We start from the raw sequence: 144179 nt of genomic DNA on the forward strand, positions 1-144179 counted from the left end.
AGGAGGAGGGGTCTTAGGGTGTTCAGGGGACTGAGGTGGTGATGGGAGGAGGAGGCCTAAGGGTGTTCATGGCCTGGGTGCTCAGAGATGGAGGGGGCCTGAGGGTGTTCAGAGGCCTGGGCTGCTGAGAGGAGGAAGGGGCCTGAGGGTGTTCAGAGGCCTAGGGTGCTGAATGGAGGGGGCCTGAGGGTGTTCAGAGGCCTGGGGTGCTTATAGGAGGAGGAGGCCTGAGGGCCTTCAGAGGCCTGGGGTGCTGAGAGGAGGACGTGTCCTGAGGGTGTTCAGATTCCTGGGGTGCTGAGAGGAGGAGGGGGCCTGAGGGTGTTCAGGGCATTGCCCTGTCCTCAGCCCTCTTTCTCCAGTCCCAGTCCCCTGTCCCCAGTCCCTGTCTCAGTCCCCTATCCTCAGCCCCCTGTCCCCAGTCCCTTGTCCCTTTCCCCAGTCCCCTGTTCTCAGTCCCAGTCCCCTGTCCCCTGTCCCCAGTCCCTGACCCCAGTCCCCCAGTCCCCAATCCCTTTCCCCTGTCCCCAGTCCCAGTCGTTGTCCCCAGTCCTAGTCCTCAGTCCCCAGTCCCCTGTACCCAGTCCCCTGTCCTGGAAACTAGCCCAATTCCAGTTTGCTAAGTGTATCTGGCTGAGTGCACAGAGGCCCCTGCCCTCCATCAGGAGCCTGCCTGTACCCCACAGTGCCCTGAGCACTCACCAAGCACCACACCCTGGGACTCTCCTCTGGGGTGCTCAGCCAGGGTGCTCAGCCTGAGTGCTCAGCTTGAGTGCTCAGCTTGGGGTGCTCATCCGGAATTCTCATCCAAGTGCTCCTCTGGGTGCTCAGGCAGGGTGCTCCTCTGAGGTGTTCAGGCATGTTGCTCCACTGGGTGCTCAAACAGGGTGCTCTCTGGGTGTTCAGGCAGGCTTCTCTGTGTGCTCAGGTATGGTGCTCCTCTGGGGATTTCCACAGGGTGCTCCTTGGGGTGCTCCGCCTAGGGGTTGCTGGGGTGCTCTGCCCAGCCCCACCCCTCCCTGCCCCCACTGGAGCACTTGTGCATGCACCACCGCCATTCCACCAGTGTGGCTGCGCTCCCCTCAGCCACAGGATGGGGGGCACTGGGCTCAGAGGCTGTGGGCTCTGGCCCTTCCAGTGCTACTGGCCATGGTGTGTGCGCAGAGGTTCTTATCCCGCAAGCCGGCAGGGGGGCACAGGGCTGCCTTGGGGGGAACTGCACACCAACAGCTGGTGGGGACCCCGAGAATGGCCACCCCCATAGGGCCAGGACCACTCCATCTGCACCCCAGACCGGGTGGGGGCACCGGAAGTGCCCCCACCTGCGGGGGGGACCCTAGAACAGCCCCTCGGTCAGGCGGGGTCCCCAAGATCTGGGCCCTCCGGTCAGGCTGGGACCCCGAGATCTGCCCCATCCAGTGGGCTGGGACCCTGAGATCTGCCCACTCTGATCAGGCTGGGACCCCCCCTCCGGGGGGGCCCTAGGGCCCTGGAACTGACCAATAGGGTGGGGGACAGGACTGAGCAGCACCCACCAGGCACTGTGGTTCCCCTTCCCACAGTGTAAGCAACCCCAGTAACACCTCCCTGGTGAAGGAGAAAGTGGACCAGCTGCTGAAAGGCTATGACATCTGCCTGAGGCCAGACTTTGGAGGTGAGGTTGCTGGGTGTAGAGGGTGCCAGGTGCCTGGGAGTTGAGAGTTGAGAGTTGCTGAAGTGGGGGATGCATGGGAGGTGAGGGCGTGGAGGTGAGGGGCTGCAGGTATGAGGGGGTGAGAATGTGGGGCTGTAGGTGAGGGGGTGTAGCTGATTGGGTGCAGGTGAGGGGGTGCAGGGGGTAGGAGGTGGGGGTGCAGGTGAGGGGGTTCAGGGGGTAGGAGGTGGGGTGCATGTGAGGAGGTGCAGGTGAGGGGTGAAGGGGGTAGGAGGTGAGGGTTAGGGGTGAGGAGGTGGGGTACAGGTGAGGGGGTGCAGGCGGTAGGACTTTGGGTGCAGGTGAGGGGGTGCAGTGGGTAGGAGGTGGGGGTGCAGGTAAGGGGGTGCATGGGGTAGGAGGTGGGATGCTGATGAGGGGTGTAGCGGGTAGGAGGTGAGGGTGCAGGTGCCGGGTGCAGGGGGTGGAGGTGGGGTATAGGTGAGGGATGCAGGGGGTAGGAGGTGAGGGTGCAGGTGAGGGGGTGCACGGGGTAGGAGGTGAGGGTGCAGGTGAGGGGGTGCAGGGGGTTGGAGGTGAGGGTGCAGGTGAGGGGGTGGAGGTGGTAGGAGGTGGGGGTGTAGGTGAGCGGTTGCAGCGGGAAGGAGGTGGAGTGCAGGTGAGGGTACAGGGGGTAGGAGGCGGGATGCAGGTGAGGGGATGCCAGGGGTAGGAGGTGGGGTGCAGGTTAGGGGGTGCAGGGAGAGGGGGTGACGGTTCAGGTGAGAGTGAATGGTGTCCAGCCCTGTGAGTGTCCTGCAGGATCCGGGCTGTGAACGCCACCTCCAGCACTGTGCTGCACTGGGTCCCTGGTGGCTGACTGAGCCCTGCTCCCTGAAACACCCCAAGTTCCTGGGTGCTGCCCACCCAGCGCACTTCCAGCCTGAGGCTCAAGTCTGAGTGACCTGTGTGCAGTGTCCAGTCCAGAAAAAGGCAGAAGCTCACCTGGTAGTCCCAGCGTTGCCTGAGACAAACCTGTGTCCTGTGGTCTGGAGAAGTGCTGTGTCCACCCCAGGTCCCAGTGGGCAGGGTGCTGTATACTAAGCTTCCGATAGAGAGGGCCCTGTCCACTCTGGGGCCCATTGTGGACTTTCTGTCCACTGCAGCGTCCAGTGGGGAGTTCCTGTCCACCCCAGAATCCAGTGGGAGTTCCTGTCCACCTCTCTGTCCAATGGGGAGGGTCCTATCCACTGCAGCATTCAGTGGGGAGTTTCTGTCCACCTCAGTGTCCATCAGGGAGTTTCTGTCCACTTCAGCGTCCAGTGGGGAGTTCCTGTCCACCTCACTGTCCAGTGGGGAGGGTCCTGTCCACTGCAGCATCCAGTAGGGAGGCCCCTGGTTTGGAGGAGCGGTGGCTGTAAGTGGAAGCTGGCCTGTGCTGGACACTCAGGGCTGCTGCCCACACTCAGGCCTGTGGTCACTGCTGCCCCACAGCCCCCCCCCCGTGCCTGTCGGCATGAACATCAACATATCCAGTATCAACATAGTGTCAGAGATCAACATGGGGAGTGGGATCGTGGGGTAGGGGCCTGTGGTCAGATGGCAGCTAAGAGAGTCAGGGGTCCTGGGGGTCTTGGAAGCTGTGAGGGTCTGGGGGCTGTGAGTTGGGGGTCATGAGGGTCTTGGGGGCTGAGAGTGTCTGGGGGCTGTGAGGATCTTGGCACTATGAGGGTCTGTGGAGTGTGAGGGTCTGGGGCCTGAGAGTGGGGGCTGTGAGGGTCTGGGCGCTATGAGGGTCTTGGGGGCTGAGAGGGTCTGGGGGCTATGAGGGTCTGGGGGCTGAGAGTGTTTCGGGGCTGAGAGTGTCTTGTGGTCTGAGAGGGTCTGGGCGCTGTGAATCTGCAGGTTGTAAGTAGGGGGGCTATGGTGGTCAAGGGCTGTGAGGGTCTGCAGCCTGTGAGGTTTGGGAGTTGTGATAGTGGGGTTGTGAGTGTCTCAGTGCTGTGTGGGTCTGGGGAACTGTGAGTTGGGGGAACAGGTTTGGTGGCTGTGGGGTGAGGGCTGTGGATTGGGGGGGCTATGAGTTTGGTGTTGTGGGTTTGGGGGGTTGTAGGGTTTTGGGTCTGTGGGTATGGGAGGCTGTGGGATTTAGGGGCTGCGGGTTTTGGACCTGTTGGTTTGGGGAGCTGTGAATTGGGTGGCTGTGGGTTTCGGGGCTGTGGGTTTGGGGCTGTGGGTTTGTGGGCTGTGGTGTTTAGGGGCTGTGTGTTTAGGGGCTGTGGGTTTGGGGTTGTAGGTTTGGGTGGTTGTGGGTTTGGGTGGCTGTGGGTTTGTGGGTCTGTTGTTTTTAGGGGCTGTGGACTGTGGCACTATGGGTTTGGGGGCCTGTGTATTTGGGGGGCTGTGGGTTTGTGGCCTGTGGTTTTTAGTGGCTGTGGGTTGGAGGGCTGTGTGTTTAGGAAGCTGTGGGTTTTGGGGCCGTATGGTGGGGGGTTGTGGGTTTAGTTGCCTCTGGGGTTGGGGCTTTGGGTTTGTGGCCTGTGGGTTTGGGGGCTGTGGTTTTTAGGGGATGTGGGCTTGGGGGCCTGTATGTTTGAGGGGCTGTGGATTTGTGGGGCTGTGGATTAGGGGTTTGTGGGTTTGAGGGTCATGGTTTTGGGGGACTGTGTGTTTGGGTGTTGTGGGTTGTGGGGCTGTGTGTTTGGGAATATGGGTTGGGGGGCTGTCATTTGGGGGTTGTCGGTTTGGGGTCTGTGGGTTTGGTTGTGGGTTTGGGAGCTGTGGTCTTGGGGGCTGTGGTTTTGGGTCTCTGGGTTGGAGGGCTGTGGTTTTGGGTGCTGTAGGTTGGGGAGATGTTGGTGGGCTGTGGGTTGGGCGCAGGGGTTGTGGGTTGGGGACTGTGTGTTTGGGGGCCATGGATTTGGGGGGCTATGTGTTTGTGGCCTGTGTGTTTGGGGAGCTGTGGGTTTGTGGGTTGTGGTTCGGGGCTCTATTGGTGGGGGGATGTGGGTTGAGTGTTGTGGTTTGGAGGCCTGTGGGTTTGGGGGGCTGTTGGTTTGTGGGTTGGGGGACTGTGGGTTTGGGGGTTGTGTATTTGGTGACTGCAAGATGGTGGCTGTTGGTTTGAGGTGCTCTGTGGCCCTGGTCCTGGTGAACCCTTCTCCCCCATCCAGTTTTGATAGCATTGTGCCCAGATTCAGAAGGACCCTCAGGAAATTGGGATTAAAAAGTCTTCCTCATGGTGGGCTTGGTGTCCTGGCTGTGCTGTGTCCTTGGGGGCCGCATCACAGATGGGTAGCAGTGGGGACATGGTGGCCTGGAGTGATGAGGGCGGGGAATTTTGGGGTCCTGGGGACAGGGCCTTCTGGGGGCAGAACCAGGACAGCTAGGTGAATGGTTAGGGACACCTCGGAGCCCCGGGGCAGGGACACATGGGGTGGGGAGACACCTGGGGGCCCCGGGTGGGGACAACTGGGGCAGGGATTCCTGGGAGCCGGGGACAGGTCATCTGGGGGCGCATGGAGGGTACCTGGAGTTGGAGGATACCTGGGGTCCTGGGCGGGGACACCTGGGGCAGAGATTCCTGGGGGCCTGGGACCTGACATCTGGGGTGGACAGGAGACACCTGGGGTGGGAGAAAAATGGGGGCCCGAGGCGTGGACACCTGGGACAGGGAGAGACCTGGGCGCCTGGGACCAGACATCTGGTGTCAGACAGGGGCACCGGAGGTGGGGGAAACCTGGAGGCCAGGGGTGGGGACACCTGGGGCGGGAAGAGACCTGGGGGCCTGGGACCGGAGGTCTGTGGGCATCGTGGGTGGGGGACACCTTGGGTGGGGGGAAACCTGGGGCACGTACATCTAGGGGTCTGGAGGCCCAGAAGAAACCCTGGGGTGGACACTTGCGGCCCCACCATAGCCCATCCTGGGAAGGTTTGCGCTGCAGCTGCGCCACCTGGTGTCCCCTGCTGGCAATGCAGCCGCACTGCAACTGGCAGCCCTCATGGCCACCTGTCCACTGGACCAGGCCCCAAGTGACAGTGGTGCCCAGAGGCCCCAAACCATGTCCCCGAGGTCTGGAGTACAACAGGACTGCCAGTCTGTACTGAGTCAGCTGAGATTGAACACGTGCGTCCGGCGCTTGCCTGGCCCTGGCTTGTGGGGGTCTCAGTGGGTCTATGGGCAGTAAGCCTTGGACCTGGACTCAAATGGCCACCAGGGACTCAGCTGTGCAGGACAGGAAGCAGGAGGAGTGGGTACTGCAGGGACATCAGGGGGTCTCCAGAGGAGGTGGCCTGGATTGTTGCAGGGACACCTGGGGGGCTCCAGAGGTAGAGGGGGCCTGACGGTGTTCTGGGGCCTGGGGTGCTGAGTGGAGGAGGAGGAGGCCTGAGATTGTTCAGGGGCCTGGGGTGCTGAGGGGAGGATTGGGCGTGAGGTTGTTCAGGGGACTGGGGAGCTGAGAGGAGGAGGGGGCATGAAGGTGTTCAGGGTCCTGTGGTGCTGTGAATAAGAGGAGGCCTGAGGGTGTTCAGAGGCCTGGGGTGCTGATAGTAGGATGAGGCTTGAGGGTGTTCAGAGGCCTTGGGTGCTGAGAGGATGGGGCCTAAGGGTGTTCAGGCGCCTGGGGTGCTGAGGGGAGGAGGTGGCCTGAGGGTGTTCAGGGGCCTTGGGTGCTGAGAGGAGGAGGGGGCCTGAGGGTGTTCAGGGTTCTGGGGTGATGAGAGGAGGAGGTGGCTTGAGGGTGGCCGATGGGGGCCGGTGGTCTGGCGGCTGGTTTCTGGGGGCCTGCACTGATGTGGGCCGGGGCTCTCCAGAGGAGGGGGCCTGGAGTATTGCAGGGACACCTGGGAGGCTCCAGAGTTAGAGGGGGCCTGACAGTGTTCAGGGTCCTGGGGTGCTGAGGGGAGGAGGGTTACTGAAGGTGTTCTGGGGCCTGGGGTGCTGAGAGGAGGAGGAGGAGGAGGACTGAGATTGTTCAGGGGCCTGGGGTGCTGAGGGGAGGATGGGGCCTGTAGCTGGGTGCTGAGCCCACCACAGAGGTTTGCTTTACAGCATCACCACCTGCTGGCTGGTCAGGCAATGCAGCCACTTGCCCGCCCCTCTGAGGGGGGAGACAGCTGGGTGAACAGGCAGCTGAGTATGTCTGGGGCTCATGGGCGGGGACATCTAGGGCAGGGGACTTTTGGGGTCCTGGGGGCAGTCCCTTTGTGGCCAGAAGCAGGAAACCTGGGAAACTGTGGCTGTGGACACCTGGGAGCCTCAGGGCGGGGACACATGGCGTGGGGAGACACCTGGGGGCCCAGGGGTGGGGACATCTGGGGCAAGAGACACCTGGGGTTCTGGGACCAGACATCTGGGGCCAGAGGGGTGACAGCTGGGTTGGGGACACGCCTGGGGGCCCAGGGAGGGGACACCTGGGGCAAGGATTCCTGGGGGCCTCGGACCTATAATCTGGAGGCGGATGGAGGGCACCTGGGGTGGGGGGAAACCTGGGTGCCTGGGACAGGATTTCCTGGGGTCCTGGGACCAGCTATCTGGGGGCATATGGGGGCGCATGTAGGGTGGGTGCAATCCTGGGGGCCCAGTGACCTGGGGCGGGGATTCCTGGGGTCCTGGGGCTGGACATCTGGGTGCGGACAGGGGACACCTGGGGTGGGGGGAATCCTGGGGTCACGGGGTGGGGACACCAGGGACAGGGATTCCTGAGGGCCGCTGAGGCTCCTGGCAGGAGGCTGGGAAGCTGGGCCTGGGGGTCAGGGAAACCTGCAGTAGGGAACACCTGGAGGGACACCTGAAGGCAGGTACATCTAGGGGTCTGGAGGCCCAGAATAAACCTTGGGGGTGGACACTTGCGGCCCCACCAGAGCCCATCCCTGGAAGATTTGTGCTTCAGCAGAATCACGTGGTGGCCTCTGCAGGCAGTGCAGCCACCCTGCATCTGGCAGCCCTCATGGCTGCCCGCCGTCTATACCAGGCCCCACACCATTTCCCTGAGATCTGGAGGACAATGGGACTCCCAGTGTGTAAGTAGTCTGCTGAGAGTGAACATGTGTGTCTGGTGCTGGCCGTGCCCTGGCGTATGGGGGTCTCGGTGCCTCTATGGGCAGGAAGCCCTGGATCTGCATTCAAATGGCCACCAGGGCCTCAGCTGTGCAGGACAGGAAGTAGGAGGAGGGGTGCTGCAGGGACACCTGGGGTGCTACAGAGGAGGAGGGGGCTGGGGTGCTGCAGGGACACCTGGGGTGCTCCAGAGGCAGAGGCCTGATGGTGTTCAGAGGCCTGGGGTGCTGAGGGGAGGAGGGGGCCTAAAGATGTTCAGAGGCCTTGGTTGCTGAGAGGAGGAGGGGCCTGAGGGTGTTCAGAGGCCTGGGGTGCTGAGAGGAGGGGGTCTGAGGGTGTTCAGGTGCCTGGGGTGCTGAGGGGAGGAGGAGACCTGAGGCTGTTCATGGGCCTGGGGTGCTGAGTGGAGGAGGGGCCCTGAGGGTGTTCAGAGACCTGGGGTGCTGGGGGAAGGAGGCTCTTGAGGGTGTTCATGGGCCTAGGGTGCTGAGAGGAGGAGGGGGCTTGAGGGTGTTCAGGGGCCTGGGGTGTTGAGAGGAGGAGGGGGCCTGAGGGTGTTCAGGGGCCTGGGAACCTGAGAGGAGGAGGGGCCCTGAGGGTGTTCAGAGGCCTGGTGTGCTGAGAGAAGGAGGAGGCAGGGTGATCAGAGGCTGGGGTACTGTGAAGAGGTGGGGTCCTGAGGGTCTTTTGTGCCCTGGGGTGCTGAGAGGAGGAGGCAGCCTGAGGGTGTTCAGGGGCCTGGGGTGCTGAGAGGAGGAGGGGGCCTGAGGGTTTTCAGGGGCCTGGAATCCTGAGGGAAGTTGGGGTCCAGAGGGTGTTCAGGGGCCAGGGGTATTGAGGGGAGGCAGGGGCCTGAGGGTGTTCAGTGGCCTGGGGTGCTGAGAGGAGGAGGGGGCCTGAGGGTGTTTAGAGGCCTGGGTTGCTGAGTGGAAGGTGCTTGAGGGTGTTCAGAGGCCTGGGGTGCTGAGAGGAGGAGGAGGCCTGAGGATGTTCAGAGACCTGGGGTGCTGAGTGGTGGGGCCTGAGGGTGTTCAGGGGCTTGGGGTGCTTAGAGGAGGACTGGGCCTTAGGGTGTTCAGGGGCCTGGGTTGCTGAAGGCAGGATGAGGCCTTAGGTTGTTCAGGCAGCTGGGGTTCTGAAAGGACGAGGAGGCCTGAGGGTGTTCAGGGGCCTGGGGTGCTGAGAGGAGGAGGAGGCCTGAGGGTGTTCAGAGGCCTGGGGTGCTAAGAGGAAGAGGGTCTGAGGGTGTTCAGGGGCCTAGGGTATTGATGGGAGGAGTGGACCTGAGTGTGTTCAGGGGCCTGGGGTGCTGAGAAGAGGGGGCCTGAGGGTATTCAGTGGCATGGGGTGCTGAGGGGTGGAGGGGGCCTGAGGTTGTTCAGAGGCCTGGGGTGCTGGGTGGAGGAGGGGGCCTTAAGGTTTTCTGGGGCCTGGGGTGCTGAGAGGAGGAGGGGGCCTCATGGTGTTCCTGGGCCTGTGTAGCTGAGAGGAGGGGGCCTTAGGGAGTAAGGGGCTTGTGGTGCTGAGTGGAGGGGTCCTGAGTTGTTCAGAGGACTGAGGTTCTGAGAGGAGGAGGAGGCCTGAGGGTGATCAGAGGCCTGGGGTGCTGAGAGGAGGAGGGACCTGAGGGTGTTCAGAGGCCTGGGGTGCTGAGTGGAGGAGGAGCCCGGAGAATGATCAGAGGCTTGGGGTGCTGAGAGGAGGAGGGGTCCTGAGCGTGTTTAGAGGCGTGGGGTGCTGAGTGGAAGGTGCTTGAGGGTCTTCAGAGGCCTGGGGTGCTGAGAGGAGGAGGAGGCCTGAGGATGTTCAGAGGCCTGGGGTGCTGAGTGGAGGGGGCCTGAGGCTGTTCAGGGGCTTGGGGTGCTTAGAGGAGGACTGGTCCTGAGGGTGTTCAGGGGCCTGGGGTGCTGAGGTGAGAAGGAGGCCTGAGGGTGTTCAGGGGCCTGGGTTGCTGAGGGGAGGATGAGGCCTTAGGGTGTTCAGGCCGCTGGGGTTCTGAGAGGAGGAGGGGGCCTGAGGGTCTTCAGGGGCCTGGGGTGCTGAGAGGAGGAGGAGGCCTGAGGGTGTTCAGAGGCCTGGGGTGCTAAGAGGAAGAGGGGGCCTGAGGGTGTTCAGGGGCCTGTGGTGCTGAGGTGTGGAGGGGTCTGAGGGTTTTCAGGGGCCTGGGGTGCTGAGGATGAGGGGCCCTGATGGTGTTCAGGGGCCTGGGATGCTGAGAGGTGGAGGGGGTATGAGGGTGTTCAGTGGCCTTGGTCGCTGGAGGAGGTGGAGGCCTGAAGGTGTTCAGGGGCCTTTAGAAATTAAAAATATTTTACTATGTACATATGAATATAATAAATTTTAATTAATATAGCATGCAGTTCTATATGCTGACAGTATTAAACAATGAATGAAGTGTTCTCTGGCTACCAAGGTAAACTTTCAAGGTTGTATAGAGCAGATGGTGACATGCAGCTATTTGGTAGTATAGTTAACTGACATCACAAGTAATCTGTTATCCCAGTGACTTTAAGCTGCAAATAAATAAGCATCAGTTCATACAGGGTCTGTTTTATCATCTTCTTTTTGTGACTATTGGAACATTATGGTGAACATAGTAAAGACTGTGTAGCAGTATTGTGGAAAGATCTGCTCCATTATGCTGCTCCTAACTTTTTTGTGTTCCAGTGTGACAGAAGGGTTTGAACCAAGGACCTATGTACCTCAGGAGCCATGCCCTACATTAAGATTCAGCCATGATTCAGTATTTTTGAACTGAGTACAATTGATTTATCTTATAATTAAAGATATGTCAAGTCTGCTTCACAAATTTGCATGTCCTCCTAGCAGATTAGCCATGCTTATCTTCTCTATATCGTTCCAATTTTAGTATATGTGCTGCTACAGCAAACATCATAAGTCTGCTGAGTGGAAACCTCTGATCCTTGTCCTCCTTTGGTGAAAGAGTTTTGTATAACATCCTCTCTGTCTCCTATGGATGTTATTCTGTTCATAACACTTATTGTTAATTTTGAAATTGATATTGTGAGACTGTAGTTTCCACTAAATACCCATGTTGATTTGAAGGCTCATTTAAGCAACTTAGTGTGTAACTGTTTTATCATTTCAGTAGATACATCACTGAGCATTCTTCTGTTTGCCTGATTCCTTGCCTCTGCTCTTACTTTTTTTAGAAGCCCAAAGGATTTTAATAGTTTTCTTTTTAGTTGTTTAATATCTGAAAATTCTCCCATCTGTCTTTCTTATTTTGTTTTAGCAGTTTTATTTAAGAATTCTTTCTCCAACTGTCACAGAGTCACCTCATGTTTTATATGCTAGTTGCTTCCTAATTTTCGTTTACACTTGCAGGTCTCGAATACATGCAAAGTTCAGATTTTAGTGATCTATGTCACAGGATAGGGATCCAGTTTACTTTCCGTTAAGTATGCCAGTTTTCTTAGTGTCTGTCTTTTCTTTTTCCATAGATAAAGCGGTGCTGCACTTGTATATGAAGTTCTCGTATGTGACTTGAACACTGTATTTTACTCTCTGGTTTGCTTTTTGTTCTTTTCATTCCATGTGTTTTCAGGACTGTGATTTTTTTTTTCATTTGTAAAAATTTTCTTTATTGGGGAATTAATGTTTTACATTCGACAGTAAATACAATAGTTTCTACATGCATAACATTTGCCAGTTTTCCATATAACAATACAACCCTCACTAGGTCCTTTATCATCCTTTTTGGACTCATATCCACCCTCCCCCCAAACCCAGAGTCTTTTACTTTGGTGCAGTACGCAAAGTCTAGTTCAGGTTCTGCTTGTGTTTTCTCTTGTGATCTTGTTTTTCAACTATTGCTCAGAAACTTTACCTGAATGATTTCTGTTGTGGCTGAGTCCATAAATATCAACTATAAAATACATGCAGGCAGATGAAGTAAATCACTTCTGTTTAAATTCCACACTTTTTTATATTCATGTTATTAAATATTCCTGATTATCATTCTTGCATATATATATATATATATATATATATATATATATATATATTCCTATTTATTTTTGTGTAGAATCCAACAGAGAAATTAGGTGGTCATTATTTGAGTAAAACAAAACCACAAATATTCACATTTTCTGCAGCAGGATGATATACTGTGTGCACATTCTCATTTTGTATTCTGTGGGAAGTGTATCTACCACTGATTGTCTTTGCCAGCAGATATTAATTCCCAATTTCATCAGATTCTTTCAGAGATTTTATTTTGTCTATACAGAACAAAGCCCACATATATTTAATTAAAGGAAAACAGCCACAAGTCCACAACAAAGAAAAAACAGAAGTTGTTGTTGTTTTCTCCCCCAGTAAATGGCCCTGGTAAAACGGGACAGTCAGTTTTTCAGCAAAAGAATGTACCTGAACATGAATATTACATGATATACAAAAACTAATTCAAACTGAATAAAAGATTAGAACATGAGATCTAACACCATAAAATCTTAGAAGAAAAACCAAAGGAGTTAAGCTCCTTGATATAGGTCAAAGTAATGCTTGAAAAAATTGGACACTGGAAGTGGACTGTGATTTTGCACTGTTTTCCCTTCTATGAATAATAGCCTTATTTGGAAATGATGATAGATTCATAGGAAGTTACAAAATATAGTACAGAGAAGTCTGGTTTTCCCCACCAGTAATATACCATAGCACTTCCTAAATTCCTTAATAGTTACAGTATTATTATTACTAAATTATGTGATTAGTGCTGTAAGCCATTATGTGGAGAGTAAATCCTCCATTCCTTGCCCATTTTCAAAGCTGGTTTAGCTATAATAATTTTTAAGACTTTTTATATTTATTTATTTATTTATTCCCTTTTGTTGCCCTTGTTGTTTTATTGTTGTAGTTATTATTATTGTTGTTGTCATTGTTGGATAGGACAGAGAGAAATGGAGAGAGGAGGGGAAGACAGAGAGGGGTGAGAAAGATAGATACCTGCAGACCTACTTCACCGCTTGTGAAGCGACTCCCCTCCAGGTGGGATGCCGGGGTCTCAAACTGGGATCCTTATGCTGGTCCTTGCACATTGTGCCACATGCGCTTAACAAGCTGCACTACCTCCCGACTCCCGCTATAGTAATTTCAGGCCCTCCAAACACACAGAGGTATTTTGCTTGTATTTACACATATTGTTTTGCACATAAATAGTTATTTCACTTCTGATAGTTAATGTGTCTGTGATCATCCATAGATCATGTGCCAGTTACATTATGTTTTCACACTCATAGAGAGAGAGTAAGAGTCTCCACATTTCTGGAGCTGTTATAGGGAGATAGATGCATGAGAACTAAATAAATACAATTTTGGCATGTTAAATAGAGAAATCTAATGCAAGATTGTTTGGCCGGCAGATTTTATAACTTAATGATGGTTAGAAAAGATCTCACAGAGAGGACGACATTCTAGCAGGAGCTTGAAGGATGTGAGGAAGACTGCCCTGCAGAACTCTTGAGGACACTGCTAAGACCCTACTTGGTATCCTTGAAAAAAATTCATTAATCAGAATGGAAACAAATAAACAAAAGGCCCTCATTCTTGTAGGATAGACAATTGGATAGAGTGACTTTTACTCAGCTTGAGAAGGAATCCTTGAGAAGTTTCTGAAATGTATGGCATGCTGTGATGGATCTGTTTGTCTGTTTGTCTATCTATCTGACTCTTGGTATCTGGGATCAGACATGGTACCTCTTTCATTCAATTCCAATATGCTGGTGCTGTAATTCCAGGCCCCTGATTTTATATCGTGTTACCTTACGTGTTGTGTTGGAGTGTCAGGGGACAGGGAGATAGAAAGAAACCGATTCCATCTGTCTTTCTAATCTATCACTCTCTACCCCCATTCCAAGTCTCTTTGCAAACAAGCATGTTATACACTCAGAATGAGCTTGTCCTATGAATTCTGATGCTTCATAACTAAGACAGTGCTATCTCTCCAGTTTATAACTTCTTCACTGTCTCTATAAGAAATAGTGCCATTGCCTCCAGTTTTCTATTTATAAAATGGAAATATTGACAAGAGCATAGGATAAGAGGGGTACATTCCCACACATTGCCCACCCTCAGAGCTCCATATCCCATCCCATCCCTTGACAGCTTATCTATACTTTATCCCTCTGGGAGTGTGGACCCAGGACATTGTGGGGTGCAGAAGGTGGAAGGTCTGGCTTCTGTAACTGCTTCTCTACTGAACATGGTCACTGGCAGGTCGATCCATAATCCCAGCCTATCTCTCTTTCCCTAGTGAGTCAGGGATTTGGGGAAGTGGGTCTCCAAGGGCCATTGGTGGCATTGTCTCCCAAGGAAGTCAAGTTGGCATCTGGAACCCAAACCAGTGTCTCCAATATTTTAAGAAATAGTGCCACCTCTTCAGTTCAGCAGTCTGCCAGTATATTTTCACTCCCTACCCCTATACCAAGTTTCCATGCAAGCACATATTCTACCTCATGTTATAAAGTCAGACTGAGCTTGTCCTATGAATTGTGCCTTTCCTATGGTTCCTTTCCTCTGCTTGTAAATCTGTCAGTGAAACTGAGAGGCCTAGTTGAGGAAGGGTGCCCACTGAAATAGAAGGACCAAAGGCAGCATAGATGCAGGGGCACTGCCCTCACTCACTCATACACTCTTTCTCTGCCCCTCCTTGGGAGCCTGTCTGGCCCAGAGGGGGGTGCCTAGTATCTCCAGACACCACAAAGGTCTTCTTGGAGTTTGATGTGTAGCTGTGTCTGGCAATCAGTTACTGGAGGGAGGGTACTTTAAGAACTAGTCCCACCTCTCCAGTTCAGCATTCTGCAAGTCTCCATGCAAACACACATTCTACCTCATGTTAAAAGGGCAGACTGAGCTTGTCCTATGAATTCTGATGTTTCATAACTAAGACAGTGTTATTTTCCCAGTCTGTAACATAACTCAAATGACTGCTAAGATGTAATATGCAAAACATCTAAATTGACTCCAGTGTGTCTAATTCCAAAACTGACCTTGTGGGAGTCTGGCGGTAGCACAGCAGGTTGAGTGCATGTGCCAGGAAGCAGAAAGACCAGCATTAAGATCCTGGTTTGAGCTCTAGGCTCCCCACCTGCCGGGGAGTCACTTCACAGGTGGTGAAACAGGTCTCAGGTGTCTTTCTCTCCCCCTCTCTGCTATCCCCTCCTCGCTCCATTTCTCTCTGTCCTATCCCACAACAATGAGATCAATGACAACAACAATATTAACTATGACAACATTTTTTTAAAAGCAAGAAGGGCAAAAAAAGGAAAAATAAATAAATGTAAACAAACAATTTGCCTTAACATGCCTGATGCTCCAGAGTTTCAGGTTCAATCCCCCTCACCACCATAAGCCAAACCTAAACAGTGCTCTGGTAAAAATAAATAATATAAAATTTTTAGGTGGGGGTAGGTAGCATAATGGTTATGCAGAGATTTTCATGTCAAAACTGACCTTGCCATCAGCCTATATCCATGCTACCTTTCTCTTTATTTCCATGGATAGTCACCTCATATGCACAACCCCCAGTTTGACAGTTTGTCATCAGACCCCATGAATAGATACCAAAGCAAAGGTTTATTTTGTCTTATCAAAAGATCCATGACATTAGCATCTCCAGGGATTTTTAGATTATAATGATAAATTTTCCACAGTATATATCAGTAAAGTTTTATATAATAATAACCACAGCTATGTAATATGTATATAAGATTTAACTTGCAACTGCTACTACATTTGTAATACTTTAGATAAAGCTCATCATTCTTGAGTTACTTCTGTAGTAGATGCCAAAACAGTTTCCCTCTGATCACATTTGATTTGATGAACACATGACAAACTGCAGGTCAGAAAAGATTCATTGGCTGTTATATCATTGTATTTTTAGTCTCCAACATTATTCAGTGGCATGAAACAAGGGATCTTGTGTATAGCAGTTTTTCCCATTATTGTTAAGACATCATTTCTTTCTAGATGGATAAATCAAAATTTGGGCCACGTATCATTAAATATTTAAATTAAAATGTTCACTTTCATTCCTCTGAATTCATAATTGTGAACTAGTGTTTTTTTTTCTCCCTCCAGGGAAAGAAGACACTGATCTTGCTAATGTGAGTATTCTATTTTAATATAAGCTGGATTTCTCACTTGTATTCTATAAAAGCATATTTTTTACTAATTATTTTATTTCCCTTGAAATTTAGAGTTGCCCTACTATGTGTTGCCCTGTTACTTTTTTCTGGCTATGGTAGATTTAGTGTCTCCAACCAGAACTAACTTTGAGGAGTAGCTCTGTTTTTTTCTTTATCATATAGGCATAAACAATATGCTGAGTAGTATCTGGGTGGTAGCTCAGCAGATTAAGCGCAAGTGGTGCAAAGCACAAAGACTGGTATTAGCATCCTGGTTCCAGCCCTTGCCTTGGCTTCCTACCTGCAGGGGAGCCTCTTCACATGTGGTGAAGCAGGTCTGCAGGTCTGCAGGTCTTTCTCTCACCCTCTCTGTCATACCCTCCTCTCTCCATTTCTGTATATCCTATCCAACAATGATGACATCAGTAACAATAATAACTACAACAACAATAAAAAACAGGGCAACAAAAGGGAAAATACAAAATAATAAAAAAGAATATGCTGAGCTGTTCAAAGAAACAGCTTTGGTATTACATACAAAAGATTTTGCAGCTTTCTGTGAAACTCAGTTTCTCTGTGATTCAGTTTTGGTGCCAGTGAACTAGCAGTCATATCTACTATGTAATGTAGAAAGCTTATTGTGAAGAATAAATAAAGGGATGAAAAGATGTTTTCATTAGTCCCACTCACAAGTTTGTGCGCAGATTCTATTAGCTGTTGCCATAATACCTTTTATGGTGAGTCTGTTGGTATTAAATTATCAGGAGGGGAGTATGATGACAAGTGAAGAGGCCTAAGAATTTCATGCCCAGTAGACTCAAACTTAAGACTTTTTGTGACTTTATCAGCTATTCTGAGCTGCATACCATCAATAGTTAAAGCTCCTTGAGGTTAAGGAATGCACTTTATATACAAGGCTGAATAAAAGTATATTAATTTATTTGTAAGGCACAGATATTATTCCCTTATAGAAAATCATTCCAGATACAAGACTTCATAATAACTGGTAGGTGAAGGAATGAAGTTAAAAGCAAGTATAAAATTAAAAGGCACAAACTATAAGTATTTTGTCTATAAAGGAGATAATTTCTCCTGCAGAGGTGACCCCACCCAGAGCCAGACCCCACCCTGTCTCCAATGAAGGTAGCAGGTTTGTTAAGTCACTGCACCCATCCTAATCATTTTAAAATGATGGCAAAATGTGGTCAGGCAGTAGTAGCACAGCGGGGTTAGCATGCATGGTGCGAAGTGCAAGGACAGGCGTAAGGAATCTGGGTTGAGACCCTGGCTCCACACCTGCAGGGGAGTTGAATCTTCACGGGCAGTGAAGCAGGTCTGCAGGTATCTTATCTTTCTCTACCCCTCTCTGTTTCCTCTTCTCTCTCCATTTCTCTCTGTATTATCCAACGACAATGACAGCAACAGTAATAATGATAATTAAAAAGAAAAAAACCAAGGGCAACAAAACGGGAGAGGGTGGTGTCCAGGTCAGTGGATTCCTGGTACAGGCACAGAGTCCCAGCAATAACCTTGGAGGGAAAAAAAAAAGAATGATGGCAAAAGATGGCATTTAATGTTACTGAAATTCTGAATTTTTACTGTGAACTTTTAAATTTTTTATAGTTTATTTTATTTCTTAATATTTATTTATAAAATGGAAACACTGACAAAAACCATAGGATAAGAGAGGTATAAGTCCACACAATTCCCATCACCAGAACTCTGTATCCCATCTCCTCCCCTGATAGCTTTCCTGTTCTTTATACCTCTGGGCGTATGAACCCAGGGTCATTATGGCGTGCAGAATGTGGAAGGTCTGGCTTCTGTAATTACCTCCCCTTTGAACATGGATGATGGCAGGTTGATCCATACTTCCAGCCTGCCTCTCTCTTTCCCTAGTGTGGTGGGCTTCTGGGGAAGCAGGGCTCCAGAACACATTGGTGGGGTCTGTTAGCGAGCATAAATCAAACCACCATCCACTGTAAGGAAGCAAAGATGTTTATTGACGAATTGCAATCCGGGCCGAGATGGTGACTGGTGTTAGTCTACCAAGCTCGACCCCGAACAGGGCTCAAACCATACAATTTATAGGAATTCAGACTACACTCAGGGAGGGGGAGCACATCACCTTATCAACCTACATCCAATAACAGGCTATAGCAAACACAAGATCCAATCATTTCAAACTTAGCAAAAGCATGATCCATTCAAAGCAAAGCGCGGGCTAGTTTCAAATATAGTAAGATCACACAACCAATAGAATTCAACCAGGCAGGGTCGCCACATCCTCCTGCCATTGGCTATGACCACCCATCCGGTAGGCAGCACACCACAAAGTCTGTTCAAAGGTCCTGATAAGGCTTGTCCCCATGTAGGGTCCTTCGAACAATGGGTGGCCTTCACTGATTAGGTCCTGTTTATTCAAGGGGGAAGGGGCAAGGAATTTTTCTACTTCACTCAGCAAGACATACTAAAAGCACTTAACAAACAACTGCATAAAAAGGGAATTTCAAGGCTACTGCCTTTTACAGGGTCATCTGCCCAGGGAAGTCCAGTTGGCATCACTTTAGCATCTGGAACCTCGTAGCTAAAAAAAAAAAAAGAGTTAACATATAAAGCCAAATAAGTAGTTGACTAATCATGAACCTAAAGCTAGAATATTGCAGATGAAAATTTGGGGGGGGCTCCATTTTACAGATAGCTAGTAGGCCCTTTTTGGTTATATACCAAAGGTCCCATGATTATACTCATTTTTTATTTGTTTGTTTTTTTTTTTCTGAGCCTGACATCTAATATGCAGGTGGATCCAAAATATTGTCTGAGGAGTGATATTATGGCTGGAAAAAGGACCAGAAAGCTGGATCGGGGGAAGAGTGTAGCTCCCAAATATGGGGAAGGTATATAAATATTGTTGACTGTAAACCCCAATAATTTGATGTGATCTGGGGCCGTTATTCAGTTTAGGAGCCTATGTGACCTCTGTATCTCTGTAGATCTGAGCTCACATTCTGTGTTCATGAATAGGAACATTCCAAGCTGCCCCGATTTCAGGACCTATCTTCCTCAGGTGTAGCATAGAATTTGTTGTCCAGCCTCCCTTTGGAGGATGGAATATTCTCTACCTTTGTTGATACATGTTGAGGGCAAGGTCCTATTGGGGCCCACAAATGGATTTATTTTATTATTCCTGATAGAGATGATCAGTAACAGTGGAGAGAGACTATGACCCACATAGTCAACGACTGCCACCTCTCCAGATTCAAAGGAGGTCTCGAAACTTTACATCAGGCTCAACCTGACGCTGTTGACTGGCTATGGAAGAAGGGCAAATGCTAGAAGAAGAAGTGGAGAGAGGGGTTTATTTGAGGTCTAGGCCCATCATGTCTGTTTGGGAATCTCAGGACTTCCCAAATAGGGTGGGGCTCAGTCCAGCCTTTCTTGGGCAGCCCTGAAGCTATTTCTTCCTTACTAAGCTGTTTATTCTGCCTGGAGACTGGGGAAGGGCCATACCTGCTACAAGTTCATGACCTTCTCCTAAACTGGTTCTTTTCTTTGCCTCCAGGGTTATCACAGGGGCTGGGTGATTGCACTAGGAATCCACTGCTCCTCCATTGCCACTATTATTATTGTTGTTGTTGCTATTGTTGTTGGATAGTACTGAGAGAAACTGAGAGGGGAGAGAAAGATAGACACCTGAAGACCTGCTGAAGACCACTTGCAAGCAAACCCCCTCCATGTGGGGAAAGAACCAGGATTCTTACACCTTTCCTTGCATTTCCCACTATTTGGGCACTTAACCAGGTGTACTACCTCGCCCCCCCAACCCCACCCCTCTTTTATGAGTAAGAACATTTTATCACATGATTAGAGCACTGGATCTGTTATCACTCAATACTTAAAACTTCAGTTCTGAGTATATAATCCTTTAAGCACTTAAGGTTTCAAATTAGTAAACTGATTTAATTTCAACACTGGGTTTAAATTGTTAATGTATTTCTAATAATACCTTTTTTAAAATTTTAAAACTGGTTCTAACCATGACACTAGACTTCAATCTGGAGCCATCTCATATATATATCAAGAGTGGAGAGCATCATGAGGGCATCAGGCCCAGAGGTAGCCCTGGTGGTATAAATAAATTAATTAATTAATGGAACTGAGGTAGAGCAGCACCTCTCCTGGTAGGACTGTGCCCAGAAGAAGTCAGGTGGGGAAGACAGGAGGCCTGCCATACACACACTCAAGCTCCTATCATTGATATTTTATTAAATTTCAGTGAAAATTGGGTGGTCTCAGTAGAAGACAAAATCAAGTAGTGAGGGGATCTGAAAGGTTTTGCTGTTCAGAAGACTAAAATGTAAATTGTCTTGGTGTGTGCATAAATACAAATATCAAAGGAGAGAGACTTGCTTTGTTGCAGGGATGTGAAAGAGAGATGATGTCATACACTAGTCTAATATTCTAAAATTAAGGGAAGTTAATATATATACCCATATGTCTTCAAAAGGAAACAAGTGTGGCCTAAGAGGTGGCACAGAGGGTAAAAGCTTTGGATGCTCAAGTAGGAGGTCCCAACTTAGAGTCACTGTATTTCACGAGCCAGAGTGTTGCTTTACTTCTTTCATTTTATTTTATTAATGACTTAATACTGATTTACAAAACTGTGAGATGAAAGGGTTATAATCCTATACCATCTCCTCCACCAGAGTTCTGTGTCCCCATTACTTCCATTGGAAACTGCAGTAGTTTTCCCAAGGTTACAGATGTGGGTTGACTATCTCTATAACTGTCTATACTTAGACATACTTGCCCATTTTTCTATGGTTCTACCTGCTCTTCATACGTCACACCTACACCCATAGCTATTTCCAACTGTCCATCTATTTTTCTCTTCTATTTCCTGGTCCTGATAGCATTGGAGTTTAGAGCCGTGTAATCATCTTCCCCTATCATTCCTTCCCCTCTGGGAGTATGAATTAAATTTCTCTATAGGGTGCAGAAGGTGGAAGGTCTGGCTTCTGTAATTGCTTTCCTACTTAGGTCTATCCATACTGCCAGTCTGTTTCTCTCTTTCCCTAATGGGTTGGGCTCTGGAGAGATGAAGTTCCCAGACACATCAGTGAGGTTATCTGCCTAGGAAAGTCAGGATGGAAACTTGATAGCATCTGTAACTTGGTAGCTGAAATGTGGTAAGATATAAAGCAGGACAAAATGATTAATAAACAGGAACCAAAAGGTAGGAGTAGGTTGTTCTAGTTATTTTTCCTCTTCCTCTTCAGTTTCTTCTCTCATTAACAAGTATTTTTAGAAAAATGAAAAAAAATCTCATCAAAAGCACTGGAATAGCATGAAGCTCTGTTGTGTGTATGTACACACACACACACACACACACACACACACACACACACACACACACACCGTGGAATGCAGCACTAGGGAGCTATGTTAGCAGACAATGTTAGCAAATATAACTTGCATGCTTTATTTGTCAAGAAAAATTCCACAAAAAAGGTAGCTCCACATAATTATCAAATGACATTACCACTTTGTGGGCAAAGATAACAAAAATAAAACTGAGGTATTTTTTAAATAGTGTAAGTTATTTATAACCTAGTAAACAAAGACATGTGACCAACTTGCTTTATTAATTAATTTCTTCAAAAATGACCTCTTAAATATATATATATATATATATATATATATATATATATATATATATGAGGCACAAGAAGGTACACAAACCAGACCACTAGTCTAGTCAGCTGTGGCTTATTGTGCTGAGGAATGAACCTGGGACCTTGGGAATGAAAATGATTTGCATAGCCATGTTGCTATCTCCCTAGCCTCAACTTTTAATTTTTTTATTTTTTTTTAAATATATATTTTTTAATATTTATTTTATTTATTTATTCCCTTTTGTTGCCCTTGGTGTTTTTTTGTTGTAGTTATTATTGTTGTTGTCGTTGTTGGATAGGACAGAGAGAAATGGAGAGTGGAGGGGAAGACAGAGAAGAGGAGAGAAAGATAGACACCTGCAGACCTGCTTCACCGCCTGTGAAGCGACTCCCCTGCAGGTGGGGAGCCGGGGTTTGAACCGGGATCCTTATGCCGGTCCTTGTGCTTTGCACCCTCATCTTTTTTATATCTTTTTTTTTAAAGTAAACTCATTAGAGTCTCAAAAAGTTAATCATCCCACTTAGTTATAAGTGTTGGCTTTAGACTATTTACACGTTAAAAATACTTCAAGGCCAACAAAATAGCACTTGGATAGCATGCTCACTGCTTTTCCATATGTACGACCCACATTTGCCCCTAGCTCTACCATACTGAAGGGAGCTTTAGAGCTGAGGGTTAGCCTCTCTTTTTTCTCTCTCTTTTGCTCTCACTCTCAAGTGTGCAGTCTCTTTTATTTTTCCTTTTTTTCCCGATTATTGCTGAGGCTCAGTGTCTGCACTACAAATCCACTGCTCCTGAAAGCCTTTTTTCCCATTTTGTTGCCCTTGTTACCCCTGTTGTTATTATTGTTTTCCTTGCTGAGAGAGAGGAGGGGAAGACAGAGAGGGTGAGAGAAAGACAGACACCTGCAGACCAACTTCACTGCTTATGAAGTGTCCTCCTGCAGTTGGGGAGCCGGGGGCTTGAACTAGGGTCCTTAGACCAGTCATTGTACTTCACACCATGTGCCCTTAACCTCCTATGCCACCTCTTGACTGTGCCCTGCCTTTTTTATGCCTCCAGGGTCATTGCTGGGGCTTAGTGTTGGCACTACAAGTACACTACTCCTGGAGGCAGTTTTTTCAATTTATTGGATGAGACAAAGAAAATCTGAGAGAAAAAAGAGGTAGAGAGGGAGAGAGAAAGACACCTGCAGACCTGCTTCACTACTTGTGAAGCTTTCCCCCTGCAGATAGGGAGTGAGGGCTCCAACCTGGATCCCTGCACTTAGTATTATGTGTGCTCAACTAGTACGCCACTGCCCAGCCACCCCCACTACCATCACCCTGGCTATCTTGCTGCCTATCTTTATCTAAAAATGTTTTAATTTAAAAAATTAACTTTTGGCCACTCCGACTTGTTTAAGATTTATTAAGCAATTCCAGGACAACAGAAGCAGATTCTCAGACAGCTGACTCAGGCAAAGGCCCTCATTTTGGCTCTCCATGTTTGAAGTTTGTGTGGAACTCACACTCTAATAATGTTATCTTTCTTTTTCTGGGCACTCAAGTTCATTGCATCAGGAATTCATGCCCAAGAAAAGTGCTTTTTTTTTTTACCTTTTGTATTTTTTAACCTGAAAACTATTTGCATACCCAATTACAAACAATAAAGCAAAAGCATTTGGACTAAAACTTTACTCAGTAATATTTTCCCCATGATGATAACCCCTTTTAAATTACTTTACTGGGGAAAGGGTAATTTTTTACAATACAGTTATGGACACATGGATACAACTTCTTTCCCTTCCCTCTCAATTTATCTGTCCTATCAAATAAGAAAAAGGGAAGATAGGAAGGAAGAAAGACCACTGGGAGGGGATACATGGAGAGCTAGCAATAACCCTGATAGGAATCAAATAAAGTAGGGGGGAAAAAAGAGTGAAAAAAGAGTTAAAAGCTCTTCAGGGTTTAGTGTTGGATAGCTCACGTGGGGAGCATCTACCTTAACCTGTGCTTGCACCTGGGTTTGTCAGCCAATCACTGCATGAGAGCACTTACATGGGAGAACCTTCCCAAGAGGTGGGGACATGCTGTGTTTCTCTCTGCTTTCCTCTCACTCACCCTCCCTTTACTTCTCTGACTTGCAACCCCTTTATAATTTAAAAGGAAAAAAAAACAGTCTATCTGGAGTAGGGCAGTAGCATAGCAGGTTAAGTGCATGTGGCGCAAAGCACAAGGACCTGGGTAAACAATCCTGTTGGAGGTCCAGGCTCCCCACCTGCAGGGGCAGTGCTTCACAGGCAGTGAAGTAGGTCTGCAGGTGTCTATCTTTCTCTCCCCTTCCCTGTCTTCCCCTCCTCTCTTTATTACTCTCTGTCCTATCCAGCAACAACGACATCAGTAATAGCTACAACAATAAAAAACAAGGGCAACAAAGGGGAATAATAATAATAATAAAGCAGTCTATATCATAATCTTGAGTCTACCATGTGCTTAACTAAAGAGATATGATCATGGAAAAATGAAGGAATTAATAAGTAGGGACACATAAGTAAATCATAATTCTAAATGCCAAATTGTTCAACACACCATAAGAGAAACTATTTTTGTATGATCTGTTCAATTCAATGGTTAAAATTCCCTTTGTCCAAAACCTGCCCTCTCCATAGTCCACAAAATACTTAGAAACAACCTGTTCTGTGGTGGTGTGCTGCCACCCTGTGGATACATTGCAGAATGCATCTGAATAGAGAAATTTTTAAACTCCCAAATGATTCTTTAGACATCAATAATATTAGGAAATTCACTAGAGAGAGAGCGCAAAGATATGTCCAGTGGTGAAGAATAGGTCTCAGTAGGAGCACTCTCCCACCACAAAAGAGAACTTCTGCAGGGGAAAATTCACCAGAGGTGGAGCCATGGTGAAGGGTCTTCCCTTCTCTGTCTCTGTTGTCTCTTTTTCCTTCTATATGCATCTCCCTCTGCTCCCCTCACTCACTCTCTGATTTTCACCCTCAATCTGAAACCAAGCAGATTCCTAAACCCATAGATACATTAACAGTAAAATAAATAGTAAATAAATGATTAAATTTAATAAATAAACCAATTTAATCAACATATCTCTCATAGGCACTTCTATGTGGCTATGCATCAGAAGCATCTTTGCTCTTGTGTTTGTGATTTCTGACAACCTTTATCTAAGCCCCACAATGGCTCCTAAATGTGATGCTTCTTCTAAGCCTTCTGGCTAAACGCCAGAAGGCTGATGCTTACCATCCAAGAGAAGGTGAAACTCTTGGCAAGAACATCCTGGAGGTTGCTCACCAGTACCACTTGGATGAGTCTATAATTCGCACCATCCATAAAGATGAAAAGGACATCCGTACAATGGCTACTGTCTCTTTCAAAAAGAAGCAAAGCTAAAGGAGTGTTATTTCATGTGTAGAGGGCTCTAAGATTCTGAAAAAAAAAAAACACATTTAGAAGGTTGTAAAAAGATTTTCTATGCTCTAACTACAAAAATATTTTATTTCTAAAGAAAGAATCCTACTTCATGGAAATTTACTTATCTCATTAGAGTCTGGCACAGATTAACCAAGATAAATGAGGGAAGACTGTACTGCACAGCTTATAAAAATGGGCTACTAGTAAACTCAAGAGAGAAGCAGTGGGGGAGCTGGCCAGTAGTGCAGCAGGTTTATCACACATAGTGTGAAAAGCAAGGATCAGTGCAAGGTTCCAGGTTTGAGCCCCCAGCTCCCCATCTGCAGGAAACTGTGAAGCACATCTGCAAGTGTCTTTCTTTCCTCCTGTCTGTTTTCCTCTCCTCTCAGTTTCCTTCTGTCCTATCCAATGACAGCAACAGCAACAACAACAATGCCAAAACAACAACAGTGCAAAAAAGATGGTGGCCACTAGGTGCAGTGGATTCATGGAGCAAGCACTGAGCCCCAGCAATAACACTGGAAGCCAAAAAATAAATAAAATAAAAAAAAGAAGAAGAATGAAGTAGTTTGAACTCCTGCTGTGTCATCTACATATCTGGAAAGTTTTAGTGACCCCAAGCCTGGAAATGGCAACAAATGAAGTCAAAGCCCACTGGGATGCATTGGATCGACCTTCTCGTGGTGCATCCCGTGTGTACCCATTCATTGGGGAAACTGATGATCCTTCCTAGCCGACTGAATCCACATGGATCCCAGTCACTTTCAAAACCAGCAACAAGCAGCTCCTGACAGCTTTCAACCTGACGCTGTTGACTGGCTACGGAAGAAGGGCAAACGCTAGAAGAAGAAAAGCCCACTGGTCCATAGACGACACTGTGGAGTTGCTGAAGTGCATAGAGGATATTATTCCACCCCGTGACAAAGAGGGATTCATAGAATCCAAAGATGGACTGGAAAAAGTAACTTTTAAAGATTTTTCTAGAGAAATATGCAAATGGGGCTGGACAAGGGCTTAAGCACTGGGTTAAGCACATATGGTATATATCTTAAGGACTGCCCCGACCAGCGGGGCGGTGAACAGGGGCTAGGAACCTAAGGACCTGGAGTGACAGGGACAAGAGACACAAAGAACGAGAGCAAGACAGGTTTCTGATCAAGTTCTGAAAATTTTATTTTACAGCCGCATTTTAAGCACACACCATGAGGAAGTTCTGCTAAGGTAGTGGGGGGAGGGAGGTGGGTGAGCAACTTTTCAAACAGTTAGATGGTAATCGCAGTTCCAATGATCAGAATGTCCGTTCACCAGTTATGTGAGAGACTTAGCTAAGGTTTTGGCAAGGACCCACTCAAGGATTGTGGTTCCAGCCCCTGGCTCCCCAATTGTGGGGGCGTCACTTCACAGTGGTGAAGCGAGTCTGCAGGTGTCTTTCTCTACCTCTTTATATCTACACTCCCTTCTCAAAATCTCTTTGTGTTGTCCAAATAAATAAATAAATGCCACAGGAACAGTGAACTCGTAGTATAGGCACTGAGCCTCAGTGATTTCCCTGGAGGCAATAAATAAATAAATGAGTAGAAATGTGCAAATGGTTACAGACGTTGAATAGCCTTAAAGAGAGAGCCTTAAAGAATAGCCTTGAGATAATTAATTTTGGAGGCTAAGGAATATATTGAAAAATCCAGCAAAATGGAAACAGCTTGCCTCAGATTCTTCCATGAGCAAAGACCTCAATATTCCCAGATGTACCCCAAATACAGCAAGGAGGAACTGACTAAGCTCAATCCCCCTACCATAAGCCTAAATGGAGCAGTCCTCAGTTGTTTCTCTCTGTCTCTCTGTCTTCATCTCTGCATGTCTCTCAAAAATAAAATAAATAATGTATTTTAAAAAGGGTATCCAATACTGAAAGAGTTGCCTGGGAGAAGTGATTAATTCTTTTAAGAAAAAGGTTCTTTACATGTATTTTCTTTACATGTATTTTATTGCTATTTTTTCCAGAGCTGAGATCAAATGCATGCAAAATTTACCACACAACTCACTGTTTCATGTGGAGATACAGAGAGAGAGGTGATGACACCATAGCACCAGTCCCCTCCCATGCTGTGGCACCATTCACATAGTTCAGGGCTCAAGGCTGGGTCACACACATGGCCAGGCACACAACCTCCTATTTCCCGAGTTTTAAGAAAACACTGTTTTTGATATATGTATATAAACCCCATATAAGCGACAAGGAGACTTACATACTTTTGTGGTGCTTGAACAGGGGCTCTGATCTATCCTGGGTATAAGGTCATAAATAAATTTCCTATGTAAAGATTTAGTTGACATATAGCAGAAAACTATCAGTGACTCCATAAAGGAATTCCACATACGAGGATTGTGGAAACTTCAAAGAGGAGGTAGAGCTTGAATGATTGCATGAAACCGAAAGAAACCCCATTCTGAATTAAGGCATAGAATGATTTATAATCTGAGAATAACTTGGGAAGACTTTATCAATATTTTACTGCCAACCAAAGGGGAGAAGGTGGATACAGAACTGTCCTATATCTGAATCTAAATCTCGTGACAATGTAGATAAACCCCAAATATTAATCAGTCTTTTACAGAATAATAAAATGAATTGCTATGATCTGGTGTTAGCTTCCCTTTCAGTTTAGATTTTCATTCCATCCCATCATATAAATCAAATTCCAGAGGAAGGATATGGTAAAATTGTAGTCATTACAAACCAAACTGTCTTCTCTTCTTTCTCTTCTCTTCTGTTCTCTTCTCTTCTGTTCATTTCTTTTCTCTCTTCTTTTCTTTCACATGATAGGACAGAAGTAATTAAGACAGAAGGGGGAAAGAGAGGAAGAGAGAGTGACCTGGAGCCATAGTCCACTACTTGTGAAGCTTCCTCTCTGTAGTGAGGGACTAGAGGTACAGTCACTCCACTGGGCACACCAACTCAAACCAATATTCTTATCTTTATATCTACTTCTGGTCCTGATGAAAAAATGCCTTGCTCCAGTAGGAACTAATAAATACTGAATTTAGTTAAAATGTCTATTTCCATGGGTAATCAAAACCAGAATGGGTACAGCACATTTAATTGATAAACAGAAGTTGTGTGTTGTTTTGTTATTTATTTTGAAGATACGTTAAAAATGATGAAGCCTGCCTCCCTGCCTGTCTCCCCATTTAATGCTTTTTAATATTTTCTTTATAGTAATGATTTAATAGTAGTTTATAAATTTTAAACTTATTGGGGTGTAGTTTCACATGTACCCAACTGCCAAAGTTTGGTGATGTTCTGTGTTCTTAACAGTTAAACAGTTTTAACTGGACAAATAACGATGAAGCAGTCTTCTCTTTCATCTGCATATCCTCTGTATTTTAAGTTTATCTGGGAACATTTAATGGTAGTGTAGTAAAAGTGATACAAAAGCTTCAGACTGAAACAGACTGAAGGTGGTGTCTCAAGTGATAAACTGATCAACTGCCAGAGTGTTACCAGCCTCTTAATCTTCCCCTAAACCCCTCTCTGACCACCAGCCACAGGTGTTTGCACTCACTGGTGATTTGGTGGGTTCCTGAAGTCATTCTAGGCCTGCCTTGTTTTGGTCCCAGGTGGTCTCCTAGGAATACCAGGTGGTATTCCTAGTTGATCAGGAAGAGGAGAGGGGAGGGGAGGGGAGGGGAGAGGAGGGGAAGGAAGGAAAAGAGAGGGAAGGAGAGGAGAGGAGGGAAAGGGTGGAAAAGAGAGGGAAGGAGAGGAGAGGAACAGATCTGCTGCTGCTCTTAACCCCTCCTCCCAGGTCTTTAATGTTTAACTCCATCCTGCAGATAAGCCAAAAGAAATCTAAACCACCTCTTTATTTATTTCCACACCCAGACCACAAAGTTTGCAAAAAAAAAAAAAAAATAAGGCTTCCTGGAACTAGTCACTACCATTTCCTAGGCCACTGTGTCAGTTACCCTTTTTATTTTAATTAATTTTGATGAGAGAAAGACAGACCAGAGCCTCTGTTCTCAGCTCCAGGTCTTGCTGAGACCCTGCTCCATGTTCCTTTTCCTTCCAGAGCTCCAGGCCTTGCTGAGTCCTTGTTCCTTGTCTTCCCTCCCTGCCCAATTGCAGGCCCTGCTCCATTTCCCCTTTCCCTGTGCAGCTCTAGGCTCTGGCTGAGTCTCTGCTCCATGTCCCCCCTCTTTGCTCAGCTCCAGGATCTGCTCTTTGTTTCCCCTCCCTGCCCAGCTCCAGGTCCTGCTGAGTCCCTGTTCCTTGTCCCCTCTCCCTCCAGAGCTCCAGGCTTTGCTGAATTCTTATTCCTTATCCTCCCTTCCTACCCAATTCCAGGCACTGCTCCATGCATCCTTCCCCACCTGCCTCCAGGCCCTGCTCCATGTCCCTGATTCCTGCCCAGCTCTAGGTGCTGCTGAGTCCGTGCTCCATGTCTTCTCTCTCTGCCCAGCTCTAGGCACTGCTGAGTCTCTGCTGCATGCCCCCCCTCCCTTCCGGGCTCCAGGCCCTTTCAATTTCTTGCTTCATGTCCCCTTTCCCTACCCAGCTTCAGGACCTGTGACCATAATATGTTGCTCCATGGGGTTCTGGTATTCCGCACAACTAGGTACTCTGCAGTGATGTCACTACTCTGACACTTGTCAGTTTCACTGATGTGACAGATCCTGCGATAAGTGACACCACTGTCATCTTCAATTCACTGATAGGGATACTGAGTTTCAGGACATGGCATCTTACCCAAGGACAACCAATGAGTCAGCTGAGTTCAGGTTGGAGCTTAGCTCTGGGAATTGCTATTCTTAAACCTTCTCATTGAGTTTCCCTGCTTTCCCCCAGCCACAGACCTGCTGCAGGACCCCGCTGATCAGGGGGCAGCCCACCCTCCAGCCCTCACCTGGGTGGCTGAGGTATGCCCGCAGCAAGTAGATGGTAAAGTCCAGCAGGGAGCAGTTGCACCTCCATGGGTTCCCGCGAAGCTTAAGGGTGTGCAGGAATGGGAGGCCACTAAGAGCAGCTTGGTCCAGGCAGTGTAGGCCCCTGTGGCGCAGGTCAAGCAGTCGTAGGGCACTGGCATTGGTGAAGTGCCCTCACCTGTGGGTTGTGCGATAGGTTGAGTTGCAGCATGACAGCCAGTGGGGAGAAGGCCCCATGTGCCACAGCTGCTAGTACATTGCAACTGAGATCCAGGTACAGCAGGCAGGAGACCCCTACAAAGGTGTCCAGTACCTCAGGGAGCACTTCTGTGAGCAGTCCATGGAGACCAGGTCACTGAGCAGCCCCAGGTCCAGCACTGGCAGAAATGTCAGCGAGTTGTGGGCCAGGGTCAGCCTGTGGGTGCTCAGGGACAGGTCACGGGGGTACACACTTAGTCCATCCCACAAGCAAATGGCCTCCTGTTTCTGGCATTTGCAGGAAGTGGGGCACCCATACCCTGAGACAAAGCCCATTCCAAAGGTCAGGAGCAGCCAACAGGGCCCAGTGCCTGAAGCCAGGACACCACTTGTGGTAGCTGCTCTTGGCTCCTTCTGCCCTCAGCCACCAGGACTGGAGGCACCAGTAGGAAGCCTGTACCCTAGCTTCTTTTGGAGATTTTCATTGGTGAGCCAGGGGGAGGAAGAGGATGAAACTTCAGGCCACTGGAGGTTGGCCTACTCCCTAGGGCTGGTCCCTGCCTGCTTCTGTCAACCCAGAGTCGCCAGGGAGACTCAGGACAGCCAGGTCACCATCTGGTACCTTTGTGATGTCAGCAGACTGGGAGGAAAAGGAGGCTTGGGGCCACAATCTCCATCAGGGGGTGGGGTGCTGTGTGTAGGTGTCCTGAGGGGAAGTGTACATGTAGTGGTGCAATATTCATGTGTGTGTGTATGTTTATGTGTGTGTGTTTGTGTATGTCTTCCCTGAGACTGCCCTGTAGGGCAGTGCGGACCACACCCATCCAGAAATCTAAAGGGAGAAGGGAGGTGCAGAAGCTTCAGGAGGCCTCTGCCCTGCTGATGGGTCAGTCTCAAGGAAGCCTGGTCCTCAGTATTAAGACCAGAAAGGAGGTATCCCCTGAATGTGTTGGAGGGGGGAAGTTTACATGTCTGGGAAACCCACTTTTCCAACAAGTCTAAGCTGTTACTTAATCAAAACCTCAGTGTATGGGTGCTGGGAGAAAAATCTGATGTGAACGGCTTCATTTTTTTGTATCACTGGGTCTTTAACTTAATTTTAATTCATTCATTAATCCACTCATTCGTTTATGTTTCCCAGAGGAATGCTCAGCTCTGGCTTCTAGTGGTGCCTGCAATCAAACTTGGGACCTTGGAGCCCCTGGCAGGAGAGGCATTTTGCAGAACCACTAAGCTGCCTTTTCAGCTTTCCCAGGCTTTCTGAAAGTAACAATTTCTCTCCACAGGGTGAGTGTGTATTTGCTGCCATATTGGAGGTGTTGAAAAGGGGAAGGAGTCTGGAGGAGGTAAGAAGGGATGCATTAAGAGTTGGGAGGTGATCATGATGCCAACTTGAATTCCCTGGGCAGATGTCCCTACCAATGTGTCCTATAGACCCACCTCGCCATAGCCCCGCCCCACTAGGGAAAGAGAGAGACAGGCTGGGAGTATGGATCACCTGGTCAACACCCATGTACAGTGGGGAAGCAATTACAGAAGCCAGACCTTCCACCTTCTGCATCCCATAATGCCCCTGTGTCCATACTCCAGAGGGATAAAGAATAGGAAAGCTATCAGGGGAAGGGATGAGATATGGATATCTGGTATTGGGAATTGTGTGTAATTGTACTCTTCTAATCAAATGTTTTTTGTCAGTGTTTCTTTTTTATAAATAACAATTTCAAAAAGAGTTGGGAAATGGATTGCTCTGGGAAAAAGTAAGTGGATGAGTGAGTGAATGAATGAATGAGACCCACCCTAAAAGCTACACTCTTCCAGAGATTACTTTAAAAAAAATTTATTATCTTTGTATATTTATTGGACAGAGACAGCCAGAAATTGAAAGGAAGAGGGGAGAGAGAGAGAGAGAGAGAGAGAGAGAGAGAGAGAGACCTGCAGACCTGCTTCACCTCTCACAAAGCTTTCCCCCTGTAGGTGGGGACCAGGGGCTTGAACCTGGGTCCTTGTGCACTGTAATATGTGCACTTAACCAAATGCACCACCACCTGCCACCAATGTTTGCTTTCTTTTGTGTGTGTCTCTTCTTTTCTTTCTGGGAAGGGTGGTGGTAGAGGTGGGGGTGTTGAGTCATCTTTGGAGCTTCCCTGTTCAGGGCTGACTTTTCAAAGAGAGAAAGAGACTACGTCTGGAAGCCTGAGATATTTTTCATGCATACTCATGAGACAGCTATTTCCAGGAAAGTTCTATGCTGTTGACCCTAGGTGGACTTGCTTCACCTCTTGGGGGGTAGGTAGCTTATTTTTGGATTGGTTGCTGAATGGTTCATAGCCCCAATTTGTCACCTTTTTTTTTGAGAGTCGGTGGGGGGCAGGTAGAGGAGGGAGAGACATCTATAGCACTGATCCACTATTTATGAAGCTCCTGACTCTGCAGGTGAGGACTGAGGGCTTGAACCCAGGTCTTTGTGCATGGAAATGTATGCAGTCTGCCAGGTGCCTTACTGCCTGGCCCTTTTACTCCCCCCTTTCGCTTTAGGGTTTACCAATGGACACTCTGAGCGCAGGGGTGGGTGAGTCAGAAAGTAGCTGGGAGCTGCTATCTAGGGATCTCAGCCCAGCCTCACTCAGCTCCTCTCTTTAGCCAGATCTGATAGAGATTCACCAATCCTGTTTAGTGCTGCCTCTCAAGTGCCAACTGGCCTCTGAGTGTGGGCTCCATCCCCCTACAGGTGGGCAGGTCACAGGGACAGGTGACCCCCCCATGGCCACCTACCACTTGACATGTAATCACAGGTAAGCAACTTGACTACCCCTCTCAGAGGCTCCCTCTCCCCAAAGTGAGGCAAGTTATCTCTGTTGGCTACGTGTTTTGTATGTGTGACCCAGGTTTGAGCCCTGCCCTACCACATTGCTTTAGTATTGTAGTCTCTATCCCTCACTGACCCCCTGAAAAACAAACAAATAAACACAGAAAAAGAAATGTTGATAGTCCAAGCATTCGGGATCTGGTGTCCTATTCTCTCCAAACCTGGGTGCCAACCCTTTGCAATGAGGGAGGTCAATCTTACCTGGGTGGCCCATGGCAGGGGTGGGGGTAAGTTCAGTCTGGAAGGGAAAGAGCCCCATGATATCCCAGGAGGCCTTGGCATGGGCCAAATCTCTGTGTGTGTGCCTGTGTGTCAGTATATGTGTGGATGTTGTATGAATATAGTAGGTGTGTATGTTCTTAAATAAGCATGTGGGTGTGAATTTTCATGTGTATTTATGTGTACATAGTATAGGTATATATATATGTTTGTATTTGTATCTGCATGTGTGTTTGTGTGTACTTAAATATGTTTTGTGTGCACATATATATGTATATATATGAATATGTATATGAATATGCATATATATGTATATGTCTACATGTGTTTGTGTATTAGTTCTTGTGTGTTGGTGTGTGCATGTGTATATCTGTGCCTGTATATATGTATCTTGTTTATATGTGTGTGAGAGTGTAAATGTGTGTCTATATATGTGTGTTTATGTGAGAGAGAGAGAGACAGAGTGCCATGGAGCCAGAGTTGACTTTCATGCCATCTGTTGTGACCTATTTTTGTCTCTTCTCTTCTGGCTGCCTGAGGCTGAACTGAGGGGACAGAGCCCTTACAGCGTTCACAGCAGAGGTGATGCTCCCCCTGCTGTTGCCCAGGCAGCCTTCACTCCTTGCCATGTCCTACCATGCCTCTGCCCTCACTACACAGAGTAAACCAGGGTTGCTTTTGAAAACCTGCCCTTCTCCATAGCCTGCCTCCCGTTATCTCCCCCTCTTTCTCTTTCTTTCATCTTTTTAACTGGAGCCCTGCTCAGCTCTGGCTTTTGGTGGTGCTGGGGCTTGGTCCTGGTGCCTCAAAGCTTCAGGCAGGAAAGATTTTTTGTATCTCCAAGGCAGGCTCCCCTGCAGAAGTCACTGGGCTGCAGTGGGAGTTGGGGGTGCTTTCAGTTGACAACATGTGTGGGTGTCTCATGGATTCCACTAGATGATCTAGTTTTGCAGGGACTTTCAAGGACAGGAACACATGTTGAGGGTCTTTGGGCAAATACCCTGGGTCTGTGTGTGTTGGTTTCCCTTGTAAAATTAGGGAGACCCATGCTGTTTTTGTTTGTTTGCTGTTGCTTTTACAAAAACAGAGAATTTGGGGGGGGGAATTATATATATATATATATATATATATATATATATATATATATATATAGAGAGAGAGAGAGAGAGAGAGAATTCTAGTACTGATTACTGCTCTCAAAGTTTTCCCCTTGTAGTTTGGGACAAGGACTATAAACCCAGGTCATTGTACTTGTTGACTTGTGTGACATCACTGCCCAAATGATGCTTTTTTTCAGGCTTGTGACATAGAAGGCAAGTGGTGAGAAGGAGGCAGTGAACTTTCCCTCCACTGTTCTTTCAGCCTCTGGGTCATAGTCTTTCACAGCCAGGAGTCCTGTTTAGTGAGGAAGCTTCTAGAAAGAGCCTATTCATGGCTCTTGGAACCAAATGGGACAGAGCAAGCACCCCGGAAGTATGTCTCCGGACTGGAGGTCCTCCTCTACTGAGGTCCACCATCACTGCACATGCTTCCTACTGCTCTGTGCATAGCACCCTATTCCCCATCCCTGGTCCCCACATGCTTTCACTTCTGACTGCAAGAGATGCTGGTGACATAGGACCTGTCAGACTCTTAAAAGGCTCAAGGCACTTTGCAGTTGTAAGCTCTCTCTTTTAAAATGAAAGACATAGTTATTTATCATGAGACAGGAAGAGAGATACCAGAGCACTGCTTAGCATTGGCATAAGTACTAGGGATTGAACTAGTGATCTCTGGGGCCTCAGACCTGTGAGCTGGTGCTCTAACAGTCTGAGATGGCTCAGTGTCCCTCAGTTTTAAATTCTCCTGTTAGGGTTTGGCAGCACTGGTCATCTATATAGTGTGCTGCTTTGCCACGTGCTCAACTCAGATTCGCACCTGGCCCCAACCATAATGGAGGAAGCTCTGGTGCTATGCTCATTTCCTTCCTTCCTTTCTTTATCTTTCTTCCTTTCTTTTTCTTTCTTTCATCCTTTCTTTCTTTCCTCCTTTCCTCCCTCCTCCTTTCTCTCTCTGCCTCTCTGTTTCACTCATTATCAGAAAGAGGAAGTAGGGCAGTGCAGGTGGTGGCCCACCTGGTAGAGTCCACACATCACCAAGCACAGGCACCTTGGTTGCAATCTCTGGTCTTCACCCACAGGAGGGGAAACTTCATGAGCAAAGTCAGTGCTGCAGAAGTCTCTTCTCTCTCCCCTCTCTTCCTCCCTCTTCATCTCTGTTTCTAGCCAAAGAAAAGAAAAGGAGGGGGAATGGTTGCTGGGAATACTGCTACTGAACCTCAGTAATACCCCTGCTAGTCAGAAAAGTATCGTAAACTAAAAAAGACACAAAAGCCCGGCTCTTTGGAGAATGCCTGGCCATGGAATCAATGGCATGATCTGCTGTTCTACTTGAATGTCCCTGACCTTAGAGGACCTGTGGAGGATAGCCAGGTACTAGCCCCCCAAAGTTTTCTCCTTATTCTCCCTCTCCTTCCCTCATAGGGTCCTCTGCTTTGGTGCAACATACCATGTTCAGTTCATGTTTCACTTTGTGCTAAGTCCTACTAGTAAGTAATATCATTTGATATTAGTCCTTCTCTTTTTGGCTTATCTCACTCAACGTGATGTCCTCATGTTTCATCCAGGAGGATGCAAAAAGAGATGAATTCATCATTTTTAATAGCTTATTAGAATTATACTGTGTATGCCAACCTTTTTTTAGCCACTCATCTGATGTTGGACATATGGGTTGCTTGCACGTCCTGATACTTAACAAATTGTGCTGCTATGAACTTAAGTATTCAGATAGGTAAATCTGTTTCCATTGGGCAAATCCTCAGGAAAGGAATCGGTACATTTCTAGTGTGCTGATAAGTCTCCAGATTGCTTTCTACAGTGTTTGAATCATGTTCCTTTTTCTCCACATCCTTTCCAACATTTGTTATTTCTGTCCTTTCTGATGAATGACATTCTCACATGTGTATGTAAAGTGGTAACTCATTGTTGTCTTTACCTGTATTTATATAATGAGCAGTGACTTTGGGCACTTGTCATATATCTGTTGGCCCTCTGGATCTCTTCCTCAGTGAAATTACTGCTCATGTACTGGCCCCATTCTCTAAGTGGGTTATTCATTTATTTATTTTGTGCATTGTGTAAAGATCTTCTCTCATGCCATTGGATGCCCTTCTGTCTGGGTGGTGGTACCCTTTGCTTTGCAGGGCTCTTCAGTTTGATGTAGTTCCATTGGCTTATATTTTCTTTTCTTTTCTTTTTTTTTTTTTTTTTTGCTGTTGGATTTGAATCCTTGGAAGTTTTTATGAAGCATAAGTTGTGAAGTGTCCTGCTAATGTTTTCTCCCATGTATTTCTAGCCCAATATCCATGTCCTTGGTCCAGTTGCAATTGACTTTGGAGCATGGTACAACTTCCTGTGCTTGCATGTTTCAATTCAACTTTCCCAGTGCTATTTGTTGAAGCGATTCTCCTTTTGCCATTTAATGGTTGAGTCTACTTGGAAAACACTTGTTGGCTAGAGATGTGGAGCCTTATTACTGGGTCTGGGTCTTCAATTTCATTCCACTGGTCTGTGTGTCTGATTTGTTTCCAGCACCAGAGGGTTTTGGTTACAATAGTTCAGTGGTATAGCTTGAGGTTAGGTAGTGTAATGCTTCCAGTCTTATTCTTTTGTCTTAAGGATGCTTGGGAAGTCTTGGAGACTTTTTGGTTCCAAATAAATTTTTTTTAATATTTATTTCATTTATTCCCTTTTTGTTGACCTTGTTGTTTTATTGTTGTAGTTATTATCGTTGTTGTCATTGTTGGATAGGACAGAGAGAAATGGAGAGAGGAGGGGAAGTCAGAGAGGAGGAGAGAAAGATAAGACACCTGCAGACCTGCTTCACCTCCTGTGAAGCGACTCCCCTGCAGGTGGGGAGGCGGGGTTTGAACCGGGATCCTTATGCTGGTCCTTGTGCTTTGCGCCACCTGCGCTTAACCCGCTGTGCTACAGCCCGACTCCCTCCAAATAAATTTTGGTAAAATTTGTTCTATTCTTTTAAAGAAGTTTGTTGGTACCATGATGGGGATGTCATTACATCTGTACATGGCTTTGGGCAGAATAATCATTTTGATGATGTTAATCTTGTCAGTCCATGATCAAGGGATGTTTTTCCATTTCCTTAAAGCATGATTTATAGTTTTCAGTGTATAAGTCCTTCACTCCTTTGCTAACTTTATTCCCAAATATTTGACTGTTTTTGCTGCTATGGTGACGTGGATTGATTTCTATATCTTTCCTTCTTCTGGTTTTGTTTTCATAGAGGAATGCCATTGATTTTTGTAGCCTGCCACTTTATTATATATTTTCAATAAATCTGGGAGTTTTCTTTTTAATATTTTAAGTTTTTATTTTATTTATAAAAAGGAAACACTGACAAAACCATAGGATAAGAGGGGTACAACTCCACACTATTCTGACCACCAGAACCCCATATCCCAACTTCTCCCTTGATAGCTTTCCTATTCTTTAACCCTCTGTGAGTATGAACCTAAGGTCATTGTGGGATGCAGAAGCTTGAAGGTCTGGCTTCTGTAATTGCTTCCCACTGAACATGGGTGTTGACAGGTCAATCCATACTCGAAGCCTGCCTCTTTGTTTCCCTAGTGGATTGGGGTTCTGGGGAATTGGAGCATTAGTACACATTGGTCTGTCCAGGGAAGTCTGGTTGGTATCCAGCTAGCATTTGGAGCCTGTTGTCTGAAAAGAGAGTTAACATATAAAGCCAAACAAATTGTTGACTCATCATGAACTTAAAGTCTGGAAGAGTGCAGATGAAGAGTTGGGGGAGGGGTTCTCCATTTTTTTAGATAGCTAGTAGGCAATATTGGTTATATTCTAAAGAGCCTATGGCTATACTAGTTTTTTTTTCTTTCTCTCCTCTCCTGCCTGAAATCTGATATGCAGGTGTATCCAAGTTATTGTCTGGGGAGATGATGACTTGACTGCAAAAAGGATCAGAAAGCTGGATCAGGGAAGAGAGTAGCTCCCAAATATGGGAAAGGGGCATAAATATTGTTGACTATAAATCCCATTTATTTGATGTGATCTGGGGCCCATATTCAGTTTAGGACCCTATGTGACCTCTGCATCCCTGTAGATCTGAGCTCACATTCTGTTGTCATCAATAGAAACAAGCCAAGCTGCTCCAATATGAATGCACCGTCCTCAGGTGTAGCATAGAGTATGTTGTCCAGCCTCTCTTCAGAGGATGAAGCATTCTCTACCATTGTTGATTCAAGTTGAGGGCAAGGTCGTATGGAGTCCCACAAAGGGGTCTATTTTGTTGTTTTTGATAGAGATGACCAGTAAATGGAGAGAGGGATTTATATGAGGTCTAGCCCTATAATGTCTGTCTGGAAATCTCAGGACTCCCCATTTAGGGCCCCAGCCAATGGATATCACCTGATAGTGACTAAAGAGTCATCGTTAAAGTATGCCAGTCTCTTGCCCTTATTCAGATTTGCAGTGCTTGCAGGTGAGCTTTGGAGTGAGTAAGTGAGAGAACTGTAATAGGAGGTAGGTGAGGAGGGTATCTAAGTCTAAGTAGACACTATTTATTTAGGAACTTTATACAGACTCATGGCAGACTATTGTGTATTTTTGCTTTCAGGTATATATTCTGTCCTAATTTATGGATACATGTGAACATATACTCTGTCTCACAGGACCTGGTCTATATTTAGGTTTTAGGACTTTGAAAGGAAGCGAACCACCTGGAATGGAATTAGAGATTTCTATGAAAGAAAAGGTCTCACCAGAGTAATGAGGCTTCAGGGTTGGCATTCCATGCCTGATGTCTCTGGAAACAGTCTGAAGTGAAGCATGCTAAGGTGCTACTTGTTGCATTGATTAGGTTGGGATCCACAGATTCAATATCATTTGGTCTGAGTTGATAGAAGCATGCAGGAAAGTGAACCACAGAGGTTCCAGGATTGGGGAAATATATGCTCTGTAAGGAAATGGGAGGTTCCTGCTGTCTTTGTGTTTAAGAAGACAATAGATAGTTATTGCTATAATCACATTGCTTAGCAATTGAGTTAACTTTGAAGAATCCCTTTGTTAGGATATAACGTATCATACACAACATAGCATAATTTATGTCGTTTGACATTATTTGTGTATAACCATGCCATTGGTTGCTTCTGTTCTCCCTGGTCTAAGCTTTTAAGAGAGTCAACATATCAAAGACTCAGCCTATGTATTAAAAAGACTCAGTCTGTGCTTTAAAAAGTTTGATGCATTCAATCAGTTTTCCCCCATATTACTTAAATAGTGATTTATATGACTACAAATTAATGGGAGTGTACATAAATGCCATACCCCCTACCAAAAGACTGTGTCCCCGTGAAGCCAAACATCCACCCTCACCCTCAACCCAGGGTTTTTGTTTTGCTGCCCTATTCCAAAGTTAGTAAAATCCTGCTTTGAGTTTTCCTTTCTGTTATTATTTTTCTTTTTAAAAAATTTTTTTTATTTCTAAAAAGGAAACATTGACAAAACCATAGGATAAGAGGGGTACAGCTTTGTACATTTCCCACCACCAGAACTGATTATCCTATCCCCTCCTCTGATAGTTTTCCTATTCTTTAACCCTCTGGGAGTATGGACCCAAGATCATCGTGGGATGCAGAAGCATGAAGGTCTGGCTTCTGTAATTGCTTCCCCATTGAACATGGGCATTGACAGTTGGATCCATACACCCAGCCTGTCTCTTTCATTCTCTAGTAGGGAATGTCTCTGGGCAAGTGGAGCTCCAGTACATATTGGTGGGGTTGTCTGTTCAGGGAAGTCTGGTTGGCATGCTAACATCTGGAACATGGTGGCTGAATAGAGAGTTAACATACAAAGCAAACAAATTGTTGTCCAATCATGGACCTAAGGGCTAGAATAATGCAGATGAAGAGTTGTAGGGGGTCCTCCATTTTTTAGATAGCTAGTAGGCTTATTTTAGTTAAATTCTAAAGGGCCTGAGATTATGCTAGTTTTTTTGTTTGTTGGTTGATTGGGTTTTTTTTTTCCTATTTCTTTTTGCCCCTGAGCCAATGTATCCAAGTTATTGTCTGGGGAGATTATGTCATGGCTGGGAAAAGGACCAGAAAGCTGGATCAGGGTACAGAGTAGCTCTCTAATATGAGAAGGGGGTATAAATATTATTGACTGTAAACCCCATTGATTTGATGTGATCTGGGGCCCATAATTAGCTTAGGAGCCTATGTGACCTCTGCATCCCTGTAGATCTGAGCTCACATTCTGTAGTCATGAGTAGGAACATGCCAAGCTGCCCCAGTTTCAGGACCCATCTTCCTCAGGTGTAGCATAGAGTATGTTGTCCATCCTCAAGGGAGGATGAAACATTCTCTACCATTGTTGATTCAAGTTGAGGGCAAGGTCCTATGGGGCCCACAAAAGGGGTCTGTTTAGTTGTTTCTGGTAGAAATTATTGGTAACTATGGAGAGAGGGATTTATTTGAGGTCTAGGCCCATCAAGTCTGTTTGGGAATGTAGGACCCCAGCTGATGGAATGGACTGATAGTGTCTAAAGAGTCATCATTAAAGTATGCCAGTCTCTCCCCCTTTATTCACCTTTTGCAGTCCTTGCTTTGATAAGGTGAGCTTTGGAGTCAGTGAGAGAACTGTAATAGGATGTAGGTGAGGAGGGTATCTAAGTCTAAGTAGATACTATTTCATTATGAAATTGATACTGACTCACTACAAACTGTTGCGTACTTTTGCTTTCAGGCATTTATTTTGCCCTAATATATGGATACATGTGAACATTTTCTCAATCTCACAGGACCTGGTCTATATCTAGGTTTTGGGACTTGGATAGAAATTGAACCACCTGGAATGGAATTAGAGAATACTATGAAAGGAAAGGTCTCACCTGAGTAATGATGCTGAAGGGTTGGCATTGCATGCCTGATGTCTCTGGACACAGTCTGAAGTGAAGCATGCTGAGGTGGTACTAGTTGCGTTGACTAGGTTGGGATAGATGAATGAATTTTGATTTGCTATGACTTGAGAGAAACATGCAGGAAAGTGAGCCCCACACCAGAGGTTCCAGGACTGCGGGAAATATATGCTCTATAGAGGAAATGGGAGGTTACTGCTGTCCTAGGGTTTAAGAAGACAATAGAGAGTTATTGCAAAATCACAGTGTTTGGAAATTGAGTTAATTTTGAAAAGACACTTTCTTAAGATATAATGTACCATACACAACATTACCATAATTTATGTCCTTTAACATTATTTCTTTTTTTAAAATTTTTATTATCTTTATTTATTGGATAGAGACAGTCAGAAATCGAGAGGGATGGGGAGATAGAGAGGCAGAGAGAGAGACACCTACAGCCCTGCTTCACCACTTGCAAAGCTCACCTTTTGCAGGTGGGGACCAGGGGCTCGATCCTGGGTCCTTGTGTACTGCAACATGTGCGCTCGACCAGGTAAGCCACCACCCGGCCCCATGACATTATTTCTATATAGCTATGCCACTGATTGCTTCTGTTCTTCCTGGTCTAAGATTTTAAAATAGTTAAGATATCAAAGACTCAGCCTATGTATTAAAAAGACTCAGTCTGTGCTTTAAAAAGTTTGAGACATTCAGTTTTTCCTTTTTCATATTATTTAAATAGTGATTTATATGACTACAAATTAATAGGTGTGTACATAAACAGCATTCCCACCACCAAAAGACTGTGTTCCATCCCATCATCCCCCAACCCCCTCTATCCCGTGAAGCCAAACATCCACCCTCACCCTCAACCCAGGGTTTTTGATCTGGTGCTCTACTCCAAATTCAGTCAAATCCTGCTTTGAGTTTTCCTTTCTGTTATTCTTTCTCAACTTCTGTCTATGAGTGGGATCATCCCATACTCATCTTTATCTTTCTGACTTAGCTCATTTAACATAATTCTTTCTAGCTCCATATTCAAGATGGGTGAGAGAGTGGGTTCATTGTTCTTAATAGCTGCATAGTATTCCATTGTGTATCTATACCACAGTTTTCTCAGCCACTCATCTGTTGTAGAACACCTGGGTTGCTTCCAGGTTTTAGCTATTACGAATTTTGCTGCTATGAGCATAGGTGTACACATGGTTGGGGGTTAGGGAGTCCTTGGGGTATATCCCCAGGAGTGAAATTGCTGGGTCATATGGAAAGTCCATGTCTAGCCTTGTGAGTTTTCCAGACTGCTCTCCACAGAGGTTGGACAAAGTTACATTCCCACCAGCAGTACAAAAGTGTTTTTTTGTCCCCACAGCATCTCCAGCGGTTATTGCTGCTGTCCTTTTTGATGTATGAGGGTTTAGTTCTGGGCCTTCAGTTCTGTTCCACTGGACTGTGTGCCTATTTTTGTTCCAGTACCAGGCTGTTTTGATGATGATGGCCTTATAATATAGTTAGAGATCTGGTCATGTGATGTCTCCATTTGTTTCTTTTCCTCAAGATAGTTTTAGTTTTGGCAATTCCATGTGTTTTCTGGTTCCAGTTAAATGATCATAATTTTTGTTTTATTCATTTAAAGAAGCTTGGTGGATCTTTGATGGGTATCATCTTAAATTTCTGTATGGCTCTGGGAAGAATATTCATTTTGATGATATTAATTCTTCCAATCCATGAGCATTGGATGTCTTTCCATTTCTTGGTATCATTTTCTATTTCCTTACATAGTGACTCATAGTTTTCAGTATACAAGTCTTTCACTTCTTTGGTCAGGTTTATCCATAGGCATTTTATTGGTTTTGATGTAACAGTGAATGAGAGTGATTTCTGGGTGTCCTCTTCTTCAGATTTAGTGCTTGCATAAAGAAATGCCACTAATTTTTGTACATTGACTTTCTGTCCTGACACCTTTCAGTAGTTTTCTGCCTAATAACTTCCGGTTGTTTTCTGCTGGATTCTTTAGGCTTTTTATGTATACTACCATGTCATCTGTAAATAGTGAGAGCTTGACTTCTTCGCTTCCAATCTATATTCCTTTTATTTCTTTCTCTTGCCTGATTGCTATGGCAAGAACTTCCAATACTATATTGAAGAATAATGGTGATGATGAACAGCCCTGTCTAGTCCCTGATCTGAGGGGGAATGCTTTCAGCTTCTGTTCACTGAGTATGATGTTGGCTGTAGGTTTATTCTATATGGATTCCACTATATGGAGGAATTTCCCATCTTTCCCATTTTTTGCAGTGTTTTGATCAAGAATGGGTGTTGGATTTTGTCAAAGGCTTTCTTAGCATCTATTGAGATAGCCATGTGGTTTTTGTTTTTGCTTTTATTGATGTGGTGAATAATATTGATTGACTTTCTTGTGTTGTACCAGCCTTACATTCCTGGGGTAAATCCCACTTGGTCATGATGAACAATTTTTTTATATACTGTGGTATCTGGTTGGCCAAGCTCCTGTTCAGTATTTTGGCATCTGTGTTCATCAGAGATATTGGTCTTTAGTTTTCCTTTTTTGGCGTGTCCCTATCTGCTTTTGGTATCAGGGTGATGTGGGCTTCATAGAAGGTGGAAGGCAGTGTTCCTGTCACTTCAATCTTGTGGAAGAGCTTTAGAAGTATAGGTATTTAATGTTTGCTGAAGGTTTTGTAGAATTCATTTTTAAAGCTCTCTGATCCAGGACTTTTGTTATTGGGAAGATTCTTAATAACAGTTTTGATTTTTTTTCTGTCTGTGATTGTGCATTTACATTTTGTATTTCTTCTTGTTGCAGTTTTGGAAGAGCATATATTTCCAGGAATTCGCCCATTTCTTCCAGTTCTCTAGCTTCGTGGTGTATAGTTCTTTGTAGAAGTTTCATATGATTTTGTGGATTTCTGTGTTATCATTCGTGAAATATCCTATATTGTTTGCAATGCTATTTATTGGAAGTCTTCTCCATTTTTTAAAGTAGAATCCACTATTGGATACTATGGTATCTTTCTTTGATCTTTATTAGGTTTGTTTTGTTCTTTTCTGTATTTATAAAATGGAGACTTTGACAAAATCATAGGATAAGAGGGGTACAACTCCACACAGTTCCCACCACCGGCTCTCCATATCCCATCCCCTCCCCTGATAGCTTCCCTATTCTTTAGCCCTCTGGGAGTATGGACCCAGGGTCATTATGGGGTGCAGAAGATGGAAGGTCTGGCTTCTGTAATTGCTTTCCCACTGAACATGGACATTGACAGGTTAATCCATACTCCCAGCCTGTCTATCTCTTTCCCTAGTGGGGAAAGTCTCTGGGGAAGTAGAGCTCCAGGACACATTGGTGGGTTCTTCTATCTAAGGAAGTCTGGTTGGCATCCAGCTAGCATATGGAGCCTGGCGGCTGAAAAGAGAGTTAACATACAAAGCAAAATTATTGACCAATCATGGACCCAAAGGCTGGAATAGTGCAGATGAAATGTTGGGGGGGTCCTTCATTTTGTAGAGAGCTAGTAGGCATATTTTAGTTAAATTCCAAAGGGCCTATGGCTATACTAGTTTTTTTTTTCCCCTGAGCTTGAAATCTGTTACACCAGTGGATTCAAGTTATTGTCTGGGAAATGATGTCATGGCTGGAAAAGGGACAAAAGCTGAATCAGAAAAGAGAGTAGCTCCCTAATATGGGAACGGGGTATAAATATTGTTAACTGTTAACTCCACTGATTTTATTTGGTCTGTGGCCCAAATTCAGCTTAGGAGCCTAGGTGACCTCTGCACCCCTGTAGATCTGAGATCACATTCTGTGGTCATGAATAGGAATATGCAAAGCTGCCCCAATTACAGGACCAATCTTCCTCAGGTGTAGCATAGAGTATGTTGTCCATCCTCCCTTTAGAGTATGGACCATTCTCTCTACCATTGTGGATTCAAGTTGAGGGCAAGGTCGTATGTGGGCACACAGAGAGGTCTATTTTGTTGTTTCTGATAGAGATGACCAGTAACAATGGAGAGAGGGATTTATTTGAGGTCTAGGCCCATCATGTCTCCTTGGGAATCTCAGGACTTCTCGCATAGGGCCCCAGCTGATGGGTGACCTGATAGTGATTAAAGAGTCATCTTTATAGTATGTCAGTCTCTTGCCCTTATTCAACTTTTGCAGTCCTTGCTTTGATAAGGTGACCTTTAGAGTGAGTAAGAGAACTGTAATAGGAAGTAGGTGAGGAAAGTCTCTAAGTCTGATTAGATACTATTTCATTAGGAACTTCATACTGACTCACTGCAGACTATTGTGTACTTTTGCTTTCAGGTATATATTTTGCCCTAGTTTGTGGATACATGTGAAAATTTGCTCTATCTTACGGGATATGGTCTATATCTAGGTTTTGGGACTTTGATAGGAAGTGAACCACCTGGAATGAAATTAGAGAATTCTATGAAAGGAAAGGCCTCACCTAAGTAATGAAGCTGAAGGGTTGGCATTCCATACCTGAAGTCTCTGGACACAGTCTGAAGTGAAGCATGCTGAAGTGGTACTCTTTGTGTTATTAGGTTGGGATTGGTGGATGCAGTAGTATTTGGTATGACTTGAGAGAAGCATGCTAGAAAGTGAGCCCCGGGAGTCGGGTTGTAGCACAGCGGGTTAAGAGCACGTGGCACAAAGCACAAGGACGGGCATAAGGATCCCGGTTCGAGCCCCCGGCTCCCCACCTGCAGGGGAGTCACTTCACAGGTGGTTAAGCAGGTCTGCAGGTGTCTGTCTTTCACTCCCCCTCTCTGTCTTCCGCTCTTCTCTCTACTTCTCTCTGTCCTATCCAACAACAATGACATCAATAACAACAACAATAATAACAACAACAATAAACAACAAGGGCAACAAAAGGGAAAATAAATAAAGTAAAAGAAAAGAAAGTGAGCCCCACCCTAGAGGTTACAGGACTGGGGGAAATATAGGCTCTATAGGGAAATGTGAGGTTTTTGCTGTCTTAGGCTTCAAGAATACAGTAGATAGATATTGTTCTAATCACATTATTTGGTAATTGGGTTAACCTTGAAAGATCCCTTTATTAGGATTTGCTGTACAACAACAAACATCAACATCTTTTATGTCCTTTGACATTTTTTGTATATAGCTGTGCCACCAGTTGCTTTTGTTCTCCCTGGTCTAGGATTTTGAGAGAGTCAACTTATCAAAGACTCAGGCTATGAATTAAAAAAAAACTCAGTCTGTGCTTTAAAGATTTTGAGACATACAATCAATTTTTCCCCGCTCATATTACTTAAATAGTGATCTATATGACTACAAGTTAACAGAAGTGTACATAAACACCACCACCCCCCACCAATAGACTGTGTCCCATCCCACCCACACACGACACTGCCACCACAGGAAGACGAATATCCACCCTCACCCCAGGGTTTTTACTTTGGTGCCCTCCCTGGTGATATTCTTAAACATTCCTGTGAATACATTGCCACTGGAGAGGTTGGTCTGTTAGAGAGAAAACAGGCATATCTGAGGTACCTGGTGCTGACCCACCCTCTTCTTCCAGACTGCTTTGTGATCTCTTTCTCCTTTTTTGCATACTACATTAGCTTTGAAAAGAATAAGAACATGTCCAGTGTGGGCAAAAGTGTGTACCTCCAAGTGGAGAAAGCTAGGGAATGTGGCACAACTCATTATCCATGGGCTCCAATTCAGAGAACCTGGACTGGCACTAGCAATGCAGAGAGTAGGGGTGTCTTGTCTCAGGTATCTTTGCTTGTAAATCTGTGTGACTTTCAAATCCTGCTGGTCTTCCACTCTACCCCCCCAGGCAGCCCTGGCAGAATCTTCACTTGGGTAACATTGAAGCAGAGTGTAAATGGTGGATCCCATGTCCTGGAACATACATCTCCACCTTCTTTTCTTTTTTTTTTATTGTGCTCATTTATTATAGTAACACTACAGTTAACATGTATCACCCTGGAATATAATTTAAGGTTAGTTAATTTTATAATTGTAAGAAAATATTTTATACTACAATTAGGTTTATGTATGAAGTTTGACCACACTAGTTCCAAACCGAGCATCCCATCATTGGCCAGTTGTTTTCTTTCTTTCTTCCTTTCTTTCTCTCTTTCTTTCTTTCTCTCTTTCTTTCTTTCTTTCTTTCTTTCTTTATTTATTTATTTATTTATGAGAAAGACTGGAAGAGAGAGAAAGAACCAGACATCATTCTGGTACTTGTGCTGCTGGGGATTGAACTTGGTACTTTATGCTTAAATGTCCAATACTTTATCCACTGTGCTATCTCCCAGCCTACTAGTTTATTTATATTTTTAAAAGATTTTCCACTTTATTTATTTAGTTTTATAGGACAGAGAGAAATCAAGAGACAAGGAAGAGAGACAAAGAGACATTTCTATTTCAAGATGACATTTTAAAATACTTTTGACAGAACAGCAGAAAAAATAAACTTCTGTAATTACAAAAGAGCTAGCAGGAATCCTTAATTAAGTTGTTTGGAGTGGGAGAGAATGACTTTTTCTACCCTTCCAGCTCACCACTTTCACCTTTAGCTTCTGTCTTTTTTTTTCTACTTTTTATTTTGTTAGGACAGAGAGAAACTGAGAGGTGAAGGGAGAGATAGAGAAGGAGATAGAAAAAGAGACACTTGCAGACCTACTTTTCTCACTTGTGAAAGTTTCCTCCTGCTGGTGGGAGTGGAGTTTGAATCCTGGGCCTGTGTGTCACTCCTGACTCCCTCCTTAATTGATTCTTCTTGTTTCCAAGTATGGTTCTGAAATAAAGACTACTTGTTTATTATTTTTAATTTTTTTATTTAAGAAAGGATAAATGAACAAAAACATAAGGTAGGAGGGGTACAACTCCACACAATTCCCACCACCCAATCTCCATAATCCACCCCCTCCCATGATAGCTTTCCCATTCTCTATCCCTCTGGGAGCATGGACCCAGGGTCGTTGAGGGTTGCAGAAGGTAGAAGGTCTGGCTTCTGTAATTGCTTCCCCGCTGAACATGGGCGTTGACTGGTCGGTCCATACTCCCAGTCTGCCTCTCTCTTTCCCTAGTAGGGTGTGTCTCTGGGGAAGCTGAGCTCCAGGACACATTGGTGGGGTCTTCAATCCAGGGAAGCCTGGCCAGCATCCTGGTGGCATCTGGAACCTGGTGATTGAAAAGAGAGTTAACATACGAAGCCAAACAATTTGTTGAGCAATCATGGACCCAAAGCTTGGAATAGTGGAGAGGAAGTGTTAGGGAGGTACTCACTGCAAACTCTAGTGTACTTCTGCTTTCAGGTATATATTTTGCAGTAGTTTATGGTGGGTACGTGTGGACATAAGCTCTCTCTCACAGAAACTGGTGCATATCTAGGTTATGGGACTTTGTTAGAAAGTGAACTACCTGAGATGAAATTAGAGTGTACTATAAAAGGAAAGGTCTCACCCGAGTAATGAAGCTGAAGGGTTGTCATTCCACACGTGGAGTCTCTGGACACAGTCTGAGGTGAAGCATGTTGAGGTGGCAATCGTTGCGTTGGTTAGGTTGTGATCGGCGGATGCAATATTATTTGGTTTGGATTGGGAGATGCATACAGGAAAGTGGGCCCTATCCAAGGGTTCCAGGACTGGGGGAAGTAGGGACTCTATAGTGGAGATGTGAGGTTCCTGCTGTCTTAGGGTTCAAAAAGACAATAGATAGTTGATGTTATCATCACATTATTTGTTAATTGGGTTAACTTTGAAAAGCCCTTTTGTTATGGTTTGCTGTACAGTATCTAGTATCTTGTATATAGCTGTGCTATTGGATGCTTCTAAGTAGTTCTTCTGTATTTCTTTAGGTTTGGTGAAATACACACATTTCCAGCTGTTGGGAGGCTTATAATGTTATTGCATGCAATGCTCTTCAACAGACAACCAGCCTTAAGAATGGAAGTACCCATGAGTCCACAGGGCAGGCAAAAAAAAAAAAGATAGATGTAGTAAATGAGACTTTGTTATCAAACATCAAATCAGGCAATATTTTGCAGCAATTTTATTTCAGAACTGAAATGTTATCTTCTTTAAAAGGAGCAGTGAATCAACACAACTTGATTACCCCCTTAATGACCTACTTAGTGAAGCACTCACTAAAATTTCAGTCATCCTGTAGAGCAGCTCAGGCTGAAGCAGGGCTCATTGTGATGTCACATAAAGTTGGCCAATCAGAATCCTCCCTGTGTCCTTAAGGAGTCCTGCCTGGGGACCGTCTGAGCAGTGTGGACAGCTGGTACAGAACTGCACTGCTCTCCTGGACCTTGCCCCTCCCCACAGCAGGGGCCACTGTGGCCTCAGGTGGCCAGACTGGCTCCCTCCCTCCCACAGCCCAGCAGGTATGTTGTTCCTGGAGCCTGAAGTGTCTTGCTCCAAGGCATTGTTTCTACTGTTTAGGGATTGTTTCTTATGCCCATTTCTTCTGATATTTTTCTCCTTATGTTTTATTCTGTCATGGGTACTTTTGCTCTATTCATTTAAGGTTTTAAAAAGTGATTATAAATTAATTCTTTAGAAAATCATTTTTACATTTGTTTCTTACTCCATTCTTATTGAAGTTAACTTTCTTTTTAATGAAATTTCACAGTAATTGTATTGTTTTTGTATTTTTAATTCATGCCATTGAAAAAAATATACAATTGTGGTTGTTTTTATTATTGTGTATTGTCAACATATGTAAATATAGTCCTTTTATGATGATTGTGTATAATAGTTGACTTCCTGGCTCTTCTTCATTCATATTAATTACCTGGTTACACTGGCAGTCCTACATGAAAGCAGAAAAACTGACAACCTTGTGTTCATTACCTTTTGGGAGGTAGTTTACAATAGTTTTCTAGTAATAACACTAGTTATATGTTAATTTACTTTACTTAATATTGCTTTGTTTTATTATGGGGTTTCAATTTATTACTTGATTTTCACTTTTTTCTTGATATTTTTTACATTAAATATATTTTGTATTTTCCTGCAGTGAAATCCTTCTATGATTTGTTATTGAATTGTAAACATTTTCTAGAGTGCATTCTGTTTAATAGATCAGTTTTTACTCATTATATGTTATTCAGGAGATCTATCTCTATGAAAGATATGGCCTACACTATGCTTGCTTTCTCATGTCATAGAATTATGGAGTCTAAGAAGTTTTGATCTTGTAAGAGGAATTTCAGAATATTCTATTTGTCTCCATGTTGATTAAACTTGATGAGAAGAAAGTTGAACAAAGAGACAAACATGAATGACAGGAAATTGAACAAGTGAGAAATAAGACTGAAAAATGGGATGTAAATAGCCCACCACAAGTAGCAAGCAACTGATAACTGTGCTCCCCAGGTTTCCAGCCAGGTTCCTCTGTTAATGAAAACCACAGACTAGGGACTTGGGGACTTCCAGTGTACAGGTGCAGTCTGGAGGGCAGGGGATGACCTGATGTCACAAAACCCCACCCCTACAAGAGCCAGATGCAGACTCTGTGACACAGGTGCTCTGTGTGGCAGGGACTAGGCAAGAGGCCACCTCTGGGTGCAAGGCCGCCATTTTGAGGGCTATGTGCTGAGGAGACTCTTCTTCTAGGGGGCCGTTGTGCAGGTTACACTATGGCTGTTCCTGCTTTGGGGACCAGGCGGTGGGGTTTGGGGCCTTCCTTGGGGAGGCCTAGGAGCACAGCGGCCTGCAGAGCTGGGTCTTGGGCTGAGGGGGAGTCTGGGCAGAGGTGCCACTGCCTGGACACAGGCCTCTGGGGACCCAGGGACCAGGGACTCAGAACCCTGGTGTAGTGTGGAACTATGCAATGTAATCTTGCAATTTTGTAACCTACTATTAGTCACAAATAAAATTTTTAAATTTAAAATTCCAAAAAGAAAAAAAAAGTTGGCAGAGACATTTTATAGTGGTCTTGAGGCCTAGAGCTATTCAGATGAGACAAATTGTATGGTAAGACCACAAGATAAAGTGGATTTACGGGGTCTGAAGGTGGCACACCTGGTTAAGCACACTAATACTATGCACAAGTACCCATGTTCCTGCCCTCCACCTGTAGGAAGGATTCTTCACAGGTGGTGAAGCAGGTCTGCAGGTGTCTATCTTTCTCTCCCCCTCTCTCCCTTCCTCTCCTCTCTCCATTTCTCTCTGTCCTATCTAACAATGACAACATCATTAACAGCGACAATAATATCTACAACAATAAAAAGGGCAACAAAGGGCAAAATAAATATAAATAGGCCAATTAATGGTATTCATACTTTAGTTTCCTCTTCTCCCCCACCCACAAGTTTTTAAAATTATTTTGATAATTATTTTTTGATAAACACAGAAAAATACAAAGGGGTTGAAGAAGAGGAGAGTGAAATCTGCAGTACTTCTCCACTGCTTGAGAACCTTCCACCACAGGTGGGGACCAGGAGCTTGATCCCCAGGTCCTTGTACATCATAGCATGTTAATTCTATCAGCTGTGCCATCATCTGGCCCCCTCTACTTTCCAGTTCTAAATGCATACATTCATGTATTCATTACACATTTATTTTTATTTGTTGTCACCTGTATTATTGCTTGGACTATAGTCATGCTGCCAGCAATGATTATACCACTCTTGGCAGTCATTTCTTTTTCTTTTTCTCTTTTTTCTTTCTTCCTTTCCTTTTTCATTTTTTTATTCTTTTTTATTTTTATTTTTTTTTTCTTCCAGGGTTATTGCTGGGCTCGGTACCTGCACCATGAATCCACCGCTCCTGGAGGCCATTTTCCCCCCTTTTTGTTGCCCTAGGTGTTGCAGCCTCGTTGCGGTTATTATTGCCATTGTTGATGTTGTTTTGTTGTTGGATAGGACAGAGAGAAATGAAGAGAGGAGGGGAAGACAGAGAGAGGGGGAGAGAAAGATAGACACCTGCAGACCTGCTTCACCGCCCGTGAAGCGACTCCCCTGCAAGTGGGGAGCCGGGGGCTCGAACCAGGATCCGTACCCGGTCCCTGCGCTTTGCGCCACGTGCGCTTAACCCACTGTGCCACCGCCCGACCCCCTCTTTTTTATTTTTATTTTATTTAAGAAAGGATTAATTAACAAAACCATAGGGTAGGAGGGGTACAACACCACACAATTCCCACCACCCAATCTCAATATCCCACTCCTTCCCCTGATAGCTTTCCCATTCTCTATCCCTCTGGGAGCATGGACCCAGGGTCGTTGAGGGTTGCAGAAGGTAGAAGGTCTGGCTTCTGTAATTGCTACCCAGCTGAACATGGGTGTTGACTGTTCAGTCCATACTCCCAGTCTGCCTCTCTCTTTCCCTAGCAGGGTGTGTCTCTGGGGAAGCTGAGCTTCAGGACACATTGGTGGGGTCTTCAATCCAGGGAAGCCTGGCCAGCAACCTGATGGCATCTGGGACCTGGTGACTGAAAACAAAGTTAACATATGAAGCCAAACAAATTGTTGAGCAATCATGGACCCAAAGCTGGAATAGTGGAGAGGAAGTGTTAGGGAGGTACTCACTGCAAACTCTAGTGTACTTCTGCTTTCAGGTATATATTTTGCAGTAGTTTATGGATACGTGTGAACATATGCTCTCTCTCACAGAAACTGGTGTATATCTAGGTTATGGGACTTTATTAGCAAGTGAACCACCTGAGATGGAATTAGAGTATACTATGAAAGGAAAGGTCTCAAGTGAGTAATGAAACTGAAGGGTTGTTATTCCACACGTGAAGTCTCTGGACACAGTCTGAGCTGAAGCATGTTGAGGTGGCAATCATTGTGTTGATTAGGTTGTGATCGGCGGATGCAATATTATTTGATATGGATTGGGAGAGGCATACAGGAAAGTGGGCCCTATCCAAGGGTTCCAGGACTGGGGGAAGTAGAGGCTCTATAGTGGAGATGTGAGGTTCATGCTGTCTTAGGGTTCAAAAAGACAATCGATAGTTAAGGTTATCATCACATTATTTGGTTTAACTTTGAAAAATTTATCACATTAATTGGTTTAACCTTGAAAAGTCCTTTTGTTATGGTGTTCTGTACAGTATCTTCTATATAGCTGTGCTATTGGATGCTTCTGATCTACTTGGTCTAGGCTTTTGAGAAAGTCTGCATATCAAATACACAGCCTATATATTTAAAAGATTCAGTTCGTGTTTTGTAAAACTTTGAGACATACAATTGATTTCCCCCTCGCATATTAATTATCTAGAGATTTATATGACTACATTTTGCTAGGAGTGTACATAAACACCATTCCCACCACCAAAAAACTGTGACCTACCCCTCCCACCCACTCCCACCCCCCACTGGATCAGGAAGCTGCATGTCTACCCCTCACCACAGGGTTTTCACTTTGGTGTCCTACTTACAATTTGGTCAGGTCCTGCTTTTAATATCAACAACAACAATAAAAAGGTCAAAATAAATATAAATAGACCAATTAATGGTATTCGTACTTTAGTTTCCTCTTCTCCCCCCCAAGTTTTTTTTATTATTTTGATATTTATTTTCTGATAAACACAGAAAAACACAAAGGGGTTGAAGAAGAGGAGAGTGAAATCTACAGTACTTCTCCACTGCTTGAGAACCTTCCACCACAGGTGGGGACCAGGAGCTTGATCCCCGGGTCCTTGTACATTATAGCATGATAATTCTATCAGCTGTGCCGTCATCTACCCCCCTCTACTTTCCAGTTCTAAATGCATACATTTATGTATTCGTTACACATTTATTTTTATTTGTTGTCACCTGGATTATTGCTGGGACTATACTCATGCTGCCAGCAATGATTATACCACTCCTGGCAGTCATTTGTTTTTCTTTTTCTCTTTTTTCTTTCTTCCTTTCCTTTTTCATTTTTTCAGGATTAAATGTGGGCAAGTTTTTTTTTCTATCATTTGGATATTTGTAACATCATTCATGGGTCATACAATATTATCAACTTAAAAACTATCCCTCAGTGTTGTTATGAAAAAAGACGAGGTTAACTTTGCATGGCCATACCAAATGATTTCACAAAATTAATACACCCCCATGGGTCAGCGTTCTACACATCTGATAGAGGGAGAGGGGCCAGGAGAGAAAAGGAAAGATACCACAGTACCTCACAGCTCTTTGGGATTCCTCTCTGCAGACACTCACATATGGTAGCTCAAGATTCAAACCCAGGTCCCTGTGCATGATAAAATGCATGATCTACCTGTTGGCCCATCATTACACGATTGTTTTATTAGAAATACTTATAGGTACATTAATACCTCTTAAGGATATTAAAAGGCTTCACTGTGAAGTGATAGATTAGCCAGCTACCTTTTTCTTAGTAGAGTTGCCATTTTCAGATTACACTCTTTAAAAATTCTTTTATCTGTTATTAATTGTATGTTACAAGATTTTAAGTTTACAATGTATAGTTCTACACCACACCCACCACCAAAGCAGATTATAGTCTTGACCATATAGAACAATGTCATTTCAGTTTTTCTTGACTTGGGTCAGCATCACTGGAAATAGTATTTGACAATTCCTTTTACAAAGATATTGCCATCGTTGAAAATATCTCATTAAGGTAGTTCTGCTTTTAACTAAAATATACCTCATTATTTCTTGCAGAATTTTAATTAAGTATCTTTGGTCCATTCAAAATAGTCCTTCCTCCACATAGAATATTTTAATTTTAAAAATACAAAATTAAAAAAAGAAGAAATTACTTACAAGAAAGCAATCCAGAGCATCACTCTGGCACATGAGATTCTGGGGAATCAAACTCAGGATGGAATGCTTTTAAGTCCAGTGCTCCATCCACTGTGCTACCTCCCAGGCCACTCGATGCAATTTTTTGTGAATTAATATAGACTTAGTAAAGAGAGCCTGAGAAATTAAAATCCTATTCTAAGGGAACAGAATAAGCATCAGGGAGATTACTAGAAATAATTAGAAAAAAATAGACCATGTGACTTGCCAAGGATTTCATAACTGACAATAAAAATGCAGAGTGATGCTGTGATCTTTTCCACCCTAGGTTATAACAAAAGTAATTTTTTTTAAAGAGACAGTTACATTCTTAGTATACAAGACAACCATTTTTTGTATATTTCTTTAAAAAATTATTCTTTATTTTCCCTTTTGGACCCAGTGCTAGAACCACGATCCTTATGCCAGTCCTTATGCCAGTCCTTGCACTTTGCCGCACGTGGACGTAACCTGCTGTGCTACCACCCAACTCCCGACAACCAGTTTTTAATCACTTGTTATTTTATTGTTGTAGTTACTATTACTGTAGTATATATTGTTGTTACTGATGTCATCGTTGTAGGAGAGGACAGAGAGAAATGGAGACGAGGGGAAGACAGAGAGAGGGAGAGAAAGATAGACACCTGCAGACCTGTTTCACAGCCTGTTAAGTGACACCCCTGCAGGTGGGGAGCTGGGGCCTTGAACCTGCACTTAACCCACTGCATTACCACTCAACTCCCCATACTATTCTAATATAGCCATCAAATATAGTCATTTTCAGGTTAAAAGTTCCTCATTTCTTTCAGTTTTTTTGAGTATGAGATAACTTTAAGTTGTTACCATGTAAGTTGCAGGCAAATTCTGTAATCTGTGCATTTATATAGTCCTTAAAATGTTGTTGATCAGAACTGAGTATGGTAATCCAAACAAGAATCAATTATGCAACCCTATGTTTATTAATATAGCCTTAATTTTCTTCTTTCTTATCTCCTGCTTCTTCTTATTATTATAGTGTACCATTGATGCACCTCCAAGAAATGTTCCTCCCTGTGTTTTCATGTAAGTACTATTGCTGCATTATATGCCCCTCAAAATGAATCTAGACAACTGGAAGTTTGGTTACAAGTCAGGTTCTCACAATTATTCCAACCAAATTACATACTGTTAGATTTTGTTAACCTTTTAGTTAAAAACTTCTTCATGCTGCTCTTGTTACCCAATGCATTTACTCACTTTTCTGTATTGCAAGTAACTGATTTTCTATAAGCATTTCTACGGATAGCTTTATCTCACTCATTGATAAATCTGTTCATATCAGACAAGGTCAAGGGCAAGTGCCTGTGGTGTATCATCTGAAAAATCTTCCTTCATGCTGACACAAATTCATTAAAATCACCACTGGGTATAATTATTCAACCAGTTATGAAAACACACATTAATACTATGTATCATGTTTTTTTTTTCCCATCCGACCTAGCAGGTTATAAATACCTAATTAAATGGCTTGCTTGAACCTAACTATGTATATTAACTGCTTTGATACAATGGCTTATTAACTTTACAGAAAAGAGGTATGTATGAGATAGTGCAACTGATAGTGCTCTGGTTTCTCTTTTAAATTTTGTAAAGTAAAACCTAAAAAAGAATATATATATATAGTAAAATAAAAATTAGTTTTATTGAAATACTTTTGTTCATAATAATCACTTTAAAAAGTTTATGAAAGGAAGAGTGCAAGAAGTGGATACCTGGGTGGTCTTGGAGGTGGCGTAGTGAATAAATTATTGGACTCTCAGATGTAAAGTCCTGTGTTCAATCCCTGGCAGCAAATGTACGAGAGTGCTGTCTGGTTCTTTCTCTCTCCTCCTATCTTTCTTATTATTAAATAAATAAATATTAAAAAAAAGAAGTGGAATACCTGGTTAAGTGTCCATGTTACCATGCACAAAGATCTGGTTAAAGCCCCCAGTCCCCACCTACAGAGGGAAAGAATCATGAAACAGTGATATAGCTGTCTCTACATTTCCATCCCTCTCCCCATTTCTCTTTGCCCAATCGATAAAACAATGTTAAAAAAAAAACTTACAAAGTGGCTGAAGACATAGAAAAATGGTTATTTAAAACACTTTCATACCCGAAGTTCGGTGTTCTGAGATTTAATCCCTAGCACCATCATAAATCAGAGCTAAGCAGTACTCTTGAAAAATAAGTAAACAGCCAAACAAGTTTTAAAAAAGCCTCACCAAAGAGGCATTTGTAAATATAATCTAGACTATTCCCAGCTAAGGAACATGTTTCATGGATCTCAAGGTAGCACTTTTTTGAAAATAAAGTATTAAGTCATCTGTCGCATTTCTTTTATTTATTTAATTTATTTATTCCCTTTTGTTGCCCTTGTTGTTGTTTTTATTGTTGTAGTTATTATTGTTGTTGTCGTTGGATAGGACAGAGAGAAATGGAGAGAGGAGGGGAAAACAGATAGGAGAAGAGAAAGACACCTGGAGACCTGCTTCACCGCCTGTCAAGCGACTCCCCTGCAGGTAGGGAGCCTTGGTTCGAACCAGGATCCTTATGCTGGTCCCTGTGCTTTGCGCCACCTGCGCTTCCCCCGCTGCGCTACAACCCGACTCCCTATCTGTCAGATTTCTATAAGATAATTAATTGGTTCATAGACTCATTTAGGTCTCTAGTAATAATTCAGAGAGATCATAAAATATAATGGCAACTAGACCACTCAAGTTATTTCTCCACTACTGTCCAGGAGTGGAATCATGCCATATTCATCCTTCTCTTCTTGGTTTATCTCACTTAACATGATTCCTTCAAGCTCCATCAAAGATGAGGTGAAGAAGATGAATTCATCTTTCTTAGTAAGTAAGTAGTATTCCATTCTATACCTAATTCCGTATTGTCTCCACCTCGAGTTCTGTGACCTATTTCCTCCATTGGAATCTGCTGTAGTTTTCCAGAGGTCAAAGATATGTGTTGACTATTATTTATATAACTATATATATATATTCATATATATATATATATATATCCCATTTTTTCCTATGGTTCCCTTCCTTTCTAAGTCACACCAACACCTATTGCTACTTCAGAATATCCTTCCCATTTTCCCTCTCTTCACTCCTTTCTTTGACAGAATAGGAGTTTACAGCCTGCTGGTCATTGTCCCCTACTATTGCTCTGCCTCTGGCGGTATAGACCAACATACTTTTGAGGGTGTAGAAGATGGAAGTTCTGGCTTCTGTAATTGCTTCTCCACTGGAGATGGGCATTGGTGGTTGATCCATACCCCCGGCCTGTTTCTATCTTTTTTCTGGTGGGGTAGGGCTCTGGAGAGGTGACACATTGATGTCTACAGGACACATAGATAAGGTCCACTGCCCAGGGAGTCAGAATGGCATCATAGTAGTACCTGCAACTTGGTGGTTGAAAGGCAGCAAGAAACAAAACAAGACAAACTAATAAAACTGAACAATAAACAGCCACCAAGAAGTAGGAATAGAATCTATGAGAATAGGCATCTTAGGGTAGAGAGAAGCTAGGAAGTCTATTTTAGATGTGTTCCTTAGGACCCATGACTTTAGTCATTTCGGTTTAAGCTTGATAGCTTACATGCAGATGGAGTAAAATCATTGGGGAAATGTAGTCACAACTGAGAATAGGGCTAGAAAGCTGGACTAAGGCAAAGAGTAGCTCCCAAACTTAAAAAAGTATACAAAGACAATTAACTGTTTACCTCGTCGATCAGACACAAGGTGTATTTATATTCACATTTAGCTGTGAGTCTGAGCTCACAGCCTCTGGTAACAACTGGGGACATTCTAGGTTTCACTCATTTCAGGACCAGTCTTCCTTGATTGGCAGAGCATGATGACCCAGCCTCCTTTTGGAGAGTGGTGTAGTCCCTGCCATTGCTGCTCTACTGTGAGGGCAAGGTTCTGGAGAGGCCCCATGAGAGGGTTTATGATGATGTTCCTGATGGAAGTGACCACTGATGATGGATAGAGGGATCTAGTAAAGGTCCAGGCCCATCAAATCTATATGGAAATACAAGGTTCCCCTAACTAGAGTCCCACCCAGATGGCGGGGTGGTCTGTTATTGGCGAAAAAGACCATCCATCATTAAGTGATGGATATTTGTTGTTAACGTTCGGGGCTCCAGCAGGCTGGGCTAGCTTCGAGGCGGTAGACAGAGACATACTCAGTGACAGATATTCACCAAATAGAGGAGGTGAGCACAAGCCAGGAGATACAGCCCATAGATATTCATGAACTAGAGGAGGTAAGCACATGCCAGGTGTTACAGCCCAAATATATTCATCAACTAGGAGGTGAGCACATGCCAGGAGATACAGCACAAAGATATTCGTCAACTAGGAGGTGAGCACATGCAGGAGTTACAGCCCAAAGATACTCATCAACTAGGAGGATGTGAGCACATGCCAGGAGATACAGCCCAAAGATATTCATCAAGTAGGAGGTGAGCACATGCCAGCAGATACAGCTCAAAGATATTCGTCAACTAGGAGGTGAGCACATGCAGGAGATATAGCCCAAAGATAATCACCAAATAATGGGGGTGAGCACATACAGGTGATATAGCCCAAAGATATTCATCAATTATGAGTTGAGCAAATGAAGGAGATACAGCCCAAAGATAAGCATTAACTAGGAGGTGGTGCGCACATGCAGGAGATACATTCATCAAATAGGAGGAGGTGAGCACATACAGGTGATACAGCACAAACATATTCATCAACTAGGAGGTGAGCACATGAAGGAGATACAGCCCAAAGATATTCACCAACTAGTAGGTGAGCACATGCATGAGATACATCCCAATGATACTCATCAAATCGAGGAGTTGACAACATGCCAGGAGATACAGCCCAAAGATACTCATCAACTAGGTGGTGAGCACATGCCTGGAGATACAGCCCAAATATATTCAACTATTGGAGATGAGCTCATGTCAGGAGATACAGACCAAAAATATTCATCAACTAGGTGGAGGGGAGCACATGCAGGAGATACAGCCCAAAAATATTCATCAACTAGGAGGTGAGCAGATGCCAGGAGATACAGCCCAAAGATATTCATCAACTAGGAGTTGAGCACGTGCCAGGAGGTACAGCCCAAAGATATTCACCAAATATAGGAGGTGAGCATATGCAGGAGATACCGCACATACATCAATTAGGAGGTGCGCACATGAAGGAGATACAGCTCAAAGATATTCATCTACTAGGAGGTGAGCACAACCGGATTTACTGCCCAAAGATATTCATCAACTAGGAGGAGATGAGCACATGCAGGTTTTACAGCCCAAATATATTCATCAACTAGGAGGCAGTGAGCACATGCCATAAGATACAGCCCATATATATTCATGAACTAGTGGAGATGAGCACATGCCAGGAGATACAGCCCAAAGATATTCATCAACTGGGTGGAGGTGAGCACATGGAGGAGATACAGCCCAAAGATATTCACCAAATAGTGGAGGTGAGCATATGCAGGAGATACAGCCCAAAGATATTCACCAGAGGAGGTGAGCACATGCAGGAGATACCGCACATACATATTCATCAATTAGGAGGTGAGCACATGTAGGAGATACAACCCAAAGATACTCATCAACTAGGTGGAGGTGAGCACATACCAGAGATACACCCTCAAGAAATATGGGATCTGAGCCCATGAAGGATATACAGTTCAAAGATATTCACTACTTGCAGGTGAGCACATGCCGGATAAACAGCCCAAAGTTATTCATCAACTAGGAGAAGATCATCATATGCAGGAGTTACAGCCCAAATATATTCTTCAACTAGGAGGTGGTGAGCACATGCCATTAGATACAGCCCAAAGATATTCATCAACTAGAGGAGGTGACAACATGCCAGGAGATATAGCCCCAACATATTCATAAAATTAGGAGTTGAGCACATGCCAGGAGATACAGCCCAAAGATATTCATAAAATAGAGGAGGTGAGCACATGCCAGGAGATACAGCCCAAAGGTATTCATCAAATAGGTGGAGGTGAGCACATGCAGGAGATACACCCCAAAGATATTAATCTACTAGGAGGTGGTAAGCACATGCAGGAGATACAGTCCAAAGATATTCAACTAGTAGGTGAGCACTTGCAGAGAGATACAGCCCAAAGATATTCACCAACTAGTAGGTGAGCACATGCCAGGAGATACAGCCCAAAAATATTCACCAAATAGAGGAGGTGAGCACATTCAGGACACAACATATTCATCAACTAGGTGGTGAGTACATGCCAGAAATACAGCCCAATGATACTAATCAACTAGGTGGAAGTGAGCACATGCCAAGGGATACATCCCAAAGATATTCATGAAGTAGGTGGAGGTGAGCACATGCAGGAGATACAGCCCAAATATTTTAGTCAACTAGGAGGAGGTGAGCTCATGCCAGGAATTACAGCCCAAATATATTCATCAAGTAGGAGGTGAGCACATGCCAGGAGATACAGCTCAAAGATATTCGTCAACTAGGAGGTGAGCACATGCAGGAGATATAGCCCAAAGATAATCACCAAATAATGGGGGTGAGCACATACAGGTGATATAGCCCTAAGATATTCATCAATTATGAGTTGAGCAAATGAAGGAGATACAGCCCAAAGATAAGCATTAACTAGGAGGTGGTGCGCACATGCAGGAGATACAGCTCAAAGATATTCATCAAATAGGAGGAGGTGAGCACATACAGGTGATACAGCACAAACATATTCATCAACTAGGAGGTGAGCACATGAAGGAGATACAGCCCAAAGATATTCACCAACTAGCAGGTGAGAACATGCAGGAGATACATCCCAAAGATATTGATCAACTACGTGGAGGTGAGCACATGCAGGAGTTACAACCCTAAGATATTTATCCACTAGGAGGTGAGCACATGCAGGAGATACATCCCAAAGATATTCATCAAATCGAGGATTTGACAACATGCCAGGAGATACAGCCCAAAGATACTCATCAACTAGGTGGTGAGCACATGCCTGGAGATACAGCCCAAATATATTCATCAACCATTGGAGGTGAGCTCATGTCAGGAGATACAGACCAAAAACATTCATCAACTAGGTGGAGGGGAACACATGCAGGAGATACAGCCCAAAAATATTCATCAACTAGGAGGTGAGCAGATGCCAGGAGATACAACCCAAAGATATTCATCAACTAGGAGTTGAGCACATGCCAGGAGGTACAGCCCAAAGATATTCATCACTAGAGGAGGCGAGTACATGCCAGGAGATACAGCCCAAAGATATTCATCAACTAGAAGAGGTGAGCGTCTGCAGGAGATACAGCCCAAAGATATTCACCAAATATAGGAGGTGAGCACATGCAGGAGATACTGCACATACATATTTATCAATTAAGAGTTGCACACATGAAGGAGATATAGCTCAAAGATATTCATCTACTTGGAGGTGAGCACAACAGGATGAACAGCCCAAAGATAATCATCAACTAGGAGGAGGTGAGCAGAGGCCATTAGATACAGCCCAAATATATTCATGAACTAGAGGAGGTGAGCACATGCCAGGAGATACAGCCCAAAGATATTCACCAATTAGGTGGAGGTGAGCACATGCAGGAGAGACAGCCCAAAGATATTCACCAAATAAAGGAGGTGAGCACATGCAGGAGATACCGCACATATATATTTATCAATTAGGAGGTGAACACATGAAGGAGATACAGCCCAAAGATATTCATCATCTAGGTGGAGGTGAGCACATACCGGAGATACAGCCTAAAGAAATATATCAACTACGGGATCTGAGCCCATGAAGGAGATACAGCTCAAAGATATTCATCTATTAGGAGGTGAGCACATGCCGGATAAACAGACCAAAGATATTCTTCAACTAGGAGGAGGTGAGCATATGCAGGAGTTACGGCCCAAATATATTCATCAACTAGGAGGCGTGAGCACATGCCATTAGATACAGCCCAAAGATATTCATCAAATAGGTGGAGGTGAGCACATGCAGGAGATACACCCCAAAGATATTAATCAACTAGGAGGAGGTGAGCACATGCAGAAGATACAGCCCAAAGATATTCATCAACTAGTAGGTGAGCACATGCAGGGAGATACAGCCCAAAGATATTCATCAACTAGGAATTAAGCACATGCCAGGAGATACAGTCCAAAAATATTCACCAAATAGAGGAGGTGAGCACATGCAGGATATACAGCACAAACATATTCATCAACTAGGAGGTGAGCACATGCCGGAGATACAGCCCAAAGATATTAATCAACTATGTGGAAGTGAGCATTGCCAGGAGATACATCCCAAAGATATTCATGAAGTAGGTGGAGGTGAGCACATGCAGGAGATATAGCCAAAAGATTTTAGTCAACTAGGAGGAGGTTAGCTCATTCCAGGGGATACAGCCAAAGATATTCACCAAATAGAGGAGGTGAGCACATGCCAGGAGATACAGCCCATAGATATCCATGAACTAGAGGAGAGCACATGCCAGGAGTTACAGCCCAAATATATTCATCAACTAGGAGGTGAGCACATGCCAGGAGATACAGTCCAAAGATATTCATCAACTAGGAGTTGAGTACATGCCAGGAGATATAGCTCAAAGATATTTGTCAACTAGGAGGTGAGCATATGCAGGAGATATAGCCCAATGATAATCACCAAATAATGGGGGTGAGCAAATACAGGTGATATAGCCCAAAGATATTCATCAATTATGAGGTGAGCAAATGAAGGAGATACAACCAAAAGATAAGCATCAACTAGGAGGTGGTGCGCACATGTAGGAGATACAGCTCAAAGATATTCATCAAATAGGAGGAGGTGAGCACATACAGGTGATACAGCACAAACATATTCATCAACTAGGAGGTGAGCACATGAAGGAGATACAGCCCAAAGATATTCATCATCTAGGTGGAGGTGAGAACATGCAGGAGTTACAGCCCAAAGATTCTCATCAACTAGGATGATGTGAGCACATGACAGGAGATACAGCCCAAAGATATTCATCAACTAGGAGTTGAGCACAAGCCAGGATATAGCCCAAAGATATTCATCAACTAGGAGGAGGTGAGCACATGCCAGGAGATACAGCCCAAAGATATTCATCACTAGAGGAGGTGAGTACAAGCCAGGAGATACAGCCCAAAGATATTTATCAACTAGGAGGTGAGCACATGCAGGAGATACAACCCAAGGATATTCATCAACTAGAGGAGGTGACAACATGCCAGGAGATACAGCCCAAAGATATTCATCAGCTAGGAGGTGAGCACATTCCTGGAGATACAGCCCAAATATATTCATCAACTATTGGAGGTGCGCTCATTCCAGGAGATAAAGCCCAAAGATATTCATCAACTAGGTGGAGGGGAGCACATGCAGGAGATACCGCCCAAAGATATTCATTAACTAGGAGGTGAGCAAATTCCAGGAGATATATCCCAAAGATGTTCATCAACTAGGAGTTGAGCATATGCCAGGAGATTCAGCCCAAAGATATTCATTAACTAGAGGAGGTGAGCACATGTAGGAGATACAGCCAAAAGATATTCATCAACTATGGAGGTGAGCACATGAAGGTGATACAGCTCAATAATATTCATCTTCTAGGAGGTGAGCACATGCCAAATAATCAGCCCATAAATATTCATCAACTAGAAGGAGGTGAGCACATTCAGGAGTTACAGCCCAAATATATTCATCAACTAGGATATGAGCACATGTAGGAGATACAGCCCGAAGATATTCCTCAAATAGAGGAGGTGACAACATGCCAGGAGATATAGCCCAAAAATATTCATCAACTAGAGTAGGTAAGCACATGTAGCAGATACATCCTAATGATATTCATCAGCTAGAGGAGGTGAGCACATGCAGGATATACAGCTCAAAGTTATTCATCATTTAGGTGGTTGGCATGAGCCAGGAGATACAGCCCAAAGATATATATCAACTAGGTGGAGTTAAGCACATGCAGGAGATACAGCACAAAGATATTTATCAACTAGGAGGAAGTGAACACATGCAGGAGATATAGCCTAATGATACTAATCAACTAGAGGGGGTGAGCACATGCAGTAGTTAACAGCCCAAAGGTATTCATCAACTAGGTGTCAGTGAGCACATGCTAGTTGATACAGCCCCAAGATATTCATCAACTAAGAGGTGAGCACATGCAGGAGATACAGTCCAAAGATATTCATTAACTAGAGGAGGTGTAACATGCCAGGAGATACTGCCCAAAGATATTCATCAACTAGGTGGTGAGCACATGCCAGTAGATACAGCCCAAAGATATTCATCAACTAGGAGGAGGTTAGCACATGCAGGAGATACAGACCAAAGATATTCATCAACTTCAGCCCAAAGATATCCATCTACTAGTTGGTGATCACATGCAGGAGATACAGTCCCAATATATTCATCAACTAGGAGGAGGTGACAACATGCAGGAGATACAGCCCAAAAATATTCATCGATTAGGAGGAGGTGAGCACATGCAGGAGATAAAGCTCTAAGATATTCATGAACTAGAGGAGGTGATCACATGCCTGGAGATTCAGCCCAAAGATATTCATCAACTAGAGTAGGTGACCACATGCAGGAGATACAGCCCAATGATATTCATCAGCTAGAGGAAGGGGGGCACATGCAGGATATACAAGTCAAAGTTATTCATCATCTAGGAGGTCGGCACATGCCAGGATTTACAGCCCAAAGATATTCATCCACTAGGTGGAGGTGAGCACATGCAGGAGTTACAGCCAAAAGATATTTATCAACTAGGAGGAAGTGAGCACATTCAGGAGATACAGCACAAACATATTCATCAACTAGGAGGAGGTTAGCACATGCCAGGAGATACAGGCCAAATATATTCATCAACTACAGGAGATGAGCACATCAAGGAGATACAGCCCAAAGATATTCGTCTGCTAGCTTCTGATCACATGCAGGAGATACAGTTCCAAGATATTCATCAACTAGGAGGAGGTGAGCACATGCAGGAGACACAGCCCAAAAATATTGATCAACTACAGGAGGTGAGCACATGCCAGTAAATACAGCCTAAAGATATTCATCAACTAGAGTAGGTGAGCACATGCAGGAGATATAGCCCAAAGATATTCATCAACTATAGGAGGTGCGCACATGAAGGAGATACAGCCCAAAGGCATTCATCTACTAGGAGGAGGTGAGCACATGCCAGACTTACAGCCCAACAATATTCGTCTACTAGGAGGAGGTGAGCACATGCCAGACTTACAGCCCAACAATATTCATCAACTAGGAGGAAGTGAGCACATGCAGGAGATACAGCCCAAAGATATTCATAAACTACAGGAGGTGAGTACATGCCAGATACACAGCCCAAAGATATCTATCAACTACAGGAGGTGATCTTATGAAGGAGATACAGGCCAAAGATATTCGTCTACTAGGACTTGAGCACATATACGAGATAGAGCTCAAAGATATTCATCAACTAGGAGGAGGTGAGCACATGTAGCAGTTACAGCCCAAAGATATTCATCAACTAGGATGTGAGCACATGCAGAATTTACAGCCCAAAGATATTCATCAGCTAGAGGAGGTGAACGCATGCAGGAGATACAATCCAAAGATATTCATCAACTGTGTCTTAATTTATGAAGGGGTTGACTCACCTCACCTGATCAGGCAAGTGTTTATTTCCAAGATTTTTAACTTGGTGATGGGAATAAATACGGCAAAATGAAAAGTGGATTATAGTCACTATCTGGATAGGGAATCTAAAGATGTCCTCCCCCCCCGTCACCAGCCACTGCCAATCTCAGGTATGTTGCATGTCTAAAGGGGTGTACTTAGTTAGACTAATTTACATTATCCTCCTAGACCTACTCCAGTCTATTCAAGGATATTCACTGATGTATAATATCAGGATCACTATTTAGTGGTGGTTGAGTCATTTCAATAAAAATGTGGGGGTTGTCTAATGTGCCCATTTTCAGTTTTTAGATTTATTATGCTGTACCAATTAATTGTTGATTAAAAAATTAAACAGTTGCGAAATGACTCGGCAATGCCCATCACTGTTTAAGCTGCCAAGGCTTAGGAATGAGCATCTAAAATATGAAAAGAAAATGTTCAGCCAAGGAAAATAAGTCATGGTACATTATCTCAGTTTATTTGGAATTGTTGCATCCTAGCTTATAAAACTGTATGCATTTATCCAGTAGTACTTTGCAAAACTGTGAGCTGGGAGTCAGGCGGTAGCACAGTAGGTTAAGCACAGGTGGCACAAAGCAGAAGTACCAGCATAAGGATCTCGGTTCCAGCCACTGGCTCCCCACATGCAGGGGAGTGACTTCACAAGCAGTGAAGCAGGTCTCCAGGTGTCTATCTTTCTCTCCCCTCTCTGTCTTCCCCTCCTTTCTCCATTTCTCTCTGTCCTATCCAACAACGACTTTAATAAAAACTACAATATTAACTATAACAACAGTGAAAAACAACAAGGGCAACAAAAGGGAAATAAATAAATATAAGAAGCAAAACTGTGAGCTCTATTATGTTATTAGTATTGCTAAGATAATAGCAAATATTTGAGAGCTCATTATAAATCTTAAATACTACTATGTTAATTTATATAGTCCTCAGGGAAACACTTTAAAATCATGTTAAGTAGGATTCCCAATTTATAAATGAAAAGAGAAACAGTTAAACCGATGACCTTCCATACATTATTAAAGGACAAGCAGTTTGAAGATGGTGTAATTAAGACCTGGATTTATTTGTCCAGATTATAGGCTTTTAAGTTATGTTGCTTTATTAAATTTTGTAAATTTTTATTTTTATTAGAACACTGCATAACTCTTGGCTTTTGTTGGTGTAAGGAGTTAAACCTGGGACTTCAGAATCTCTGGCCAGAAAGTCTTTTGTATAACCAGTATCCTATCTACTCCAACATTTCTTTTAAAAAACATCTTAATATTAACTAAAGACAGATAACTAAATTTACACTTTCTTAAAATATTTTATTTAGTTATTCATTATTTATGAGATTTTATTTTTATTACCTTCATTTGTTGGATAGAGACAGACAGAAATTGACAGGGGAGTGGGAGATGAGAGAGAGAGAGTCCTGCAGCACTGCTTCACCATCTGTAAAGCTTTCCTCCTGTAGGTGGGGGCTGGGGGCTTGAACCCAGGTCCTTGAGCACTGTAGTATGTGTGCTCAACCAGGTGCGCCCCACCTGGCCCCTATTTTTATACATACAGAGAGAAATTGGAAAGGAAGGAGGAGATAGAGAGGGGGAGAAAAAGACCTGGAGTACTGCTTCACCAATTGACTGGAAACTTGAACATATATCATGTGTGCTCAACCTGGTGTGCTACCTCCCTGACTAATAAATTTACAGTTTACTGGTCTGGGTGGTGGTGCACCTGGTTGAGCGCACATGTTATAATGCACAAGGTCCCCGGTTTGAGCCCTCCTCCCCCACCTGCAAGGGAAAAGCTTCACAAGTGGTGTAGCAAGGCTGCAGGTGTCTCTCTGTCTCTCACCCTCTCTATTACCCCTTCCCTCTCGATTTCTGGCTGTCTGTATCCAATAAGTAAAGATAATAAAAAATACAGTTTACTTATGCAGCCTTTTCAAGTATTGCACAAAAGATTTTTTCAGGTAGGTGGGAAGGACTTAATCTTCAATATAGTCTTTATTTTATTTATTTTTAAACATTTTTAACATTTATTTATTACCTTTTGTTGCCCTTGTTGTAGTTATTGCTGTTGTTATTGATGTGGTCATTGTTGGATAGGACAGAGAGAAATGGAGAGAGGAGGGGAAGATAGAGAGGGGAAGAGAAAGACAAATACAGACCTGCTTCACCACCTGTGAAGCCGGGGGCTCGAACCACAGGTCTTTGCGGTTTGTGCCATATGAGCTTAACATGCTGCACTATTTTAAATAGTAACATCTGTGTCTTTTTTAAAAAAAAGTATAACAAGGTCTTCAATAATGGAGTTTCAAAATCTTTGCAGAGTAAAGTTATTTTAAATGGCATTTACCAAATTTATAACTGTACCAAATTGTAGAATTTTAAGAAGTAAATATAAATCATTTCAGCTAGGTATAGTCTCCTGAGATGCTTGATAAAGTATCAACAAAGGAAACTTTGCTTTTTAATTAATGTATTTGCTCAGTTAAGAGTCAAGAATAATAGTACAAATGTTTCATACTTCTCTGTATGGATGTAAAATTATTTATCCATGCTTTATATGCTGGCAGGGAAATTGAAAAGAGGAGATGACAAAGTTTTCAAAAAATAAATTATACTATTAATAGAAGTTCAACTTGAGGTTGCCATAGAAGCACCTTGCCTAGTGAGAAAGAAAAAATATATATATAATGGTGGTTCAAACACTTGTACCACCACCAGTTTTGGGGATATAATGTAAATCAATTATCAGTATATATTTTTTAAATTGCCTTCATTTATTGGAGAGACAGCCAGAAATAAAGAAGGTAAAGGAAAATAGAGAGGGAGAGAGACAGAGACATCTGCAGCTATGCTTTACCACTTGCAAAGTTTTCTCCCAAGGGACTGGGGGCTTGAACCTTTCCTAAACTTAAACTATACTATTCGAAAATGGTTATGTTCATGAGTTCAACAAAAGAACATTTATTCCTGAACCATGGAAGCTCTGTAATGCTCCAATAAAGAGATTTTAAAAAAAAGAAATTCAGTCATTTAAAACTCACTAAGACATTACCCACCTATGTTGAAATATGTCATTCCTTCAAGTTTCATTTAGTCCTCAATAAGAAAAATAGCTTTCACCAGTTGAAGAGAAATTATCTATGGAATATATACAGTCTAGCTGTCACAAACAACTTGTTAGTAAGACTTTTAATTTTTATATACTTGATCTATTTCACATGACAAATAACTTTTCTGTGTATTTTAAAGAATCATGTGTGTTCTCACCTTTCTTCAATGTCTTTACTCTGAATTTTTTGCAGTAGTAATTAGTATGTCCATAACCCTGAACTTTGCACATTCATGTGGAATGACTAGTATAGTCTTTGCTGAAGGAATCCCTGATCAGCATTGAGATAGTAACTCCACCATGAGCTGGGAGTGTTGGTAGCTTTGGGATTACTATTCAATCCTTTTCTCAGAATTTCTTGATCCAAAAGGATGGGAATCAACATAATAAATTTATATATGGAGAGGTAGTTTACTACCAATGGTTTTATACTATAAGGGGGAACAAAGCTTCTACTTTTCTGAACTTTGAACAACTTGGACCAATCATCTTAGACATAACTATTTAGAGTTCCTAGTTAATATGGACTTAATGTCTGATGTAATTGAGTCACATGTCAGCTGCAGTCTTCTGTCCCATCCTGTTTTTCATTATTCCTTATGGTCTTTATTACATAGTAAATTATCTACTTCTTGCATTTACATTTCAGATTCTATTTATTGGGGCTTTTGAGTGAAGAGAGTTGAACCGAATTGTGCTCCTAGAAAGCCACTTACAATGTTTTATTTGTTTATTTGTTATTTAGTTATTTATTGAATCATTAGGGCTTCACCCCTCTGGGTTGGATTTTTCAGATAGAAAGTGAGAGACAAAGATAGAGAGATGGAGAAAGATAAAAGAGCACCAAAGCTTTCTTGCATGGGGCAAGGGGCAGGCTTGTACATTTGTTGTGCTCATGACAAACAAGTGCACTATCCAAGTGAGCTGTATTGCCAATACCTAAATTTCTAGAATGGGACCCTGGAGTTGAACTACCAACTCACTGACTAATATGAAAATGGCACTGCTGTTGACGACTACAGTGTTGACAGTCCCAGACAAACTCCAGTGGCACAAATTTCACAGATTTAGAAGAGTCTTAGCAGAAGTGCTTTTAGTTTTATGTAAATATGTCATACTGTTGTGAAATGAATGTAATTAGCATATAGCTGACATCAGAATGAGAAGACATATTCTAGATAAATAACCACTAAACTATAAGTAAAAGTAGGTTGTGAGACAATGATATAAGTGAAAATGTTCTGTAAACTCCCAGATAGATAAAACTTAGGGGAAGAGCACCAGAGGGCTCTGAGCTCCAATTTGGAGAGAGAAGAGGAAGAAAAGGAAGGAAAGAAGGAAGGAAGGGAAGAAGGAAGGAAGAATTTTATATGTGAAAGCTTATAAGTGAGTATACTATTACCTTGAAATGAATAATAATAAGTTTATATACAAATTTTAAAAATCTGAATTTGCAAAGATGTACTTCATTTATGGCATCATTAGTGACTTCTTAGAGGAGGATTTGTATCTGAACTAGTTGCAAAGGACAGAGCATGTTTAACTGGAGATATTAGAGTTCTAGAGTGAACAGCTTTTTAAAAAATATTTTTATTTATTAATGAGAGATATTGGAGGGAGAGAGAGAGAGAAAGAACCAGACATCACTCTGGTACATGTGCTGCCAGAGATTGAACTGAAGACCTCATGCTTGGGAGACCAATATTTTATCCACTGCACCACCTCTGGACCACGACAAAACAGCTTTTATAAAACATGAAAATTGTAGAGGGCCTTGAGCAATATCATAAGCCATTTATGATCAACTGCTTAAACTTTGAAAAACATCCTGGTGGCACAGAGTCACTTTTCTTCACTCCAGTTGAAAATATTTTAGGGGATAGGCAGTGGAGCATGGTTACTACTCACATCCCCATGCACAGGAACTCAGGTTTGAGCCATTGATCCCCACCTGCAGAGGGGAAGCTTCATAAACAGTGAAGCAGGTACTGCAGATGTCTTCTCCCTTTCTATCTCCCACCCTCCCCTCTCAGTTTCTCTTTGACGTATAAGATAAAAAATAATATAATTGCAATTGAAAGCAGTGGATTCATATTGCAAGTATTGATGTACAGTGATAACCCTGGAGAACAAAAAAAAAAAGGAAACATTTCTAGCATTCAGTGTTTTCTAAGTTTTCATCAAATATATGTGTCTTATATTTTTAATCCATTATATATTGAGAAAGGCAGAGCAAGACAATTTTCTATAACTAAGTGATAGGAAATATTTTTTTTTATCTTTTCATCATAATTTTATAAATTTCCTGTGAGTCCTTGTCTATCTTGATATAATCCTAGACTTAAAATCCTTACCTGCTTTAAATGGAGTCTGTCTTGCAGAAGGAGCTTAAAGTCATTGTCACTCTTTGTGATTTGATTTACACAAGAGTATGCTGATTTAACTTATAAACTGGATCATTCAAATATATATATATATATATATATATATATATATATATATGTATGTATAAGGCAGATTCTGTCACCTCATCAAATGAAAAATTAGAATCTGTTTCATTCTTAGAAATGGTCTAAGCTTTTTAAAGAAAAAGATGATGAGTGAGATGCCAGAAAAGTCATGATGTATTTTTCTATGCTTTTCCATGCACAAATGTGTCATAACTTTTCTGTCCACTCAATAGCTCTATTCCTTTTGGGTATATACTGCCGGACTCCTGAAATCTATACAGTTTTTAAGCAAAGAACTATCCATTGTTGGGATGTAACAAGACAATTAATTAATTTTCCACCATGGTTCTTCTTTGTCCCTTCTTCTATAATTTTTCTCCTACTATCCTGCAAATCCTGCTTCAACTTAGAATTCCCAGGATTTGATGCAGTTTTTTGAGGAGAGTCAACCTGGGTGTGGTCTTCATGCAACCATCTTGACTCCATCCTACCATTATTTTAATAAAGAGAGAAAGAGGAAGGCATGAGGCAAGGAAGGAGAGAAGGAAAGAAAGAGGGAAGGAAGGAAGGAAAGCAAAGAAGGAGCAACAATGTAGCACCACTGTACCACTAAAGATGCTTCCCCTCTGTAGGTAGTTTCCATGTGGTGGCAAGGAGCTCCAACACAGGTCCTCACACTTGGTAATGTGTGCATTCTACAGTAAGTTAAGCAGCCTCCGGAATCCACTGCCCAAGTTTTTCTAACCCTTCGTTGAGGGTTGCAGAAGATAGAAGGTCTGGCTTCTGTAATTGTTTCCCCGTTGAACATGGGCGTTGACTGGTCGGTCACACCTACACCTATTGGATCCAGAAATCTAGAAACTTTTTAAGCAAAGAACTATCCATTGCTGTCATGTAAGGGGGCAAAGCTCTTGGCCTGGGACAGTATATTTTAGAAGAGAGACTAGGAAATGTGTGGGAAGGTGATGACTTAAGGAAGATAGGGATTAAAGAAAGACAGGTTATTTTAGTAAACCTTAATTTGGTGTCAGTATTCAGTGTTTGTTGGGGTCTCTCATCTTGCGATATGCAGCAAAGCTTTCAATGGAAACACTAAGCCTGATCTTAGCCAGAAAGGGGAATACCTTTCAAAAAGCCCTTCCAGTGCTTCTTATTTCTCACATGGCTCTACTCAAATAGTGTCAGTGTTCAAGAAAGTGTATTTGGGGGGTGGGATATAATGAATTCCAAGCAATGAAAATATATCTCTTTATCTATTAACAGTGTTACCTTTCAACAGTCTATTCCATATGCAATGTGTTTATTGTTTGCTTTTCCCCTTCACACTCCTGTTATTCCATAGCTCTCCTTTTCTTGTGTTATTGCCTAAGATAAATCAGGAGCTGTGGGAGACTGAGTATTTCGTTGTTTAAAAAAAGTGTCTTACCTAATCCATCTGATGTTTAAAAACTAGCAAAGAAAACCTGCCCATCTATTTGTTTATTTTCAACCCAATGCTTTACTTTTGTAAACTGTGTGGGTTTTTTTTTTTTTTGTAGACTTTTCTGCAAGGAAAATAAACTATCACTCAAACAAAGAGACCCAAAAAATGAAAGAAGATGGCACACATCAGACAAGGACTACAGTATATAATGAGCTCACCTTACTTAGCAACAATAACGCAAATAACCCCATCCAAAAATGCACAGAGGATATGAACAGATTATTCACTACAAAAGAGATGCAAAAGGCCAAAAAGATGACATTTGGCTCCAGGTCAATGATGGTCAAAGAAATGCAAATATCACAACACGGAGATTCCACTTCACCCCTATGAGAATATCATACATTAAAAACGACAGCAGAAACAAATGCTAGAGAGGTTTAGAAGACAAAGGATCCTTCCTGCACTTCTGGTGGAAATGTAAATTGATCCAACTTCTGTGGAGAGAAGTCTGAAGAATCTTCACAAGGCTAGAAGTGGACCTTACATATGGCCTAGTAATACCTCTCCTCGGGATATATCCTAAGGACTCAATCACACCCAACCAAAAAGGTATATTTACAATTATGTTCCTAGCAGCACAATTTGTGATAGCTAAAACCTGAAGAAAACTAGGTGCTCAAAAACAGGTGAATGTCTCAGAAACCTGTGGTACATATATATAATGGAATACTACTCAGTTATTAAAGAGTATTAATTAATAAGCTATTAAGAACCCACCTTATCTAATCAATCTTGGATGCAGCTAGAAGGAATTCTGTCAAATGAGATAAGTCAGAAAGACAAAGTTGAGTATAGTATTATCCCACTTATAAACAGAAGTTGAGAAAGAGAACAAAGGGAAATGAAAAGCAAAATTTGACTGAGTTTGGAGTATTGCACAAAAGTAAAAACCTTTGGGCAGAGGGTGAGGGTAGATTTTCAGATTCACTATGGGGGGTAGGTAGGGACACAGACATTTCATGGCAGAAATGGTCTTAATATATACTCCTATTAACTTACAGTAAAAAAAAATAAAAGAAGCAAAAGTAACACAGTAAAAATGTGGGCCAAAGAACTAAAATGACAGTTTTCTAAAGAAGACATACACATGTCCCACATACACATGAAGAAATTTTCCACTTCACTTATAATTAGAGAAATGAAAGTTAAAACTAGTGAGATACAATCTCACACCTGAGAGAATAGCTTCCATCAACAAATCATGAAATGACAGGTGTGGCAAAGTTGTGGAAACAAAGGAACTTTGCTACACTGCTGGTAGGAATATAAACTGCTATGACCTCCATAAAAATGGAATTATCTTATGATCCAGCAATACCACTCCTCAGCATCTATCTGAAGGACACTGAAACACTGATTCAAAGGGACATATGTACCTCTATCTTCATAGCTGCATTATTCACAATAACCAAAGAGTGGAAACATCCTAAATGCCAATTAGCAGGTGACTGGCTAAAGAAATGTTGGCCTATATACTTCATGTAATACTACTCTTCAATCCAAATAATAAGATGATAATAATAATAATAATAATGTGTCCTTTATAAAAATATGGATGTAACTGGAGATGGTTATGCTGAGCAAAATAAGTGAAGAGATTAAAGACAACTATTAAATGGTTCCACTCACTCATCTGGACTCTAGAGACCTAATATGTATAAATTTGGAAGAAAAAAAAAATCAAGCAACTATTTCTAACGCTTATGAGAACTATAGTGGTTACCTTTGGAAGGTAAGAGGGTAGGGGTAATAGAACTTTGGTGGAGAGTGTGATGTGGAACTATATACTATAATCTTAAAATCCTACAACAGACTATTAGTCACAAACAAAAAAATTGTGAATAAAAGAAATGACACAGCCTTCCTATAATTTCCTGTAACATTATTAGGCCTCTCTGGAGTGAAGCCCTTGGGTCCTGTGAGAAGGCTTTTCCAGTTGAGATGTTCAGTCATCTTACCTTTGTTCTTTTGCTTCCCTAGGCACATGTATCTTACCTTATATAGATTTCTCCAAAAGGCCCTTGGGTTTGATGAATGTTCTTTGTAATTTCTCATATCTGCATGATCGGGGTCTTTCACTGGGCAGAGTAGAGGACTGTGACAACACTTGTTATTGTGTGATCATAGTGTGTGATGACAAATCTGGTTGGGACACTACACTAGACTGGAAATGGAGACTACTGTCTTTTTTTAAAAATATATATTCCCTTTTGTTGCCCTTGTTGTTCTATTGTTGTAGTTATTATTGTTGTCCTTGTTGTTGTTGTTGGATAGGACAGAGAGAAATGGAGAGAGGAAGGGAAGACAGATAGGGGGAGAGAAAGATAGACACCTGCAGACCTGCTTCACCACCTGTGAAGCGACTCTGCTGCAGGTGGGGAGCCGGGGTCTCGAACCGGGATCCTTACTCTGGTCCTTGCTCTTTGCGCCACCTGCGCTTAACCTGCTGCACTACAGCCCGACTCCCGGAGACTACTGTTTTAAGATACTTTATCCTTGACTCAAATGTGATATGGTGCAGACGGTATTATTTGCTCTATCTCTGTTGCCAGCACTGTCCTATGGTTGTAGGCCTTATGACAAGGTGGTCTGAATCATGCCAGCTGGCAAGGGAAAAAGAATCTCGTGATATGACAGATATGAGAGGGACAGGTTTTTGTGTCTTTAATCCTAGCTTTCTTCAGAAAGAAATGAGGAGATATTGAAAATTAGTCCTCAGTGCATTTCGACTCTTCGAGGACAATCATTGTGTAACTTTTACTCTGAATATCCATCTTTAGTTTACAATCAGAAAGACAGAGGATTTTTAGATTTCTGAGCTGAGTCTGGCTATCTGTATTTCTGGGTCTGGAGGGTACATATCCTTCCTCAGCAGCAACTTTATGATCAGAACATGAGGGTGGACACTGATGTCCAGTTCATGGTATTTCATGGAATCAGCACTCAGTAGATACAGTGGAAATGATTTCATCAGCAACTCAGAGCTGAAGTGTTTATTTTGAGTATTGTTTCTGGACCCTTAACTTATAGTCTGTATCTGTGCTTCTGGAAGATAACTAGTAAATTTTACTCTATTTTCAAGAGTAGTATTCCAGTTTAGTTTTTCATTTTTCATTTTTTCATTGGTGATTTAATTATTATTTTCAATATTGTAAGATTACAGGGGTATAGCCTCACAATCTGTAGTAGCCAAAACCTAGAAGTAAACCAGGTGTCCAGCAACATGAGTGGCTGAGCAAGTTGTGGTATATATACACAGTGGAATACTACTCAAGTATTACAAATAGTGATTTCACTTTTTTCAGCTTATCTTGGATGAAGCTTGAGGAATTCATATTAAGTGAAATAAATCAGAAGGATAAATATGGGATGATCTCACTCATAGGCAGAAGTTGAAAAACAAGATTAAAAGAGAAAACACTAAGCAGAACTTTGACTGGAGTAGGTTGCACTAAAGTAAAAGGCTCTGGGGTGGGTGAGTGGGTGGGAGTGTTCAGGTCCTGGAACAGGATGGTAGAGGACCTAGTTGGGTGGTATTGTGTGGAAAACATAAATATTATGTGTGTACAAACCACTGTATTTACTGTCGACTGTAAAACACTAATCCCTCAATAAAGGAATTTAAAAAAAAGAGAGGAATATTGGATGTATCTCAACCACAGATAGGATCTAAGAAACAACTCGAAGGACAATAAAGAGTGAGTTTTACATTGATTGTCATGCATACTTCTTTGACTTGGGTCTTAGAAGAATGAAGGTAGAAGTATGAAGACTAAGGCAAAGTTGGAAACCTAATTACCTATGGTAGAACAAAGATGATGGTGTGGTTGAGGGTGAAATTGTTACATACCTCCTATTTGGGGGGAGTATGGAGATGTACTCTTATAAAAACAATAAACCTATATATCAGCATAAGAATCAAAAGGTCCTAGAGTTGTCCAGTAATAATAACAAAAAGCCCTCAGTTGTAAATACATTCTAAATTTTCATATGCAAAAATTAACTAAATTATCTTACATTTCAAAGTTCACTTTTAAAAAAGGTATTTATTTACTGGTTATAGCACTGTGATTTACAAAATAATTATGCTAGTGCTATAGTTTCAAAGTAAAACCACTTGCCAGTAAAGTTCCAACTAAAGTTAATTTTTTTTAATTATATTTTATTTTCCCTTTTGTTGCCCTTATTTTTTATTGTTGTAGTTATTATTGTCCTTGTTAGATAGGACAGAGAGAAGTGGAGAGATGAGGGGAAGACAGAGAGGAGGAGAGAAAGACAGATACCTTCAGACCTGCTTCAACACCTGTGGAGTGACTCCCCTGCAGGTGGGGAGCCGGGGGCTTGAACCAGGATCCTTACACTGGTCCTTATGCTTTGCGACATGTGCACATAACCCACTGTGCTACCGCCTGACTCTCTAAAGTTAATTTTTTTAAAAGAAATTGTAATTTAGGAAGTTAGTAACAATTTACCATAATAGGTAATGGCAATAAATTATTTGTTTCTAGTTAGATATTATGGTCTACTAAAGACTGTATGCCTGAAGCCTGGCTTGTAAATTTCAACTACCAGTTATTTAAAAATGTTACATATTGACCCAGAGCCATCTACAAATTGAATGTTATCCCCTTCAAGATCCCAAGCACATTTTTAGGAGAATAGAAAATATGCTACAAATATTTATCTGGAACCAGAAAAGACCTAGAATTGCCAAAATGCTCTTGAGAAAAAAGAACAGAACCGGAAGCATCACACTCCCAGATTTCAAACTGTATTATAGGGCCATTGTCATCAAAACTGCTTGGCACTGGAACATGAATAGACACACTGACCAGTGGAATAGAATTGAGAGCCCAGATATGAGGCCCCACACCTATGGACATCTAATCTTTGATAAAGGTGCCCAGACTATTAAATGGGGAAAAGAGTCTCTTCAACAAATGATGTTGGAAACAATGGGTTGATACATGCAGAAGAATGAAACTGCATCACTGTATTTCACCAAATAAAAAAGTAAATTCCAGGTGGATCAAGGACTTGGGTGTTAGATCAGAAACTATTAGATACTTAGAGGAAAATATAGGCAGAACTCTTTTCTGCATAAATTTTAAAGACATCTTCAATGAAAGGAATCCAATTGAAAGAAGACTAAGGTAAGTATAAACCTATGGGACTACATCAAATTAAAAAGCTTCTGTACAGCGAAAGAAACCACTACCCAAACCAAGAGACCCCTCACAGAATGGGAGATCTTTACATGCCATACATCAGATAAGAGTTTAATCACCAACATATATAAAGAACTTGCCAAACTCAATAACAAGACAACAAATAACCCCGTCCAAAAATGGGGGGAGGACTAAGACAGAATATTCACCACAGAAGAGATACAAAAGTCCAAGAAACACATGAAAAAATGCTCCAAGTCTCTGATTGTCAGAGAAATGCAAATAAAGACAGCAATGAGATACCACTTCACTCCTGTGAGAATGTCATACTTCAGAAAAGGCAACAGCAGCAAATGCTGGAGAGGGTGTAGGTTCAAAGGAACCCTCCTACACTGCTGGTGGGAATGTAAATTGGTCCAACCTCTGTGAAGAACAGTCTGGAGAAGTGTCAGAAGGCTAGAAATGGACCTACCCTATGACCCTGAAATTCCTATCCTGGGGATCTATCCTATGGAACCCAACACATCCATCCAAAAAAGATCTGTGTACACATATGTTTTTGGCAGCACAATTTGTAATAGCCAAAACCTGGAACCAACCCAGGTGTCCAACAACAGATGAGTGGCTGAGCAAGTTGTGGTATATATACACAATGGAATAGTACTCAGCTGTAAACAATGGTGATTTCACCATTTTCAGCCAATCTTGGATGGACCTTGAAAAATTCATGTTAAGTGAAATAAGTCAAAAACAGAAGGATGTTTATAGGATGATCTCACTCTCAGACAGAAGTTGAAAAACAAGATCAGAAAAGAAAACACAAGTAGAACCTGAAATGGAATTGGCATATCATGCCCAAGTAAAAGACTGAGGTGAGTGGGTGGGGAGAATACAGGTCCATGAAGGATGATAGAGGACCTAGTGAGGGTTTTATTATTATATGGGAAACTGGGGAATGTTATGCAGGTACAAACTATTGTATTTACTGTTGAATGTAAAACATTAGTTCCTCAATAAAGAAAAAAAGTTACATATTGGAGAGCATAAATCTTTGCATACCAGGTTTAGTTTCTGCCTCAGGCCACACAAAACCATGGCTTAATAAATTACACTAAAATGCTTTCAACTCTCAATTCTCAAACAGTGACATTTGCTTATGAGGCCGGAGCCTCATGCCCGATGTCTCCTAACAGTGAGAAGCATCTAACATGAATGAAGAACATGAGCTGTTGGTCATTGATAGCCATATATCTGTGAAGATACCATTAAGGGTGATAGTTAAACTTTGAAATATTTAAGCTTGTTAGCAGAACAGAAATGTTATTGCCACTGGGGTTATTACTAGGATTTGATGCCAGCACTGCTCTGAGAGGCCATTTTTTTCTTATTTGTTTTTTCTTACTATTTTATGTGATAAGACAGAGAAAAATTAAGCAAGGAGGGAGAGTTAGGGAGAAAGACAAATATACTCCTATAGACCTCCTCTACCACTTGTGAAGTATTTCCCCTGCATATGAGGAGTGGGGGCTTCAATCTGGGCCCTTGAATGTGGTAATATCTATATTCAACTGAGTGCAGCACCACCTAGCTCTCAACTTGTTGGAATTTTGATAGCTGTAATATTTGCTGTCTCTGATGTAGTACTTCTACATGCCTCTTTTCAACTTGGTGCTCTTAGAGAACCTATCATGCTTTTTGCTGATGTAAGGATTTTTGAAATTCTTCAATGTAGTGTGTAACCAACCAATACAAAGACAAGAAATCCAATAGTAGCCACTACAGTATTTGCCATGCTCCTACAGGTTGGTACTTTGTGTGTAAACCACATCAGGCCCCAATGCTCTAGATGTGAATCTTTGCATAGTTATTTATTTGAATATAAAGCATGCATGGACGCTGAAGTTGCAAAGTGTCACAGGAAGAAACACAGCAAATGTAGCTGAAAATAAGGATTAAGCAGACAATCTATTTAGAAAAACTAAAGGAAAATTTCAGAAGATCTCATTGAGTTACCTGTTTAGTCCTAGAAGTGTTTGCCAGTAGTATTCACTTTATAAGGGCATACACCCTTCTCTATAAGTTGTCTCTTTCCAAGAGATGATTAATTAAGAGTTGAGAATATTGAGTAACTGGAAACTCTCCATAGAGGCTGATGAATACATGTAAATTTTACGCATGTACAAAAAACTGTATTTAGTCTTTATTTTTTTAATTTGGGTTAATGTTTTACAGTAAAGGCATGTATTAATCAAGGACTGAATTTTTTGGCCCTTCAAATAGATATACTTGTTCTCATATGTACTAAAAGCTAGTTCCTAGTATTTAAGCATCTGGTATCAGAAATTAGTAAGGATGGAAACAGTATTGTCTACTTGCAAAGTGTTCCTGCTTTTCATGTATATGACCCTGATTTGAACCTGACTCCCACCACAATGGAAAAAGCTTCAGTACTATCTTTTCCTCTGTCTCTGTCTTCTAGCTTGACTCATTTAAAAGAAGTCCTTCAAGCAGCATCCAAAATGGGATGAAAAATGTGAATTTTTTAAGTAGTATTCCATTGTGCATATATACCACAGCTTTCTCAGCTACTCTTCTGCCATCTTGCATCTACCTGGCTTGCTTCCAGGTTCTGGCTGTTATAGATTGTGCTGCTATGACTAGATGTATACTCACCTATTTTTGGATGAGTGTGTTTCATTCTTTAGGATATGTCCCCAGGATAGGAGTTGACAGGTTATAAGGTAGGTTCATTCCTAGCCTTCATAGAGTTCTTCAGACTGCTCTCTATAGGGTTTAGACCAATTTAGTTTCAACCAGCAGTGCAAGAGGGTTCCTTTGCCCCACATCCTCTTCAGCATTTGATGGTACTGTCCTTTCTGATGTATGACATTTTTACAGGGTTGTAATGGTATCTCATTGTTGTCTTTATTTATATTTCCCTGACATTGGGGCTCAGTGCCAGCACAAGAATCCACTGCCTATGGAGCCCATTAAAAAAACCTTCTACCTTCTGCAACTCTAAAGGACCCTGGGTCCATGCTCCCAGAGGGCTAGAGAATGGGAAAGCTATCATGGGAGGGGGTGGGTTATGGAGATTGGGTGGTGGAAATTGTGTGGAGTTGTACCCCTCCTACCTTATGTTTTTGTTCATTAATCCTTTCTTAAATAAAATATTTTTAAAAAAAGAATTTTCTCCTCGGAAAAAAATAATAATAATTGGATAGGATAGAGAAATTGAAAGGGGAGGGGGGATAGATAAACAAGAACAACAACAACAAAAACCCTGGAGACCTGCTTCTCTGCTTGTGAAGTGACCCCCTCCCCCACAGCAGGTGGGGAGCCAGGGTCTAGAAGCAGAATCCTTTCATTGGTCTTTGCACTTCAACTATGAGTGCTTACTCTGGTACAAAACCGTCCAGCCACCTGATTCTCTGCTTTTCTCTTGCAGTCCAGAATCCTTTCTTTATCCTTACTCCTTTCCATTGTTAACTAGGGTGTGTCTTGGTGTATGTGAGTTTGATTGATTCAGTTTGGAACTAGCTAGGTTTTTGAATCTTCCTGTCTTTTCTGTTTTTTAAAGTGGGGAAGTTTTCTTTCCTTATCTCTTATATTTTCTTTTTAATTTTTTATATTTATTTCCCTTTTGTTACACTTGCTTTTCATTGTTGTTATAGTTATTGTTGTTATTGATGTCACTGTTGGATAGGGCAGAGAGAAATGGAGAGAGGAGGGGAAGACAGATAGGGGAAAGAAAGATAGACACCTACAGATCTCCCTCACTGCCTGTGAAGTGACTCCCCTGCAGGTGGTGAGCCAGGGGCTTGAATGGAGATCCTTATGTTGGTTCTTGTGCTTTGCGCCAAGTGCGCTTAACCCGCTGCACTACCACCCGACTCCCTATATTATACTTTTTAAAGCCCTTCCTGTCTGTCTTTCTGGCAATCCAGTAATGTGTATGTTACCTCTTTTTGAGGTCATAGCAGATATCTCTCTTGTTTTCAGTCTCTCTTGATTTCTTTCTTCTCTTATTTCTTTTTATCTCTTCTATTTATCTTATGTTTTATTTTATTAATTTAAGAATGATTGACAGACAAGTTTGTAGGGTAAGAGGGATACAGTTCCTACTGCCAGAGTTCTATATCCCATCCTCTCTATTGGAAAGTTCTGTATTCTTTATCTCTCTGGGAGTATGGACCAAAGATCTTTATGGGGTTGCAGAAGGTGGAAGATCTGGCTTCTGTAATTGCTTCTCCACTAGACATTGGCATTGACAGATTGATCCATACTCCCAGCCTTTTTCTTTTCTTTTCTTTTCTTTTCTTTTCTTTTCTTTTCTTTTAACTTTTATTTATAAAAAGGAAACACTGGGGAGTCAGGCTATAGCGCAGTGGGTTAAGCACAGGTGGCACAAAGCACAAGGATCGGCATAAGGATCCTGGTTCAAACCCTGGCTCCCCACCTGCAGGGGAGTCGCTTCACAGGCGGTGAAGCAGGTCTGCAGGTGTCTATCTTTCTCTCCTCTCTGTCTTCCCCTCCTCTCTACATTTCTCTCTGTCCTATCCAACAACGACAACAACAATAATAACTACAACAATAAAAAGGGCAACAAAAGGGAATAAATAAATAAAATAAATATTAAAGAAAAGGAAAAAGGAATCACTGACAAAACCGTAGGATAAGAGGGGTACAACTCCACACAGTCCCCACCACCAGAACTCTGTATCCCATCCCCTCCCCTGATACCTTTCCTATTCCTTAACCCTCTGGGAGTTTGGACCCTGGATCATTATGGGTTTCAGAATGTGGAAGGTCTGGCTTTTGTAATTGTTTCCCAGCTGAACATGGGCATTGGCAGGTCGATCCATATTCCTAGCCTGTCTCTCTCTCTTTCCCTAGGGGGGTGGGGCTCTGGGGAAGCAGGGATCCAGGACAAACTGGTAGAGTAGTCTGCCCAGGGAAGTCTGGTTGGCATCATGTTAGCATCTGGAACCTGCTGGCTGAAAAAAGAGCTAAAGACTGGAAGAGTGCAGATGAAGATTTGGGGGGTCTCTGTTTTATAGATAGCTAATAGGCCTATTTTAGTTATATTCCATCTTTCTCTAGCTGTCAGGGTGCTGGAGAGGTGAGGTTCTAGGACATAGTGTTGAAGTTGTCTGCCCAGGGAATTCAGGTTAGTGTCATGATAGCATCTGCAACTTGGTGTCTGAAAAAGCATTAAGATATAAAGAAGAAAAAATAGTTCAATAATCAGGAGCCTAAAGGTAAGAATATAGCAAGTGAGATTTTGGGCTTTAATGTTGGAATAAAGTATATTCCGAGGGGCCCATAACTTTACTAATTTTTTGCCTTAACCTGACATCTAACATGCAGGTGAGATAAGGGTGTTGTCTGAGGAGATGGTGTCAGATTTGGAAATCAGACTAGAAAACTGTACCAGGGCAGAGAGTAGCTACATATATAAACACAATTAACTATAAACCCCATTGATCTGACCTGTGCCCATGTCTGTTCATATTCAGCACAGGAACCTGTGCAACCTCTTGCCATGCCCCACTCAACTCCAGAATGATGGGTCTGACAGGGTCAGCACCCTAGAAAACTCTCTTCAAGGAAGAATTCTGGCAGTGGGTGTTGGTATTCTGAGCAGATCTAAATTGAAAACTCTGATTATGTTCATTATGTACATGGTAATGATGCCTTGTAATTGGGTATGAACAGTCCCTGTTCCCAGATTAGATACAGATGAACAGAAAATGAGGTGGATGAAGTTATGGGTCATCAAATACATAAAGTTTTAGGAAAAATTCTTAATAATACTTACATCCTCTTATGAAATATGTTAAAACTCTACATAAAATACTATCTGATAAGCCTATTACTCAGAAATGCATCACCCCATGAAGTACGACATTACTGTAGAAAACTGCAAGGCCATCTAATCAGGAAATGAGCTTTGTTCCAGATATTGTTTATGTAAGACTGAAGGATTAATAAACTCTCACTTGCTAAATAAAACAAGTTCAGATTCACCCTCCAACAGAATGTGGTGTATTCTGTTCTCCCCTGCACCGACTCCTGACCCCCCCCACCAGTCCCTTTGGGGACTCTGCTCCTTCCTGCAGCTCCTCCACCAGAGTGGTCTTTCACAACCTCTGCATCTCTATAGGTCTGAACTCACATCTGTGGCCATAGCAAGGAACATTCTAGACCTGTCTACCTTGAGTGGTAGAGTATATTGACTCAGCCTCCCTTCAGAGAATGAGGCAGTCCCTACCATTGTTGTTCCACACTGTGGGCAAAGTCCATCGATCCCACAAGAGAATTTATGATGTTCCTGATGGAGATGAGCAGAGATGGTGGACCGAGATCTGTTAAGTTCATCATATCTATGTAGGAATCTCAGGATTCCCTAACTGGGGCCCTGGATGATGGAGTGGCATGGTAGTAACCAAAAGGGCCATCATAAAGAGTGTGTTGGTCTCTTTCCCTTATTCAGCTTTTGTAGCCCTTACTTTATCTGACAAGGTTAGCCTGAGGGAATGGAATAGGAAGTATATGAGTTTATCTAGGTCTAAGGAGAAAATATTTAAGTTAGTATGTTATGGTGTCCCATTTAGGTGTTTCTGCTTTCTTGCTGCACTTACTGGGTCACTTCAGTCACTTTTTTACTTTAAGGTATACATTTTCCCCTAACTTAAGAAGATGTGCACATATGCCGTATATCATGGGCCCTAGTCTACACCTAGGTTCTGTAATTTTTTAGGAAATGTATCACTCAGAATGGACCTAAGGAGCTCTATGAAGTAGTAAAAGTATCACCAGAGTATCAATCTGGGGGATTGACATTCCAGGCCTGTCATCTCTGGACACAGTCTGTAGTGAAATGTGTCTAGGTGGCATTGGTTGCACTGATTAGGTTGAGATCAGCAGATGCATTATCAAATGGTATGGATCAAGAGAAGTATGAAAGAAAAAAGAGCAAAGCCTCAGAGTTTCCAGGACTGGGAATAATGTGGGTTTTATAGAGACTGAGGAAGGTTCCTTGCTGTCATAAGAGTTTAAGAAGGCATAAACCCTAAGACAGCAGGAAACTCCCGCTTCCTCTGTAATGCCCAAATTTCCCCCAGTCCTGGAACTTCTCGGGTGGATCTCACTTTCCAGAATGCTTCTCTCAGTTTATACCAACTATTAGTGCAACTGCTGATACCAACCCATTTAATGCAATGAGGAACACCTTGGCATGCTTCACTTCGGAATGTGTCCAGAGACATCAGGAATGGAATGTCAGCCATTCAGAATCATTACTCAGGTGAGACCTTTCCTTTCTCATAGGGCTTCTTAATTCCATTTTTGGGTGGTCCACTTCCTAACAAAGCCTCAAAACCTAGATATAAACCAGATCCCATGAGAAAGGGCAGATGTACACATGTATCCATAAATTAGGGCAAAATATATACCATAAAGCAAGAGTGCACAGTAGTTTGCAGTGAGTCAATAAATGAAGCAGGCAAATAGAAAGACCTATAAAGACACCTTAAAGTACCTAATGAAATAGTTTCTACTTAGACCTAGATACCCTTCTCACCTACTTCCTATTACACTTCCCTCCGTCACTCCAAAGCTAACCTTATTAAAGTAAGGACTGAAAAAGCTAAATAAGGGCAAGAGTCTGGCATACTTTAATGATAATTATTTAGTCACTATCAGACCACCCCGTCAGCTGGGGCCCTATTCAGGGAGTCCTGAGATTCCCAAACAGATGTGATGGGTCTAGACCTCGAGTAAATCCCTCTCTCCATTGTTACTGGTCATCTCTATTAGGAACAACAAAATAGAACCCTTTGTGGGCCCTCAAAGGATCTTGCCCTCAACGTGGATCAACAGCAGTAGAGAATGTTCCATCCTATGAAGGGAGGTTGTACAACATACTCTATGCTACACCTGAGGAAGATGGGTACTGAAATTGGAGCAGCTTGGAACATTCCTACTTATGACCACAGAATGTGAGCTCAGATCTACAGGGATGCAGAGGCTACTTAGGTTCATAAGCTAAATATGGTCCCCAGATCAGATCAGATCAGTGGGGTTTATAGTCAATATCTTTCCCATATCTGGGAGCTATTCTCTTTCGTGATCCAGCTTTCTGGTCCTTTTTCCAGCGATGACATCATCTCCCAAGACAATAACTTGGACCCACCTGCATATCAGATGTCAGGCTCAGAAAAAAAACAAAAAACTAGTATAGTCATGGGCCCCTTGGAATATAACTAAAATAGCTATCTATAAAACAGAGACCCTCATATTTTCATTTGCACTATTCTAGCCTTTAGGTTCATGATTAGTCAATAATTTGTTTGGCTTTATATGTTAACTCTTCTTTCAGCTACCAGGTTCCAGATGCTACCATGATGCCAACTGTACTTCCCTTGGCAGATGACTTCACCAATGTGTCCTGGAGCCCCACTTCTTCAGAGTCCCATCCTACTAGGGAAAGAGAAAGACAGGCTGGGAGTATGGATCGAATTGTCAACGTCCATGTTCAGTGGGGAAGAAATTAAAGAAACCAAACCTTGCACCTTCTGCACCCCATAATGACCCTGAGTCCATACTTCCAGAGGAATAAAGAATAGGAAGACTATCAGGGGAGGGAATAGGATACAGAGTTATGGTGGTGGGAATTGTTTGTTGTAACCCTTTTATCTTCTTGTCCTGCATTTTTTGGGGGGTCAGTGTTTCATTTTTATAAATAAAATTTTAAAAAGAGTTTAAGAAAGCAATAGATAATGATTATTGTAACCAAGTTATTTGGAACTTGGTTTACTTTGAAAATCCCATGGTTAGGATTTACTGTACCATACAAGACCTTACCATGATTTATGTCATTCAATACTATTTACAAACAACTATATGTTATATACTGATAAGACCAGTTGCTTCTGGTCTCTTTAAGATTATAGGTGATTTAATATTTTTAAATTATTATAAATGCATTAACAGGGGCCAGTTGTTGACACACCAGGTTAAGCACAAGATCCCAGGTTCAAGCCCCTGGCCCCCACCTGAAGCGGTGAAGCTTCAAGGCTACAGGTGTCTCTATCTCTTTCCCTTTCTACCTCCTCTTCTCAATTTCTGTCTCTATCCAATAGTAAATTAGAAAAAAATTATTAACAATTTAAGCCTAGTGTTGAAACTCAGCTTGATAAGTTGAAAAATTTAAGTGCTTAAAGGAATATATACCCAGAAATGAACTATACCCATTAAAAAGCCCAAGCCATTCAATCTGTTTTCCCCTTATATTAATTAAATGGTGATTTATAAGACTATTAAGTTGTGGTCCAGGAGGTGGTGCAGTGATGAGGCTTTGGAATCTCAAGTATGTTCGCTCCCTGGCAGCACATGTGCCAGAGTGATGTTTGGTTCTTTCTCTCTCCTCCTATTTTTCTCATTAAGAATCAAAAAGATTATAAGTTAATAGTACTTTACTGAATTTATTGATAATTTTAGTTGTGTTTTGGTGAAGTCTCTCTGTTCAAATAGTGATAGTACAGTTTTTTCTAATTTATAATTTTTAAATAGTTTATTCTTAGTTTATTGCTTCATGTAAGGATTTCTTTGAAAGGACTTCTGGGAGTTCAATAGTTGCACTGAGTATGGAATCTTTGGTTTAAGATTTTATGGGAAAAGCTTTAAGTTGTTCAACACTGATTATGATGTGACATGGGTCACAAATGTGGCAAAGCAGTACACTATCAAGTTGAGCTATTTCACTAATCTTGATACAATAAGCATATGCTTAGAAAAATGTCTTTATTTGGCATTTGGGCTTCATACTTGTACAATTTCACTACTCCTTGCAGACTCTTAAATTTCAAAGAGAGAGAAGGGGAGGGGGAGAGAAACCCCAGCAGTGCTCTACTGTCCACAAAGCACCACATGGTTTCCCCTTAGGTGCCAGGAGATTGTACTCAGGTGATCATCATGGAAAAATGTGTGATCTGTTGGGATAAACCACAATAGGTGCCTTGGCAGCCCAATTTGTATGAGTGCTGCCTTCCACGTCACCTGGAATTAATTTTAAATTGGCCTACAAATGTCTGATGATTCAGGATGGTAGAAATGGCAGGGATATTATAAACACAGAAAGGGAACTCTATTTTATCTAAAAAGTTTCCTTTCATTCATTCTTTACACATGAAAATATGGTCATTCCCTGGGTCCATGCTCCCAGAGGGATAGAGAATGGGAAAGCTTAGAGAGGAGGGGGTGGGATATGGAGATTGGGTGGTGGGAATTGTGTGGAGTTGCACCCCTCCTACCCTATGGATTTGTTAATTTATCCTTTCTTAAATAAAAAAAATAACTTAAAAAAAAGAAAATATGGTCATAGACTTTGTGGGAAGGTCATTTCCATATGTACCATTATTCTCCAATTTTTTTAAATCTTTATTTATTGGGTAGAGATAGCCAGAAATCCAGAGGGAATCATAGAGAAGGAGAGACAGCTGCAGTACTGCTTCACTACTAACAGAGCTTTCCCCCTGTAGGTGGATACGGGGGCTCTAACCCAGGTCCTTGCACATTGTAATTTGTGCTCATCCAGGTGCGCCACCACCCGGCCCCTGTTCTCCAAATTTTTATTTCTCAGTCTTCTCCTTTTGCTTCTCCTTCTCTCCTCCTCCTTCTTCCTCAACAGTGTTATCAGTGACTTGGTGCCTGTATGGTGAACCGACTATTCCTGTAGCCATTTTTTTTCATTTTCTTTTTTATTTAATAGAGAAAAGAGACATGGTGGGGGTAGATATAGTTGGGGAAAAAGAGAGACACCTGGAATAGGCAGTGGCAGCCTGAAGGAGAGGAAAGTTCTGCCGGGGTGGTGTGTGCCCCTTGCCTTGCCAATGTCTCTGGAGCAGGGGCAGCAATGGAGGAGACCTTGGCCTGAGCATCTTGCCATGTGAGTGTGATTGTGGAGCTGCACCTGATGTAGCTGAGGCTGTCAGTGCCTTGAGGGGAGGTCAGGCAGTGGGCTTTGCAGAGCCTGACTTAAGAGTCTTTACTGTGCAACTCAGCAGTGTCTCTGATGGCTGACTGGGGTGGAGCTGACAGTATTATTAGCTTTCAGCCTGGCTCAAACTGTATCTGTACTCCCTATTTTCAGGAAGTACACACTCCTTTAGCTTTATGATTTTCTTCAAAACTTGTGATTTCAATGTTATAATATTATGGTTGAGTTTTGGATGGTTACTCGATTGTTTCTGAGCATGATCTTTCAGTCTAGGCCATGCCCCAGGAAAAGAGAGTCACCTGCAGCACTTTACCACTTGTGAGTCTCCTCCACTTCACATGTGGACTGCAGACTTGACCTTGTATCCTTGCAAATGACAATATGTGCACTTTACCGACTGTACCAGCATCAAGCCATGTTTTCAAGAATTAAAAAGTAATATGTCAGGAAGAGTAATAATGTTTAAGACAAGCTTTCACACTGAGCAGGGAAACACTATCAGGACGGGGGGGGGTGGCTTGGGGAGAGATGTAGAGAAGGCCTCCTGGGAGTTCCAGGAGGGTTGGAATGTGATGATGTCATTGAGCCTTCTCTCCCAAATGTCATTCTGGGCTTAGACTGGTGACAGGTGAGAGGTACCTGAGCAGAGGATCCATTGTGTCACACAATGGGAAACATTTGTTGCTGTAAAGGTATGTTCATCAGATTCTCTGAACACTGTTGCTACTAAGGTGCCAGTTAGCTTTTCTTCAAAGTACTTTCCAGCCACTGTTAACTCAGTGCTCCGGGTGATCACACAGTTCGCACATGAGACTTGAGGTTGTGTTTTTTCCTCTTTATTTTGGTTCCATCTCTCAAGCTCATTTCCTTAACAGTTTTCTACATAAAGAAAAAAAATTATACCTCATGTGGCCCACTCCCTCACATCACATCAGGACTGTTAATTAGGTAGAAGTGTGGTGACATTTTACCTTTGTGTATTTTTTAGCCTGGCTACTTAATACTTGATTCAGTTATTGATGTCATAAATTGATACTGAATCAAGAATGATTCAGAAAGGTATTAGAAAGGTTCATTGGAGGCCCTCCACACAAGGTGGGTACCTATCACTGCATTCAAAATATCTTTGCTATATACTCTTTCTGCTCTGGGCATGTGTAAGATAATATGGTGGTTTCTGTAAGAGATGACTATCAGTATCAGATGGGCCTGCAGTTGGATTCAGTCTGTAGTAAAAGGCTACAGTCACAGTCAACTGCTATAAAATGTAGCAGCTTTCAGTATTTACTCATTGAAGCTTGGCTTAGATGGTGCTGTAGGTTGGTTTTTCCAAGAAAGCCACAGACTATGCCCAACCTCCTTCCAACCAAGAGAAGGAGAGGATGAATCCTTCTCCACCAGCACCTGAGTCCACACTGTTAACCAACCAACAGCAACTGACAGTAACGAAAGCAACTGACAGGTTTAGAACTGCCAGTTCCCTCACAGTTCTTCTGTGTCCTCCTAGGTATGTGCAGGGTCCTGCCACAGCAGTCATCACCAGTTGTGGTAAGTTCAGCTTTCTTTCAGAGAAAGTGTTTTTTTCTTTCATCTATGTATTTTAAAAAAAAAAACTAGTGATTTAGAAGGTTATGATATTATAGGAGTATAATGTCACACTGTACCCATCACCAAAGTTTTGTGTTCTCCTCACCCAGAAAATCTGCATAATTCTTTTGTGAGTATTTGAAATTTATTTTAACAGAAAACCAATAATTTTTTTTTTACTTTTTAAAATTTTTATAAGAAGGAAACACTGACAAATTTTTTGAGTATTTGAAATTTATTTTAACAGAAAACCAATAAAGATTTTTCTTTTTATAATTTTTATTTATAAAAATGAAACACTGACAAAAGCCCTAGGATAAGAGAGGCAATTTGCACACTCCCTCTTTATAAGTTCTTGTTTTTCTTTTCTTTCTTTTTTTTCATGTGTATACTGCCTTTTCACCCATTGTGGTAAGTTTAGCTTTAATTTCAGAGATAAAGGGAGTTTTTTTCTTTCATCTATGTATTTAAAAAATAGTTATTTATTGATTTAGAAAGTTATAAGATTATAGGACATAGAATTGTAATGTCACATGACACCCATCACGAAAGTTTTGTGTTCTCCCCATCCATAACCTGCATAATTCTTTTTTTGAATATTTGAAATTTATTTTAACAGAAAACCATAAAGATTATTTTCCTTTTATAATTATTTATAAAAAGGAAACACTAACAAAAGCCATAGGATAAGAGAGGCAGTTTGAACACTCCCTTATAAGTTCAAGATTTTCTTTTCTTTAATTTTTTCTTATGTGTGTATTGAATATTCACCCATTGTGATAAGTTCAGCTTTATTTCAGAGAGAAATTGTGTTTTTTCTTTCATGTATGTAATTTTTTAATAATAGTTATTTAATTATTTAGAAAGTTATAAGATTATAGAATACAGGAGTGTAATGCCACACTGCACTCATCACCAAAGATTTGTGTTCTCCCCACCCAGAGAACCTGCACAATTCTTTTTTTTGAGTATTTGAAATTTTATGTTAACAGAAAAGAAATAATTTTTTTCTTTTTGTAATTTTATTTTATTTTACTGACAAAAATCACAGGATAAGTGAGGCAGTTTGAACTCTCTCTCTTTATAAGTTCATGTTTTCTTAATCTTTCTTTTTGAATATTTGAAATTTTATTTAAACAGAAAACCAATAAAGATTTTTCTTTTTATAATTTTTATTTATAAAAAGAAAACACTGACAAAAACCATAGGATAAGAGAGGCAGTTTGAACACTCCCTCTTTATCAGTTCCTGTTTTTCTTTTTTTATGTGTATACTGCATATTCACCCATTGTGGTAAGTTCAGCTTTATTTCAGACAGAATAGTTGTTTTTTCATTCATCTATGTATTTTCTAAAAAAAATTAGTTATTTAATGATTTTGTTAAAAATAGTTAAGTAATGATTAGTATGAGTACTGCATACTCATTGTAGTAAGTTCAGCTTTATTTCAGAGAGGAATGATGTTTCTTTTTTTCTTTTGTCTATGTATTTTTAAATAGTTATTTAATGATTTAGAAGGTTATAAGATTATAGGATATAGGAGTGTAATGTCACACTGCAGCCATCACCAAAGTTTTGTGTTCTGCCCACCCAGATAAACTGCATAATTCCTTTTTGGGAGTATTTGAAATTTTATTTCAATAGAAAACAAATAAATTTTTTAAAATAATTTATATTTACAAAAAGGAAACACTGAAAAATACCATAGGATAAAAGAGGCCGTTTGAACACTCCCTCTTTATCAGTTCATGTTTTTCTTTTCTTTTTTTCATGTATATACTTCATATTCACCCATTGTGGTAAATTTAGCTTTAGTTCAGAGAAATGGTGTTTTTTTCTTTCATCTATATATTTTTTTACGAATTATTTAATGAGTTATAAGGTTATAAGGTTATAGGAATTCAGAGTGTAATGTCACACTGTACCCATCACCAAAGTTTTGTGTTCTCCCCACCCAGATTACCTGCATAATTTTTTTTATTTTGAGTATTTGAAATTTATTTTAACAGTAAACCAATTTTTTTCTTTTTATAATTTTTATTTAAAAAAATGAAACACTGACAAAAGCCATAGGATAAGAGAGGCAGTTTGAAACTCCCTCTTTATCAGTTTTTTTTTATTTATCTTTTTATCTGTATAATGCCTTTTCATCCATTGTGCTAAGGTCAACTTTATTTAAGAGAGAAATGGTGAGTTTTTTCTTTCCTCTTTGTATTTTATTAAATAATTAGTTATTTAATGATTTAGAAGATTATAAGATTATAGGAAATAGGAGTACAATGTCACACTGCTCCCATCACCAAAGCTTTGTGTTCTTCCCACCCAGATAACCTGCATAATTGTTTTTTCTGAGTAGTTGAAGTATTATTTTAACAAGAAACCAATAAATATTTTTCTGTTTGTAATTTTTATTTATAAAAATTAAAAACTGACAAAAATCATAGGATAAAAGAGACATTTTGAATACTCCCTCTTTATAAATTAATTTTTTTCATGTGTATACTGCAGATTCACCCATTGCGGTAAGTTCAGGTTTATTTGAGAGAAATTGTGTTTTTTTTCCTTTCATCTATGTATGTATATTTTTACATTAGTGATTTAATGATTTAGAAGGTTGTAAGATTTGGTAGGACTTATGTTTCTAGGAATTCTTCCATTTCTTCCAAATTCTCTAGCTTGGTGGCATATAGTTCTTCATTGAAGTTTCACATAATTTTCTGGATTTCTGTGGAGTTAGTTGTGATATCTCCTCTATTGTTTACAATTTTATTTATTTATTTATTTATATTTTAGTGAGTCTGGCTTGGTGTTTTCAATCTTGTTTAATTTTTCAAAGAACCAATATTTGGCTTCATTGATCTTTTGTATGATTCTCTTATTTTTGATGATGTCTATTCTCTAATTTTAGTGATTTCCTTCCTTCTGGTTGCTTTAGGGTTCCTTTGTTCCTCTCCCTCTAAGTCCTTAAGGTGTGCAGTAAGGTCGTTTATTTGAGCTTTTTCTTGTTAATATGTGATTGTATGGCTATGAGTTTCTCTTTCAATACTGCTTTAGCTGTGTCCCAAATATTTTCATAGCTTGTGTCTTCATTTTCATTTGTTTCAAGGAACATTTTAATTTCTTGCTTGAGTGTCTCTTTGACCCAGCGGTTCTTAAGCAACATGTTGTTGAGTTTTCAAAATCTGTGACTTTTAGTAATTTTCTGTTTGTTGTTAAATGTTAGCATTGCTCCCATGTGGTCTGAGAAGATACTTGGGATGATTTCAATGTTCTTGAATTTGTTGATACTATCTTTGTGGCCTAACTTGTGGTCTATCCTTGAGGATGTGCTGTGTGGATTTTAAAGGAATGTGTATTCCTCCTTTTGGGGTTGAAGAACTCTGAAAATGTCCAGGAGGTCTAGTCTGTCTAGCTCTTCATTTAATTCTCTTGTTTCTTTGTTGATTCTTTGCTTTGTTGATCTAAGTGTGAGAGTGGGGTTTTAAAGTATCCCACTATTATTGTAGTACTATTGATGTATTTTTGTAGTTCTTTCAGTAGATGTTTGATATATTAGATGGTTCTTCATTGGGTGTATAGATATTAATAATTGTTAAATCTTCTTGGTTGATTGATCCTCTAATCATTATGTAATGGCCTTGCCTATCTTTTATTACTTTATTTAATTTAAAGTCTATGGTGTCAGAGATGAGTATGGCTGTTCCTGCCCTTTTTTGTGGTCCATTAGCCTGTATGATAGTTTTCCATCCTTTCACTTTAAGTCTGTTTGTCTTGTTGGGTCAGGTGGGATTCTTGCAAGCAGAAATTTTATTTTAAGAGGAAAGCAATAAATATTTTTTTCTTTTTGTAACTTTTATTTATAAGAAGGAAACACTGACAAAAATCATAGAAGAGGCAGTATGAACACACTCTCTTTATAAATTCATGTTTTTCTTTTCTTATTTTCATGTGTATTCTGCATCCATTGTCATAAGTTCAGCTTTTTTATATTTTATTTTATTTTATGTATTTATTCCCTTTTGTTGCCCTTGTTGTTTTATTGTTGTAGATATTACTGTTGTTGTCATTGTTGGATAGGACAGAGAGAAATAGAGGAGAGGAATACAGAGGAGGAGAGAAAGATAGACACCTGCAGACCTGCTTCACTGCCTGTGAAGCGACTCCCCTGAAGGTGGGGAGCCGGGGTTCGAACCGGGATCCTTATGCCGGTCTTTGTGCTTTGCACCACCTGCGCTTAACCCACTGCGCTACAGCCCGACTCCCAAGTTCAGCTTTATTTCCAAGAGAAAGGGTGGGTTTTTTCATCTATGTATTTTTAAAAGCCTTAGTTATTTAATGATATAGGATATTTAATGATTTAGAAGGTTATAAGTTTATAGGATATAGGAGTGTAATGTCACACTGCACCCATTACCAAAGTTTTGTGTTCCCCCCACCCAACCTGCATAATACTTTTTTTGAGTATTTGAAATTTTAATTTAACAGGAAACCAGTAAAGATATTTTTCCTTTTATAATTTTTATTTATAAAAAGGAAACACCCACAAAAGCCATAGGAGAAGAGTGGCAGTTTGAACACTCCCTCTTTATGAATTCATGTTTTCCTTTTCATTTGTTCATGTGTATACTGTATATTCACCCATTGTTGTAAGTTCAGGTTTATTCCAGAGAGAAATGGTGTTTTTTTTTTCATCTATGTATTTTTTTAAAAAAATAGTGATTTAATGATTTAGAAGGTTATAACGCTAGAAGAAGAAGAAGGTTATAAGATTATAAGTTATAGGAGTGTAATGTCACACTGCACCCATCACCAAAGCTTTGTGTTCTCCCTACCCAGATAACCTGTGTAATTCTTTTTTTTTAGTATTTGAAATTTTATTTTAAAAGGAAACCAATAAAGATTTTTTTCTTTTTATAATTTTTATTTGTAAAAAGGAAACACTGACAAAAGCCATAGGATAAGAGAGACAGTATGAACACTCCACCTTTATAAGTTCATGTTTTTCTTTTCTTTTTTTTTTTTTCATGTATATATTGCCTTTTCTGGGGGGGGTTTAAAATTTTTTAATTATTGGTTTAATAATTATTAACAAGACTAAGATAACAGGGGCACAATTCCATACACTTCCCACCACCAGATTTCTGTATCCCATACCATTAGAAGCTTCCCTATTCTTTTTTTAAAGTATTTTTTATGTATAAAAAGGAAACACTGACAAAAGCCATAGGAAAGAAGGGTACAACCCCACACAATTCCCACCACTAGAATTCCCTTCTGCTGATAGCTTTCCTATTCTTAATCCCACTGGGAGCATGGACCAAAGGACATTATGAGGTGCAGAAAGTGGAAGGGCTGGTTTCTATAATTAAGTTCATGTTTTTCGAAGTCATATCTCACAAATAGCTGAGACCATCTGGCAGTTGGCTTGAACCTCCCTGCCTCACAATATCCTGTCCTTCCTTCATATTTGATGTTACTGGGAAGATTATGGTTTACAGCACAGTTGTTGAAATATAAGTACAGTTCATATGACCTTGTAATAGGTGTCTGCACACCACTCCCCAAACTTATAGATGTAACTTCAGAACCAAGTACAAATAAGGAAAATTCATGATGCAACTTGAACTGGGTGTGGAGTATTACACAAAGCAAAGTTCTCTGGGAAAGGAAGAAATGGGGGCAGAGAGGGTATTAGATACTCAGTGCATGATGATGAAAATTTGGGTGAGGGGTTCTTTACCTTTTATTTATTTTTGACATCCCATTATTCCTTTAGGGTATTCATGCATGCAGTATTTAATTTATATTATACTATATATGTGTATACAATGTGTATTATGTCTATATTCTTTTAACAATATTAGTGATTTAATATTGATTTACAAAATTCCAAGATAATAGGTGTTTAATTCTACACCTTTCCCACCACAAGAGTTCCATGTCCCCATTCCAACCATTAGAAACTGCATTAGTTATTTCAAAGGGCTGTTATTTCTATATCTATTTATATTTATATATTTTCCCTATTTTTAATGTGATCCAGCTTTATCTTTCTATGTCACACCTACTACTTCCAAGTGTCTTCCTTCTCTCTCTCTCTCTCTCTCTCTCTCTCTCTCTCTCTCTCTCTCCAGGACCTGATGGAATTGGAATTCAAAGACCTCTGGCTATCATTTCCTACCGTTTATCCCTCTGGGGTTATGGATGGACCAAAAACTTTTATAGGGTGCAGAAGGGGAAAGGTCTGGATACTTAAACTGAGGCAACCAATTTTAATTATGATGAATAGTGGTTACAGGAGTATAAGATTACAGGATAGAGTTTCATATTGCACCACCACCAAAGTTCTGTGACCCGGTCTCCCCACGATAGTCAGATAGTCATCATAGTTCTCAGAGTCTTAGAGACATTTTTTGCTTACTTCTGGATTTTGTGAGTTGATATGTATTAGTTCTCTAGATTGCACATGTGAAGCCATCCAGTAATTGTCTTTTATCTCTGCTCATTTTGCTAAGCATAGTGACATCCAGTTCCATCAATTTTGTCCCAAGGGACACAATATCATATTGTTGATTTTAGGGTGGTATTCCATGAAGTATATATCCTATAAGAACAACAACTACTGCTGCTGCTGCTATGTCTCTTCCTCCTCCTCCTCTTTTCTTTTATGCATCTTTTCTTTTGCGTCCAGGGTTGTTGCTGGGGCTTAAATCCTCTGCTCGTGGAGGCCTTTTTTAAAAATTTTATTGGATAGGACACAGAGAGGGAGGGGGATAGAGAGGGATATAGACACAGAGACACCTGAAGACTTGCTTCACTGCTTGTGAGCTGACCCCCCCCCCCAGCAGGTGGCTAGTCAGGCACTTGAACTGGATCCTTGTGTGAGTCCTTGTGTTTTGTACTATGTGCATCACCTCCTGGCCCCCACATTTGTTCTCTTTCTTTCTTTCTTTTTTACTAGACCACTTCTCAGCTCTGGCTATGGTGGTACAGGAGATTGAACCTGAAACTTTGGACCCTCAGGCATGAGAGTCTGTTTGCATAACCATTATGCTGTCTACCCTCCCCCTACCCCACTTCATAACTATTTTTAAAAATTTTATTTATAAAAAGGAAACACTGGGGAGTCGGGCGGTGGCGCAGTGGGTTAAGCGCACTTGGCGCAAAGCGCAGGGACCAGCATAAAGATCCCGGTTTGAGCCCCGGCTCCCCACCTGCAGGGGAGTCGCTTCACGGGCGGTGAAGCAGGTCTGCAGGTGTCTATCTTTCTCTCCCCTCTCTCTCTGTTTTCCCCTCCTCTCTCCATTTCTCTCTGTCCTATACAACAACAAAGCAACGTCAATAATGGCAATAATAACCGCAACAAGGCTGCAACAACTAGGGCAACAAAAAGGGGAAAAAATGGCCTCCAGGAGCGGTGGATTCATGGTGCAGGCACCGAACCCAGCAATAACCCTGGAGAAAAAAAAAAAAGGAAACACTGACAAAACGATAAGAGGGGTGCAACTCCACAAAATTCTCATTACCAGATATCCATATCCCATCCCCTCCCCTGATAGCTTTTCTATTCTTTATCCCTCTGGAAGTATGGATCCAGGGTCATTATGGGGTGCATAAGGTGGAAGGTCTGACTTTTGTAATTGCTTCCCACTGAACATGGACATTGATAGGTCGATTCTGGGCAAGCGGGGCTCCAGGACACATCAGTAGAGTCGTCTGCCCACGGAATTCCAGTTGGCACCATGGTAGCATCTGGAACCTGGTTGCTGAAAAAGAGTTAAGCTATAAAGCAGAACAAATTGTTGACCAATCATGAACCTAAAGGCTGGAATAGTACAGATGAAGATTTGGGGGTCTCCATTTTGTAGATAGTTAGTAGGCCTATTTTAGTTACATTCCAAAGGGCCCATGACTACTCATTTTTTGTCTTTTCTTTTTTTTTTCCTGAGCTTGACATCTGATATGCACGTGGATCCAAGTTATTGTCTGGAGAGATGATGTCATGGCTCATCCCATAAGTTCTTTATCCAGTCATTTGTTGATGGAATTTAGGCTGTTTCCACTTTGGCTACTGTGAATAATACAGTCATGAACATAGGGGAGCATATGCCCCTTAAAGTTAGTGTTTGCATGTCCTTTGGATCATTCAAGAGTGGTATTGTTGGGTTAAAATGTTTTGGTTTGCTTAAGGACTAATCATACAGTCTTCCACAGGGGCTGCACCAGTTTGCATTCCCACCAACAAAGTATCAGAATCCCTCCCCCCTTTTCTTCTTTTCTTTCTCTCTTTCCTTCTGTTTCTTCCTTTGTTTCTTTCTTTCTCTATTTCTTTCCTCTTTTTTTGCCTCTAGGGTTATCACTTGCATTATGAATTCACTACTCCTGGTGGCCATTTTTTCCATTTATTATTTATTTTATTGATCACAATGCTCTGTCCATTTTGTCCTTTTTCCAATGCCTTTGCTTCTTTTGTTGCAGTTGTGTTTCCAATTCTATTCTACCACTGGTGAACTAATTTAGAGATTTAGAGTTGTTTTTTTTTTTTTTCCTGTAGGATGCTTTTTCATAATTCTTGCAGTCAGGACTTGTTTCTGCATGTTTGGGACAGTTTTAATGTTTCCTCTATATTAAAAACTAATTTAGCAGGGTAGAGTATTTGTGGATGGTGATCTGTATCTTTTAGTTCAGTGAATGTCATTCCATTCTCTTATTCCTAATGTTTGTGGTGAGAAATCTGGGGGTTCTGTTTTTGTATGTCAAATTCTTTTTTCCTCTTGTGGCCTACATTAGCGTTTCTTAGTCTTTGCTTTTGGATCATTTTTCAGTGTTGTGTCCGGGTGAGGTCACTTTAAATTAAAAGCCCTGTGTGTTTACTCAGCTTCCTCTTATGTTGATATTTTTAGCATTTCTCAGGTGTGCAAAATTACTGCTATGACTTCTTTGAATATGATCTCTGCTGCTCTCTCCTTCTTTTCATCATTAGGTATTCCAGTTACTCTGACTTTTTTTCTGATGGAGTCCACTGTTTCATCCAGAATTTCTTCATTTTTCATAAGACTTTCCTCTACAAAATGCTTTCACTAAAAGAGTGCGGTGATTTTATCTTTTAACCTTGATATTCTCTTCCTAACAATTATTCTATTTTCTAGGTATCCTGTGTAAGCCCTAAAGCCCTCTAGAACATTGTTCACTTCATGTAACACTATTCAAAGTTTTCTTTGTAAATTTTGTAGCTCTTTCACGAAATGTTCCCTAAGATTATGTATTTGTGTTTATATGTTATGCTTGGAGTCTATTTATTTATTTTTTTTTAATTTTATTACTTTTATTTATTTATTGGATAGAGACAGCCAGAAGTTGAGAGGGAAAGGGATGATAGAGGAGAGAAATGGAGAGACATCTGAAGCCCTGCTTCATCATTTTTGAAGCTTCATCATTTCTGAAGCTTCATCATTTTTGAAGCTTCATCATTTTTGAAGCTTCATCATTTTTGAAGCCAGGGGCTCGAACTTGGGTCCTTGAGCACTGTATCATGGGCGCTCCACCAGGTGTACCATCACCTGGCCCCAAGTATTGAATTTTCTTAATACTGTTTTCTGAGATCAAACTCAAGACATTTTTTTTTCAAATCTTTTTGTCCATGTTTTGCTTAAATGTGGTATTTGCTGTTTAGCCTGCAGATGACTCTGTTTCTCTCTCTTTTTTTTTTCATTATGTTTTTGTGGGTTGAGCATCTATCATAGTCACTTGTGTGGGTTTAGGCAGTGAGTTTTTATTGCCTTGTTCCAGACTTTATTTTGGGCTCTCATAGCCCATCACTATGAGAATGAATCCCAACAGAGCAGATGTGAAAACTGAGACTAATAACCAAGATCAACAGGCTGTCTCTCATGCTAGAAGACATCCCCACAGTAAAGCAAAGAAGGGAACAGAGGAGCAACCCAGGGTTTAAAGCACTAGTGGCAATACAGTGTCAGTACTCATATAGTCTTTGTCTTATTTTATTTAAGGGAAAAAAGTCCTTCCAGGGGTTCTATAGTGTATGAAGTCATCTTGGCAGGACACTGAGTGGAGACTGTCCTAGCTGATGTCTCAGGAGCAGCTGGTGTGCAACTCATAGGAGGCAACTGCACTCTGGAGAGATGGATCCAGCTGTCGATCCCCAGGACATTCACTGGAGTCTCTCAGTCATGGAGGCTTTCATCATCTGAGCTCTCCAAACCATCACTGAAGGATGATGGTGATGCCACCTGTAACTCAGTCCATTGAGGTCCACCCTCACCGGTCTCCAAATGTAGATTCTTCCTTCTGAATTGTTCCATCATTTTGGGTGGAGATGAATGGAGCCATGTTAGTCCACTGAGGTTCACTTTTACCAGTCTGGAAACTTGGATTCAACCTTCCCAATTGTTCATTGAAAGTGGTGGAGGTGATTGGAGCTTCCATTCCAGGTAATTAAATATCAGATAAATTGTCACTATTGCATCCGCTGCTTTCATCATCAGAATCCAGGAAGGTAACAATATCTTTTGCTAATTTGGATATTTGCACCACCTTCTTAGTTCCCTGCAATCTTCCATCTCTGGCCTTGTTTCTTAGCTTCGCCTTTATGACCCGCTTCTTCAGTGGCTCCTTTGTGGTAGAAGTATGTGCTACCTCAGTGTCAGATGAAGACACATCTCCCTCTGACCCACCACGGAAGACACCTGTATCAGAACCCTCTAATGGAGCTGGAAATTCTTCACATATGGTCAAGTCTTAAACTCACTCTAGAATGCAATAATTTCTCTACGTGTCCTTCTCTGTCAAAGGTTTCAGTCCCTGACTGGGACGGCCCACTGCTGAGGATCAGTGAACACAGGGTTGGATTCCTCTTCAACAAACATTCCTAAACTTGGAGTATACAGGTCATTGGATCCGAAAGACAAGCACTGGAGTGCTGGCAGCCTGTTCTCCTTCTCTTGGGGCTGCTTGAATGTTCCAAGCTACCGCCTCTGTCTCTTCACTGATGACTCTGTGAACACTGACATTTTCCACTGGGAAGTCCTGAAAAGAATACAGAAAAGACCATGAGAATCAGATATGTTGGAAGTTTGTTCTCTTGGAGTATCTCTGAAATCCTGAGGACTGAAATCAAAATCCTTGCATGCATGGAGAACTTGTGTCAAAAATGTCAAGTGTTTCCTGAGAATGCATCCCTCAAGTCAGTAGTATCTGTTAGTTACAATATTCTTAATTCAAGACGAGAATCTGTCACTATAAATGCCCCTCAATATAGTTAATATATTGATTTTGCCAATTTTGACTCAAGTATCAATTAAAGAGATTCTCCTTATCTCTCCAAATTCAACAACACCTCGTATATATTAACTAAAGGAACTGTTTTTCTTTTTATTTATTTAAGAAAGGAGACACTAACAAAATCATAGGATGGGGGGTACAACTCCACACAATCCCCGCCACCCAATCTCCATATCCTATCCTCTCCCCAACAGCTTTCCCATTCTCTATCCCTCTGGGACCATGGACACAGGGTCATTGTGGGTTGCAGAAGGTGGAAGGTCTGGCTTCTGTTATTGCTTCCCTGCTGAACATGGGCTTTGACTGGTCGGTCCATACTCCCAGTCTGCCTCTCTCTTTCCCTAGTAGGGTGGGTCTCTAGGGAAGCGGAGCTCTAGGATGCTTTTTTTGTGGTCCATTAGCCTGTGGGAGTTGAGTGGCAGCACACCTGGTTAAGCACACTTGGTGCAAAGTGACTGGCATAAGTATCCCGGTTCCAGCCCTCGACTCCCCACTTGCAGGGGAGTTGCTTCACGGGTGGTGAAGCAAGTCTGCAGGTGTCTGTCTTTCTCTCTCCCTCTCTGTCTTCCCTTCCTCTCTCCATTTCTCTATATCTATCCAGCAACGACAACATCAATAACAGTAATAACTACAATAGAACAACAAGGGAAACAAAAGGGAATAAATATTTTTAAAAAACAAACAAACAAAAAAGAGTCAAGTGCCTTAGCCACTGCTTCACCTCCCGGACCACTAAAGTTCATTTTTCTATAACAAAATAATAATTGGTAACACGTGGGGGTCTTCTTAATTTACATAAAGTGTCATCCTGAAAAGAAAATATTCCCACACAACATATTATTCTGTGACTACTACTTATTTATAATGGGAGTAGTTTATAAAGTGATTATCTCAACTATTTGTCTCAATTACTTAGAGGTCCCTATAGTTGTTTTATTTCTTTCAGCAATACATGAATAATATAGTCAAACCTACATTCCTAAATAGGTGGACCATTCATTGGTGCAAAGTGAAAATTCCAAGACCTTGATGTCATTACCAAGGTTGCATCATTATTTTTTTTTAAGCTGGGGGTGAAGTGGCAAAGAATATAAAACCTGGAGTCAAGGTTAGTTTTGACAGATCCTTATGAACCCACTTTTTCCAAGGATAGAAATCTTGAAGCATAGAGCAGGGGTAGATAACATAATGGTTATGCAAAGAGATTCTCATGCCTGAGGCTCCAAAGTCTCAGACTCCAATTCTGCATGACCACCCCTGACACACACACACCACCACCACCACCACCACTATAAACTAGAGCTAAGCAATGCTCTGGATAAAAAAGTGTGTGGGGGGGAGAGGAGGGGAGAAGGAGGAAAAGGGGAAGAAAGAGAACTTGAAGCATGTGGCTTAATCAATATTTCTTGATTCCTACAATCATATGAATCCAGGTCATTTGCTGGGTCAAGTGTTTTGCTTTCTTTTTTGGCTAAGATGAAAAACCACAGAGCAATTAGTACCCTTATAATATAGAAAAGATGCAGGCAGTTCCCAAATATATCATATCTCCTAGTCTAGCCTCTTAAAGAAAGAAAAGGAGAACTTTTTCTCTTAAATGGACATCAAAATTGTTTTGGGGGAGTCTGCGATAGCGCAGTGGGTTAAGCTTGCACATGTTGCAAAGCTCAAGGACCTGCTTAAAGGATCCCAGTTCAAGCCCTGGGCTCCCCACCTGCAGGGGAGTCCCTTCACAAGCTGTGAAGCAGATCTGCAAGTGTCTATCTTTATCTCCTCCTCTCTATCTTCCCCTCCTCTCTCCAGTTTTCTGTTCTATTCAACAATGATGACATCAATAACAACAATAATAATTACAACAATAAAAAAGGGCAACAATAGTTTTGGTATGGGGAATTCAACCTGGGACTTTAGAGCCTCAGACATGAGAGTGCTGAGATTCATATTATCTAAGCTACTTTGTATTATACATAGTTTATGTACTGTGGAGTTCTAGGAATTTACTACATTGTACTATCAGTTATTCTAGTATTAACTCCAATGAAAAATGAGTCAGATTCTAAATGTTTTGGAATGCTTAAAACAGCATGAATTCACTATCCTGCTTATCAACAGGCACATAACAAAGAATTCAGAAAATTACTCTGAGATATAGTAAAAAAAAAATCACACACAAAACTACCATATTTTGCTAGTATGAAGTTTATCATGCTTATATTTTTTCAAAATTCATGCTCTATGACTCCATGACCCCTAACAGTCTAAATTTTTGAGCTTTCTCTGAAATTACTGATGAAAATTAGATACTGAGATGAGAAGTGTTTCAATTGGTATTAACCAGTTATGAGGTCATCATAACTATCTTAAAAATGAGACAAAAGAGTCGGGAGGTAGCTCAGCAGGTTAAGCACACGTGGCTCAAAATAACAAGGACCCCAGTAATGATCCAGGTTTGAGCTGCCCCCTCACCCCCCAGCTTTTATCAAGCTAGTTCTTTTAATATTTATTTATGCCTTTTTGTTGCCCTTGTTGTTTTATTGTTGTAGTTATTGATGTTGTCGTTGTTGGATAGGATAGAGAGAAATGGAGAGAGAAGGGGAAGACAGAGGGGGAGAGAAAGATAGACACCTGCAGACCTGCTTCACCATCCAGGAAACGACTCTCCTGCAGTTGGGGAGCCAGGACCTTGAACTGGGATCCTTATGCTGGTCTTTGCACTTTGCACCACCTGTGCTTAACCCACTTCATTAAGGCCCGACTCCCTGCTAGTTCTTTTGTTAAAATATATTCATTTATTCCCTTTTGTTGTCCTTTTTTTGTAGTTATTATTGTTGTTGTTGATGATGTCTTCCTTGTTGTGTATGACAAAAAGAAATGGAGAGGGGAAGACAGAGAGGGAGAGAGAAAAACACCTGCAGACCTGCTTCACTGCTTGTGAAGAGACTCCCCTGCAGGAGGGGAATCCAGAGGTTGAACCAGGATCCTTATGCAGGTCCTTGAGCTTTGCAAAACATGCACTTAACCTGCTGTGCTACCACCCGAATCCCTATCATTCTAGTTCTATATGAAAACATGAGAGGAAAGGAAGGTGGGGAAGAAGAAACTAAATACTGTCAATATAAAGATGAATTTACTTTAACAAAGTGTAAAAAAGGACACTATACTGGGGTGTATGTGTGTGCATGTGTTGACACACAAGGGCACTGGCTGCTTACAGAAAAGACATTAATACAGGAACCTATTTTACTACTTGGTTTGGCAGAAGAAAATACAAAATGAATCAAAATAGTTTAAGTATTAAGACTACTAAAAAGAAATCAGGTTTGGACAAGACCCAGGAGGTATGAACAATGGTTTAAAATAGCTGTTACCAAAAGTAGCTTCAAAATCCTGAAATCTATGTCACCATTGGTACTCAAAATACTCCATAAGTCCCGGTTCCAAACTGTTTTCAATAGGAAGTCACTAAATTCTAATTTGATAAATTTCTGCTGAAGAAATAAAGTCTACAGGCTCAAAATCATTAGTCTTACTCTGAAAAATTCTTAAACCACAGGTTATTGCCCATACTTCAAGAACAAAAGTTTTTTTAGAGCTTCCTAATTTCGTACATATGAGTTCCCCAAAGTAAAAACAAATAAAAAATCTTTGTTATTATTAGTTATTTCCTGCAACCCAAAAATTTTAAATTTAATAGTCATGTAACAACAGCCCATAGGAATATTTCTAAATTTCAATTATATGTATCACATAGAAATACATGAAGACTAAACTTCTCTATCAGTAAGACACAAGAGGAGATGGTTACAACTTTTTAATAAGAGCTTTATATTATGGTGGAGGAAAGAAATAAAAATCATCTATGCCATGAAGACAAGCTGACTGAAAAACAAGAAAAAGTCCTTTCCTTAATTACTAAGACCATTAGGTTACTAAATTATGATTATTAAGTTGGGCCTTGATCCTATTTTTAAAATTGATTTTGTGAGTTTTTGTTTTGTTTTGTTTTGTTTTGTTTTTCCCTCCGGGGCTATTGCTGGGCTCAGTGCCTGCACCATGAATCCCCTGCTCCTGGAGGCCATTTTTCCCCCCTTTGTTGCCCTTGTTGTAGCCTCGTTGTGGTTATCATTATTATCATTGTTGATGTTGTTCACTGTTGGACAGGACAGAGAGAAATGGATAGGAGGAGAAGAGAGAGAGGGGGAGGGAAAGACACCTGCAGACCTGCTTCAAAGCCTGTGAAGTGACTCCCCTGCAGGTGGGGAGCCTGGGGCTCAAACCTGGATCCCTACACTGGTCCTTGCGCTTTGCTCCATGTGCTCTTAACTCACTGTGCCACCACCTGACCCCCTGGTGAGCATTTTTAACATTTACCTTTTTTCAACAAGTCACTTCACAGAAAACACTCTCAAAAAAGTTCCTGGCAGACTCTGTATAAGATACAGAGACTGATACCAAAAGTACAATGATTACAATGATACAAGGAAAGATGACAAGGAATCAAATAATCTTAGACATTACTTTACTGTAATCAAGAGTAAGAGTTCTTTTTGGACAATGGTCTTTTCTCACCTCACTTTAATCATTATGATGGTTAGTATAATATTCAGATGCTTTTTGTAATTAATATAAAACAAAATAATCAGATTTCTGGAAAATTTTGCACAATTTTAATAGATTATTTTCAGCAGAGATCTAAATTTGGAAGTAACCACCTTTTATTCACACCCTATCCCTTCTCATTAAATATTAAGGTTATCTCATTTTTGGAACCCAGGAGGCTTACACTTGATCTCTGTACCTTTCCTCGAATATTTCCGTTCCTCCTTCTTACCGGGAATCTCCTCTCTACTTGTTCCTTGTCCAAACTTGACTCCTGTCCAAGACTCAGTATATACCCATCTCTTAATTATTTAACTAATAATTATTTAACTCACTCTCTTTTAAATTCCACTACAGAGAAAACACTGCCAATTTTTATGTCCATAGTACTGCATGCTATCACAAGATATCTGAAGTGTCATTTTTAGATTACTGTGAGCGGAAACACAATTCATATCTTTCACATGTGTAATCTCAGCAAGAAACTCTTTAGTACATCCGACAAATAGCAAAGAATAAGGGTTTTCAACAAGGAGGGCATGCCCTGAAGAAAAGAGGGAAGAGGTGCATGAATAAACTGAAGTACAAAGGATAAGTACTTGCCTAGAGAATAGTGAATGAATTTTTAAAAAAATGAAATTCTTAAAACTTGAAACAAACAGTGGGGGTATAGAATAATGGTTATTCAAAAAGACTTTCATGCCCAAGGCTCTCAAGTCCCAGGTTCAATCCCCCACACCACCATAAACCAGAGTTGAGCAGTGCTCTAGTAAAGAAAAAAAATTGAAACAAACAAGAGATCCCCCAAAATAAATTTTCACAGGCTTGATTTTTTTATATTTTATCACTTGAAATTATTTACAAGACTCTTGTTCCCATGATAGGTTTCATTACACCTCACTTTCTACCAATCTGTCATCTTCCTCCATAATAGACCAAGGGCCTCAACACCCTTCCCAACTCCCTTTACAGGCGTTGCACCAAAGGACTATTTAAAAAAATATTTTATTTATCTTAGATCTGAGAGAAATTCAGAGAGGGAGAGAGACACAGAAAGAAACACCAGAGCACTGCTCAGCTCGGGCTTATGGTGGTTCGAGGGATTGAACCTGCGATTTAGGAGCCTCAGGCATGAGAGTCTGTTTGCATAACCCTTATGCTATCCCCTGCCCAGGACTATTTTTTTTAATCAAAGTCTGAAGAATGACAAAAGATAGAAAAATGTTGAACCAATGAGCGACCCCCTACTTAATGTAAATGAAGTCATAGGGACCAGGCAGAGTGGCTCACTTGGTAGAGCATACATATTACTTTGTAGGAGGTGAGAAGGGGTAAACTTCACAAGGGGTAAAGCAGGGATAAAATGTGTGCCTTTTTTCTCTCCTTATCTCTCCCTTCCCTTAAAAAAAAAAAAAAAAAAAAAAAAAAAAAAGCTTTTCAGGAGCAGGGGATTTGTCATCTAGGCATGAAGCTCCAGCAATAATCCTGGTGGCAAATAAAAAGGAAAGAAAAAAGAGAAAAAGAAAAAAACTGTAAACAAACAGGGAAGTCCAAAAATAAAGGCATCTAGATACACTTTGGTATTAAAAAATCAGGATAGAGGGCCTGGCAGTAGTGTCCTGGGTTAAGATGCAAAGCCCAAGGACTGGCATAAGGATCCTGGTTGGAGTCCTTGGCTCCCCACCTGCAGGGGAGTAGCTTCACAGGCAGTGAAACAGGTTTGCAGGTATCCTTCTGTCCCCCTTTCTGTCTTCCCCTTCTCTCTCCATTTCTCTCTGTCCTATCTAGCAACAACGACAGCAATAACAACAACAATAAGAAGAACTATGAACAACAAGGGAAACAAAGGGGAAAATAGCCTCTAGGAGCCGTGGATTCTTGGTGCAGGCACCGAGCCCCAGCAAAACCCTGGAGGCAAAAAAATTAAAAAATTAAGGATAGTCATAGTCTGGACAGAACTTGAAGATACTTGATAAGCCAGAAGGAGGACAAATACCAAACAATAGCACTCACAGATGAAACCTACAAGTAAAGGTGGTAAAGGGAAATAATAAGGTGAGCTTGGCTGACTGGTGTACTTCACCAGAAGAAAGAAAGGCTGCAAGATGAAGCTCCCCCAGCTCTCTACCGGCAGCGGGAGAGGGCTTCACAAGCAGCAAAACAGGACTGCAGGTGTCTATCTTTCTCTCTCCCTATCTCCCCCTGTTCTCTCAATTTCTCTCTGTCCTATCTAGTAAAATGGGGAAAAAATGGCAGCCAGGAGCAGTGGACTCATAGTACCAGCAATGAGGTCCAGCGATATCCCTGGAAGCAAAAGAAAAAATAAGACAATACTATGAATCTATCAAGAACAATGAACCCACCTTCTCTGACCCATCTTGGACAGAGCTAGAAGGAGTTATGTTAAGCGAGCTAAGTCAGAAAGATAAAGATGAGTATGGGATGATCCCACTCATCAAAAGAAGTTGATTAAGAAGATCTGAAAGGGAAACTAAAAGCAGGACCTGACCAAATTGTAAGTCGGGCACTAAAGTAAAAACCCTGTGGTGAGGGGTAGACATGCAGCTTCCTGGGCCAGTGGGGGGTGGAAGTGGGTGGGAGGAATGGGACACAGTCTTTTGGTGGTGGGAATGGTGTTTATGTACACTCCTAGTAAATGTAGTCATATAAATCACTAGTTAATTAATATGAGAGGGGGAAAATTAATTGTATGTCTCGAAGTTTTTTAAAACACAGACTGAGTCTCTTTAATATATAGGCTGTGTATTTGATATGCGGACTCTCTCAAAAGTCTAGATCAAGTAGATCAGAAGCAACCAATATACAAGATACTGGGTACTGTACATCAAACCCTAACAAAAGGACTTTTCAAAGTTAATCCAATTACCAAATGATGTGATTGATAACATTAACTATAGATTGTCTTTTTGAACCCTAAGGCAGCAGGAACCTCACATCTCCACTACAGAGCCTCTACTTCCCCCAGTCCTGGAACCCTTGGATAGGGCCCACTTTCCCATATGCCTCTCCCAATCCATATAAAATAATATTGCATCTGCCGATCACAACCTAATCAACACAATGATTGCCACCTCAACATGCTTCAGCTCAGACTATGTCCAGAGACTTCACTTGTGGAATGCCAACCCTTTAGCTTCATTACTCGGGTGAGACCTTTCCTTTCATAGTATACTCTTAATTCCATCTCAGGTGGTTCACTTTCTAACAAAGTCCCAAAACCTAGATATACACTAGTTTCTGTGAGAGAGAGCATATGTTCACACGTATCCATAAACTACTGCAAAATATATACCTGAAAGCAGAAGTACACTAGAGTTTGCAGTGAGTATCCCCCTAACACTTCCTCTCCACTGTTCCAAGCTTTGGGTCCATGATTGCTCAACAATTTGTTTGGCTTTGTATGTTAACGCTCTTTTCAGTCACCAGGTTCCAGATGTCATCAGGATGCTGGCCAGGGTTCCCTGGACTAAAGACCCCACCAATGTGTCCTGGAGCTCTGCTTCCCCAGAGACCCACCCTACTAGGGAAAGAGAGAGGCAGACTGGGAGTATGGACCGACCAGTCAACGCCCATGTTCAGTGGGGAAGCAATTACAGAAGCCAGACCTTCCACCTATGCAACCCACAAGGACCCTGGGTCCATGCTCCCACAGGGATGGAGAGTGGGAAAGCTATCAGGGGAGGGGGTGGAATATGGAGATTGGGTGGTGGGAATTGTGTGGAGTTGTACCCCTCATACCCTATGGTTTTGTTAATTTATCCTTTCTTAAATAAAAAAAGACAATAAACGATGGGTTGGGGAATGCTGAAGCCCTGGTGCCTAATGGGGGAAGATGTTCTTTCCAACACCTACCACGGGGACATGGAGGTTGTACCTATGTGCAAACCATTGGCCTCCTCCATCCCCCCAGCCCCCAGTAAACTGGAAAAAAACTATATAAAGCAAAATAAAATAAATTATGAAATATTAAACATGGTGGACAAATTTGCTTTTAAATGAAAAACTGGGTTAGATAAATCAGAATATTGCCATTTATTTCCAAAGGACTTTAAAGGTACAAGATAAGTTTTTGCCCTATAGTATATCCCCATAATATTTTTACTTGAGAATATTATTTGCATCCATAACATCCTATAAATGAAAACAAATTAAGCAGAGAGCAAATACATATACAGCACACCTTTATAACATTCAGAAAGAATAAAGAAGAGGAGGAAGAGGATACAATCTAGATCTCTTTCTCCAAACTTACTGGACTGACATCAGCACGACAGTTCAACACCAAATGCAGGATAATATTCTACTATATAAGAAAAGCCAGTACATTTCACAAAGGAAATTAAACTCCAGACTTAATTTACAATTTGGGTATTTGATGATGCACCCAAAATTATAGACTTATTTCATTACTAAGACTATTGAAAATCCATGGCTAAACGGGAGGGGTCTGGCGGTAGCACAGCGGGTTAGGCGCAAGTGATGCAAAGCACAAGGACCAGCACAAGGACCCAGGTTCCAACCTGCTCCCCATCTGCAGGGGAGTCTCTTCACAGGCTGTGAAGCAGGTCTGCAGGTGTCTATCTTTCTTTCCCCCTCTCTCCATTTCTCTCTGTTCTATCCAACAACGAACATCAACAACAATGAGAACTGCAACAAGGCTACAACAACAAGGGCAACAAAAAGAGAAAAAAATGGCCTCCAGGAGCAGTGGATTCATGATGAGAGCACTGAACCCCAGCAATAACCCTGGAGGCAAAAACAAACAAAAAAAATCACCTAAATGTTCTAAAAGGGACCAAGCTGATAAAGAACTGTTCAGGAAGTCGGGCAGTAGCGCAGCAGGTTAAACACAGGTGGGGTAAATCCCAAGGACCAGCTTAAGGATCCAGGTTCCAGACCCCCAGCTCCCTACCTGCAGGGGAGTCGCTTCACAGGTGGTGATGCAGGTCTGCAGGTGTCTATCTTTCTCTCCCCCTCTCTGTCTTCCCGTCCTCTCTCCATTTCTCTCTGTCCTATCCTACAACGACATCAATAACAAGGGTAACAAAAGGTAGTAAAGAAATATTTTAAAAAAGAACTGTTCAGAAAGTTACTAAAATAGTGGTAAAAATGATGTCTACTAATGACAAAAGTATGTTTAAGTATCTTTAAACATTGCAGTCACTCACTTCTATAGTACTGATTATTTTGTAGAAACATATAAAATACATATAAAAAGCATGAACCTTAAATCCACATAAGGATAGAGGTAGACAGCATACTGGTTAGTTAATGCTAAGAGATTCTCATACCTGAGGCTCCAAAGTCCCAGGTTCAATCCCACAACCACCATAAGCCAAAGCTGAGCAGAGCTCTGGTAAAAGTAAATAAATAAATCCACATAATAAAATGCAGCAGGATAACCAGTGGTTGAAAAAGGAAGCATTACTTAAGCATATGCAGGGTTACACTCAAAAACATTTCTATAAATATCTACAAAGTAAGCAAAATTATATATTTAACAAATTCACACTGAAAAATATACAAATCAAACTGAAGCAATTTAAGGGGGTAGCTGATACACTTTATGTGTAACACATATATCTTAAAATGCCATTAGAAGAGGGTTCCTGGGTTCCCTTCGACCTGCCAATGTCCATGTCCAGTGGTGAAGCAATTATAAAAGTCAGTATGCCCACATTCTGCAGCCCCCAAATAATGCTGGCCCATACTCCCAGAAGTGGAGAAATGTTAGGGGAAGATGAACATAGGGCACTGCACTCCAATTCCATCAGGACCCAGAGAGAAAAGAATAGAAAAAAAAGGAAAGATATTCAGAAGTAAATCAGAACTATAGAAAAATGGAAAATATGTATAAACATAAATAGATAGTTATTGAAATGATAGTCAGTCTATATCTGTGACCTTGGGAGAACTATTAGTTTCTAATGGAGGGAGTGGGACACAGAACTCTGGGGGTGGGAGCCGTGTGGAATTATACCTGTTATCTTATAATTCTATAAATCACAAATCACTAGTCAAAAATGGGAGGGCGGATCCTTTTGTTTTTAAAAAATTATTTATGGTTTACAGTTGACAGTGAAATACAATAGTTTGTACATGCATAGCATTTCCACATAACAATATAATGCATATTAAATACACAGCCTATATATTAAAAAGACTCAGTCTGTGTTTTAAAAACTTCAAGACATGCAATTAATTTTCCCCCTCTTATATTAATTAACTAGTGATTTATATGACTACTCTTTACTAGGAGTGTACATAAACACCATTCCCACCACCAAAAGACAGTGACCCATCCCTCCCACCCACTCCCACCCCCACTGGCCCAGGAAGCTGCCTGTCTACCCCTCACCACAGGGTTTTTACTTTGTTGATCTACTTAAACTTTAGTCAGGTTCTGCTTTTAGTTTCCCTTTCAGATCTTCTCTCTCAAAAGCCTAGACCAAGTAGATCAAAAACAACCAATAGCACAGCTATATACAAGATACTGGGTACTGTACAGCAAACCCAAACAAAAGGACTTTTCAAAGTTAACCCAATTACCAAATAATGTGATTGATAACATTAACTATTCATTGTCTTTCTGAACCCTAAGACAGCAGGAACCTCACATCTCCACTACAGAGCCTCTACTTCCCCCAGTCCTGGAACCCTTGGATAGGGCCCACTTTCCCATATGCCTCTCCCAATCCATATAAAATAATATTGCATCTGCCGATCACAACCTAATCAACACAATGATTGCCACCTCAACATGCTTCAGCTCAGACTGTGTCCAGAGACTTCACGTGTGGAATAACAACCCTTCAGCTTCATTATTGGGGTGAGACCTTTCCTTTCATAGTATTCTCTAATTACATCCCAGGTGGTTCACTTTCTAACAAAGTTGCAAAACCTAGATATACACCAGTTTCTGTGAGAGAGAGCATATGTTCACACGTATCCATAAACTACTGCAAAATATATACCTGAAAGCAGAAGTACACTAGACTTTGCAGTGAGTACCCCCTAACACTTCCTCTCCACTATTCCAACCTTTGGGTCCATGATTGCTCAACAATTTGTTTGGCTTTGTATGTTAACTCTCTTTTCAGTCACCAGGTTCCAGATACCATCAGGATGCCAATGTGCCCTGGAGCTCCGCTTCCCCAGAGACCCACCCTTCAAGGGATAGAGAGAGGCAGACTGGGAGTATGGACCGACCAGTCAATGCCCATGTTCAGTGGGGAATCAATTACAGAAGCCAGACCCTCCACCTTCTGCAACCCACAGTGACCCTGGGTCCATGCTCCCAGAGGGATAGAGAATGGGAAAGCTATCAGGGGAGGGAGGGATATGGAGATTGGGTGGTGGGAATTGTGTGGAGTTGTACCCCTCCTACCCTATGGTTTTGTTAATTTATCCTTTCTTAAATAATAAATTTAAAAAAAGAAAAAAGAAAACAATAACAATACATCCCCCAGTAGGTCCTCCTCTGCTGTTTGGGGAGTGAGGTCCTTTCTTATTCCTGTTCATAAGCAGCCAAATGGCAGAAATGTTATGATCTACTCAGAATGTAGGCTTTGGTTGCTAGCTCTACATCTAGCCCATTCAATTACCAAATTCTATACCATCACTGAGACTATCCCACCTACCCATTATTACTGTCTTTCACCTGTCATCTTTTAACTAGCTTTCTATCCCCTTAGCATTTTCCTACTCCATTTTCATTTCTTACCTCATGTTGAAAATTAGCAATTCAATACTTTCTTCACTGAAAATATCAATATTATTTTGCAGTCTACGTGACAAAATCTATTCTTAGTACATTTATAAACACTTCTTGAACATATATACTTATAATTTCACTCCTATAAATTAACTGTCAAAGTCACACCTTTTATATATATATATTAAAATCATATTTTTGCCTTTGCTTTCTGTGTCTACCACTGTTGATTTTTCATCTTCAGTCAGAACCTGCCAAAATTCTTCACCTTGAGGTCTACATTCCTAGAGCCTACCTTCCATACTGATCATTCTGAATTCAATCTACCCACATTATATTTCCACAGTCATTTTCTACACTGCCTTTTGGCATGTCACTGTAGTACATTTTATATTGTAATTATAATGTGTGGAAATGTCTGTTTCTCACATGATTATGAGTACCTAGAGACGGTTGTTACACGGAATACGTTCTCCAAGACTTTTAATAAGACCTTTGATCTAAAATGAATAGAATTACAAGCCCAGAGAGTAATGGATAATTAGGTCTAGTATGCATATATACAGAGATAAAACATGTTTAAAGATAACACTCTTCTTGAAAGGGATAAAATGCAATGAAGAGTTTAAAATCCAAACTTTATAAGACCAAAGCAAGGACAAATCAAGTCTATCAATGTTAGCAAAATCAATACTAAAAGTTCTGTCACATTGTTTAAACTGCATGTATTGTCACAATAAACTTTTCCATAAGAAAACAAAAATGCCATCTTGATAATGAAATTCAAAGAATTATAAATACTGCGAATGATTAAAGTAAATTCAACTATTCGTCTGTCTTTTAAACACATGCAGCACTGTTATCTAGTGTGGTTGCACAGAACTATCAAAGCAGAACGTACTCAAGTAGGATGTATCCACACAGAAAATAAAAATTTTCATAAGAGAATTTAGGTGTGACTTTTAATTAGACTCTCAAAATCATCATTTTACATAGTAAGACTCCTCTTGTAGTTTGCATCTTAATCCGTCAAAATTTGGAAAGTAAGATAATGCAAAGTGAGTTGGTCTGGTACATTTGCCCTGCTTTGAGTAAGCCATAATCATGCACCTTAAGTTGATTTACTTCACTCCCATGTTACCTTTGTGATCTAAAATGTAATCTATAAATGTTCCTATAATAAATGAAAACTTGGCTTAAGGAATTCTAGTGAAATTCATACATCTTTAAACATTTTAATTCAAAGGAAGGAAACAGCTGCCTTTCAACTGAACAACTGAATGTACTATAAAGATAAAACTTTAGAATGCTAAACTAAAAATTTAATCATTATTTCAAATTTGAAGTTTTAGTATTTTTAAATATTAAAATGTTCTATTTGAGTCTAGAACAAAAATATTGTTCTTTATCAATCGAGGTTATGTAGAATAAATTAAACTTAAAGATACTAAGAAAGGTTACTACTAATGAAGTTTGCATAGGTCATTACTAATGAAAAGAAGTTTGTTTCTAATTTCCACTAAGTTGTTAAAATATTTTTCAATCAGGAGACTGGTGGTAGCACAGCAGGTTAAGTGCATGTGGCGCTTAAAGCAAGGACCAGTGTAAGGATCCTGGTTGGAGCCCCTAGCTCCCCATCTGCAGGGGAGTCGCTTCACAGGTGGTGAAGCAGGTCTGCAGGTGTCTGTCTTTCTCCCTCTCTTTTCTTCCCCTCCTCTCTCAACTTCTCTCTGTCCTGTTACAACAGTACAACAAGGGCAACAAAAGGGAATAAAATATTTTTAAATATTTTTCAATCTACCCATAAATCCAGTAACCACATAAATGGGCTGAAGTCCTACTGTTCCTATGTCACAATAATAGGTGATATAAAATTTTTGATCTCCACGTTAAACACTGGAATTTCAACAACTTTTATACTAAAATATTGAAACTGAAATGGTAATGCATATTCAGCATTAAAAAAGCACTTTAACAAAGAATGTTCAGAAATAAGCAGAGCATCAGAGTGGTAGAGTCCAGAAACTATCTAAAAATTCAAAATTTACAGACAGTATTAAGAGAAATTCTACCTATTTAGTAAAAATTATATACTGTTTAAAGAAATGTTTTCTAATATTCTCAATTTGACATTCTAACTACTTTAATTGTTAATATATGTTATGGGTCTCTAGCTTTAAAAAAGAAAAAAAAATCCCTATACAGGGGGTCACATATATTGATACTTTTGGTATTTTTAAGTCTCTTTTATGCAACAGAATTGCCAACAAATTAAATTAGTGAAATTACCACAAAAGCTTATCTAAGTCTTAGACCCTAAAGAGAAAAGGAGATATGGACATATATATCAAACTGTCATTTTAAATGTTTCAATGCAGAATTTTATTTCCTTTGTGAAAATAATAGGGCATGGAATAGTTATTTTATATGTTGGGTATAAATACACAAATTGTAAAAGATTGCTTGTTTTATAAAGAGTAAACATTGAAAACATCATTTCTAAGATATGTAGCATACTAAATATTAAAATAGTAAATATCATTTTTAAATAAGAAAATTGAATGTGAATTAAGTCATATAAAAACTATGAAGACCACCACCATGCAGTGATTCCACATTAAATTTGGAATTCATACATAATTACTAACTACTGAATTTCTACCTTGGCTCATTTTAAGGAATCCACAGCTGTTTATTCTGCAAGTTATAAAAGACCTTTCCTCACAGTTGGGAGCTATTCTGCCCTGATTGAGCTTTCTAGTTCTAGTCTCAATTCTGACACCATCTTCCCAGACAATACACCTAGCCCACCTGCATGTTAGCTATCAGCTCAGAAAAAAAGTATTAAAGTCATATGACCCTTGGAAGATACCTAAAATAGACTACATTTTTTCCTATAAGGACTCTTAGTCCTATCTGCTCTATTCTTACCTTTAGGTTACTGTTTATTAAATAATTCGTCCTACTTTATATCCTACTGCTCTTCAGCCACCACTATGCTACCATTATGCCATTCTTACTTCCCTGGACAGATGACCTCAACAATGTGTCCTGGAACTTCACCATCCCAGAGCCCTACCCATCTAGAGAAAGACAGAAACAGTCTAGGAGTATTGGTTGACCTGCCAACGTCCACGTTCAGAGGAGAAGCAATTGCAAAAGTCAGACCTTATTCCACTTTCTGTGCCCCATAAAGAGTTTTGGTCCATAGGCTCAGAGAAATAAAGAATGAGGAAACTTCCCATGGAGAGTATGGGATACAGAACTCTGGTGGTGGGAATTATATGGAATTGTATCCTTTATCCTACATTCTTGTTAACCATTATTAAATTACTAATAAAACAATAGATTAAAAAATTTGTGCTTTACTCTTCCTTAAGAGATGTAAACTCCTGTTGTTCAGAAATGAGTTAACATCAAATTAATAAATCATTTAAGGAAATATTCTGTCAGAGTATCAAAAATATTAAATCAATATACAATAACTAAACACATTATTATAGAGTAAAAGGCATTATCAATTTTATATATGTTCAGGAATTGATGATGTTAGTCTTTCAAAAATGCAAAACTGAAATGAAAATGTAGTGCAACTATTTTAGCTAATTTTCAATTAATGTGAGAAGTCATTCTCATCTTGGTATGTTACTTTTGACTTTCATGGACTTTATAAACATGATAGACAGTGATGCCATTAGTGAATAAACTCTACATACATTTCAAAATCCTAAATAATGGAGGTACTATCAATTATTCAATTTACTATTGCTCTCAACTCTAAATTCTTTATCTCTAGTTAAAGAATGCTCAGAACTATCAAAAACTATAAAAAATGAATTTCATAGGACTTTTGTAAATGGCACTCTTAAAGTGTGAATTGAACAATTAAGATGTGCTCCTGAATTTTTTTAATCATCTCTTATAAATAATGGTTTTAAAATAAATCTATTCACATTTAATGACTCTGATTATTGCTTCCTTTGCTGAAATGTTGCAGTTATTTTGATGTTAAAATGTTACTAATGCAATGAGAAAACCAGTAAAGAAAAAATCACCTAACAAGTGTGAGTGACTAAAATAGGCAAAGTATAAAAACCATGCCTTATCAGTTCGTTATATTTATGTCAGCATAATTATACAAGGTATTTTATAAACACTAAGCAACTCGAAGTTCCTAAGTGCTTTCAGAATGTATTCTTAAATAACTTAGTGTGTTGTAATCATTACCTAAATTACACATAGCAAAGAGTTAAAACAGAGATTTCAAAAGATCAGGTATTTATTAGGTATTAGCCATTATGTTCTGTGGATCAATAATCATGAATAAGATATAACACATTTGTTATAACACATTTCTTAAGTTCCTTGAAATAGTAAAATGAAGTATTAAACTATTTCTTGAGCCTAACCTAAGTTTTTCTTGAGGTCAATTTTCTGGTCAAAACAGAATGCCACTTGAATCATTAGTCAAACTTAAAGAGCATTATAGATGAAATTAAGTTTAACAAACACTGCATAAAACATTAGTAATTCATTTACTTTTTCCTCTTAAATATAGATCTCAAAAGGATCAGTTTTACTGATTGTATTTGCATTAATATATAAATAAAAAATGCCAATATAATTATCCATTAGTAGAAAGCATTAGCTTTTTCTACTTTGAATTTCCAACATTTCCTTAACTGTTGCTTATATCTACATAAAGGTAATAGTATTATGGTAAATATTAGAGAAAATTTGTGAAATCCTATCATTCTTACTTAAAGTGAATAGAAAATAGACATTTTAAGGTTTTTAGCATTTTTATGAAATGAATTTAACCCTTTGCACAGCTTTGAATTAGTATCATCTGAATGCCAAAAAATTATACTGTGTAAATCATACATAAAAGTAGCTTGTTTAAACCTGTGCTACATTCAATGTAAAGAAATTTATCTGATATGGGGAAAGTTTCTGAAACATAAAAAAATAAACTTATTGTTTTATAATTAAAATTAAAATGTTTGTTCTTAAGTCCTAGTAATTAGACATTTTAAAATATTTTATTTAGATATTAAAATATGAAGGTTCATAGTTCTGTATCCCAGATTCTTCACATAGGTGTACATACATTTTAATAAATAATATTTAGGACTTATTACAGTTCTATTTCATTAAAAAAGGTTAACAAGTTAAAATATTTGAAAAGGAATAAGAATTTTTTCAATAAGATCACCAACCTTTATAAAAACTTATTATTAAATACCATTTCAAATCTTTATTTGTAGCATACAAAAACTTCTCTACAAAACTATTCTCAATAATATCAACTCAAAAATTCTGAGTGTGCCTCAAAAAACAATCCATTCACATATATAAAGGAACAATAGACATATATATTTAATCTTGGAAAATGATCAGAGGTTATTCATTAAACAAATGAAAATCTTCTTGATACCTATAATGAATATCAAGATTCTTTTAAACTAAGAATCAGTGGCCACTCAACTTCCTTGTCATAACCCTTACTTCACTGGGAAGGAAGCTATGGTATTTGAGGAAATAGGGAAATGAACTGTACTATCAGATTCTATTTTCCAATGTCTATTGTATTGAGCACCAACACAAATCTCTTTATCAAAGTGTTAAGACAGGGAAGTATACTAGGCAACACAGGACAACTATCATGATCCTAGAGAAGAGGAACATTTGTATATTTTTTTAAATTTTTTATTTAAGAAAGGATTAATGAACAAAAACATAGGGTAGGAGGGGTACAACTCCACACAATTCCCACCACCCAATCTCCATAACCCACATCCTCCCATGATAGCTTTCCCATTCTCTAGCCCTCTGGGAACATGGACCCAGGGTCGTTGAGGGTTGCAGAAGGTAGAAGGTCTGGCTTCTGTAATTGCTTCCCCACTGAACATGGGTGTTGCCTGGTCGGTCCATACTCCCAGTCTGCCTCTCTCGTTCCCTAGTAGGGTGGGTCTCTGGGGAAGCTGAGCTCCAGGACATGCTATCCTTTTTTTTATTTTGAAAGTGATCTTTTATTGCTTACATTAAAGAATATTTTTCCCCACCCGCTATCCCATTCCATTCCTTTAATTGCAAGCAGACAATAGATCACAGCTAAAGTCACCAATTATTTTGCACATTATTTAGACATCGGAGCTTCCTAAGTGATCTAGCCCTGTGCTTTCTGTTCCTGCTAGATCCACCATCCCTTTCTCCACTCCTTTCACACAACATGGCAGCAGTATCAACACAGAGGTCTAGTGGATGTGAGCTTGTATCCTAGTTCCATCTCTTGGTATTTGCACACCCTTGAATGATCCTGAGTCTGCAAAATGATAATTAAATAAAATGACACATGAATAAATACCTTACAGGGACTCTTTACATGTTTACTTAAAGTGTATTATTGTACTTCAGTGCTTTACATGTTTACTTAAACTGTATTATTGTACTTCAGTGCTAAGTTCTGTGCTAAGCGTTAGGAACACACACACAAACACAACACACAAGCAACACAAAATCAAACCAAACTAACAACTTGAGAACCATTATCATCTATATCTAGTCACTGCCACCAATAACAATATAAGCAAAATAGGACCTTATCAGAACTGTCTTAAGTTTCAGTGGCTTCCAAAGCCTTCCCTGGGTCATAAATAAGGATACAGTTATGTAAGTGTTTACCTAGACTGGGTGATTTCATATAATTTTTCTCAATTGGTTTGCTCTTTACTGGAGTAGCCCTTAGATGACCTACTTTGTATTATTATCCTCTCTGCCCTGGTGTTTTTGCAACAGTTCTCAGACAGTTCTCTTGCTTTGAACTTTAGATGTAAGATCATACTTTCACATTATAGATCTTGCCATGTTTCTACCTGCTGGAAAACCTTTTTAAGTTCTCAGACTTTTTATGGGGAAAGTCTCTTCTGTTTCTTAGCATATCACATATGTGGCTTGGTCAACTTTCTAGCTTTATCTTCTTGAAGTGATTTTGAATATCCACTCATGTGACCCAGTACCTCTAACTTGTCACACTGTCAATTTTTTTCAAAAAATTTTCTTCCCTCTCCATGCTAATTCCTATTTTTTTTATTTAAGAAAGTATTAATTAACAAAACCATAGGGTAGGGGGGTACAATTCCACACAAAACATGCTATCCTTATCCTATTGAAGTGTAATTACTGTTGCTAATATTCTTACTCTGATATGAAAATTTTCTACATAAATATAGAAGAGAATTGCTAAGATCATGCTAAGAATGGGTAATTCTTTTACAAAAGTCCACAATAATAAACCCTTTTATTAGACAATAATATCCTTACTTTCAGAGTCATTCTGTGGAACAAGCTTTCATATTAATAAAGATAGGGTAGCAATAAATCTGTAACAATAAATTTCATTTTAAAAACAGTCTCTTAATGCAAAAAAAAGTTATCTTTAATTGTCATATCATTCTTTGGTACACTAAGGGGAAAATAAACTATTGTATCTCTTTAAATGGATGTGTAGGGGGACCTTCTTTACCTTTCAAATAGAAAAGCATAAAATATGGTACTATATCAAAATCTGAGAATAAATATAGATTCGATTTTAGCAGATATAAATATATCTTCAATTTTCTGGCACAATTAAGTACACAAAAGTAATGTGAAAATTATCACTCACTAGAATACCAGCATGCTCCTTAAGGCTTTTCACCCTGATTACCAAAACAACTCATCACAAAATTCTCAAATTTTTCTATGTATTTCAACCTAACATGTCTTGCATGGCTGACACTGGATTCAAGGAGAAAATTCACTCTATAACCAAGTATTGTAGATTTTGGCTGCATTCATTTTCGTTCCAAATTAGCAATTTTCTAAACCATTTAATATGATGTTTTTATGGTTAGTTTCCCTGTCTAAGTTTCATTGCAATAATCAGTGTGTTACTACAAGTAAGTTATTAATTCAGAGTGACCAATTTTATTTTTAAAAAGCAGTATATAAAGAGCTAATTTATCCTTCAATGAAAGATAGAGGAATATAATTTACTAGATATTGTTTAATGATTTATAATACTTCATATAAACAAGAAAATTTATCAAAAATTTTCATCTCTTTAATAACTATTAGATGTTTCTTTAAACAGGCAGTTCTTAGATGATTATCCCAAAACATTAATCAATCATTAAAAAAAAGAATCTAAAAGATAATCTAGTATCTTTACTATCTCTCAAGTTATTCTTACTAATTAAAAAGTACATTTATCAGCATGACTTCTCAAGCTTTGGGAGTAAGGCAGAACCGCATTATCAGAAGTGCTGATGATGAGATAGCAATAGATTGCAGTAGATTGCCTGCACTACAAATACACTGTTCCTGGAGGTTCCAGATGCTACCATGATCCAACCAGGCTTCCCTGGCAGACAACGCCACCAATGTGTCCTGGAACCCTGTTTCCCCAGAGCTCTGCCCAATCAGGGAAAGAGAAAGACAGGTTGGATCGACCTGCCAACACCCATGATCAGCAGAGAAGCAATTACAGAAAACAGACCTTCCACCTTCTGCACCCCATAATGATACTGGGTCCATACTCCCAGAGGGATTAAAGAATAAGAAAGCTATCAGAGGAGGTGCCGGGATAGCCTGAGGGTACTTCTTCCCGAGCTAGTGCTCTCTGGGTTGGAGAGAACTCAACTGGAGCTGATCTAGGCTGCTGTGTGGGAGAGGGATCAGGAACGCGTGCTGCACCAACTTCCGCAGGAGATACACTCTGGAACTCTCGGAGCCGGAAAGCAATTTCCAAGTGTCTTTAATCAGAAGAGCAGCTGTTTTTATACTCTCCAAGTAGGGTGGAAACAGGATGTGATATAGAGAGGGTGGAGAGAAAAGTGACTGGTGAAAATCAGAGTGTGACAAGGAGGGGGCGGAACAGGCGAGAATCCTATAACTGAACCACCAATGCCCTGGAGTGCTTTATGTAAAAGTGATTTATGTAAATAGACCAAACCTTTGGATCAGTAAATCCCTATATAGCCATATGGATAAGAAGAAGCCAGGGGGAGATGGCAACTACCCAACAAGGAGGGAATGGGATACGGATTTCTGGAGGGGGGGGGGGTTGTGTAGAACTATATCCCTCTTATCCTATTGTCTTGTCTGTGTTTACATTTTATAAATAAAAATTAAAACCAAAAAGAGTACATTTATAATCTGTGAACACAGGAAATGATAGCTGGTATATGATTTGTTAAATTTCACAATGATTTCGCTAATTCCCAAATATTTTAATTTCATTAGTTCAATTTTTCTCAAGCAAGAAAAAGAGTTTAAATCTTAGTGAATGATAATTTTCAACAGCAATTAACAATGTATACTGCCTTGATTATTTATCTCATATACAAGCTCCCTCTGCAGGTAATAACAAGAGTTAGCAAAAAAATATTTGAAACATGCAGGCAGTTGCCTCCATAAAGACACAGGTTATCATTTGAAACATGCAGGCAGTTGCCTCCATAAAGACACAGGTTATCATTTGAAACATGCAGGCAGTTGCCTCCATAAAGTTGCAGGTTATCATTGTGTACAGCAATGTGTCCTCCTTACCAATTATCTGATTAAAATAACTGCTCCTGAAAATTTGTAGATCAACATGATAACTGTTTTCTATCTCAGTAAAGAATGCAGTCTAAGCAGACAGTTTATACACTTTCAAAATCAACCCAAAACAACTCTCACACAGAATACTTCCAGGAAAAGAAAATATTGCCTTGCATACACAGCAGCAGCCTCAAGTGACAGAACACCCAAAACAAATCTGTCCAATCCATTTATCTCACGAATCTTCTGACTGGAAAGTAAACAATCCAAGACGGCATTTTAGAAATGATTTACAGTGGAAGATGAAAGATCAGTTTTAAGTACGCGCAGTAACTGCATTTTCCTCATATTTGGAATGATTCTATAACAAATATAAAAGGTATATATTTCAGAAAAATACTTTTTCATTAATTCAATACTAAATGGAAAAACTGATTAGTCTTTTATGCAAATTAACCTTCACCCTTCTGTAAAGATTTTTTAAATATGTTTTAGATTTTTTTTACACATGCTCCCTTTCTTTTGCTATACTTATTCTAGGGTATACGAATTAGGTGCATTCCTGCTACAGGAGGGAAAAAAAAGGCAATTTCAACGTCTCAAAGTCAGTGTATCACACACAAAAAATTGCTAAATAATAAACAAAGCCCCTTCTTCTTTAAGAGTTTCCCCTTCGAACATACATCATCTTTGTGATGTGTGAGCACTGACCAGAAATTTTAAGAAAATTCAGCTTGGTATGCCTATAAGTTAATTATAAAAAGTGATTTCTAAAAACTATGATCCTAATTAACCAAACTATAAATCAGCTAATTTTCATACTGAAACACACAAAAATAAAACTGACAGAGTAATGGCATAAACAAAATAACGCAGAGAGTTAGCACAATTTACAATAAGCAGTATTTATGTGAAATTTTTCCTGAATATAAATTAAATTTCCTTTTCTGTTTTAAAATATTCAGGCTGCAGATCTAGTTATAAATGAGTGAAAATATAAATCGCAGTTTACTTTCATCCAGGCAATGGATATTACAGCCCTTTCAGCAGAAGCAGCAAAGCAGGAAAATGTCTCTACTAATATCTATCTACAGCACTATGAAGAGGAGTCATCGAATAATCGAATTTGACTTTTGCATAACAAACAGAAATTTTAAATGAACAAAAGTAAAAGAGATTATGTCCATCATTCTTTATACACAATAAGATACATAAGGTATATTAATTATGTACTTCATTTACATATTACTGTGTCAAATTACATGAAAATATGTACTTTCAACCGGAACACAAATGTGTAAACATCTATCATCATCATCAAAATTAATTAAATCAATCAAAATTAATCTCCTAAATTGTCTTAGATATTAAAAATAAGAAAACCAGGGCATTTCAGAATTATAGCACACTGTGCACACATCCCGAACTGAAGAACACAAAGAAGAAAAAATGTGACATAACAATTGTGTTCTTTAATTTCTAACCAATAATCACAGTAAGAAGCAGTAAAAATGGTAGGTTTTTAATCTAGAGGACAACGTAAACGTGGAAGGCTTCAGTGAAATAAAGGATGAATTCCAAATAGAAATATTTAGCTTCACAGTCATGACAACGAGAAAATCCATTCCAACATGTTTTTTTTTGTGAAGTCTAGTTGCAAACTGAGGAAGTCAGTATAATCTACATAAAGTAGAAATATTAAACTAAACGGTTTATCTGAAATCTTGCAATTGTTTGCGTATTATATGGGAAACTATGATAGTATTTACCTTTAGCAGTAAAGAATAAAGATTGGAACTCATTTCTGTAAACAAAGCAGAAAATTATTTCATACTCTGACTATACAAACACTACCTACTATCTTTTGTAAAAGAAAATAAAAAACAAGAACACCTTGTCCTACTCCAGAAGCCAAAGAACCAATAATAGAAGCTATTTATTATGTCATGCAAATCTAGATCAATAATTAGTTTGAGATGTGGACTGGGGAAAAAAAATAAGTATAGACAGCATGGCTATTTCAAGATGCAAGAGATACCTGCAATAAGTAATTCATAACAAACAGATATTTTAGTCAGATATATTTGATATTTCAAACTTGCATCTGTGTTCATTTTTAGCCAAAAAAATAACTGTCAATAAATACTAGCATATCTAGAGGAACAGGGTACGTAGTTCATGCTTATATAAGTACATGTGCTGCATATAGTGACCATGAGAGAGTGACTGATACCTATTAATAGAAAAAACAAGGTTTGCTCCCTTTTGAAGGGAGCCCCAGAGTACATTCTTCTCCTCTAGTACAATGACAAAAGGTTTTGTTCTTCCAGAAAAGGGTAACAGGATTGTGACTCCTTTTCTTTGAACAAAATGTCTGAATTAATCTAAGTCATAAAGGCAACCATCTTTCAGCTGTTTCTCATCTCTCCTGGCCATGAACTAAGTGTTCAATTTTATCATGCACTCTGTCATCAAATTAAAAAAAAAAGTTTTTCAAAGTTACTTAACACATCCTAAAAATGAGGCTAAGACTTACTTGATCATTATTTCAGGAAGTTAAATTCTGCTTCATCTGCCTGCTTTTTAAACATCTATTTCAACTTTTGCTAATGTGTTGAATCTAACCTTTTCAGAAGTCTCCCAAAAGTATTTTCAGCATTTAAACAGGTTTCTTTTTAGGCAGCTATTGCAATCCTGAAACTCAGAGATTAAGGCATAATCCCAATGTGTGAATTTTAGTGTTTATAATGTATTACTCACAGATTGGAGGGTAGGAAATCAATGACAAGATCAACAGGGGCCCATTTTGCTCAGCATACCTTTCATTGTCAGGTCATCATTAATGCTGTATTCTGTAGAGGGAGACATTACATCTGGGCTAAAATAGACCTAAATTTTACCCTCAGGCAGAAATCTGAGTCAAACATCTCTATTTAAAGTGACACTTGTCCTCCCTTTTCAACTGGTTTCCCCAGAAATTCCAGGAAGTTGACTTCATGAAGCAAAAACAGCCAGGTGGCTCTGAGTAGTAGTTGTGCTGTTTCTTGCCCTGTGGTAAATCTGGATGCTAGAATGAATCAAGGTGGTAATAAAACAGGTGTCCAGCTATCCACTGCAATGAATCCCATGCCATTTTATATTGAAGAACTAATGATTTTAACATTCCACATAGCTGTAGAGATAGTAGTAAAAATTTCTAACGATGTGTGTTTGTTGCTAATAACAGCCTGGCTACTCCTATTGATAAACTAGATTTCTCCTGATTTATAGAATGACAGTATTTCCCTAAACAGATCCGAAGTAGTAACTGATTACACATTCTAGGAATCAAAAAAAAGCAGTAACTAAAAGACCAAGCTGTAAAAACTAAGATTGTGCAAGAGAAAACAATGTGCAAGTGCCATGAAAAAGCTTTCATAAGCAAGAATGGAAAGGGAAAATAGAAAGAAAAAATACAATAAGTAAAAAGGAGATGAAGGAGAAGAAGACATGATTCACATAGCAAAAGTAAGCAAGCAAATAAGAATCTTTTCTCTGCTTTATATCCCATTAGAGATTTGCTGAATTCAGGATCACCATCATATAAAAGAGTCATAATTTGAAAGCAATTTTCAGATTACCACTAATAGCTCTGAAAGATCATGTGTTTTCTTTATAGCACTCTGCATTCAAAGCTGACTAGTTAATAGAAACTTAAGTGCAATAATAGCAATTACATAAATGTGGACTTTTTTTTTACCTCAAGAGTACTATTCACCAATAGAAGGGATCAGATAAATAAGGGATCATAAAATGATTTCAGGGTAATGACCTAGTCAATAGTATTTGAATGCCACTAAAAGGAACCCCATCCTAATCTAAAGGGAAAAAATGTCTTCTATTAAAATAAGAACTAAAATGTTAGACAATCAATGATATTTCCCCTCCAAAGTTGCTCTTTAAAGTTCATTTTTCACTATTAAGAATGAAGAATTAAGTCTTAGAGAAGTTAATTAGTCTTCTCCAGGTATTTGTCCAATGAAGGGATATCCAATTGCAACTTCAACTAATCATCACAAGTAAAAATTTGAAACATGACCTTCCAGATCTCCCATGTCTTCCCCAAGAATCATTTTCATCTGAAAACTAGGTTTTATAAAATATTAAGTTAAAGAAGTGATGCCAGTACTTCCCTAGAAGTTGGAAGTTAAGTGTTCTCTCTTAATCTACCTACCTGCCATAAAGTGACCTAAAGGACACAAGCACTTGCTCTTACATGTTTGTTTCAAAGTTAAAGGACACAGAATTGCTAAAAGAAATTTGAAAAAGCATCTTTTGTGAAAATGAAAAAAGAGCAAATACTCTAAATACTAAGAAAAAATAAAACAGTTTTATCTTTAGACACTCAGAGTCTAATACAATTAATGAAAAAATTATGTATCACTTACACCCTTTATTTGGCCAGAAATACAATTAAATTAGCAAGTTCATTTTGAGTTATTAAAATTCAAATCCTCTACTGATTTTTCCTGTTAACTAAGGAAGTTTGTTTTTTTAATAAAGATTCATAGATGTAGAAATGTGTTTTATCACAAGATTTCTGTTTTTAAGAATAACTCAGCATTTTTCTTGCATACTTGTAGCATAACTAAACATAGGATCCAGAAAAGCACAGTTTGCAGCAGGAAGAATGGAATGGGGGCCAGAAAAGGGGTGGAAAGAATCAGGAGGAGGCTTTCATAGAAGATGTGGAATGAAGAAAGGATACCACAGGACTTGTCCCTCCAAGTATGCTGTTAGAGAACCAAGTGAATAGAGAATGAGAGAGAGAGAGATGAAAACACATATGCTCCTTAGCCCCCGCTCAGCAACACTTTGCCACAAAGTAAAGCTTCCCAAAATCTTCCCTAACCCAAGCCTGATATAGTTCTAGGAAAGGGAAAAAAACTTTGCAGACCTCAAGCTAAATGGTACTTAAGTGAGCCTCTCAGAGCCTCCTCTGGCATGGTGCATTTGTAGCCTGGCTCACCCTCCAGCTCCCCCAGAGGATTGAGTTGCCCTACCCAATTGTAGCCCAAGCTCCTTCAGCCCCAGGGTCTCCCCTTTCCTGGGGCTCCTCCCACACCTCTTGCACCCCCAACAGCTCCCCATCAGGCATCTGCATCCCACAATGCAGACTGCAAGGTCCACTGCCACCTTGGGAACTCACACCCAGTTATTTCTTCCTGCAGGCCCAGCGCAGTGTGCTGCTGCCCTCTGACTGTGGCTCCTGGAGGCTCCCTGCCTTCCCCGGGGTCCCACTGGTGCCTGCTCCTGCCACCCTCCCACTGGCCCAGGCCTCCCCCTAATCATTGCCAGCTCCAGCGATGGGCCCACCACATCTGGCTGCACTTTGCTGTCAACCTCACCTGTCCACACCACCACCAAGCCACCCACAAGAAGAAACAGCAGCCTGCAACAACTCACCCAAGCCCCCGACCCCACCACCACCATCCCTTCCTCCTGAACTCCTTCCACTCACTGCACCTGATGGAGCCAAGAGGAGGTGCAGGGGGAGAGAGGAGGCATGAGGAAGGGGGTGCAAGATCCTGGCCTGGCCGGGGTGGGGGCCCCTATTTCCCAGGCTGGCCTACAGACCAGCTCAGAGAGCACCTCACACTCCCCCTCCTCCCCAGCCAGACCCTGAAAGGGCGAAGGGTACCAGTCTGAGTCCAGGCTTTCAGAAAATAAATGAAAAAAGAAATAATCCAGTCCTAGCCAGGCCCCCTTCCCTCTAAACCTCCCTTCCCATTCCCGCAGCCCCCCCCCCCCCATAACTAGACTGATGCCTCCAGTGCATTACTACAGCTCAGGGAGGAAAGGAGAAGCGGGATGGGATTGGGAATAGGGTCTAAGGATTTCTCAAAAGAGGGTAGAGTGGAAAAAGAGGAGGCAAGCAGGCAGAAGAGCATGGTTCCCCTCCCGGACACAACAGAACATAAACAGCAGTGCATAACCCCCACACACACATACACCCAGCTGCCAACCCCACAACTAACCAGTGGCTCCCTCCACCTCCATCCCACAAGAACACCTCAGGGGCAGCAGGTGCAAAGGAAACAGGTCTCTGAAGTCAGGCACAGAGGCATATTGTTCACTCAGGAGGCTCTTACCTCGCTCTGCAAGCGAGCCCCAGGGGCTGGCCATCTGGTGTGGCCCAGGCAGGCTAGAGGCCCTGAGCTTCTCCCTGGGGGCTCTGAGTGGAGCTGAAGGCAGCACCATGGCACCTCCCCGACAAGGCTCTGCAGATTGGGGCTTCCTTCTGCTCAGCCAGCTGCCTCCTCTAGCCAAGCAGCCAGCTGGCAGCTCAAGGGGTTAGGTCAACATTTTCCTGCAGTTTCCCACATGCTGCTCCACCAGCCAGGGTCTCTTGCTTGCTCGCGTGTGCGCGCACGAGCACGCGCGCACACACCCACCCAGCCTGAACCTCATGCTCCTTTCCAATGATTTAAAAAAAAAATCTGGAACACACGCGCTAAAAAATAAGGGGGGGGGGCAGTGGAGGCAAAAGGCCAGGTGAGCAGACTTGGGAGACAGTCCCCTTGGAGCTGGGGCTGCCGGAGGGGCGGACAAATGCCTGTGGAGTCAGGCCAACTCAGTTCATCAGGTGGAGACCCACCCCACCCCACCCCCCCCGCATTCTTTGCCCCTGCTGCCCTGCTCAGAGCTGCCTGGCTGGCAGACCACGGGCCCACCCCAAGGCCTGGGGCAAGAGGTGGAGGCGGATCCTCCCCACATGTAGGGCTCTGGGCTGAGGCTGAGCAACCCCACAAAAAGGCTGGAGCCCAGGTCTTGGGCTGAGAGATGCAGGGAGGTGCACTGAAGAAGAGTCAGCCACTCACTGCAAAGGAGGGGAGGTGCACCCCCACCCCGACCAATAATCCTAAGAAATTCTCTTAGAAGATCTGAAAGGGAAACTAAAAGCAGGACCTGATCAAATTGTAAGTAGGGCACCAAAGTAAAAACCCAGTAGTGAGGGGTAGACATGTAGCTTCCTGAGGGGTGGGAGTGGGCGGGAGGCATGGGTCACAGTCCTTTGGTGGTGGGAATGGTGTTTATGTACACTCCTAGCAAAATGTAGACATATAAATCAGTAGTTAATTAATATGAGAGGGGGAAATCAATTGTATGTCTCAAAGTTTCTCAAAAGACAAACTGAATCTTTTTAATATATAGGCTATGTATTTGATATGCAGACTCTCTCAAAAGCCTAGACCAAGTAGATTAGAAGCTTCCAATAGCACAGCTATATACAAGATACTGGGTACTGTACAGCAAACCATAACAAAGGAACTTTTCAAAGTTAACCCAATTAACAAATAATGTGATGATAATATTAACTATTGATTGTCTTTTTGAACCCTAAGACAGCAGGAACCTCACATCTTCACTATAGAGCCCCTACTTCCCCCAGTCCTGGAACCCTTGGATAGGGCCCACTTTCCCGTATGCATCTCCCAATCCAAACCAAATAATATTGTATCCGCCGATCACAACCTAACCAAAGCAACGATTGCCACCTCAACATGCTTCACCTCAGACTGTATCCAGAGACTTCACGTGTGGAATGACAACCCTTCAGCTTCATTACTCAGGTGAGACCTTTCCTTTAATAGTACATTCTAATTTCATCTCAGGTAGTTCACTTTCTAACAAAATCCCATAACCTAGATATACACCAGTTTCTGTGAGAGAGAGCTTATGTGCACACGTATCCATAAACTACTGCAAAATATATACCTGAAAGCAGGATTACACTAGAGTTTGCAGTGAGTACCTCCCTAACACTTCCTCTCCACTATTCCAAGCTTGGGATCCATGATTGCTCAACAAATTGTTTGGCTTCATATGTTAACTCTCTTTTCAATCACCAGGTTCCAGATGCCACCAGGATGCTGGCTAGGCTTCCCTGGATTGAAGACCCCACCAATGTGTCCTGGAGCTCAGCTTCCCCAGAGACACACCCTACTAGGGAAAGAGAGAGGCAGACTGGGGGTATGGACCGACCAGTCAACGCCCATGTTCAGCGGGGAAGCAATTACAGAAGGCAGACCTTCTACCTTCTGCAACCCTCAACGGCCCTGGGTCCATGCTCCCAGAGGGATAGAGAATGGGAAAGCTACCATGAAGGGGGTGGGTTATGGGGATTGGGTGGTGGGAATTGTGTGGAGTTGTACCCATCCTACCTTATGCTTTTGTTCACTAATCCTTTCTTAAACAAAAAATTTTAAAAAAAAATTTAAAAAAAAGAAAAAAAAAAAAGAAATTCTCCAGTAAACTCCTGATTTGGCTCTAGCACCTTTGCTGGGTGAGCCAAGAGAGTGAGGGTGAGAGAGAGAGAGGGGAGAGAGAAAGAGATGGGGGAGTGGGAATTCCTGAAGCAGACTCTCAGGGAGGTCTGAACTTGAGTCACCTCCAGCCTCTCCAGCTTCCTCCTTTCTTTCCTCCTCCATTTCCTTCCTCCTTTCTTTTCCCCCTCCTCCTTTCTTTCCTCCTCCTCCCCCCAATCCACACCTATTCACCCCCCACACCCCCACCAGTTGGGCTAATCATATAAACACATTAGCATGTACAGCTGCAAAGGACAAATATCTTCCTCCTGTTTTTTTTTTTCTTTCTCTCTCTACAAAGGAGGGGCTGAGGCAAACTCAAAATATCACAGGCAGCTAAGTACAGAACACAGAGCAAATAATCTACAACTCATTGCTGCACATGACCATTTTCCACTTCATTGGAGCAGCTGGGCGGTGCCAAGAGAGAAGGGTTGGGAGGGAAGGAAAAGGGGGACACTTACTGGCTGGAGCTGTTGGGGTGGTGGTGGCAGCCACCCAACAGCTGCCTAAAGACAGGCTGGCTTCACCATTTGTGAAGCTTTTCCCTTGCAGATGGGGGCGGAGGGCTCAAACCCAGGGCTTTGTGCATTATAACATGTGCACTCAACCAGGTGTACCAGCACCCAGACCCGTAAACCGTAAATTTATAAGTCATGGAGGTAGCACACCAGGTTGAGCACACATGTTATATGTTCAAGTTCCCAGTCCCCACCTGCAGGGTGAAAAGCTTCACAACTGGTGAAGCAGCACTCCAGGTCTTTTTCTCCTCCTTCCTCCTCTCTATCTCGTCCTTCCCTTCCAGTTTCTCTCTGTATGTATAAAAATAGGGGACAGGTGGTGGCGCACCTGGTTGAGTACACATGCTACAGTGCTCAAGGACACAGGTTCAAGCCCCCAGTCCCCACCTACAGGAGGAAAGTTTTTTTTTATTTAAGAAAGGATTAATTAACAAAACCATAAGGTAGGATGGGTACAACTCCACACAATTCCTACCACCCAATCTCCATAACCCACCCCCTCCCCTGATAGCTTTCCCATTCCCTATCCCTCTGGGTGCATGGACCCAAGGTCATTGAGGGTTGCAGAAGGTAGAAGGTCTGCCTTCTGTAATTCCTTCCCTGCTGAATATAGGTGTTGACTGGTCGGTCCATACTCCCAGTCTGCCTCTCTCTTTCCCTAGTAGGGTGTGTCTCTGGGGAAGCTGAGCTCCAGGACACATTGGTGGGGTCTTCAATCCAGGGAAGCCTGGCCAGCATCCTGGTGGCATCTGGAACCTGGTGATTGAAAAGAGAGTTAACATACAAAGCCAAACAAATTGTTGAGCATTCATGGACCCAAAGCTTGGAATAGTGGAGAGGAAGTGTTAGGGAGGTACTCACTGTAAACTCTAGTGTACTTCTGCTTTCAGGTATATATTTTGCAGTAGTTTATGGATACGTGTGAATATAAGCTCTCTCTCACAGAAACTGGTGTATATCTAGGTTTTGGGACTTTAGCAGGTCTGCAGGTGTCTATCTTTCTCTCCCCTCTCTCTCTGTCTTCCCTTCCTCTCTCCATTTCTCTCTGTCCTATCCAACAACAAAGCAACGTCAACAATGGCAATAATAACCGCAACGAGACTGCAACAACTAGGGCAACAAAAAGGGGGGAAAATGGCCTCCAGGAGCGGTGGATTCATGGTGCAGGCACCGAGCCCAGCAATAACCCTGGAGGAAAAAAAAAAAAAAAAAAAAAAGTGAACCACCTGAGATGAAATTAGAGTGTACTATAAAAGGAAAGGTGTCACCTGAGTAATGAAGCTGAAGGGTTGTCATTCCACACGTGAAGTCTCTGGACACAGTCTGAGGTCAAGCATGTTGAGGTGGCAATCATTGCGTTGGTTAGGTTGTGATTGGCGGATGCAATATTATTTGGTATGGATTGGGAGACGCATACTGGAAAGTGGGCCCTATCCAAGGGTCCCAGGACTGGGGGAAGTAGGGGATCTATAGTGGAGATGTGAGGTTCCTGCTGTCTTAGGGTTCAGGAGGAAAGTTTTACAGATGGTGAAGCAGTGCTGCAGGACTATCTCTCTCTCCTTCTTACTCCCTCTCTCTCTCATCTCCCCCTCCTCTGTCAATTTCTGTCTCTATCCAACAAATAAATGAAGGTAATAAAATAAAAACTCATAAATAATGAATAACTAAATAAAATATCTTTAAGAAAGTATAAATTTAGTTATCTGCCTTTAGTTAATATTAAGATGTTTTTTAAAAGAAATGTTCTTGGAGTAGATAGGATACTGGCTGTACATAAGACTTTCAGGCCAGAGATTCTGAAGTCCCACATTGAACTTCTTACATCAACAAAAGCCAAGAGTTATGCAGTGTTCTAATAAAAACAAAATTTTACAAAATTTAATAAAGCAACATAAATTAAAAGCCTAGAATCTGGACAAATAAGTCCAGGTCTTAGTAACACCATCTTCAGACTGCTTGTCCTTGAAGAATGTATGGAAGTTTAGGTTTAACTGTTTCTTTCTCTTTTCATTTATAAACTGGGAATCCTAGTTAACACGATTTTAAAGTGTTTCCCTGAGGACTATATGAATTAATATAGTAGTATTTAAGATTTATAATAAGCTCTCAAATATTTGCTATTACTTTAGCAATACTAATAACATAAAAGAGCTCACAGTTTTGCTTCTCATATTTATTTACTTTCCCGTTTGTTGCCCTTGTTTTTCACTGTTGTTATAGTTATTATTGTAGTTGTTATTGATGTCGTTGTTGGATAGGACAGAGAGAAATGGAGAGAGGAGGTGAAGACAGAGAGGGGAGAGAAAGATAGACACCTGCAGACCGGCTTCACCACTTGTGAAGTGACTCCCCTGCAGGTGGGGAGCCTGGGGCTGGAACCGGGATCTTTATGCAGGTACTTTTGCTTTGTGTCACCTGTGGTTAACCTGGTGTGCTACCACCCAACCCCCAGCTCACAGTTTTGCAAAGTACTACTATATAAATGCATACATTTGTACAAGCTAGGATACAATATTGAATGTTCTTACATATTCTTGCATACTGAGTTCTATAGAAGCAGAGTTTTGAGTACATTTTGAAATATAGAGCTTTCTATCCACTATATACAACTTATTATCATGTGTGTGACAGCGTTGCTACTAGTACTTTTGATCATTTTAAGTCAGTGACTTTAACTTACTCATGCTCAAAACTTATGATTTTTATCACTTCTCAGTCAAAATTGCTTATTCAAGAAAAAAGTCTTATACATTGGGGCAGGGTGATGGCACACCTGGTTGAGTGCACATGTTACAGTGTGCAAGGACCCAGGTTTGAGCCCCCAGTCCCCACCTGCAGAGAAAAAGCTTCATGAGTGGTGAAGCAGGACTGCAGGTATCTATCTCTCTCCCTATCTCCCCATTCCACTCAATTTCTGGATGTCTCTACCCAATAAAAATAAATATAATTAAGAAAATTTTATACATTGAAAGGAATATCTGGTTAAACATTATATTTTGGACTGGCAAAGTAACTCACTTGGGTAGTGCACTTGCTTTCCATGTGTGTGACCAGGTTCCATCAGGACCACTACAAATCAGAGGACATTTAAATACTATGGTACTTTCCCCCCATCTCTCTCTCTCTCTCTCTCTCTCTCTCTGTCTCTCCCTTTCTCTCTGAAAATGTCAGGCTGGAGCTCAGTAATGGCAATAAATAAATAAATAAATAAATAAACTTATACTCTGAAAAAGCTATACATGACTGATGATATTATTTGGCACACTAATATTTATAAATTTATAATCTTTCACATCACAAAAATGATTCAAAAAATTTATATAAATAAAGTAAATAAAAAAGAGTAATATGAATGGCAAGGAAAAGAATGAAATATACATATATGCATATATATATAATGGAAAATAAAACGTAGTCAAAGTTTTAACAGCCACATAAAGAAAAGAACTGTTGCAGGATTCCTAATACCCTGCAAATCTGCAATCTGACAGGGTAGAGCTCCCCCCAAAATGTTAATTTGCCAAAATGTCCAGATCCAAGGATCAGCAAAATAGCTCACTTGAATACTGTACTGCTTTGCCATGTGCATGACCCGGTTTTGAGTCCTGCCTCCATCACACTGAAAGAAGCTTTGATGGTCTCTCCCTCCTTTTTGCACCTCTCCCCTTTCTCTCTGCCTATATCTCTCTTAAATGGTCTAGGTCTGTGTTTTGTATAGGTATTGGTAGATATAGATATATCCAGAGCAGTTTTTTTTCAGCTTGTGTCATCTTGGCTGTGGAACTAAACTTTATAAAGGCTCAGCTCTGGTTTATAGTGGTTCTGGGGCTTAAATTTGGCATCTTGGATCCTCAAACAAGCATGGAACTCTTTTGCATAGCCATTATGCTATTACCCCAGCCCACCTCAAGCATTATCGTTTTAAAAATATTTATTTATTTATTCCTTTTTGTTGCCCTTGTTGTTATTGTTGTAATTATTATTGTTGTTGTTGGATAGGACAGAGAGAAATGGAGGAGAGGAAGACAGGGGGAAAGAGACAGATAGAAGTCAAAAGACCTGCTTCACTGCCTGTTAAGCAACTCCCCTGCAGGGGGGAGCAGAACGGGGATCCTTACACTGATCCTTCTGTTTGTGCCACGTGCACTTAACCCACTGCACTACCGCCTGACTCCCCAGCATTAACTTTTTTAAAATAGATTTTGTTTGTAAGATATAGAAAGAGAGGCCAAGTGGTGGTGCACCTGATTGAGTACACATGTCACATGTGTAAGGATCCAGGTTCAAGTCCCCAGTCCCCACCTGCAGCAGGGGAAAAACTTTGCAAGTGGTGAAATGGGCTGCAGATGTCTCTTTTTTCCTTTTCTTTCTTTCTCTTTTTTTTTTTTGGCTCCACCACTCGGTTTGGCTCAGTGCCTGCACTACTCATCCACTGCTCTTGGAGGCCATTTTTTCCCTTTTGTTACCTTGGTTGTTTTACCATTGTTGTGGTCATTATTATCGTTGTTATTGATGTTGGATAGGACTGAGAGATCCGGAGAGAGGAGGGAGAGACAGAGAAGGGGAGCGAAAGACAGATACCTGCAGACCTACTTACCACCCGTGAAGTAACTCCCCTGCAGGTGGGGAGCTGGGGCTCTAACCTGACAGAATCCTTGCATAGGTCCTTGCTCTTTGCTCCACGTGCGCTTAACCCACTGCGCTACCGCCCGACCCCCTCTTTCTCTCTTTTTCTCTAGCACTCCTTCCCTCTAGATTTCTGGCTGTTTCTACCCAATCACTAAATAAAGATAACTGAAAAAAAATAAATTAACACATAGGTTCACTCAAGAGAGACAGAGAGAAAACAGAGTATGTATTACTACACCTCACTCTCAACATCAAAATGTCATCACCCTCTTAGAGTCCCCAGATATGCAAACATAAAGGTCTGAATATATTTTATCCTGTTTTCTTTCTTCATTTGTCTCTTGAATCCCACATTTGGGTGTGTTCATGTGGTATTTCTGATTTGTGACACTTAGCCTGCCCCTCCAGTTCCATCTCTGTTGTAGCTACAGGAAACATTTTTTCTCCTATTAAAACTGAGCAGTATTCCACAGTGTAATCATACCACGACTTGCTTGTCCACTTAACTGTCCATTAGCCATTTGGATTTTTTACAAATCTTCATTATCAATGATGCAACTATGATGAATATAGGGGTACAGATATCTTGTCAGATTAGTATTAGTTTCCCTGATAGATATCCATAGACAAATTCTCGCTAGATATGATAGTAGCTATGTTTTTTAATTTCTTGAGAAAATTCCATATCATTTTCTAAAGAAAATGTATCAGATTGTATTCCTACCAATAGTGGCTAAGGATTCTCCTCCTCATCCTCATCAAAATTTGTTGCTCCTGGCAACAATTTGATTTAGGCCATTCTCATCAGTGTTGGATGATTTTTAAGAATTTTTTAATTAATTAATTATTTTACAGAGCACTACTCAGGTCTGGTTTATGGTGGCACAGGGAATTGAACCTGGGACTTTGGAGCCTCAAGCATCAGAGTCTCTTTGCATAAGCATTATGCTATCTTGTTGGTCATTTCTCACTACTGTTTGTTTTCATTGCCCCTGGGGATAACTGCCTGGGCTCCGTGTCTGCACAATGAATTACCTGCTCCCAGACACCAGTTTCCCCCCACACCCTCCTTTTAATAGACTGAGAGAAATTGAAAGGGAAATGACTAAGAGTGAGAGAGGGCTAAGGGAGATAGCATAATAGTCATACAAACACTCTCATGTCTAAGGCTCTGAGCTTCCAGGCTCAATTTCCTTTATCACTTTTTAATTTCCTGTATTTTATAAAGTAAAGTTGAGTAATGCTGGAAGAGTGTGGGGTTGGGGGTTGAAGGTGGAGAGAGGAAGAGACAGAGAAGCACCTATAGCACTGTTTCACCATTCCTGAACCTTCCCTCCCCCAACAAGTTCAGAGCAAGGGCTTGAACCCAGGTGCCAGCATATATTAATATGTGCACTCTTCTGGGTACATCAGCTCTCTCTCACTATTGTCACAATTTGAGTTCCTCAGTAATGATGAACACTGTTCTATGTTATCAGAAGTATCCGTTTATCTAATCTCATTTTTAGGTGGAGTCATTTATTTGGTGACTATTGAATTTAGAAAGCTTTTTGTTTTTGGGGGGCAGGCAATGGAAGCATGTGGTTAAGCACTCATTTCATTATTTATTTTTTTCTTCTTTTACTTGTTTTATTTTATTGGCTAGAGACAGGAAGTTGATAGCAGAGTGAAGATAGAGACAGAGAGGTAGAGAGAATGGAGAGAAAGAGTTAAGAGAAGGGAAAAGAGAGAGACTTGTAGCACTGCTTTAGTACTGAAGCTCTCCCCCTGCAAGTGGGAAAAAGAAGCCTCCAGTCCTTGTACATGTGCTCAACCAGATAGGCCACTTTCCTGCCCCTTGTTTATTTTTGCCTTTTTTACTTGCCCTTCAGTGGAATAACCAAGTTTACCTCTGAAGGTTAATATCATGGTTTGTTTTTTTGCTTATTTTTTCTTTGATATATTTTACAGTTTAGGATTTATCATTATCACCCAAAGCTGACAAGGACCACAAACACACAATATTGTAGACCAATTTCCCTATGAAACATAGAGGTGAATTTCCTCAATGAAATCTTAGCCAATCATACACATTAAAAGATTCCCATATCATGACCAAATAAGATTCAGACCAGAAATGCAGAGATAATCCAACATGTAAAAAAAAAATCAATCTGACAAATTACATCAACAAAAAGGCAAAAGTAATAGAGCACGTCAACAGACTAACAGACAACAGTTGACAAAATCCAACAGTCATCCACATTAAACAAAAACAAGAAACGGAGATATAAAGAAAATTTCTTAAGATAGTAAATGCTGGGCAGGGGAGATAGCATACGGTTACGCAAAGAGACTCTCATGCCTGAGGTTCCAAAGTCCCAGGTTCAATCCCCTGCACCACCATAAGCCAGAACTGAGCAGTGCTCTGGTAACAAAAAGAAAAAATAGTTAATGCTCTAGGTATAATGATAACCATATCAGTACACTCAATTAGTGCAAAGCTGAAAATCCACCGATATCAAAAATAAAACAATAATGTTTACTTACAGGACTTTACCTACCATGGTTTTAGAAATTCTCACCATAACAAGCAAGAAAAGAAATATAAGGAATCCAAATTAGAAAACAAGAAAACAAAACAGAAAACTCCATTTTTTGCAAATAACATGACAAGGTATACAAACTAAATAATAAAGTGCTTTAAAAAAATGAAGATTCCAATGACAAAAGAAAGTCCTCTAAAAGAAATTTTAGGGGTTGGTGGTAGTGCATTGGGTTAAGCTCACATGGCACAAAGCACAAGGACCAGCATAAGGATCCTGGTTCCAGCTCCTGGCCCCCCACCTTCAGGGTAGTTGCTTCACAGGAGATGAAGCAGGTCTGCAGGTGTCAATCTTTCTCTCCCCCTCTCTGTTTTCCCCTCCTCTCTCCATTTCTCTCTGTCTTGTCCAACAACATCATCAGTGATAATGATGATAACATCAATAAAAACAACAACAACAACAATAATGATAAAATAACAAGGGCAACAAAAGGTTAAAAAAAAGCCTCCAAGAGCAGTGGATTCATAGTGCAGGCACCAAACCCCAGCAATAACCTTGGAGGCCAAATTTTTTTTTTTAGAAATAATAAACCACTATAATAAAAGTAGTATATTATAAAATCAATACACAGAAACCTGTGACATTCCTATTGCAGATAATGAAGTAGACTATTAATCCATCTACATATAACTAAGGGGCTAAGCTTATAAAATAGAGAAAGGTGAAGAGTCAGGTAGTGACGCACCGGGTTCAGTGCACATGTTACAGCATGCAAGAACCTAGATTCAGGCCCCCGGTCTTCACCTGCAAAGGGAAAGCTTTGCAAGGGGTGAAGAAGTGCTACAGGTGTCTCTCTGTCTCTCTTCCTTTCCATCTCCCTTTCCATTTCTGGCCATCTCTATCCACTAAATAAACAGACATAACAAATATAAAGTAGAGAAAGGCAAATCTTTTTCAACAAATGATACTGGGAAAACAGAACAGCATATGGAAATAGAATGACTCTAGAGCACCACCTCACACCATTCACATCCTCTAACTTCCCTTTGTACTTCTGCTTATCTCTTTATAACTAAGTTATGTTGAGTTAGAAATCAGTCACTGAAATTTATGGGGGAAAAGTGTTGCTCAGTGATGTCATAAAGGGACATCTTTATAGAAATCTTTTACAGTGGACAATCAGAACCTAGTGATTCATTTAGCATAACAGTATCCCTTCCAGTCAAACAGTTACATGGCAGGATACATCTCCACTGAACACCATCTCTTATAAATTGTACACAGCAGCCCAAGAGGGAGAGAGAGAGAGAGAGAGAGAGAGAGAGAGAGAGAGAATTGCTTTCAGGGTGATTGCTGGGACTAAGTAAATACACTATGAATCCACTGCTCCTGGAGGCTATTTTTTAACTTTTGTTGTCCTTGTAGTTTATCGTTGTTGTTATTATTGTTGTTGTTGTGGTCATTGTTGTTGGATAGGACAGAAAGAAATCGAGAGAGGAGGGGAAGATAGAGAGGATGAGAGAAAGACCACTTGTGAAGCAACCCACCTGTAGGGTCGTTGCGCTTCACACCGTGTGCACTTAACCTGCTGTGCTACCACCCGACCCCCAATAGAGAGAGTTTTTAAAGGCAGGTAACTGCCATCTTCTCCAGTTTGCTCACTCGATTAAATCTGTTTTTTTTTGTCTCACCGAATCTTATCTCTTAATTAATTGGTTTTGTAAGTAAGCAATACGATCCTTTGACTGCATAGCATTCCTAGACCATGAGTATCAATTATCCTGAAGCAGTGAGTGTGAGATTAAACTACATTCATCAGCCCTGGTAGTCTTAATCCCTGGCAACTCTGTGACCTAGAGAATCAGAGAAAAATTCAAGCTAAAGTACACTGTTTATAGATGCACTTGCTCTTGATAAAAACTGCCACCTGCATCCAGATGGGACTACTTTGTTACTCTTGACTAAATACCTTAAATGGCAGATATATATTTGTTGTCTTCTTGACTCTCTGTAACCTCGAATGCTATAAAATCCTATAAGTGAAGAAGAGCTTGAATAAATAGTTCATCTACCTAATACTACAGAATAAAATAGAACTATGTCTTCTATGGCAGAGCACAAGAAAAAGGTGCATTAGTATGTTGTACAGTATGAGATACAGAGACTTCTGTCCTTCAGGTCATTCCTAAGACACCACCACTGTGGAATGGTGACTCTCTTTTTATTTTTTTAAGATTCTTCTTATTTATTTATTTCTTTATTTATTCCCTTTTGTTGCCCTTATTATTGTCCTTGTTGTCATTGTTGTTGGACAGAGAGAAATGGAGAGATGAGGAGAAGACAGAGGGGGAGAGAAAGAGAGACACCTACAGACCTGCTTCACTTCTTGTGAAGTGACTCCCCTATAGGTGGGGAGCCAGGGGCTCAAACAGTGATCCTTATGCTGGTCCTTGTGCTTTGTGCCACATGTGCTTAACTGCTGTGCTACTGCTCAACTCCCTGAATGGTGACTTTCTAATACCCAGGACTAAGAGGTAGAACTGGTGCTAGTCATAAGTGACTTTTTCCTGATGCAATTCCTGCCAAAGGGAGTTGGGCAATTCCTAGGCATTCATAGTGACTTCTCCTTCTCCTTCCCCTTCCCCTTCTTTTTTCTCTTCCCCTTCCCCTCCCTCTCCCCCTCCCCTTCCTACTTCTCCTTCTTCTTCCACCTTTGTTTTAAACTCATAAACAATGTTAGAGAGATAGTGAGAAAAGGCATGTACCCAGGTGAAGGAATTTTCATAAACAGAGCCATACAGGGGGTCATATAGGTAGCACAGCAGGTTAAGCATAGGTGGTACAAAGCTCAAGGACCAGTTTAAGGATCTGGATTCAATCCCCAGGCTCCTCACCTGCAGGGTAGTCCCTTGACAAGAGGTGAAGCAGGTCTACCAGTGTTTATTGTTCTCTGTACCTCTTTGTCTTCCCCATCTCTCTCGATTTCTCTCTTTCCTATACAACAATGACATCAGTAACAACAATAACTACATTTTAAAAAGTGCTACAAAAGGAAATAAATAAATATTTTTAAAAAGAGGCATACAAGTGGGTTAAAGGCAAGTCACACAAAGTCCAAGGACAGGTGGAAGGATACCCTTTCAAGCCCCTGGCTCCCACCTGCAGGGGAGTCACTTCACAGGTGGTGAGGCAGGTCTGCAAGTGTTAGTCTTTCTCTCCCCCTCAGTCTTCCCCTCCTCTTTCCATATCTCTCTGTCCTATCCAACAACAATGACATCAATAATAATGATAATATTGACCACAACAATGGTAGAACAAACAGGGTAACTAAAGGAAAAAAATGGCCCACAGGAGTAGTGGATTTATGGTGCAGGCACCTAGCCCTGGATATAACCCTGGAGGCAAAAAAAGAGGCATACAGATTGACATTTACCAGCAGCCAGGATTACCTGAAAGCCAGCTAGACCCACTAGATTCCAGAGAACTCTAGG

General features: G+C 41.3%; 1 long non-coding RNA gene and 1 other non-coding gene across 2 annotated transcripts; one reads left to right on the forward strand and one right to left on the reverse strand.

Moving 5' to 3' along the window:
* Positions 1 to 10476: 10476 nt before the first annotated feature.
* Positions 10477 to 10583, reverse strand: LOC132540567 (U6 spliceosomal RNA). Its single transcript, XR_009551765.1, has one exon. It is a non-coding gene; the product is annotated as a U6 spliceosomal RNA (small nuclear RNA).
* A 45315-nt stretch (positions 10584 to 55898) lies between these two features.
* LOC132540442 (uncharacterized) lies at positions 55899 to 101547 on the forward strand. Its single transcript, XR_009551629.1, has 3 exons — positions 55899 to 55941; positions 91367 to 91407; positions 101456 to 101547. It is a non-coding gene; the product is annotated as an uncharacterized LOC132540442 (long non-coding RNA).
* Positions 101548 to 144179: the final 42632 nt, after the last annotated feature.

The sequence above is a fragment of the Erinaceus europaeus genome, chromosome 9, assembly GCF_950295315.1.
Source record: "Erinaceus europaeus chromosome 9, mEriEur2.1, whole genome shotgun sequence".
Taxonomy (NCBI): domain Eukaryota; kingdom Metazoa; phylum Chordata; class Mammalia; order Eulipotyphla; family Erinaceidae; genus Erinaceus; species Erinaceus europaeus.